Source organism: Uloborus diversus, chromosome 3, assembly GCF_026930045.1.
Source record: "Uloborus diversus isolate 005 chromosome 3, Udiv.v.3.1, whole genome shotgun sequence".
NCBI lineage: Eukaryota > Metazoa > Arthropoda > Arachnida > Araneae > Uloboridae > Uloborus > Uloborus diversus.
In genome coordinates this window covers 92,812,425-92,956,603 of record NC_072733.1, presented here as the reverse complement: position 1 = coordinate 92,956,603, position 144,179 = coordinate 92,812,425, and the positions used below count along the sequence as shown (strand labels likewise).

At 32.5% G+C, this 144,179-nt stretch overlaps 1 protein-coding gene across 1 annotated transcript; it reads left to right on the top strand.

Annotated features, from left to right (window-relative positions):
* The first annotated feature begins 40,853 nt into the window (after positions 1-40,853).
* LOC129218017 (WD repeat-containing protein 20-like) lies at positions 40,854-112,139 on the top strand. Its single transcript, XM_054852195.1, has 4 exons — positions 40,854-41,290; positions 81,336-81,518; positions 101,326-102,573; positions 111,627-112,139. Exons 1-4 carry the CDS (start codon positions 41,042-41,044, stop codon positions 111,687-111,689), a joined length of 1,743 nt encoding a protein of 580 aa, XP_054708170.1. The 5' UTR covers positions 40,854-41,041; the 3' UTR covers positions 111,690-112,139.
* The last annotated feature ends 32,040 nt before the right edge of the window (positions 112,140-144,179 follow it).

Here is a 144,179-nt window from a genome sequence, read left to right as displayed (position 1 = left end):
GTGTTGTCTTGAAATTTTGTAGACATTCTTTATAATTTATATGCTTTATTTTCTTGCATACAACTGACCTAGCAACACCCTTTGCCGTTTTCTTCTCTGTCTCTTCGGTCTTGATTGAATACATTTTTGGACGAAGTCCAACAAATTCAACAATTGGTTTCCCATTCAACTCGTCCTTGAAGCAGCCTATTTTTTTCCTGTTTTCAATAGAGTAGAGTGGATGATTCTTGTCATAATCTGATGTGTCGTAAAGATGTTTATTCATGGACATATGATTGAAAAAATTATTTCCTTCCAATTCATAACAAAGAGAATCCGTGTCTGTAAAAAGTAGGCGGGCCTTTGATCCATAAGTATTCTTGATTACATTGTAATGATATCTGTACATTAAAATCTTGCTTAAATCCAAAATCGTCATGCCCACGTAAAGAGGTTTACACAAAGTGAGCGAGATTTTCTCCCTTTCCACTGCTACAAGATCATTATCAAACATAGAAAATCGTTTAAAGGCCGGAGAAGCAACTAATTTTTTACTCCTCTTCTCATTGTTTACTAATTGGACGTCCACACGATTTCTTATATTTTCCATCGTCTTCCCATAGATGCTATTATTCATGAGCTTAAAAAAATCTTTTTCAAAGCTCGATTTTGAATTTTTTCTTTGCTCGGTGTTAAAATCAATATATTTTTTAAGCCATGGTTTTTGTTTAAATTGGAGGATTTTATGAATTTTTTTAAGTTTTAAGCCTTGTTCTAAATAAAATTGCAAATTTCTGTAATGGAGGATGTAATTATTCTTTGCTTTCAAATTTGGGATTAACTTTTCCAGACCTAAATATTTTTCTTCCGGTAGCAATGATTTAGCAAAGGGAGAAAGATCTGCAAACTCGATCTTCATTTTTTCGACCGCCAGCGGATAGTCAGAATGATTATCATGCAAATGTTCGGGATAGTCCATATCAACTTCCAAAATATATCCTGTGTCAGCATCTTCAGGTATTGACATCAGCCATTCCACTGTTTTTCCTTCTGCAGAAATCCAAGAAAATTCTCCATAGGGAAGACTTTGTGTCATGGCCCAGCCATATAGGTTGTTGGCGTCTAAATACATGATATATTTAGACGGTTGTGTTGCATCATATTCTTTCATGTATTCGTTGTTTGCATGCGAATACCTTTGTCCAATCATGGAAATGCCCCCACGAATGCCGCGTTCGATGAATAGATGCATATCTGGGTCAGTAAATAGTTCTAATGGCTGTTGAACCATTTTTAAACAACTTTGCCAGGAGAGGCCTGCGGCAGTCATCAAGTTCAAGCATTCAAGGGAATAAAAATTAAGACAAAGTTCCCTGAAATTTTGGAATATGTCGGAGAGCTGCAAAATGTCGACCTTCATATACAAATCGTGATATTCCCCCATATCATGTATCTGGAATGTGTCCCAAACATTCTTGGCATGTTGATAATCATCATCACTGATCTCTTCATCTGTCAGACTACTGTAGAAATATTTTTTATGAGGAAGTTGTCTTTCTTCAAATTTTTTGAAGTCATCCATGTATTCATATGGATAGATCCCTTTTCTGAGGAGTAAATTGTAATTTTGTTTAATATTTGCTTTTAATATTTTAAATTTGGATTCATCTAAATTTTTGGCTAATTTTTCTAGGGATGCTGTTAGGAATTGATAACTATCAATGAAATTTAGGGATACATTAATATTATTATGCTTTTTTGTAATACTGAAAGAAATATATTTTTCCATAGTAGTTGGAATTACATGGATGTCATGATCGTGAATTTTTCCCAATTCTTGCATGATGAGATGGGCGTCGTAGTGCTTCAGATTATGAAACACTACGGGAATTTTCTTTTGTAATCTAAATTTTAAATTACAGGAACTGTGCAAGGCGCCTCTATATTCACCACTAATATGGTCGTGGTCTCTCACACGATCCCTATTCAATACTTTTTTGCATATTGAACAGTGAGTAGCTGCCCTAAAATTTGCTTCATCCTGTGACGTCATCTTGATTGGGACTATATTCGTCATAATTTCAGCCAGTTCTTCTTTTTCTTTTAAAATATTTATTAAAAAATGATGTGCTGCCTCCGGTCCTCTGTATATTTGTATCGGCTTGATGCATTTCCCATCAGGTCCCACGATGACATATCCATAGCCGCATGCTGTATGTTCTGCAACATTTTCAGTATATGAATTACTTTCCGGTCTCACATCTCCATCGATCTTCTCGATAATCGATTCGAAATCCGCATAGATGACGTATGGCAAAGGGTGTTGATAATGGACATTTTCAAATTTCAATATATTTTCACCGAGTTTCGGCATCTTAATGTTCTGTGGAGAATGTTCACTGCAATACTTCAAATGATCTTCCAGAAGTTTTTTCTGCGAGAAACGATGCAGACATCTCTCACAGTAGAAACGTTGATGCTCGTGCTTGGTGAGGTCAGCGAGGAGACGAGACATATTTTTGATCAGGCAGTAATGATAGGTGGCATCATTAGATATCAATAGTAGATTGATACATTCTTCATTTTTATGCTTGGATATATGGAGCGGGAAGACTTCCTCTTCTTCATAACCATAAATGTTAATCCTCAGATTATTTAATTTTTCAATTGTTGAAATCTTCGACACAGGTACGGGACATGGAACCTCTCCTAATTTTATTTCCTGCTCATGCTGCGTGTAGTGGGCGACTCTTTCTGGAGATAGTTTCCGATCAATATTCATCTTGGCTGCGAGAAGGCACCAAACCAAACATTTTTGGTCCTCGTTTTGAATATTAAGTATGGCTTTTTTGGCAGCAAGTTTTCCAGGAAGTGGAATGTATGAGCTTGCTGCCAAGGGGTGATATTTTGCCGTTGGGATCTCCACATGTTGTATCTCTTCTAAAATCCATCCAGATCCTAGCTGCTGGAACTCTTCTAAATTTTTTTCAACACATACCATGGCTTCATCTAAATGTTTTTCAATGGTCCCTTCAACCAGTTCCGTCACGAATTTACAGCTAAGATATGTTGAATTCATTTGTTCCTCGCCGTCGGATCCAATTCTTGAAAAAAGGGCCTTGACGATAATTCTCCACTTCATCGATTGTTTTTCCATCATTTCTTCTTTCAAGAATGCAAGTATTTGCGATCTTAGTTCCTTGAAACTCATTTTGAGGTCGGCGGCATTCGTGGGGGAGGGTGTGAAAAACTCCGTAGCGAATGTGTCAAGAGCACTTCTACGTGCGGGCCTTTGGCGTTTCGGTGCAGGTCCTTGCTCTTCAGCCTTGCGTTTCATTGGAGCACTATGAGATACTCTCACATGTTGCATCAAATTAGATTTTCGGCTAAATGCTTGATCACACTGAGAGCATTTGTGAATAGGCTCTCCGTGAGCCGCGCGCTCGTGTCTCCTCAAATAGGGAAGTATTCGATTTTCTAATTTTATTTTTATTTGATAGAGTAACATACATGAACATCATCTGCGAAAAAATTTTTACGATACGACTAATACTTTTTTTTAAAATAATTTTTTAAAGTTCACTCGCGAGTGACGTCATTTTCCTGTAAGTCCTTTGACTGACGTCACTGCCGCGCTGCGAGGCGGCGGGGTTGGCTAGGACAAAGAAGTGCTTGGCGATCTTTGGGGGAAGGCGCGGGAAAACAAGAGCCTTCTAACAGCAGCGCGCATAAAAGGCTAGTGAAAATCCTTTGCGGTCTGTAGGGTTTAATGCATTCTGCGATTGTTTTTAATTTGATTTTCTTTGTCATGGCTAGTAGAATCAATTACAAGTATTGCTTCGTTCCTGGATGCGTATCTACATCTAAAAAAAACTCCTCACAAGCGATTTGTTATTGTTCCGTCCCAGCAAGATCTTCGAAAGAAGTGTTTTCAAGTGTGTTTATTAATTAAAATTTGAAAATGAAAATTTGCACTTCATTTTAATTAAAAACTATGTCAAGTGAGAAATACAGTTTGAAATATATGTTCACAACTGTTCATAAATAAATGTTTAATAAGCATATGAGATATTTTTTAAAAAAATGCAAGTAAACAAAGGAATTTAAACCCTGCACAATAAACTTAAATAGAAAGTAATAGATGCATTACTATTTCCATTTTAATAACAATGCAAAAACTATTAATACTTTCTTTTTAACATTCAAACTATCTTCAAATTTTAACTATTACAAATTGATAATTTAAAAATACATTTTCAGTTTATCACCAGAAGCGTTTCTATATATACAAGACCTTTCTCACCTGCAAAAAGGTACTTATTTTATGAAATGAACACCATTTTCAAATTTATTATTTTTATCAAAAGAGCAAAAAAATATATTTTTCCTTTTTTTGCAAAGTTGCACAAAAACTCAAGGATAATTAACATGTATTAGTGGATTTAAAACAATTTTCCACAAAAAAAAAGCAGATCAACTTTTATTGCCAACAAAGCGAAAAAATTTCATGCAAAAACTGCTCTAAAACTTAGTACTGGAATCACTTGCAGTAGGGTTGTTACAAAATGCGCGCCTCATTAAAAGCCGCCAAGTAATAACTGGAATAGCGCTCTTACATTGTAATTTATATATTCAGATAAAAAAAACATCGACACACAAATGGAAATGATCAATCTTGATAAGGGAAACTAATGCGAATAATATGAACTGCAAACATAGACGGATATGTACGTACAATTTTAAAGAATAACAATGGTGAAACTTTGTTGTCTCACTCCCCGTACTTCTAGGACATTAAATCTCTCGTCCTTTCGAAAAAAGTCAAACACCATGAATGACTTTACTTGAGGAAGGTTATTGGATTGACCTTTCGTGAATCCTAGCCCCATGATGGAAAAAATGCTGGTTAAATGCTTTAAAAAGGCTGAAAAAGACAGTGCTATTCACCTCCTGGTAGGCGCAACACGGCATGGAAATGGAGCTCTGATCGGAACAGGGAAATGACGTCAGCTGCTGACGTTTTAGGCCACACCTCTTTTTTGCGCATCGCTCTTTAAAAAATTCATAAAAAATCAATCGTTGGTTTTAAAAATCCGGCCATGGTGAATTTTTGTGTTTTGTAAGCCTGTCAACATTGTGCAATAGTTAAAATTGGAATATTTGATAGGTTGATACTTCCCTATTGTCCAGTCTCGTGAAGGTCATATCACAATCCTTGCATTTTAGCGCGGCAGGAGCAGGTGCTGAAGCATGAGTCAGCATATGGCGAGTCAAATCAGAGTTTCGAGTGAATCCTTTGCCGCATTCCTCACAAGCGAAGGGCTTCACAGCCATGTGAGTTTTCAAATGCCTAGTCAAATTAGGCTTTGATGCGAAGACTTTATTGCAAGTTGAACAGGCCTATATCAAAGAGACAAAAAATCTCTTTTAGAATCGAGCTTTAAAAAGTTTTCTTCTCAAAAATTCTATTTTCACGTTTATTTCCCACCAAATGTCTAATGAAAACCTATTCGTCGCTCTGAAAATCCTAACAAAATAATCTAACACATTTTTTCTAAAAAACCCTATCACGAATCTGAAAACACATAAATACAATTTCTAATAATTCCCTGCGCGAGTCTGAAAACACATGAAATACAATTTTCCCCGTCCAAAACATGTTATATAATTCTACACTAAGTGCTTTCATTTTATCAGTGAAAAAGACCAGAGGAGAAATTTTACGCTTCATTGATCACCAAAGTAAACATGAGGGGAGTTAGTCACGCTCTATGCGTCAAACGGAGAAACAGTAGGGGGTCCAACTTTCAATGTGTCGAATTTCTTCACCCTCGCCAGCTCATAGCAAAGAAAGGGAAGCTTTTTGAAAAGAAAATCTTTCTAAACAAAAGTGTTTTTCCTTAAGCGAAATCATAAGTTGCAATTTATTATTTTTTCTAAATCTTAATCCATTTTTCTCGCAAATATTTTCTAACTTACAAAAATTTTTTTTTTCTCAAACTAACAAAATAATATTTTCATTAAGCAAAATTTTCTCAAAAACAATTTTCATGAAGCAAAATTTTCTCAAAACAATTTTTTTTTTCTTCTGAACTGTAAATAAATTTTTCTCTCATCAATTTCTCAAACTAGTAAACAAATACATTTTTTTCTCTGACTTTGAAAAACAATCACAATTTTTGGCTAGCGTAAATAGTTGTAAACAATTCAATATTTTTACACAAATCCCAAATCGCGAACCTAAAAACACATAAATACATTTTCCCATCCAAAATGTTTTAAACACATGATACTATTAAAATGTCAGTAATCCAACGTTATTAAGCACAAAACTTGCAAATGATTGCATACACGTGTTTCGGTGTTACAAGGAACACCTTTTTCAATGCAAAGAAGTGTGAGCTTTTGGATGAAAAGTCATCCGAGAAAAGCAACACGGTGGAACAGGAGGTAGTATAAATATACTACCTCCTGTTCCACCGTGTTGCTTTTCTCGGATGACTTTTCATCCAAAAGCTCACACTTCTTTGCATTGAAAAAGGTGTTCCTTGTAACACCGAAACACGTGTATGCAATCATTTGCAAGTTTTGTGCTTAATAACGTTGGATTACTGACATTTTAATTTTTCAGCACAAAGGTATTTATTCTTTATTTACATGATACTATGTTTCAGACATGTTAATACAAGTGTATTCTTTCAGCTTATAAAAAGGTTTTTACTTATAACAATCAAAAAATATTTTTACGTGTAATGAACAATCAAAAACGTTTAATGTCTGAAAATGTAACGTCATTGAAATGTGAAATGGACTTACATGAGCAGTCTTCGACCCGGAGGGGACAGCGGGGGAGGGCACTACAACCGAAACATCCGGGGCCATCAGGGTAGCGGGCTGCGCAACAAGAGGTGTCGCGGTACTAGGGCCGGCCTGTTTTCAAAATAATAAAAATAATAAATATATATTCAACAAAAATATGATAACAACACATATTCACCAAATCAATTACAATAATTAATAAGGAATAATACTTACAATTGGTGCAAATCCAGGAGGAGGCATAACAACTGCAAGTCTTAATTGGTCTTCGGGAATGGCACGCATCAATTGATCCCATTCAGCTACATCCAAACCGAAATCGATGAACTACAAAAAGAATACATTCTCAGTGAACAATAAACTAAATTAAAAAATTAATATATTAAGAATTTCGAACTAAAATTAAGAATTAACTGCAAAGTTAAAAATTAAATTATAAAACCAAATCAAAAAGTTAAATTAAGATTAAAAATTAATAAATTACTTCTAAAGTTAAAACCAATTAATCATAAAGTTTAAAAAATAAATTAATTACAAAGTTAAAATTAATTGCAAAGTTAAATTAAAAAGTTAAAATGACTTAAGAAAGCAGAGTTTTGCTAAGTTAAAGTGAATTAATCGTAAAACTTAATTTCAAAAATAATATATTAAGAATTTCGAACTAAAATTAAGAATTAACTGCAAAGTTAAAAATTAATTACAAAAATAAGAATTAAAAGTAAAAGGAATAACAAGAATAAAACCAAATTAAGAATTAAACTTACGTTGGATCCAGAAGTAGAGGCAGCGTTTTCCATGTTTGAAGACATTTTCTACTACTAAAACTGCTAAAAATATTCAAGTTCAAAAAATAAGCTTAAAAGCAAGAAAGCACGTAGGCAAGAGAGAACGTCTGGTTAGGTCGATGCGAAACTCAGAAGTGAGTAATTTTCGTAATCAAGGCCCTTTTATACTCGCGATGACGTCAATTCGTTAACCAATAAGTTTAAATTCATTAATCAAGGGTATGTGACGTAGAGGAAATCGACCAATACAGGATCTTAAAAGTGACATCACTTCTGACCAATTAAAATTAGTTTAGAAGGTGATGTATACAAAATCAGTCCCCCTCTCTGATCTCGTGATTCTGATTCATCTGATAACACACTCATAGCAAGCAACGATAACACCTTTCGACCCCCGTGTAATCACGCGCACATGAATCATCTCTGATAGTGAGCGTTGTTCAGACACTGACGCTATTGCGATAAGACTATGTCCCTTCCTTGAGAATATGCAAAGAAGTTCAATTTTGCTAGAATAATTTATTTTTTAAAAACCCATAGATGAAAATTAAATACTTCTAACACCCTTCGCGAAAGTACATTTTATTTCCTAATCCAATTTCACACTCCATTGAATTTTGCCCTTCGCTTTGAATAGGTTGGGGGAAGCGTTTAACAAAGCGAGTGACTTTTTCTATGTCCTGCAGAAGAAAATCCTACCCCCTCTGCTATTGTTCAACTCTTTTCTTACTGCGAGAAAAGAAAGGCTTAGTAAACATTGTCTGATGCTATTTTATTGCGTTTGTATATAAAATGATTGATATCGCATAGCTGTGGAAAAGTATGAAGTACAATTTTGTTTTCATTTGCATGCAATAAAAATAATATCGAGACAGAATTAATGAACTAAAATATTTTATTGATACAAAGTATCCCATACAAAATCGGGCTGTCTTTTCGCCCTTTTCTTTCGGGGTGTATCGAGAGACATATTGACAGCTTTAGGTACAAAAGTTGGAGTCACATCTGTTAAATACTTATTTTTCACAAAATGTTTGGGTACATTTATTTCATTCAATATGTGTAAAAATTCATCTTTCCATGGTACATGAATATTTTTTCGATTGCTGAAAATTAAATTCATCAGATCCGCAATATTACTATTCGGAATGTTTTGTTTTTTATAAATAATTTGTCCTTTTTCATTCCATGATAAAAGATCGGAATGTTTCTTCAGGAGATCCAACAGATTTCTTGCTTGATGCAGGTAATTCTTTGCAACGCTTTTCAGTATCGTAGGTTCATAATTTTCAGTTTTTGTTATTTTTCTTTCTTCTTCTTCTTCTTTTTCAATAACTTTATTTTCTTGAGGTTGGGTCCATCTTGGGTTGAATTCTGTCATGTTCAACTTCCTTTGTAGCAGTTCTGTATATTTCGATAACTTTTCATGATCCGCTAACTTGCTCTGTAAAATCTTTAACATTTCACGATCCAATTCACTCAACTGATTGGAAGTGACTATATGTTTCAGAAATATTTCCTCGGGAACCAAGGAATATTTCTTAGCGTGTTCCATTTCCGAGTATAGTTGATAGCACGCTTACAGCTGCAGGAATGAGAAAATTCAAAAATCCACCTTTTTGAACAACCAGCTTTCGCTTTTTCGACAAAGCTAATTTACGATTTGCTAATTTGCGCAAAGTTGTCTTGTGCTTTGACAAGTTCTTCTTTTGATGTTTTGATAGAGGAATATTTCCTTTCAATGTGTTGTGACAGCACTCACAAATTGCCTTGATACATTTCACATCAATCTTTTTTAATAACTCTTTTTGAAGTTTTGCTGGACAAATCTGCAGAAGATGTAGCTCGCTCAGCTGTTGCTTGGTAATTGTCATGATGACAAATGAATGTTATTATTTATATCCTTTCACTTTATACTATTTTTCTCTGATATATGTACTGTGTTTGATTGGGTAAAATATTTGTGCGCAGACGCATTTCCTCGGGTGTTTCATTTTTCAAATCGATTAACAGCTATGAAAATTTCTCCTTCGTCGCATCCTCATACACTTCTTGAAAAAATTTTAAATGTCTGGGAAAAATCTGTTTTCCTAAATGAGTCACTTGACTCAAATCTCTCCTATTTTTGAAAAGAAGAATATAATGTGCGTTTAAAGTAATTTCACGCATTTCTTTTCCTTTGTGGAAAAAGTTTTGTGTGATGAAAATTACAGATATATTCATATGATGACTTCCACGCGTGAACAATTTAGTCATGACTTCATTTTTACCGCAAGAATGCATTAAATCATCAATTATGTAAACCGTATAATTCCCCAAATACTCTCGATAATTTGAAGGAAATCCTTCCACAAACGTCACATCGGGGATCGTATCATATAATTCTTGATAGATCCCGTAGAACCATACAATTTTGTCGGGGACAATTGAAAACATCTCACGTTTATGTTTGATGAGATCGGCAACGAAAAATGACTTTCCCGAAGAAGTTGGTCCGGCTGCGACCCAGGGGCGGCTCGTCATTATGGGCAGGGTGGGCCCGGCCCACCCAAAAAAATTGTAATTAATAAAATACATTATTAACAAAAATATGGTTTTGTGTTCCAGTTTAAAAAAGCAAAAAGTATGGCGAACAAGAGATTTCCAACATCTAGCCCCCCCCCTCCCCGAATATCTATAAACATAACCAGAAAGTTTTTAAATCCCATTAATTTTAGCGCTGTGCACAGCTTTGAGAACTGTGGGCTCGCTCGAAGCTGCCCCCGAAACTAAGAACCACGCCTCTGCCCTTAGCCAATCGCAAGGACTGAATCAGAAAGCGAAAAACGGCGGGTGACAACACCCGAAGGACTTCATTGCAACTCAAGGGTGGGCAAAATTCGCCGAGCCCGAACGAAATCGTAGTTGTCTATAGCGGTTTGGAGGGAAGAGTAGAGGTCAGCGAGGAAGAGTAGCAACTTCGCTCAATAGAATAACATGTAAAAGGGCAGAGAATCAGCTGCCCCCTGCCCATGTTTCAGGGAAAACCTTTTATCATACCGTTCCGCTTCTGTTTTTTTTTTTAGTCTTAATTTTTTTCCTCTTCAACAGCTATTACTACATATAGCATGGAAATTGCCGGTTTCATGAAATTCAGTGCATTTGTGTTACAACGCATACATAACTATTTGTTTCTTTTTGGGGTTGGAGATGCTTATTCTCAATTTCTGTGTAAGGACTTTCGAATAGTAGAGCAGTCCGGTAGTCTGACCGCACCGGCCAAAAAAAAAAAAAAAAAAAAATGACTGGTACTCAGATTTTTTGGTGGTCGCCCACGCAAAAAAAAGAAAAGAAAAAAAATAAAACTTTATAATACCTAATGATAATATTATCGAACACTAAATCTTTTACGTCAGTTTTGAGATTAATTTTCATAATTTTCTATGATTTCTCAGCAACTTTTTTTTTTACTTATGTCCATTTTTTTTACCATAGTTACTTCTTGTCTTAACATTTAAATATTTGTATAACAGTTATTTAATAGAGTTTTATTTCTGTATTTACTTATTCATTTATTATTATTATTACTTTTTAAAAAGGAGGGGGGGGGGGACTTCAGCCGTTCGTAAATTTTTTTACTAGTTTTTAACGGTTCGCAAACATTTTTTTTTTACAAGTTTAAAAAAAAAAAAAAACAGCACAGGTCCGCGTGAATTTTTTTTTTTTTTAAAGCTTTTGCAGGTCCGAATGTCCAAAAAAAAAAAAAAAATCGAGAGACGCTGTAGAAATAATATTGCTGTTTTTCAGCTGATCGCAGTTCTGTTGGTACGTGTACCTTAACTTTTTTTCTATCATATAGGTATAATTTTGCCATTAGTTAAAATATTTAAGATCCTTTCAAGTTATTGTGTCCATAACTAGTCGATTAAATATTTTGTTAAGGGTACATGTGTGACCGTAATTAATTTTTCAGCCACTCTTACTCAAAATTATTTAATGATGATGATAAAACAAAAGTTAAATTTGAAAGTCGATAAGTAAAAAATGCAGCAATAGAAATATTCTGTTCATTTCTTTTATATTATTTTTGTTGCTGTTCAGACAGTTTAGACGCGATTTGTCAGTTATCCATGTTTTAGTTTTAAGGTTGCTTGAATTGTTAAGTCCAGATGCTTATATTGTAATTAAAGTATTTTTGTAAATATTGTTGCATACCTTTTTATGCCTGTCCTGAAAATAATTTAATTCACCTAGCAATTCCGTTTTTTGCGGGGGTGTTTTTAGTGGTAAGGAACGCAAATATTTTTCAATTTCGAAGCCTTTTGTTTTCTTTTTTTTTTTTCATTCTTACATGAAAGTGTTATCTTCTAGAAGTAACCAGAAACAATGGCCCAGCTAAGTTTCAATTATTTTACTCATAAATAAAAAATAAAATAAAAAATGCCTTGTTCAAGGAAATAAAAAAGAAAAAAACTTTTAATATTTAAAAATTGAGGTCAATTTAATATCAAAGTAATAATTTTGTTAGTTGTGCAAATAATCAGCTGTTTTAATGATTAGTGGGAATATAATATTAAGCTCTCTTAATTAAAGTACGGCTTAATTAGTAGTTTCAAATGTATGTTAAAAAACAGTATTTAGTAGATTTGAGGATATACTGGCAGTTTATAATTTTGGTAGAATGCCTATTATTGATGTATTCCCCCCCCCCATCAGTTATTTTCACCTCAGAAATAATGACATTGATATGGTCTGTCACGGAGGTGGGGATCTTTCCATTAATATAAACCTAATTGATACATTTTTCATGGGAAATTATTTTTTCTTCGTTGCTACAATCTGCCCATGTTAAGCATATGAAAACAAGTTCACTTCTTTTTTTACATAAATTTGCATCCCTGAAATTCAAGTTCACGGAGGTGAGAAGTCAGAATAACCATACCAAGTTTTTGAAGCAAAATCTATCTTTTTGTTTTTCGACAAAAATCTCACAACTTCAACTATGGCTGAAAATAAACAAGGGGAATCCCTTGTACCATGGAAAATAAAATTTGATTTCATTACTTCCACGTGTTAATGAGGGATGGCATTTTGTGTTTAAGTAACAGAGGTGAGAATTTACTATGACCCCTTGTCCTACTAAAACGAACTAAAAATCAATGTTAAAAAATTAAATATACTTAAACAATCAGTATTTGAGAAACTTGTGAAAGGAACAATAAATAAATAAGTATATACTTTTAATTAAACACGTTATTAAGCAACAAAAACAGTCACACAAGTTGTGTGACATGCCATGGAGGTGAGAATTCACATGTTGTGAACCAAAAATTTTCTAAAATAAAAAATATTATTAAAAAATTGTTAGCAGATTTAAATAGATATATTTTTGATGAAATTAAAAACCATTGTTAAATGAATTGTTCCCTAAAGTTTTTACTGTAAAAGCCCTGTGGCAGAAAAATTCCTTTTTGAAGAATGACTCATAAACATAACTGCTGGCCCACCCACTAAATTAAGGCACGAGCCGCCACTGCTGCGACCATCGTAAAAGGAACCTCCAACTTTGGAAACTCCATGGCGAATGAGAGACAGACAAAGAAAATATTCGTTTAAATATATTTATTGATTAAAATTTGGAAATACATGAAAACGTTTCGCAATAAAATTGTATACAATCTTATCATTACAAACATGGGAATCTATAAAAGAAGACAATATATTTTTCAATGAATGACCGCGACATTTTGAATACAAATAATAAATACAATATTGACCACATACTGCCGTGACATTACTTTGCAATGTCATGGGATTAAAGTTTACATTTGAAAATCGTGATACAAAATCATCAATGTGTCCTTTGAAAAAAGAAGGCGGATTTCCATAAGAATCAAAAAATTCCAATTGTTTTCCGTCTACATAAAAAGCCACCCAATGGCTTCCGGATTCTTTCGAAGTATCCACGTTTGCAATAAAACAGGTGGGGGTTGTATCGATGACAATGTCCTTCAGATGATCACTTGGGAAAACACCCAGAAAATATTTTTTGGTAATTGAGTCACTTTGAAGAATATTCTGTATTTGATTCGAATCCATTTTTTAATTTGCAAAATCACACAGCACGTGACGAGCTTTTGTAATTTCAATCACGTTTTGAAATTCGGCGTAGATCAATAACGAGAGCGTTTCTTCGATGGCTGTGCTAAATTTAATTTCAACTCTCAAATTTCCTTGATGTTGTAAATTTAAATGAGGACCGTTGCATAAGTCTGCTGAGAGATCAAAATTGTAAAGTGTCGTACCTCGTGCGAATTGTTCACGAGACAAATAGATGCCTTTATCACTATTAAATCCGTCAAACAAACTGTGATAAGCACGAATGTAATTATTATTTTTAAAATCCAATTCCATTGGTTTACTTGGTACGGGTTGACCGTCAACATATATAGAGATGAAATTCACATCATGATGTGAAAATAGAAAGGGATTTTTTGAATAATGTCCATTCATAGCAGCATTTTCGATGCATGCAATCACGACTCTTTTCGGCATCACACCTAAAAATACATTATCTTGCATGAAAGAAAAACTTCCTTTCGAAATGGAATAAGTTTTACATAAAACTCTGTCGATGGGATACTTGGCAGAACTTTTTTCCAAAGCTTTTGCATGACCGAGTGAAACTCCAGGACTCACTTGAACTTTTCGTATAAATAATGACGCATGTTCTAATACCACTTTGTATGCAGCATCCACTTTTGACGATAGAAGACAAAACGCTGCATTGCTTCGAGTCATTTTAATTTTAATATCGACCAAATGTAGTAAAAGACGGTTCTGATTAAACAAGTCGCAATGTAATTGTCCGATCATATCAAATGTTTTACTGTGTTTACTGAGCTCATATCTTGATTTCAATCCGGGTCCAGCGTTCACAGCCTTGGGGTCGATTTCTTCAGGTTGTTCATCTTTGTAAAACAGCTCACAGGTAAGTTGACTTTTCTTAGCATCTTCTCCATAATTTAGCAGAGTTTCAATGTATGTGCGATATGGATAAGTGTTGCTTGCAGATGAAATATTTCGTTCATTCAAACTGATGTCGATTTGTGAGAACAGAGAATGGAGAAATAAGTTGGTTGGCACTACAACTTCTTCAACTTCCGATCCATCGGGCTTGGAGGTTTTCGGTGATATGGGGGATCCATCCGCTTTGACGATTTTCGCTTTCACGTAAATGTAGGATGCGTTGAGATCTGTATATTCCACACCGCTTCCAGATATTGAAAATTCGAGAGGTGATCCGTCTCGAATGCTTGCAATGGGTGATATTCGACAAATTGTCCTTTTTCAATAGCAGCTTGAGTAGGAGGCAGTGTGAATAAGTCCAGTTCTGATTTCACACACACAGGTGAATCACGATGAATGAGAGAAGACATTTTTTTAAGAGAAAATATCGTGATGTGTTTTCACTCTCTTGGTTTTACGAACACTGACTTGTTTCTTGGGAAGTTTGCGCTTTTTATTCCTTCTGCCGGAGCCGATCATGGTCTTTAATTTAACTGCAGCTTTATCCGTCAAGTTTTTGCCGGCTTCCTTCAAACGTCGTTTAGCAGCCACTTTGAGATTTTCACCACGTGAGACTTCGTTGAATACATCAACACCGCTGTTCAAAATTTGTTTACCGACCGCTTTGGCACCCGACTTGAAAAGTGAGACCGCAGCTCTGAAGAAAGATTTAAAGAGTCCTCCGAAACCATAGCCTCTTTGATAGGGTGCACCTTGATAATAATTAAGACCATTTCCAGATTGATGGGTGTAGTAATCCTCAAAGGATTTTTGACAGCATTGATATGGAATATACATCATGAGAGGAATTTCTGACGAAAGTGAAGTTTCACGTACGACCTTCCACGCTCGAATGGCACTAACATTCCTGTGTTGGTTCTTATAACGATTTCGATAGTGTCAATAATTTTTCGACTCACGGGCAAATAGTGAGGTCTTTCATATTCCACGCTGACCATTTCTCCGTCGGAACCGCTGACTTTAATTGTTCGCAGGAGCGGAGCATACACATCGCCTATGATTTGAGGTTCGATAATATCTGTATAAACCATTAGCACTCTGAAATGTGCATTAGGATCTGCAATCTGCGGGCTGAATACGGTCTGTTCAACATTTTTGTCGCTATCGCCCCCTATAACCATTGGGGGAAATCCTAACATCTGTGATAATCCTTCATGAAAGACGACGCGTGCATTGTTTTTCACTTTAACTCGCACACGTTTCGTCACGTGATTGTAATTGAAGGAAATCTTATTATCATGAGCGGGTATGTTGATTGCCTTCAAAATGTCGGATACATTTTCGTAACATCCGGGTGGAATATTTCTTCCTAATTCTTTTCCATCACCTAGATCGAATCCAATTAAATTATTCTCTCGATTCACATTATACCAAGTATGCGGGTAAATGACTTCTACCAGCGCACAATCCCAATGTCCAGTCAGTTCAATTGGGGTCGGTAGACGTGTAATAAAATGGGATATTTTATTATCTGGGAAATAGTTTAATGAGCTGTCGCTGGGCAAAGTCACATAGAACGAGCCCATCTTGCAGAGTGAGCAAATGATATCGTGTCTCAAGTATTTATAGGTTGGATAAATGAGAGGCCGGAATCCATTGGTTAAATTTTTCCGGATAACCACGAAACTTGACAAAATATTCAGTTTTGTTTTCCTTTTTTCTCTTTCGTAATATTTTTTCGACAGTATAATCTTCTTTCAGTTTGACTTTTTGTAATTCTTGAGGATAAAAAGTTCCTTGGATGGGTTCACCCATTAAATCTTTCACACGGTACACGGGAATAGCTCTTTTGACACATTCGGTGATGATGAATAATTCCTCGGTCCAATTCGTCTCATATCCTTTTTCAAAAGTGAGCTTTTGTTTAGAAATACGAACGACATCACCCACGTTGTAAACACACGGTTTCCTTTCCGCATCTTGATTATCTCCGTAGATCGCGAAATACACTTGTCCTTCATTACTCGCATTCACTTCCACAGGTGCCCTCTTGATGGTGGAATGGTAAGTAGTATTATAACTCTTTATCAAATCATCTAACACGTCAATATAGTTGTAAGTGTTTTGACTCGTGAAATATTTCCACATTTTAGTTTTCAAATTACGATTGAATCTTTCCACTACTGAAGCCTTTGTTGCGTTGAACGTTGTGAAGAACTTGACTTGATTGTCTCGTAGAAACTTTTGAAACAGTGCATTTTTAAATTCACCACCTTGATCCGTTTGGAGTAACTTGGGTTTTCTCTCTGTAAAAATAGATTGGAAAGCGTCGACAATCTCTCGGCCCTGCTTCGTTTTTAAAGGCTTCGCCCATGCATATTTTGAAAAAATGTCGATACATGTTAATATATACCGATAACCACGATTATGTTTCTGTAAACTTCCTAAATCGGCGAGGTCTGCTTGCCATTGGAAATCTTTATGATGAACGAATACGCGATTCGTCGGGAATTTCTTTCTCACAGGTTTGTGCAGAGTGTACGCATCGACTCCCGCTAGATAATTCTGAATGTCTTCCTTGCTTTCTTCTCCTTCCAAAGCACGAAATAATGCATTGACACCGCCAAAACTTGCTTCTTGAGCCGGTTCCAGGTAAGCCTTCTTCATTGCAGCAGGAAAAATGATTATTCGACACGTTGAAATGAATCATCCTCGGAACGTAATGAGTGAATTAGAGGTATCATTTGGTTTAAGTAGAAAATCAACAGCAAAATCCGATTTCCCTGTCAGAATATAAATGATTCCCATGACGCAACATAAACTCAGATAAAGGACCGTAATCCATACAACCTCTTCTCTAGGATGCATGTTTAAGAATAAAATAGAAATACATGAGCTATCATCATTTATAATGGCGGGTGCATCTAAAAACGACATAGTCCAATATGTTTGTAAAAACACTGGAAATAGCTCTGTACAACTTCATGAGGATGGCATGACAAAAAGTATCACACATTCTTATGACAACAATTGTGACGTTTTGCCATACCCTAAACAGGTTGCCACTCGAAAACCATTATATAAGGTTACAAAGAAAAAAAATAACGTTAAATTGCAAAAAAATATTCTAAGTCCGAAAACGCGGGAAAATATTCAAAAAAAAAAACGCGGGAAAAACCCCCGTAACCTTCTTCAAGATTCAGGCGCAACCCCAAGGTCAACCCCAAGGTCGGGAGGAAGTGTTAGGAGGAAGATCGTTAGGGGGTGGAGGGGCAGCCCGAGGTCATCCCCAAGGTCAGAGGGGGAGTGGGAGGCGGCTATGAGCCGCAGAGCCGCCTCCTGCGGCAGAACCGGCCTTTTCCCTCTACTGTGGTGGCAGTTGTTGATTAATTTCATTTTGAGCTTCATCATCATCATCACTAGATGACTGTGGCACAGTGTGCATGGCATGTCGCTTTCCTTTCCACGACCTTTTTCAACATCTGAATTAAGGACCGATGTATTTTCCAACTTGTTAATGTATTTTCTTGCTTGCTCAATTGTTGCTAAAAAATATTTAGAACTTTTAATTTAAATGCATAAAATGTTCAATAACTAAATACAGTAAAACCTGTCTACAACGATCCTGTTGGGACCTAAAAAAAATATCGTAACAGACAGGTTACCGTTATAGACAGTTTGATTATTCATGCTAACATTTTGCTGGAGCCAAAAAAAAAATGTTATAGACAGGTTATCGTTATAGACAGTATCGTTATACACAGATTTCACTGTAGTCAGTGTTGTAATTAAGATACAGATAACAGGGTCTCCACTATTTTGAGAAAGAGTTTAGATTATTTAATGTCTTCCAGAAAAATCTAAAAAAATTTAGACCCTTACTTTTACTTGAGATGTAGTGCACACTATTTCAAGTAAAACCATCATTTTGAAATTGATAAGATGTCATTTAAAACCTGTCATATTAGAGATTTTAAAAGTATAAAATGTAGATGCAAATTCAAACAGTTCACTGCCTCAGATTTTTTTTCTTAATTTAATTTATTAACAGTTAAAGTACATAGCAACATATTTTAACTTTTTATATGTGTCATATCTTATATCCCAGTGATCTACAAAACATATACAAGCAAAACCAAAAATAACTTAGCAATAAGCAAGGATCAAAAGGTCTAATCCTCCTAGAGGCATAGCATAACAGACTTTGCTAGCAGTGTCTTGGCTTCGGCTAATCTATTCTACTTAATTAAACAATTCCAAATCATTTTTTGATTTTGAGCTGCAAGACCTCTTGGAAACCCTGTGATATATTAAATGAATCACCATATGCAAAATAAAGTAAATTTAGGTTTACTGAATAACTAGAAAGCCGACCGTCAAGGTATGACGGGTGAAATTTTGCTTCTATGTTCATTTGAACAGATCGATTGCCTGTTTGATGATATTTTGGTAGTTTAAGTTAAATTCGCCTGTTTAACCCTAATTCTAGTGGATTATCCATTAACTCCAGTAGATAGCAGTCACTGTTGACCAATTTTTACGTTTCTTTATTGTCCCAAAACAGGGTTGGCTTTCTGCCGGCAGAAACTAGTTTTTGCCGTGCCAGTGGCAGAAACTGGTTATAACCGGTTAAAACCGGCAGAAACTGGCAAAAACTTAAAATTGTCTTAAAAAACTAAAGAAATTACTAAATGATATTTGTTTAAGTAAACTAAAAATGAAACTTCATTTCATCATTGTAAAAAAATAAAATGTTATGCTAGTGCCCTTGATTTATTTCAGAAAGGGAACTTTTCGATTGCTAATGCTCGTAATATTTGGATTAATCTAACAAAGGACGAAAATCATATGGGTTCTTAGGATGGAAGAATGACATACAGAATTAAACAGGCTGTTCGTAATTTGCTCGCAAATATGCTTCATCTAAATTGCTTGTGTTTGAAATTATCATGTTCTTCAAGAAGAAAGTGTCAAATTTTAGTTGCCAATATTAATCTAGATTTTGTACCTAATATCACAGCTTTGCAAACTTCTTGCAACAAACTGGCCCAACTTCTTGAAACTCATTTTTCCAATCGAATTTTTACCACTACCCTAGTTACTACATGATAGACCAGTTGAATAAAGTATACAATTTGAAAGTTTCATGAATATTGCTTGTTTCTTGATGCATTGCCTGCTAGCTCTTCTGTTGAAAGAATATTCTAAAGTTTCTCATTCGTGCATAATAAATTGAGAAACTATTTAGATTTCTGCAACCAACTTTTCCAAAAAGCAACTGTAGGGTGAAAAAAAAAAAACATTTGATTTTGAACTGGGTTAATATTGTAAATTAAACTGTGCTTTTGTTAGCAATTATTTTTTTCCATGCATTTTCTACTGTCTGTCAATGGTGTTTTTTTTTTTTTTTTTTTTTTTTTTTTTTTTTTTTTTTTTTTTGTCATTTTGAGAGTTTTTGCCAGTTTCTGCCGAAAATGTGGCAGAAAGTGGTTTTTGCCATGCCGGTTTTAACCGGTTTCTACCAGTGGTTTTAACCGCCCCGGCAGAAACTTGCCAACCCTGTCCCAAAATGATAGTCTGACCAGTAAAATAGTTAAGTCTCCGGATCGAGTTCAGCCTTGTCATGATAAAGCATTTCCCTGCATGTTAAATATTACCAAAACATATTATCAAATTATCATACCGTGACGCTAGTTTCAGTGTTGAAACACGCGGGTTACTTCCTCATCGGCTATTTTTTATATGAAGATTACTAATTTGCACATTGCCATTAAATGATAAGCTTTTAATATAATTTAAAAGATTTTTCAACAGAAATTTAATGACTTGTAAAATTTAACAGTAAAAAATATTATTTTAAATTATTAGATCAGGGTTCATTCTAGGCATTTTTCATATGCTGGGCTGGGCCTCCCTTGCTTCCTTTTTATTACATAAAAAAATCAGCGTTTTGAAAATTTTTAATTAAACCCTTTTTTCCTTATGACCGTATAGCAAAAAGTGCCCTTTCTGCCCTTAACTCTAGAATAAACTTTGGTTAGATAATGTCAAAATTAAATTTATATAAATATAACAAATGATACATACCATAACTTTCTAATACCCGTACTTTGTAGACAGTCCAACTGGCATTTGGAAGTTCATGTGTTTGGAGAGCTTTATTTAACTTCGAACTTATATGGTGGCCAGTAACATGTTCCTTTATCTAACCGCGCAGAACTTACAATCTCGACTTCATCAGTGTCAATAAACGTTACAATTGTAAATTCTGGCATATTCATTAAGAAAAGATAAATCCTAAGAGCAAATAAATGTAAAAATTGTGAAATGAAGGTGACAATTTTTCTTATATGGTGATTCCGCAGTATTTGTAAGCAAATGAATGTAAAAGTTGGGAAATGAAGGTGAATTTGCTTATAGGGTGATTCCACAGTATTTGTAGTCTGATATATGTTTAAAAATACTTTTCATGCAAATCAATGGTATTATACATCAACGAAAAAGGTAATTAGCTGTAGTTTAAGAATATGAAACACCAACAAAATTTAACCAATCTCTAAATTTTAAAATATATTGCGAAAATTGTGTTTAAGAGTGGCGGACATGACAAACAGAAGATATGTTTTTTTTTTTTTTTTTTTTTTGTCATAACATTTAATCTAATTAAACATGACATATTCAAGCATTGTATTAGTATAATCGATGACAGAAAAATCTGCATGTTAAGCTTTTATTCTTTAATATATGGGGTGCATTCAAAAGAAAAAATTGTTTCAATACAAAATATTCAAATTTTTAGTACTGTGTTGCAGTTAATTAGTAATTTTGTTTCATAATTGTACTTCTAATGTGTGCTGATTTCACGAAATGAAGCATTAAAATTGTTCAACTTTTTGCTGAGTTATGGTTACTCAAAGTTTGCAAATGTCATGTCCGCAACGCACACTATACAGTGGAACCACTCCATACAAAATTAAAAGACAAAAAGAAAATTGTTAATTAAAAGAATGAATCAAAGGAATTATTACAAAAGTATTTTGAAATGGAAGAACTACTGCTTTACCAACAATCGAATCTAAATTTATTTTTAACAAAATTGAAAATTCATTTAATTGGAAAATTCCCAAAAGCGATGAATTACAAGGATATGAATAAAAGCTATTTAGTTTGAGGAATTTTTTCCCCAGTATAACTATTCTGTCATTATATTTAAAATCTTCAATCAGTATAATACTGCCGTCTTTTAATATACAACAATTATTTGGTGTTTCCTTTGTTAAAGTAAAATTTTGAAACTTTATTTGAATATTTCCTTTACATGATATTTCAACTAAAGGTTTGGTAGAAAACTTCCCATTAATTCCATTTTTTAATGCATCAATTTCTTCTAATCTCCGATGTAACTGTTGCACGGGATTTTCACTTTTCCTTAACATGCGTTTTATTTTTTGCATGAAATTCTCAAAGGGAAAAGCACTAAACTTATCTAAAGCCCCAAATTGTAAGACATCATTTGGCAGATGGATCAAACCATGTACATTGTAGGAAATTCTGTGTGCCCCATAAATAATAGAAAATGTATCAACAAAATAAATTAACAAACGGTTAGCATATGAATTTAATGTTCGACACTTGGTTTCATGTGCTAATATATAAATAGCAACATGTAGTGCCATAAAGTTATCATAAACATTTTTTGGCAAAACATTTTTCAAGATTACTGGCCCAATATACAAAATAATTTGCCTAAATTCCACTGCTTTGAATCGGTCCAGTTCCTTAAGTGATCTTGGTTTTCGCACAAATTCAGATGGAATATAAGGTTTTATGTTTTCTAATAAATGAGACATTCCATTTACTTTATTCGCTGGTAAACGATACTTCAAATCACCCTTCAACCAAAGATTAAACAATTTTCTAACAACACCTAAGCAAACAAGGTGCATATACTCAAATGGAATTTGGGCAACTAAATTAAAATTTGGAATCTCTGTCAAATTTGTTTTTTGTAAATGATACTCTTCAGTTATCATTTTCCTAAACATATCATCAGTGCGTAAACTCGATTTGGTTTCAGGAAAACACATTCGACAATGTAAATAGGAACCTTCTTGAATGCATTTCCCACAGCCATAATAACCTGTATGTCCTTTAGTACAGGTGGGAAAAGAACGAGCTGGTGCATCACAAATAATACCATTAAGTGATAAAGTAAATTTATCACCTTTAATTAAAATGCCTGTATTGATTATTTTAATCAGTTCAGTAACAAACTCTTTAAGAAACTCATTTGCGCTTACTGGTTTTTCATTGCCATGATATGATCCAATTATGAATACGTAATTCTGATTAGAAATCATAACAGATCCTAAAATTGGCCATAACTGGCTACCAGAACGTTTCGCTAGAGGAAGACCATCAATATTCACCGTCAAATTTATATGCTTAGAGTCAAAATCCTTCCTTCCCTCTAATTTCTTAAATATTTTCTTTAGACTTTCTCAAGACCAAAATGACAATACTTATTTTTTGTCAAAAGAGTTAACTTTGTATTCCGCGGAGTCTTTAATAGGGAGCGAGAATCACTCGGTAAAAAATCATGACAAGGATGTTCTTTTAATTCTTTCAGTAATTCATTCAATGCTTTATGGGGTATTAAATAACTCGAAGCCCATTCAGCAATATGATTTTTGAAATCGATATTACTGCGGGCGGTTACATCTCCTGTAGCGATTTTAGAATTTTCTTCCAAAAATTATTTGAAGAAAAATCATCTTCTGATTCTGATGAACTAATTGGGGACGCTGAACTATCATCTAACTCTGATTCATACTGAGGCGAAAAATTAGAAGTAGTGCACTCAGTATTTATAGAAAAATCATCAGAAATAAAATCAAACTCGGCTCCTGAGTTATTGGGTGAACTTTCCTCAGATTCCTGAACCGAGTCGTAACACAAGTTAATTTTGAAATTAACAGATTCATTCAGTTTGCGAATATAATGACGATTAGAAAACTTTCGTTTCACTTTAGGCATTTTAACACTCCCATTTTTACATTCCTAGACGAAATAACAAATTTAATAAGCCATTTTCAAACGTATAAGTATTACTAACAACATTAATTTATTTAAAAAGAAATACACATGAAATGTGCACTTTGCAACAACTAAATTAAAGAATATTACCTTAGTAACAAGACAAAAGGAATAATTAACAGACTACACGCGTCTTCGCACGACTCTCCAAACTCCAATCAATTCTCCCGCCAGTGAACCAGTGTTGCCAGATGGCTAAATCCAGATTTCCCCACTTTCCTTCCAACTTTTCCCCAAAAAGCGATGTTTTCTATCAAAATTCCCCAAATTCAAAAATCATTTTTCCCCTAATATTTTCATAAAGTGAATCGACTTCCTATGATATTTTTTTTTTCTTGAAAATTTTTCCTCCCAAATAAGCAAGTTATTTCTCTAAAATTCCCCCAATATATTATTTTTTTCATTTTCGCTTTTTTTTTTTTTTTTGGTTTTGAATAAAAGCAGGCGTCTGCATCAAGAAAGAACTTTTACTCATACCGGATTTGATTGGATGGCCTTGGCCGATCGAGAGATAAGAAATAGCCGAATTTTTTTTTTTTTTTATCAAACTCGCATTTACTACTTTTTGTAAAAATTTATCAAAGAACATTCTTCATCGCACTCACTTATTTTTTCCCGCTTCAAGTATCAACTAGTTTCTCACGCAGAATATTAATGCGAATTCCGTAACATATAATTTTCCACATAATGCGAAATGTGAATTTCATTAATTTGAGTAAATCTAAACCAATTTTCTGTGATACAAACAATGTAATTTTTACTGATTTAAAAAAAAAATCATATTTGAAAGGTCTTATTAACTTTCAAAATATAAGTTACAGATAATATGTATCACTAGCGCAGCCAGAAATACCTACAAGGGGGGGGGGTGATAAAAAAACTCCTAGTGGAAAGGATTTTTTGATCAAAAATACCTTCTGAAGGGGATTTTTTGATCAAAACCACCTTCTGGAGGAGAGGGGTTGATCAAAATACCTTTTGAAGGGGAACTTTTGATCACAAATACCTTCTAAAGGTGGTTTTTTGATCAAAATAGCTCTCTCATATGCATAAACTAATGTTATAGAATTTGCATTTATGTTAAAACCAATGTCTCTGGGGGGTGTTTTCACCCCCAAAACCCCCCTTCGCTGCGCCACTGATATGTATACATAGTCGAAAAGAAGTCAAAAAAATTAAATTGCAAAACTTTTTGCACATGTTTTAACTTGGTTGAAAATAGTAACATCTAATAGATATTGAAAATAGCTAAATCTAAATTTGATCTAACATTTTACATCTATTAGATATTGAAAAAGTCTATGTCTAACTTTCGTCTAAGTTTAAACATCTAATAGATATCTATAATTAGTACAGGATATCCAGGACTATTATTAGACATTCTTGAGACATTTTTCACCTTTTATAGATCAATTAGATCTAATTTAGATGTCTAATAGATATAAGTGGCTGTATGGGTATTTATATATCGTATCTATCTATCTCTATGTCTATTTACATATTTATCAATGTACTTATCTATTTTTCTATCTATCAGTCTACTTATCTGTATCTAGCTATGTCTATCTATCTGTCTACTTATCTATCTATCTATCTATCTACTTATCTATCTATCTACCTATCTACTTATCTATCTATCTATCTATATATTTATCTATCGATCTATCTCTGTACTTATCTATCTATCTATCTATTTATCTATCTACTTATCTCTATATTTATCTACTTATCTGTCCACTTATCTACTTATCTATCTATGTATCTATATACCTATCAATCTACTTATCTATTTATCTATCTATCTATCTATATGTCTACTTATCTATATACTTATATACTTATCTATCTACTTATCGATCGATTTATCTACTTATCTCTCTGCTTATCTATATACTTATCTATACATCTATATCTACTTATCTATCTGTCTATCTACCTAACTATCTACCTATTTATCGATCTGTACATCTAAATATCTACCAATCTATTACCGTACCTCCTAATCAATCTATTTATCTATTTATCTACCTGCTTTTTTACCTGTCTATCTACCTATTTATATATCTACCTCCTTATCAGTATATCTACCTATCTATATCTATCCACCAATCTATATCTATCGGTCTATCTACCTGTCTATATATCTACCTACTATATATCTCTTAATCAGTCTCTCTACCTAGCTATCTATCTCTATATTAGTCTCTCTATCTACCTATCTATCTGTTAACCACTACCTATCTATTTATCTATCAATAAATCCATCGATCTATCTATCTACCTACTTATTCTATCTCTATATTTATCTACCTATATATCTATTTACCTCTTATTTTTTATATATCTATCTCTATATCTTCCTCTATCTATTTATCTATCTCTATACAAACATACATACATATCTACCTATCTATTCTCTCTCTTTGTATATATATTTCGATTTCTCTATTTCTCTATCTATCTGTCTATCTATCAAGAGAGATAAAGATATAGAAAGATAGATGTAGGTAGGTAGGTTAATATACAGATAGAGATATAGATAGATAAAAGATAAAACTCAGTAAAAAGTGCATTGTTTACAAAGACAAAAATAAAGAAATTATAAAATATATAATGAAATCTTTACTAATAATAAAGCTGAAAGTCTCTCTGTCTGTCAGGATCTCAGTGACGCGCATAGCGCCTAGACCGTTCGGCCGATTTTCATGAAATTTGGCACAAAGTTAGTTTGTAGCATGGGGATGTGCACCTCGAAGCGATTTTTTGAAAATTCGATGCGGTTCTTTTTCTATTCCAATTTTAAGAACAAAACTATCATAAGATGGAAGAGTAAATTACGAAATTATCATAACGTGGAACCATAATATGGGCACAAGCCAATTGGCGCGATACGAAATTATCATAACGTGGAACCGTAACATGAGTACAAACCAATTGGCCATAAAATTTACCATACATTATTTGTAAATATACAGGCGAACCAAAAGACCTTTTAATATTTCTATTACGGGCAAAGCCGTGCGGGTACCACTAGTACATAAATAAATAAGCATATAAAACTATCTGCATTACAAATAAGTAGGAAAATTAAAATATCTCAAAGAAACTTAAAATTTCTTTTTAAATCAAAAGAAATTTTGCCATTGTTCATTCACTGGGTTTTCGCAATTTTTCGTACCCAGTGACTGAACATCCCTCTACCTGAAAATCTACGCATTCTGCATTGACTGAAACAATTTAAATCCATAGCCTAAATATGTATACTTAATTTTTCTTTCGTAAAGTTAAAAAATAAAATTTATCAATAAAAATAATATTTATCAAAATAATTGCTTGCACGAAACCAGCCTTATTATTTTGAAAGAGAAAAAGAACGATTCACGGCAGTAAAACTTTCAAATTTTTTTCAGGAAAAAAATACGTATCCAAAGTAACCAATCAGGTGTCAGATAACTTAGAATATCAATAAAGAACACTTTTGTAGTGAATTTCTTTAGAAAAAAAAATTTTGAAACTTATTTAAAAAAAAAAATGAAGCGCTGTTCATTCACTGGGTGGTGTTCACTCACTGGTCGGTCTACCCTATATGGTAGGACCGCTTCTACAGTTTATAGGTCTGGAGAATAGGTTGGAAATCTCCAGCAACGCTACGCCTGATGACTGTTAGCTAACGACCATGAGACTTTCGGACAAACGGAATCAACAAGCACGTAAGCTATATTTAAATTTTTTTTTTTTTTTTGAATTTCAGCCTTTTAAAATCCTGTACGAAATTGATAATTATTATTGTTATCGTCCCTCGTTATCGAGATAAAAGGTATTTAAGTCTCCCGAAATTTTAAGAAAAGTGGCAAATTTAAACACTTGGCGAGGAATTGAAGGTGCCAATTTCTCACAGACGATTTCCTCGTCTGCATGTGGCAGGACATCCATATCTACAGAGCGTGAAAAATGTCTGTCCCCATCGAAACTCGCTAAATTTGGAACAACGAGACTCGCTTTTCTTAAAATTCCCATAGGCTTTAAAATCTCATATATAGACAGCGGGAAAATATTATTTTGCATCCAAAAACATGTATCACATGTTCTTTTGATCGCTACTTAATTAGATTTTTAAATTGTAACACTGTCATGTTGTTTCCTGATTAAGGGTAGGGAAATTCAGAAGCTGCGCTTCCTTTTAAAAGAACATCTTAAAGCTATCATAAGCAATGTTAGACAAAGGAGAGGGACGAGGAGATTCCCCATTTGTTTTTAGTTTTTAAGGATACATTTCTTTCGCCATTTTACATATGAGATACAAAATAAAAATACATAAATACTTTTTTTTTTTTTTTTTTGACAATGATAACGTCAGATTCAAAAACACTTCTATTTCGATAATTATCGACAACAAAACCGTTTGCTGACAGGTTCTAAAGAACGTTATAAAAATAAGCAAACTAGCAGTTTGACGTTGATAAGTATTACCGAAAATTCAACAAATAATCAAGCCAGCTGTTTGCCAACTGCAATTATTTGCAAATTAGTATGTAGTTATATATGTGATCGGATAAGTGGCCCAATTTTTTTTTTTTTTTTTTACGTAAGGAAAGTCCTTGAAAATTTAAAAAAAAAAAAAAAACATGTCGGAGTCGGTAGGTTTTTCAAGCGACTCCGACTCTTCGACTCAGACTGAGAAGCCCTGATAATTTTAATTAGCTTAAGAATTTAGAAGCAGTTTTATTTTGAAACTAGCGGTACCCGCAGGACTTTGCCTGGAGGAGAAAATTAAAAGGTAATTTGATTAGCTTCTATATTTACAAATAATGTATGATGAATTTCTCGCCAATTGGCTATGTTCATTCGCTCTTCTCATGTTACGGATCCACGTCATGATAATTTCGTAATTAACTCGTCCATCTTATGATAATTTTGCTCCGGAAACTGTTCTTAAAATTGAAATAAAAAAAAGCAAAATCGAATTTTTTAAAAATCGCTTCGAGGTGCACACCCCCATGCTACAAACTAAGTTTATCAAATTTCATGAAAATCGGCCGAACGGTCTACGTGCTGTCCGCGTCACAGAGATCCAGACAGAAATCCGAACAGAAATCCAGACAGAGAGACTTTCAGCTTTATTATTAGTAGAGAAATAAGAGACGCGCAGTTATTGAATACTTTGGGGTCATTCATTAATTACGTAAGGATGATTTTGGCAATTTTTGACCCCCCTCCCCCATGTAAGGGTACGTAAGATATTTCACCCCCCCCCCCCCATTCTTACTTAAGATTCCATTTTGTTTTTCAAAATGATAAAATAGCAAATCTTGGAGTCGTTACATCACTGTAATCGTTATTAAATTCACATTATTAAATAAACCTTTTGCGTAAAGAAATAGTTACTGAAAAGTTAGAATCTAAACTAAATGTTTTTTTCGACATTTTTTTTTTTTTTCTGTTTTGTTTTGATGTAATATTAATTAAAAATAAAACATGCCATACACCATGCGACTCTTTTATAATATTTTACACTTTTCATTCTTTGTAAAACAAATCAAAAAACATCTTATCCTAACACGTTTCTTACTTTCCAGACGCGAATGGAACATAATCTCTGCCAAATCACTTGTTGACCGCGCAATTTCTAATGTGAAATACCGACTTGGAAAATATTACGTAAGAATGAGTTTGACCCCCCCCCCCCCCCCCAAGGTCCGTAGAGGCTTTTCCAACCCCCCTCCTCCTCGGCACCCTTACGTATTTAATGAATGGCCCCTTATATTCTACTGTTTTCATTGAAGATAAATTAGCATAAGGTAATTTTATATTCTTCAAAAAATAAATGAACACCCATGTAACAATTAGCACTTATTACAGAATTTGTCTTTTGCGCAGAAATAAGTTCAATCCGAAAAATGGGGCTTTTAAACTGCGAAATCAGCATGCAATCGCTGATTTAAAACGAGTCTGATTGAGGAGCATAACGTACTCCTCGAGCGCAACGCCATCTGGATTTTCCTCAGATCTGACCTCACTTTTTCCCCGTCGATCGGCACACTACTCTTTCCAGGCACTATACTACTACTGCCGAAAATTGTACCACTGAAGGGGAGGTGAGATCTCACAGACCGCTCCTAAAGAATGCAATGAAATTTAAATGCACGCGCCAAAACATACTGAAGTAATTCGGGTGTTCAAGGTCACAAAACAAAAAAATATTGGGAAAAACCATTCCGATTACGAGTCCGAGTCACAACTGACTACAACTGTATTTATGTCGAGGACTGCATACTAAGTGCCTTGCCTCAATTATTTTTTTATTCCGATAGATGGCAGCACCATCACCGGATCGAACAGTTAATTCGAATCTAGAACTAGTCCAGGAGCTAATAGCTACTTGGTGCTAGCACCCCCGAAGGTGTCGTTTCACTTGGAGGATATTGAGACCACGAGCATATTTAACGTCGCCCAGTCCCCTTTAATGACGACGGTGGATCTTCGACCATCGAGGTTCGAACTCAGGACCCTCCGGCCCCGAGTCCGACACTCTACCGATCGGGCTACCACGGCCCGAAAAACCATTCAATCGGACTAAAAATGAAGTAGGAGTGGTGGGATAAACTTTTGAGCAGTTTGTGAGACCTCACCTCCCTTGTTACGAGTTAAAATTTCAGTTTTGAAAAATTTCCAGGATCAAACCCCGAATCTCCCCTCTCCAAAACATCATCAAAAATGGTTTAAAAAACTGAGTTTTAAGAGTTACAATTTCGAAACATTTATAGGATAGAGCTATCGAATCATCTGCTCCCCAGCATAATTGGGTAATTTAAAAAATTGAATTTTTAATGTTTTACTTTCAAAAAATGGCCGCTGGTGCTCTCTGAACCTCTTTTCCCCCTTACATTGCAAAGATCGACTGAAATGCACTTTTAAGACAAAGATATACGAAAAACTTCGGATGGGCTTCAGAATCTCTCTTTTTCTTAAAAATCATCACCAGAGATCGCTTAAAACTGCGTTCTTTCATCAACAATTTCGAAAAATTCTAGTGAAGAAAAGGAGCCTGTGATCCCTCCTCTCACTAGCATGATCGGAGAAAAACATTGTCTTTAACGTTTTGACTTCAAAAAAAATTATGGACGGGGAATGCCCCGGAAACTATCTTATCCCCCTTACCAAAGATCGTCAAAAATGCTTTTTTAAGACTAAAAATTAAAAAACATTCCAGAGGAGAGCCCCCCTCCGGACCTACTATTTCACAAATCTAATAAAGTAATGATTCCCAATATCCCACTGGAAAACTGAATTCACTCCCTCTTTTAAATATATATCTAAAAGGTTTAAAAGAGTTAAAGGGCCGCTAACTCTCCCTTTCCCTCCCCACCCCAATTTTCGACCTCGCGGCGCACAGTGGAGTATTTGACAGAAAATCCTGGCCAAAACTAGTTTGAAAATTTCACTCTTCTGAAGGCGACACCCTTGTGTGCGTTTGTGCGCTGTACAGTGAAGCTATCCCACTTATAGACACGAAACTTGATATACAAGTTGTCTGAAAGGTCTGATGTCACAATTTGAAACTCGATTTTTTAAATTTGAATTAGAAAATGAAATATTTAATATTGTATCCACGATTAAGACTTTTGCATGTTTACGACCGTAAAAACGATCCTAGTAAACGTAGAAAAAAAAACAATGCATCACTAGATAGGAAAAACTATTTTCTTCAAGAATATTGTTTGTTTGAAGTTCTAACGTAATTGACCGAATTTCTAAAAATTTACAAAGGGAGGTCACTTTTTCGACTTTTTTCAACTATTCAATCAATGTAAACTAAAATTCCTGCATCCAATATCATAATAATGTTACGGCTCTGAAACTTTTTAAGGAAATAATATAAACACCTTACCTTCATTTACAACGAAAGCGGTGAAGTTATGTTGTTTCACTGATTTATAATGATTTTTTTTTTCAATGAGTTGAAATAAAAATTTTCAATGATTTTCACTCGATCCGAAACGGATGCCACGGTTGGCTCCTTGCCAATAATGCTTAGGCAAGTGATAAGTAAACATGTTCGATGCGAATGGCTGTTTTCCTTTGAAGATATGTAATTAAGTGTACTGTTCGAGGGAGAAAAAAGCAAAAAGCGGTTAAAAACTCCTAGTATTCTGTACAAAACACAAATTTGAAACCAAAAAATTAATCAATTTTATTCTTTTCCTTTGGTTTCAATCATTAAAACCCTGAGTTAATCATACACAAAAAGAATTAAAGACAAAGGTTTCGGAGTTACAAAGAACCTTTTTTCTATTGTAAAAAACATAAATAAATGAACTAGGATGTTATAACTGTAAAAACACTCGAAAATGGATATTCAAAATTCTTTGTTTTTGAATTGTATATATTGTACTCGTACCTTGGGTCGATCCTTAGTTTTACATAGCGTGATGTGTCCCGCTAAAAATTGTACGAAGAAAAACTTGGAACTAAAATTTTATTGACTTCAATTTCACAATGAGTAGGTAAAATGTCTTAAATGTGGATAGCTCGCTAGCGTTAGGAGACAATTACAATTGTCTCTTAACGCTAGCAATTGGAGGGGGGGGGGGTATTTTCCCCTTTTGCTACGTATAAGGTGGAAAAGACCCCCCTCCCCCGGCACATTATTTGCAGCAATGATCTGAAATGTATAAATATTTATTTATTTTATCTAAAATCTATCTCAATTTTAAGGAAGCGCAAATTTTCTTAGCGAAATCACAAAATAATTTAATTTATTAACTCATTAACGTACATGAGAAAATTAACATAATTGAACGGAAACACATGTTTTAGGGGTGCAATGAATCTCTTTTGCGATGCATAAAGGAAGCGTTTCGAAATTAAATGGATGATTCTCATTCCATAGCTTACATCTTTATACATTGATGACGCGGTTTCTCGTAACCCTGAAACTCGTGTCTGAAATTTTATTGTTGTTTGTGCGCTCAAATATGTCGATCTTTTCATTCAGTAGTACTTATGATAACTTTTTACCAATTTATTAAATCTTTGTAGGTAAATCCAGTTTAAAATCATGACTTGTCACAAAAAGATCGGATTATGCTCTTTTTTTTAAAAAAATCATTTAAAAAAAGGGCAGTTGTAGGCGTAAGATTTTTTTGCTGAAATTAGCACTAGAGACTTTGCTAAATACGATGCAACTTTCAAAACAGCCCGACCAAGCCCGAACCCATTTAAAAAGCTTTCTCTAGTTATAAATTAAGGCGATAAGCCTTTAAAAATCTCACGTACCAAGTTTTCCTTATTATTTTTTTTTACAAAAAGAAAATAAAAATATTTATTTTGATTTATAATTAGCACTAAGCCCTGGCATTTCTTTATACCGTAAAATTGGTTTGGTTCAATTCCATTCATTTAGAAAGCCACAAAAAAAATCTACATTGAAACGTAATAATTAAGCTGAAACATCACAAAAAAGCGAAAATTCTTATAGAAATCTCATCTTTCACCGAGGCTATGAGCAATTGTACGTGACTCAAGTTTCCAAAACAGGTGCCGATCGATGCACCAGTTAGTCAACTATCATAGAATAAATTTTCATAAAAATCGGGTAAGTTTTTAATTTTGGACTTTTGGCCAGGATTTTCAAATACTCCACTGAGCGGCGGTCGCCTGCATTTAAAGATATCAAACAAAGATGGGTAACTCAGAAACACAAGTATCTGCAATGATTTTGAGTGTTTTTTTCTTTTTAAACGTATTTATTTATTTAAAAACTTATTGACCATTGACACACCTCGTATTGAAGGAATACCAGAATTTTATGTATTAAAATAATTAGGGGCGTAAGATTCACGTAATTCACTCGTAGCCTCAGGTTGATATAGTATAGGACTCATCTTCATTTGACGTCATGTGGGTATATTTGCTGCACGGCAGTAATGCGTGTTTTCTGCAGTTTATACGCTCTTTTTTCTCTCGCTTTTTCTTATAAAAATTCTTTTGAAAAGTTTTCTTTTCTTAAAAAAAATAAATAAATAAATCTTTCATTTGGCACTGGAATTCTTTCCTTTAATCGTGTTTCGCAAATGTAATGTGGGGGTCTCAGTGGCCGAGTGGTCTGAGTGACTGCTTGACATTGGCACACTTGAGGCGGTGGGTTCGACTCCCACCCTCGCTCCGGTTTGTACCTTCCTCTCTTTGTGATGTAAATTCTTTCATGTGTTGTTAATATGTGTAATAAAATATATCATGCGTAAGGGAGGCAAAGCACTCAGATTGTAGTCCTCATCAAAATAAACCTGTGCAATTAAGCACCGAAAAAAAAAATGTAATAAGAGAAGGCTCTTTTGGTTCCTCATCAGAAAATTGACTTTCTTTTCATTAATATTAAAAGATTCCGGGCTGTTGTGCCGTGGTTTGAATGTAGAAACTCCAATTCCTTTTTATTTCTAACTTTTCTCAGCCTTCATTGTCCCACAATCGTTAGTCTGTACTAGAGTCCCTATATGAAAACGTAGTTTTCAGAGTTGCGACAACGCGGCATCATTTTCCTATTGGTCGAAGACCGCCCGAGGCAGTGTTTCTTCTTCTCCCGTAGGATTAACATGGAGCGTATGACAGTGCTGTGGAAAAACCCAGAATCTGAAAAATTAAAGGTGAGTCCAAGATTTTAATGCTCATATTACTGTTCTACAATGTTCAAATTATACGTGTGTAGCTTTACTTGCGTGAGTCCATTCCTATTTCTTTAACTATCGCGTAATTATATCAGGAACGTGTGTTCCAGTGTGCTAAAATTCCATTCAGAGACACTATTTCGGTCTTTTATAGTTATTTTTTCTGTTAAATCGATGATTCCAATCACAACGTTATTGAAAAACAACACTTTAAGATAAGGCAAAAGTTTAAATTGTGTAAATTAAATTTTTTGAACGATAGATCTCTATATTCGGTTTGGCGCGATCAATTTCGTGCTTGGCGACGAGTGGAAGTAAACAAAACACACTTGTGATGTGAGGAGATCTTAACTTCTGATTTCTGTTATAAATGCTGTATGTTGCAGAAATTTTTATTTTAAATTAATGTGACTTGATATTAAAACCTATTTCACTTATGTTTTAATGTTAAGGTTTTTAATTTTTCTGATCATTTCTTAGACAAAAATTGACTTATGTATCGTTTTTAATGTTCCTTCAAGCTATAAAAAAAAAACTCCAAGTTAAATCTTCTCTTTGTGCAACGTAAGTATTTACAGTCAAATTTTTGTTTTTTTAAAGGAGATGCAGAGGAAATAAAATGCTTATAAATTATAGAACTTTCAATACTTGCTGGCAGTATCTTTTAAAAACATTTAGATTTAAGGAAACAGTTATGATTTTCTGGCAAATATTTATTAGTTAAAATTTGTAAAAAAAAAAAATGTCAATTCTATTATGAAATTAATGTGACCACATGAATTTGCCAAAGCGTTTGAGGTGGATATGAAGTACAACACTTGCTTGACACACGGCACAGTTTTTGTCGATTTTTTTGGTTGAGCGAGCCAATTTAAAATGTACTATTTTATTAAAAATTTAATGAATTGTAGGTAGTTTTGGTTATTTTGATAATTTACTCTTTTTTTATTCAACAAGCATGTTAGTCGCTGTGTGTTCCATCATAAACAGAAAACTGAGGTGTTCTAAGTTTGGTTCAAGTATTTTGCTGGTACTGTTTATTATGCTCTAATTAGAATTTACTAATTTTTAGGTTGCCTAGTTATTTTCTTTACATGCTACTCTTTCTTTATCACCTGAAGAATAAAATGCATGCTATCACACCGCACTTCTGGTTAGTAAAAATTTCTATTTTTATTGAAAAAATGCTTTTTAAATAATTATGCCATTATTGATACACAATTAAGTTTTAACAAGTGTTGATTTACCTTTGAGATAAGGACTGTTATCATGGGTTTTTGAGATTGTAAAAGTCTTCGCAGCTACAAAGCTCTTGTTTGTCAGAAATTAGATACATTTAAAGTTTTGCGGGTTGAAATATCAATAACACTTTAATGATAAAATGCTGAATCAAAGATTTTTTAAATGAAGCTTTTTATACGAGGGCTTTGAAGTTATGATCCAACCTTTTTGTGTGACGAAAAGTGTTGGGGATAAGCAATGTCGGTTAGAAGGAAAGCAGTGGCAAGCAATGTCGGTTAGAAGAAAAGCAGTGGCAAGCAATGTCGGTTAGAAGAAAAGCAGTGGCTTGTTTACCTTCAGGTATTGGAGAAAAGTGAAAGATTAGACTCTTCTCACTTCCTTTCTCATTTTGTATGGTTGCATGTACTGCATTCAGGCAGTGCGGAGATCAATATGTACCTTTGTAATTACTTACTTTAGTTATCTTAAACAGATCATTTATCTTCTTAAGAAGGAAGAAGACAATCATTATGAGTGGACACATGTATATAATTTTATGTAAAAAATGAATAAAGAACAATCTATTCAAAAGTGTTTGATGAATAATTAAAATATTTCACATCGTGTGTCATTATGACACAACCCGTTTCTTGGAATCAAACTTTAGAAGAATTCTACTCTTCTAGAACTCTTCCAGAAAAATAAAGTACATGAAGCTCTCACCCCACATCAAGTTCGTAAAAATTTCGATATTTAGTGGGAAAACGATTTTTAAATAACCCTATCTCGATTCATGTAGAGTTAAATTTTAACTAGTGTGGAATTGTATTTTAAAATAAAGGCTGTCATCATGGGTTTTTGAGATTATTTGTAAAGATCAGTGTTCGAAAAGATCCGATATTTTAATTTGTATCCGGGGATGTTTTCAACAAATACAAAATAAAGTCTTTAGTAACTGCTTCCTTAAAGCAGAGTTATTTATTTTCTTATATTATTATTATATTGCATTAACTTGAAAAGTAATGTTTCTTTCATTATTTATATTCATTTATTACATGTTTGTGATCTCGTCTCGCCCACTCAAAAAGTAATTCAATTGCATCTGAGTTCATTTCAACCACTCATAAAAATAGATATATAAATAAATAAATATTCAATTTATCAGAGCTTATCTTAATTTGTTGAAGGCTTTAAAAAATCAATACTTTTGTCAGGAAATAGAACATTGAAATTAAGGGGAATTCAAATGCTCTAAAACAGTGGTGCCCCCACATACGGCTTTCAAAACTGATTCCTGTGGCCAGCTGAAATATCTGGTATAGATAAATGAATTTACTGAATAGTGTGTGTGGTTTTTTTAAAAGAATTTTAATTTAAGCATCAGTATATTGTATTCTCTATATTTTTTATTTCACTTAAATTTATATGTTAAAGACAAATAAGAACAGTTTGTAATTAGTTTCTATAGTACGCACTCACATTTTTTCAATCACAAGCATAAGTAAGCTCTTTGATGAGGTCGTCGCAGTCACATAAAAGTTTAAGAGAGGAGTTCATTTTTTTTCTGCAATCTTGACTAAAACCATTAGAATAATTAATTTATATTTTTCTGAAAATTATTCAGGACTACTGAAATAACACTTTCTGGAGTAAAATTTGTTCAACATAACTGTGCCATGTGATTTCATTATAGGATTTGTAGGACCATAGGAGCTATTTGTTGGTCAGAAAATAAAAAATATTAATATTATTAAAATAATTGGGACCGGTACAACATGTCCCACTGTCCAACGTACCCCACCTCCCCCTACAATTTTGTTGTGGATATTCCTAAGTGAGGTGCAGAAAAAACAAGCAAGTTTTCTCCCGGTTCCTAAAATTTTAGAATCACGAATGTTCATTACTTATTTTAGTCATCATAAAGTGATGATTTTTCTTCTTATGAGCAAAGATGATGCACAGTAACAAATATGTACATAATTTTATGTACATAAATGAATGAAAAACACAATCTATGCTATTCAGAAGAGATTGATGAATTAAAATACAATTAAACTTTACAACACACTTAATGCAAAGTTGTGGAAATACAGCTCTATTTCAATTAAAGTGTTTATTTATTTTCCATTTATAATTTTATGAATTATTTTTAAAACATTTCTGCCAATTGTGTTCAGCCATATTGATGATTTAGCACATTTGAAGAGTTTTACTTCTGCTTTTAAATTTATTTGAACTTAATTTTTTTAAAAGTTTCTTCCAGATATTCTGCAACTTGAAGAAAGCTCAACTACTAGTTGAATCCCCTGATGCAGATGTTCTAGAAAACTCATGATAATATTGTACTGTTCGCTTAAAAAATTGTATAATAGAATGATCTCCAATATTAAGTTTACAAGGATGTCCAGAAATCATTTTCCAAGTTTTCTTAGCTTGACAGCTTTATCAAAACTAATTTTAATGAAGTTGGTTAAAAAAAATAACAAACTTCCATATATAATATGCCATTCATGTTTGTTGTGCTTCCTATTATGCTGACAACTTCGGGAAATTTGTTGTCGAAATGATCTTTGGACTTTCAATAATGACATACAAACCAACGAAAATTTTGTGTTTAAATGCTAAATAGTGTAATTAAATGAAATTTCGATCTTCTTCATACAAATAGTGCTGCATTTCTGATCTGTCACGCTTATTATCAAATTTATCATTCATTTGTATAATAATATTGAAATGTAAAGAGGTTAAACAAACAATAATTTTGCAACAGAAATTGAGAAATAGCTGGAATTCAGTTTTGATTCTCTAAATTTAGAGTTTTGGATTTGTTTTGTAAAACAAATGCTTTCTTAAGGTTTATGCTTGTTTGTCATGTAAAAATATTGTTTTCAATTTAGATTTTTAATAAATTTTTTCGGTATTTAATGCATGGCTAAAAAATTTAGGTGTACATAAAATTATGAAAGGTGTATTTAGGTTTGTTTGTTGTTATACCTTACTTCAGCATTAAATGAACAGTTCATTGATGCTTATTCTCTTCCTGTAGTTATCCAAAAATCCCCCCCCCTCTCAAGAAGAGATTTTTCTCCCCATTTAAACTACAGGACAGGATTTGAATAACTGCAAATAACTCCAATTTTGGAAGGGATAGGTAGCAACTGTTATCTTAGTCCACTTCCGACTGTCAATGCACCTGTTCTGTTTCTGACTGAGTTCTGGAAGCATTTTTCAGGATGTTGGAACATAGGTCGTGTTCATCCATCCATGATATGGGGTAATGAATGGATCTACAATCTATATGAAAAAATATGAACAAAAAATTCAATTTCTTTCAATCAAGGGTTTTTTTTTTCACAATAATTTACTTTACTAATTGTATAAATGAAAATAAATTACAAGCATCAGTATTTTTTTCCTTGTCTAATTGAAACTTCCTGATTGAGTAGATAGGAGTAAAGCCTATAACAAAAATTTTTTTCTTTATGATAAGTGACTGATATTTTTGATTAAACTTATGTTTTGTCCATAGGTATTAGTTTTAGGAAATGATACTTTGGAGTAAGGAATTTTTAAAAATTTGGTAATAATAACCACATTTTGAACATCTAAATATTTTGAAGTTACGTTGCATTTCAGAAAACACAAAGATTAATCTTTGCTTATTTTGTTACTTAAGCAGTTATTGACAATAATAGTTTGCCCCAAAATCTATAAAAACTACAAATCCTGTTTCGGTACCCTGAATTTGGTTTTGATTGCCTCATTGAGAAAAATGTCTTTGTTTCCTTTTTTTTCGTGTAAAAATATTGGAAGTTCTGTGTTTGAAATAAAGTTTACAGATGTAACAACATCAGTAAATAAATTGAACATTAGAGACTTTTGTTGTAATCTTTATGTGGTAATGACATGAAAAATGTTAGTACGGAATGAATGAGTTTTCTACAAGCTAGGTTGTATTTAAAATGTCTGTCAAAATACATGTAAACATTGCTTTTCCACAAACATTGAAAATAACTACAAATCCTCTACTGGTGCTGTGAATGATTTTTTTCTTTGTTTCATTAAAAAAAAGTGTCTACTTTCCTTTCTTTATAATATTGTTTTGATGTGAAAATATTGTTCAAAATTTAATTAATAGATGTATGATTTAGAGAAATAAATAAATAACAATAGATATATTTGTTTCTTATTCATATGACCTGAAAATAAGTATTGTTTAAAATTACACTTCCTCAACTCCTCAGTTTATTTCTGAATATTTCTATCTACATCAAATTAAAATAATAATTTTCAGCATTATTCAAATTAATATTTTAACCAAAAGTGCCTACTGAATCTCTAAAATATTTAGAGGTTCTTGGTATCTTTTCTTTCTTCTTTTTCCATTTAAATCAGAAAATTGTATGTTTTTCCCTTTATAGAAAAAAAAATAAGTAATGCTTTTGATATTAATATAAGAAATATTTCTATGTTTTTCTATGTAGCAAAAACAAGTAATTTTTTATTTTCGTCATTTGTTAATTTAAAATTAATCGTATTAAAGAGAATAAGGTATAAGAAAAAACCTGCTTTTAATTCTACTAACAGAAGGTCATTTTGTCTTTTTTTAATGTTTGAATCAAAATCGAGCGTTTCATTTATTGACAGCATGCATTTTCGAATCCGCGTGCCTACATCCTTCAGAACCCGTTTCAGCCACTCATTCCGCTCCCGCTTGAGACTATTTTTTTAAAGGAAACTCGAAAGCGAACAAGGAGCCAATCTTGCAGCTCGGCGGCAACCCTATCTTCCCCTGCAACCGGTTACGCTTTCCGAGCGTAGCTGTTGTCGCAACTCTGAAAACTACGTTTTCATATAGGGACTCTAGTCTGTACAAACCTACGCAAGAGTTCAGAATGCTTAAGCAAGTTCAGTGATTAAAAGGAAGTGTATTTCTTTAACGCTGCAAAGCAATCAATGTGCGCTTTGAAACAAAACCAGCAGACGAAAAGTGAGCGATAAGAATCGTTGCCACACCGTGGGTGGGGTCCATAACTATTTCTAACTCATTTTTCATTCGAAACTCAAAAGCTCAGCATGCATTTATTTTAGATTATAAGAGCATGCGTTTTCCTGTTGCTTATTTTTATAGAAAAAGAATGCGTTAACATTTTTAGCATCATTGTTCATGGTTAAGCCTTTATTTGTCAGTTATGTATTTATTTCATGCATTATCTCTTTTTGAAGATGGCAATGTTCATCGTTTTTCAGATCGGTCTACTTTCGGGGAATGAAACATTAATTCAATATCAATAAGCTTTTGGCTGTCTATAGGTTGCTTGTTCTCGTTCTGATTTCACCATGTTTATAACATTCATATGGCATGAAGAGCTCATATTTATTTTTCATGTACCACAAGAAAATTAGCAATGTTACTTTGCAATGAACATCCGGGATATCTAATTTCCTCATCAATGTCGAGTCGGTAAAATGGCGGTGCAGTGTGACGGGGGAGGCAAGGATGAACTGAAGACTCAGTTTATGACTCGAGAAGGAGTGTATAAATTAATGACTCTGTCCGAATACTCAAGACCTAATAGAGTTGGCTTCAATGCTCAAGCTAATACACCTGTGAAAGTCTCATTTGTAACTATGCCTGACCCATCCGGCAACGGCGATCGCATTTGCTTTAACGTGGGGCGCGAACTCTATGTTTACATGTATAAAGGAGTTAAAAAGGTGAGTTTTTAAACGCTTTTGTAGCAGCAAATCTTATCTGTGTACTTGGACTTCTAAATAGATTACCGATTCATGGATGTTTGCGTTTTTATTTATTTTTTCTCTGTCCCAAGTTTTATAAAGTGTTCCAAGCTGCGAGTTGGTTTCAACTTTCATGCAAAAAGATATTTGAAAAAACTTAAGGTTTGTTTTTGCTTTAAGCGCAGTTAATGTTTCGAGTAATTATATTTCCCTTAATATGAACAGACATTCCTTTGAATGGTGCTGTGTTGAAGCTTGTTTTGCATGATGTAATAATCACAGTTGTTTCCTAAAAAAATAAAAGAAAGTGCTTGTTACTTTTTAACAATTAATAGTGGATATTTTTTGTTTCGTTTTCCTGTTTCGATCATACAGATAAAATTGTAAAATATTCGTGTGAGATGTTTGTTTACAATTTGACATCACCGGTATTTTTTGCAGAGTAATATTTTCTTGAGTTCTATAAACTATTTCTTTTTAACTAATAAAGGTCTGCCATTTTACACACATATTTCAAATCTTAATTGCTATGAATATTTTTTTGTGCTGAGCAAGTCTCCAGAAGTCAAGACAGAATGACAAGAGAAAGAAAAAAAAAGGAATGTAGTATATCGTGTTTTGCGTAATATATAACTTATTCTCACATTCACTCACCTATAGCAGTCATCAGAAAATAGTGACTAATAAGTTCCTGCTTTATCTTGGACTAGTAATCAGTCATTTAATTTTAAACCATACTTATCTTAGTTGGCCATTTCTGTAAACTGAAAATGGCATGCTTGAATAGTAATAATAAAAAATAATTACCTTTCTGTTATTCATTCTACTAAAAATTTGTGCCTAATTTTTAAAGTAGGCATGCACCAGATATCTGACTAATTTTTAAATGTCCACAGTTTCAACTTATCTTTGGTGATATTACTGGAAGGAATGGGAGATTCAGAGATTGCCCTCCTAAAAAGGCATTTTAAACCAATTTTTCGTAATTTTAAGATGGGAGAAAAGGGAAGGTTCTCTACTGGAACTTAAAAAGCCTAAACATCATTTTCAGCAAAGTTAAAGGAGAATGGTGATGCATTTTCCCTTAGGAAAACAGTGATTAGAAAACTTAAAAAAATAGAGGTGGGATCTAAACCTTATTTTCAAATTTCTTTCTTCTTGTCAAGGGGGTTGGGACTCACTTGGATCCACACTTAAATTTGCCACGAAGGGTAAGGCCCTTTGACTCTTGCTCGAAACATCGATGCATTGTACGGCGCTAGATAATATATATATATATATATATATTTTTACATCATAAAAAAACCCTAGGCAGTTTTGCAAGTTGTCTACCCAGGAGCCGGGCCTGAATTTAGTCCAAAATATGAGGATGAAAGCTGGAGCCTCAACTTATCTTCAGGCCAGAGTTTCCGAAAATTTTCCCCGAACAATTCTTCGGAAAAAACTCGGAACATGTAAGCATTTTCCCGGTTTTAGTCCAGCCCTTTTAAACAAATGCTGAAGAAGTAAATACTCTAGCATTCTGCTATACTTTTACATGGTCTAACTGAAATAAAGAATAAACAATTACGGTAAAGGACAAACTACGGAAAAAGTGCAGGAAAATGCCGCATTTGTGAATTTTCCTCATAATTGGTGAAATGGAAATTAATGCTTATTTTTATATGGCTGCAGTGCAAAACTTTCTTGATCAAAAATCTCTTTCAAAATCACAAAAATCATAACTGCGAAAACAAACTCTTTACAAAAATCACAATCGCTTTGTGCAGGGTTCGAAAATTATACTGCCCGACATGCCCCGGCATGTAAAAATTCCGATAAGGCATGAATCTTTTACCCAACCTTACATGTCCGCTAAGGCATGTAACTATTTTATTTTTTTAATCAAGTATTGTAATTTTAATGACGACTTACTATGTACTTTTTATTTCAACTTTTTTTAATGTTTGAAAATTGAAAAAAATTTTTATTCAGATATAAAGCTGTTAAATTAATTTTTTTGTCTGATTAATGCTATAAGACATTCAAATATTTTTTATCATTATACAATAAAAAAAACTGGGAATGTAATATTTGATTCTGGCATGTATTATTTAGACAAACATTCCAGGCAGGGCATGTAAATTTTTTAAGATTTTTCTAGCCCTGGCTTTTTGTACAGCATTCTAAAAATTTGCACGTTTTTGATCATAAGAAAGTTTGTTACATTTCAATTTCTATCTTTTTCAAACATTTACTTTCAAAAATTGTTCCAGTTTTTTACTGAAAATAAGGGCTCAACTTTTAGGCTGGTTTTAGATTTTTTTATCTGAAAGTAGGGTGAATTGACTTACATGCGAGTATATACAGTGTATAATTTTTATAGTTGATCTAAATTTATGAAAGCAAACTCTTGAATTCATCTCATTTCACCTAATATAGTTGTGAAAACACTATTTCTGTCTTATGTGACCCCGTTAAAGGTTCTGAAGGGTACTGAGTGTTCCTCGGTAGGTGAAAAGCTGAGAACCACAGGGCTGTGAGAAGAACCTCAGTCTTCAAGTTCCCTGTCAGACTGAAATTTTGATTTGAAATGTTAATGAATTAGTGTGGTTTGAACATATTCATTAAATTATCAATAAATCGGGTTTGAAAGCAAGTAATCACTTAAAAAGAGTATAGGGGGAAGTGGGGTACATTGGACCGGTTTCAAGTATTTTAATACTAATGTTTTTCATCAAGATTGCGGGGGGGGGGGGGGATTGAACTCCTTTCTTAAAGTAAGTTCCTTTAATTCGATATGATTGGCATTTTTTTCTCATTTTTTGTCAAAAAGAAAAAAATTATGACATCACTTTTTCGGACCAAGAAAGTGGGGAGATTGATCAGGGGTCTGTCCAGGATTTTTCACAGGGTCCGTTTTTTGTGAAAAATCAAATAATTTTGTGAAAAATGAATGGCTCTCCTCTGATATGCCCCCCTCTTGGCGAGATTTTAATTTTTCGCTCGATACGAAAATCGCCAATAAGGCGATAACTTGGCAACCCTGGTTTTGCAACTTGAACGCTGGAAAGTAGTTTCTCGAAGTCTGTCTTTTTGCATGTGTCTGTGTGGTAGGAGGTAGGTGCTCATATGTTCCGCTCTTAGGGAGATTTTAAGTTGAATACTCTAAAATAAAGTTTCAATTCAAACTTTATTTTAAAGTATTCTTTTTCTTGTTGTTTTTTAATGTTAATTTAGTTGAATTTTCTATTTTAATTATGAGTTCGGTTTGTGATGTTGTCCAAATGTATCAATTGAAATCAGGGGTCTGTCCAGGATTTTTCACAGGGTCCGTTTTTTGTGAAAAATCAAATAATTTTGTGAAAAATGAATTAATTTTGTGAAAAATCAAAAAATTTCGCAAAAAAAAAATTTTTTTTTTTTGTCAAAACAAAATTTTAGAATTTAGAGATGGCACAAACGGCATCAATTAAACTTAAAGTTGAGTGTTTTCCTCTTCTACGTCGAGAAAATCATTCTGGATTTTTTTTTCTGATATTTGACGGGAGGGCATCGCTGTTTTAAGTATCAATATTTATCTACCATTCTACATTATGTTAAATTATACTAGATATATTTTTGTACAGTACTTAAAATAATTGTAACAAAAACATGAATAAATAAAATAAAATTCAGAATAGGGTTCAGCATTCAACTTTTTGACTCAAGACACTCTTAAAAAGCACAGAATTTCGTTTAAAACTTATAAATTCCATGATTTTAACAAAAATAAAACGATATTTCAATTGTTTACCTCTTAACAAAGCGTAATAATCATCAAAATTTCGTAAAATCGGATTCCCATAGCGGATGCAAAGAGATCGCAATTCTCAAAGTGAAGGCATCAAAAGTATAAAAACGGCTTGTAAAAGAAATGTTTTTGATAAAATTATTTTAAAATTGCATTTTAGAGTCCTATGATAAACATATCATTAATATCTGTGGACACAGTTGACCCAAAAAAATAAAATAAACTATCTATTCAGCATTTTAATTTTTGACTCATAACAGAAAATGGAATTTTGCTTTAAAAACTTGAAATGAGAGTTCTAACAGAAATAAAGAGACTTTTCATTTATTTGAATCCTAATGAAGCGAAGATAGCTTGAAAAAAGAACAAAATATGATTCTCATATCGGATGTTAAAATATTGCATTTTTCAAAATGTAGACATCTAAAGAAAAAAAAAACGGTAATTAAAAGAGTTTATTTAAAGTTAATCATCCTTGTTAGCATCGAAAAATCAAAACCCATATAATTTTCTCCCAAAATAACAATTAAACATCGCACAGCACCGTAAAAACGCAAATATTGACAAGCTGACAAAATGATGAGAATATTTTCTAATCAAGTCATTATAAAGGTTCAACGCCAGACGCTAAGTGGTGATAATTTTGAAGTTGGTAACCCTATCTGAAGCGATCATATTTTTTCCTCATCCTTACTATTCCTTTGCAGTTCTAAGTTCATTTCGCAGATATATATTATTATTGTTTATTAAATCATGAGCGGAGAAGAGAAAAGTGCTTACCAATGCCTTTTCAGAAAAGTTTACAACACCGCCGCTAATTAGCTGTGATAAAACAAACAACCATTATATTTATTTGGCAGTAGCAATTACTTATCGCTTGCAGGAGCATCGCAAGAGTGCCGATTTTTTTTTTTTTTTTTTTTCAAAATTAGCCGATTTTGTATAAGCTGATTCCTCTAATTTGACTTAAAAAAAGGTTCCAAAAATTATCGGTTTATACACAGAAATATGCGTTATTTTGCTTTCAGATTTTTTTTTCAATAAACAATTTGTGACAGATCCGATCTTGTTTATCAGAATTTTGTGAAGGGTCCGTTTTGTTTGATCAGGATTTTGTGAAAGGTCCGTTTTGTTTGATCGGGATTTTGTGAAAGGTCCGTTTTGGTTGATCGGATTTTTGTGAAGGGTCCGTTAACGGACCCAAATATCCTCTGGCCAGACCCCTAGAAATTTTTGAATGAATCTTCTTTTTCTTTTTCGTCAGGTCGTCCAACGTTTGGACGTACCGGAGTCCTAAATAGATTTTTTATATTTAAACTAATTGAAAATAAAGAGGTTTTTTTAGAATTTTTAAGGGAAATTGGTTTACTTAAGAATGAAATGTTATGTTCTAGATGTAATTCTGTTATGAAAATTAAAAAAACTAAAAAATGTTCAGATGGGTTAATTTTTTTTTGTAGAAAGGTTATTGGGGGTGTTGTTTGTGGAAAAGAAGCAACGATCAGGAGTGGGTCATGGTTTAGTTCTAGCAAGTTGAAAATAGAGGAGATTTTTTTGATAACATATGAGATTTTAATTGGGACCAAAACTGCTGATATTGAAAGTCAATATTTTTTTTTCATCACAAACTTTAGCCGATTGGCGAAATTATATTAATGAAGAAATATTAAATTACATTGAATTAAAATCCGAACAAATAGGGGGGGTTGTGAAAGTTATTGAAGTGGATGAATCTAAATTTGGGAAAAGAAAATATAATCCGGGACATGCAGTTGAGGGACAATGGGTTTTTGGGGGGGTTGAACGGGGTTCGGGGAAAACTTTTTTGGTTGCTGTTGGGGATAGGGGTAGGGAAACTCTATTTTTGGCAATTAAGCAGTGGATACTACCAGGCACGACGGTGCACTCCGATTGTTGGAGGGCATATGATACATTGGGGGAGGAGGGGTATGAGCATTTAACAGTCAACCATAAACTTAATTTTGTAGATCCAGAAACTAAATGTCACACTAACACAATTGAATCCACATGGAGACACGTTAAAAGTATTCTACCAACATATAATAGATTAGGGGATTTTAAATTTTATTTAGCTTATTATTTATACAAAAAAAATTGTGAATACAAAAATGAGGATATGTTTGTAAAGTTTTTGGAAATAATTCGCGAAATTAATTGGGTGGAGTACAAAATACAAGTAAAATAAGGTTGTTTTTTTTTTGGAATTTTTTTTGTCAAAACAAACATAATTTAAATATTTTTGTAAAGTAATGATAATAAAAAATGGGATAATTTCCCTAAGAGCGGAACATATGTGCACTGCCTCACGTGAGGAAGTAAAAGAAAAGTAAAAAAGGTAAGTGAACATATTTTGAATTATTGTGTTTTTAGTGTGTTTCTGGTAGTTTGTATTTTGGTCTGGTTGGCATTTTTGTAGCACAAAAATGGTGTTAATTTCACATAAAATCTGTGACTTTATTGTATACTGAACGGAGGAGATCTGTGACTTATATCCGACTGTGATGTATATTAAAAGTCGGAGGGATAACGGACCGAGCGGCAGCGAGGTCCTGGCGAGCCCGAGGTCTCATAGTACTTTCGTAATGAGACCGAGGCAGGGCCGGCGAGCCGAGGTCTCATTACGAAAGTACTATGAGACCGAGGGCTCGTATCCCGGAGAAACAACGGAAAAAAATTAATGCATTAATTTCATTAAATAATTAATGACATAATTTGAATTTTTCCTGTTGGCGCTAAAAAAGCATCGCTAAGAACGATGTATGACATATGACGTCATACATAGTTTTCTTGGCGACGCTTTTTTGGCGCCAACAGGAAAAAGTCGCCAAGAGGGGGTATATCAGATTTGTTCCAAATGAATTAATTTTGTGAAAAATAAAAAAATTTCGCAAAAAAAATTTTTTTTTTTTTTTTGTTAAAACGAAATTTTAGAATTTAGAGATGGCACAAACTGCATCAATTAAACTTAAAGTTGAGTGTTTTCCTCTTCTACGTCGAGAAAATCATTCTGTTTTTTTTTTCTGATATTTGGTGGGGGGGGGGCATCGCTCTTTCAAGTATCAATATTTATCTACCATTCTACATTTCAATATTTATCTACCATTCTACATTATGTTAAATTATACTAGATATATTTCTGTACAGTACTTAAAATAATTGTAACAAAAATATAACTAAATAAAATAAAATTCAGAATAGGGTTCAGCCTTCAACTCTTAAAAAGCACAGAATTTCGTTTAAAACTTATAAATTCCGTGATTTTAACAAAAATAAAAAGATATTTCAATTGTTTACCTCTTAACAAAGCGTAATAGTCATTAAAAATTCGAAAAATCGGATTCCCATAGCGGATGCAAAGAGATCGCAATTCTCAAAGTGAAGGCATCAAAAGTATAAAAACGCCTTGTAAAAGAAATATTTTTGATAAAAAATTTTTTAAATTGCATTTTAGAGTCCTATGATAAACATATCATTAATGTCTGTGGACAAAGTTGACCCAAAAAATAAAATAAAATAAACCATCTATTTAGCATTTTAATTTTTGACTCATAACAGAAAATGGAATTTTGCTTTAAAAACTTGAAATGAGAGTTCTAACAGAAATAAAGAGACTTTTCATTTATTTGAATCCTAATAAAGCGAAGTTAGCTTGAAAAAAGAACAAAATATGATTCTCATATCGGATGTTAAAAGATTGCATTTTTCAAAATGTAGACATCTAAAGAAAAAAAACGGTAACTAAAAGAGTTTATTTAAAGTTAATCATCCTTGTTAGCATTGAAAAATCAAAACCCATATAATTTTCTCCCAAAATAACAATTAAACATCGCACCGCACCGTAAAAACGCAAATATTGACAAGCCGACAAAATGATGAGAATATTTTCTAATCAAGTCATTATAAAGGTTCAACGCCAGACGCTAAGTGGTGATAATTTTGAAGTTGGTAACACTATCTGAAGCGATCATATTTTTTCCTTACCCTTACTATCCCTTTGCAGTTCTAAGTTCATTTCGTAGATATTATTATTGTTTATTAAATCATGAGGGGAGAAAAGTGCTTACCAATGACTTTTCAGGAAAGTTTACAAAAACACCGCTGCTAATTAGCTGTGATAAAACAAACAACCATTATATTTATTTGGCAGTAGCAATTATTTATCGCGTGCAGGAGCATTCCAAGAGTGTCTTTTTTTTTTTTTTTCAAAATTAGCCGATTTTGTATAAGCTGATCCCTCTAATTTGACTTAAAAAAAGGTTCCAAAAATTATCGGTTTATACACAGAAATATGCGTTATTTTGCTTTCAGATTTGCTCTTTCAATAAACAATTTGACAGATCCGATCTTGTTTACGGGATTTTGTGAAAGGTCCGTTTTGTTTGACCGGGATTTTGTGAAAGGTCCGTTTTGGTTGATCGGATTTTTGTGAAGGGTCCGTTAACGGACCCAAATATCCTCTGGCCAGACCCCTGGTAGTCCAACTTGTCCCACCAGGCGAACCAACGTACCCCACCCGTGGGGCACTTTGGTCCACTTTACAAGGTTCCGTTAAAAAAGTTTATCAATTCAACACTTCCAAAAAAATCTGTGGTGTTGAGAAGTTACACTGTGGTACCTCACGATTTGAATGTTATTGATTGTTAATTAGATTTATATCAACAAAATTTTCCTTTTGAATTTCTTGTGGCATTATTTCACATGCATTCTTGATTTCCAAGCAATTAACTGTACAAAAAGTTGTTGAATTCAGAATTCAGCGTTTCTCGCATTTTTCAGTCAAACTTCTACTATAATTAAAGTTATTTAATTAACAGGCAGACAATATAAATTTTGCCAGAATTTATCTGTACTTAGTTCTTTGATAAAAGATAGTGCTAAAATCAGATAATTGTACAGATTTTTAAGTGTACTTTTGGAAAAAAAATATCTGAACTTTTGTTTTGTGTATAAGTTTGAACCTCCAGCTTTATACATGTTTTTTTGCAGTGATGAAATTTAAGTGAGTATATATAGTAATTATTTCAATGGAAGTTCATAACTTTTTTTTACATCCATCAAGTGTTAATTCAATGTTTTTGTATCCGCAATGTCAAATTTTTAAGCAGTGATCCAAAATTCAGCAAAGTCTGATAAGCAAATTCAGGGTCCTTAACTATAAGTAGTTATATTAAATTTAAAGAAAAGAAAAAAACTTTTAAAACATCTAATCCAAGTTAATTGCCTTATAGTTTTCTTCAAAAACTAACTAAAAAAAAACAATTTTGATTTTTAATTAGCTGGTAACTATGTGTTGGTTTCGATAAGTGTTTCGCAAAAAATAAAATTTTTTATTTCTTCAATAAATATTATAATGCAGCGCATACTCCCAAAAATATGATGTATAAATGCCAACCGGAGTTCTATATTGATGTGTGAAACTTCACACCATGGTTGCCACACTTCCGTCCAAGGGACAGAATTCCGTCTTTTCAAAAATTTCGGCAATCGAATTTTTTTTTTCCATGTTCAAAATGATTTTTATAGATGAAACAAATCTTTACTTTTGAATCTCTCACTCTCAAAAAAGGTCTTATTCTTCTGAGGACAAAAAACTGGCCCATCTGCTGTTTTTCTTTTAGTTTTTTTCCAAAAAATAATTAAATAAGTCACTGAATCTGTTGATTTCAACCATTCTTATCTTAATCTGGAAAATTTCATTAAGTTTTTATCACAATGCATCTTATAGCCATGAATCTCATACCTGAATTTTTTTTTAATTACTATTTTTTTGTATGAAATATGAACTATTTATGTAACATGAACTATAAAATCTGAAGCTTTTTTTCTGCAGTAGCAAATAGTAAGTTTTTTTTATTGTATTAGTTCTTTTTCTGCTTTTACCTCCTAAAAATCTTGGACAATGATATGTTAGTTTTTTATTTAGGTTTAATTTTTACTTAATCTTACAATTTGTTTTTACTATATAGTTACAGCATCAAAAATTAGCATTATATATGTCTAAAACATCAAACAAACTAAGCACTAACATTTTGGTGTCGCGAAATGGAGCCACGTGCTTTTCAGTCCTGGCCAATTTTTAGAGTGGCACCCATGCTTCACACCAAGGTATTGTTTCAGTTGATTTTTTAATTTTGAAACCAATTACTATTTTCAACCTCCACCCCTCCAAACAATGTTAAGCAAAGCATGGGCGGATCAGTACAGATGTGATATACCCCCCCCCCCCCCCCCATTTGGCAACATCCGATTTTTTGCACAAAATTGAAAAAATTTTCTCGCCAATGAGGCGATAATTTTTTAAGCATGGCATCCCTGGCGAAACTAACCTGTGTTTGCAACCCAAAGGCAATCTTAGATCTGTTCAAACTTGTTTACTTGGGTTGTTTACTCGGTTTCACGCAGGAGAGATACATGTTGTTTCCTGCAATATACCTTACAGGAAAGCTTATTTTGTGTTAGTTTAAATTCAGTAGTTGTGTTTTGAAGTAAAAACATTAGAAAATGCCAGTTTCTTCAAACTTGAATGTTAATTAAAAGTTAACTCCAACGTGGTGTGTATCTGTAACGTGCCATTGTCATATGATGTATTGTTTTAGACTGAGTGTGAGGATTTATACTATAAAAAGGTAAGTTCTTTATTTTAGAATTCAAAAAAAAAAAAAAAAAAACCTCTCACTTCCGAAATTCTTTATTTTTACAAATCCTTGAGGGGGTTCTTGTAGTTTTTAACTTTATTTTTACTGTATGTAAATTAATTTTACAAAAATAGTACGGTTATTTTGTTCGTAAAGCTAATTCTTATCGATGCCACAAATTATTTAGACACTCTATTAACGTGCCTCCTTTAGGTACTGAATTTCTGAAAATAAGTTGACTCCAGCATTTTATAAAAATATAAAGGTGTTATTTTGTGTAAAATATAATAGGTATTTTGAAAGTGTATCTGGATAGCAAATAAATGTATAGTATTTTTGTATTGTTTATGTTTGGGATGTTCTGTTGAGACATTTCTACTTTTCATACATCGAAATTTGAGTAACCAAGCGTTTTTTTGGCTGAAATAGTTATAGATTTTGGGGATGTTTTCCGCTTTAAACATCGCAATTTGAATCGCTTTGCTCTTTTTTAGCAGAGTATGAGAAAAGTTTTTGTTCGATGAAATGCATGTTGGAAAATAGCTTTTATTTCTATTGGTACATATTTCATTGGTGAGCTGTTATAGTAATTTGTCAATTTAAGCATTTTAAATACTTTCTAGTAATTGTTCTTTGTGTACGAAAACTTTCTAGTTTCTGGTATTTTTGAAGTGTATATTCGTGATGTTTTTGTTGTGGTTTTATGTTTTTATATATATTGTGTTCTGAAGTACTTTAATCATGTTTTTTTATATGATTTTTTCCTGTTGGCGCTAAAAAAGCATCGCTAAGAACAATGTATGACATATGTCTTCATGCATCGTTTTCTTGGCGCTAACAAGAAAAAGTCACCAAGGGTGGGGTATATCACATCAGTTCCGGCGGATCTAGGGGGGGGAGGTAGGCATGACCCCGTACAAACCTTATGAATAGTGGACAATTTTCTAAGAAGGAGAAAATAGTATGAGAAAATAACATATAACACATGTGCATACTTGCCAACTCTACTGTTTTTAACGGTAGACTCCCGTTTTTTGCTTCCATCTCCCGGATTTCCCGGTTTTTACGATTTTCTCCCATTTTTGCAGTTTTTTCAATCAATCATGAAAAAGTTGCACTTTCTTCTGAATAGATGGAGCCCTTTTCTAGTCTGCCAATGTCTGGGAATAAGAAATTTTCCAGTTAATAACTCATTTAGTAAAAATTAATTTTTTAGAAGCTTTCCACATTGCATGTTCCACAAAGCACGTATTTTGCCGAAAATTGCAGCAGATTTCAATCCTTTTGCATCTTGAAATTACAGTAAAACCCCTCCTAACGGACACCCCTCAAGTGCGGACACCCCTCAAGTGCGGACACCCCTCTTATACGGAAATTTTTTAATTCCCTGATTCCAATGCGAATAACATAAACCTCTTTCCTTTGTCAGATCCCTCTATTATGGAAAATTGTCCCATTAGTGTTCGCATTAGAGGGGTTTTACTGTATTTCAATTATTTTTAATGTTTGAAGTTATTTTAACATGTGTGCTACCCTATACCTACTTATTTTATATTGTATTTCATTCAAGGGCGCCCATATGCAAAATTGTAGGGAGGCTCAGATATTTTCCCCATGGGTTAGGAGGGTATTTTCTCCATGGAAACTGATATCAGGACAGATTAGAGTCATTAAAATATTTCATTTTTAATAACTTATTCATTAATGGCTGGAGAATAAATATTTTTACATTTTTGCAAAGAACAAAGTACCAAAAGCAAGAAAGTTCTAATTTCAAGGGGGGGGGGGGGCTCGAACCCCCTATGTGAGCGCCCTTGTTTTCATGACATATTGATATCCCCCTTTTTTTTACGGATTTTAGTAATTAAATTTTTGTAGCTACTTTTCTGGTAGAGACTGGAGAATGTTAGAAACTTTAAGCAAACTCACTCTTTATTATTTAGTTTTTCCTTTGCAGTATATTTTTCTTTCTGCCTCCAATTTGCTTAGATCTGCAACAAATCCTCATTTCACTTTAAATTTAGTATTCATGTTATTTAAAAGCATAATTTAATAATTCTGTAGCGAGGATATGTCGATGGTGAATCACCTATATACCTCTAGTAAAATCTCCTGTTTCTTTTTCTCCGAAGGTTGGCAAGTATGCATGTGTTTTACTTTTAAAGAAATTTAGGTTTTAATTAGGAGAGAAATTATATTGCTTTCCTTGAAACAACTATTAATTTCTAAAATTTTGCTCCATCATTCACATCATGTCTGTATATTTGATGAGTAGTTCATATTTTTGAGGTCCTGAATTCATTTTGAAAAGGTCCTTAAAAAGTCCTTATTTTTTGCTTTGCTAAAGGAATAGTAACCCTGGATATGGCACCCAATTATCCCCATGAAAGAGAGATCTTTATCATTATGATATCAAAATTACTTTCTTTGTCAAATTTAATTTCAGTTTCTTATATTTAATCAACATTCTAACCAATTAAAATATTACTTCCAGTATTTTTTTATGCATATCATTATTTTTAGTGAAATCTATTTATCTAAATTACGAAAATGAAGCAAGGCATTTTCGCTTTTTTGCTCAGATAACGGGGAAAAAAACCGATCTGAGAGCAGGGTGATATTCAACTTAATCGTACTATAAATCTTATCTAACGCGTTTAAGCTACTTTTTAGTTCAACAATACTTTGTCTTAATACTAAGTACAATACTGCCATGGGCAAGTGAACAGCAGGATCTACAGAAATAGGGTTTTGAGATATTTGAAGAAATGTGTGTCGGATTTAATACTAACAGTAGGGAAACGTTGCAATTAGATATTTTTTTAGCAGAAACCAAATAAGCAAACTTGTACAATAAAGCCCCAGGCAGGGCCATCATTTGTAGGGGTCTAGATTAGTAACTGCCCCTACCCTGACTTCAAAAAATCTATGAATTTGATTAAAAAAAAAATTTCCAAACAATTTGCATTGGGTCTAATGAGCCTGGCCCAGTGGGGCAGCAAGGGGGGGGGGGGGGTGAAAACACACTTATGAACCATTGGTTTTAACATAAATGCAAATTCTAATACAGTAGTTTATACATATGAAAAGGCTGTTTTGGTTTTAAAAAAAAAACTTCAGAAGGTGTTTTGCACCTAAAGTATATAATTGAAGTATTGAATCTTTTATTAAGTGACTTTGTTGATAAAACTTTTTTTTGAAATTGATACACAAAACTGTCTTCCTTTCTATTAATCCATCTGAAACGTGTGTGACTAATAATTTTCTTTTATACAAATGATTTTTATCATAAAAATAACAGTAGTAAAAGTTAAATTCATAGCAATAAAAAGGAAGGAATCTGAAGGAAACTGAGGCAGCTAGACAAAAGAAAGTAACACGTTATTCAGTAATCAATATGTAATTCAAGTAAAATATATATTTGAAAAGTAACCTAGGCCAAATTGCCTTGATTCAACCATTTGGGGGATAGTATATGAATGTGAAACAAAATGATGCTTTAACAAAAAAGTAAATCATGATACCAAAAATTATATATTACACAACTAAAAACTCAGTGAAAGGCAATTGAATCACAATTATCAATTGGATGGCTGAAACTGATTTTTTTTTTTTTTTTTAATTTACCCCAGCTAGGGTTGATTGTTGAAATCCTCAATATTGATTGCAAATGTTTAATTTTCTGCTTGATTTTTATACGTTAATGGTCACCATGTTAACTGATGTACTTGTGCTGCTAAATATTGTAACATACAAAAAAAAAATGCTTGCACTTTCCTTAATTCTGTCGAACCTCCATATATCGAACTTCCACAAATCGAAACTTTCTATGTATCATAAGTCCCAGCAAAGTTCCATGTCCATTACAAAGAAAAATTGTTTATGTATACCTAAAACATCTCTGTATATCGAAAAAAATTTCGAGACATTGGCAGATTTTTTTTTTCAACTTTAGACTGTTTATCTCATGAAAAGTGAAAGTTAGGGGAGAAAACTTCGTTCACTAAAAGTTGCTACGAAACTCACAAGGAATCTGGGGTTGAGGGGTGTGTAGATAGGTCATTGTTCTGTTCTGGAGTTCTTAAATTTCCTCAAGTTTATTTCAAATCTTAGTTGCAGCCAGTAATACAGTAAAATCAGTTTCCAAGTTTTTTTTTTTCCTGAATGTTGTGGAGCGGATCAAGTTGAATTGCCGAAGAATGAAGACTTATAAAGGCGCAAAAATGTCGTTTCTGATAAATTAAGTATTTCCGCGAGCAGAGTCCCTGCTAATATGAGAAATCGGAAAGCTGTAATAAAAGAACTGAAACTTACAGATAACGCACTCAGAAACATGAAACTGCATTACAGTGGCGAAAATTAGCTTTAATTTAAATGTTTTTGGAGATTTTTATGATAAACTAAGATTGTTTCTATATCAAAATTGCTATATATCGAATTTTTTTCCAGCAATTTGCTACTTCGATGTATGGAGTCTGACTGTATTGGTAAATCTTGGGGGTAAGGATTTGTAGAATTCTTGAAGCTCCATTTCTCGGAAATTTGATATGCATTAAAAAATATGCATATAACAAAAGTCGAATTCAACAAGTTCCTATTGCATGCTTTCTGGAGTTTCATCCAAAGGAGCACCAAATGGCCCTCCTATTAGTTTAGTTTGTTTTTTAAATCAATAAATATCCATTTGCCATGTGGCAAACACAAAAACCAGGTGGAGTAATTGAAAAAAAAATAGTATTGGTTTTGAAAAAAATACATTCCTATTCTTGCTAAATATGATTTGTATTGTGTCCTGTTTGGAAAATATTAAGAAATATTGTAAACCGAAAGCTGATAGTAAGAGATTGCTGAAAAACTAGATAAACTCTAAGATAACGCTTGAACCGTTCCATCAAAGAAACCTAAAAATGTGCTGAAATGACATGGCATTATTTTACATATAAAAGCCCAATAACCTGAATTTTGACATTTAAGTTGGAAACAGTGAAATGTCAAAAAAAATGTAGGTAAGTTGTTTTTCCGTGTAGAAAACTGGGTCAATTATTAAGTTTTCTGAAAAAGTGACCTGTAAGCTATAAGGGTCCCAAGGTGTGGCACCTTGGGACACGTTTTGCATAAAGATTTTTAGAAATTTAATTTTTAAATCAATTTTCAACAAACTTAGCTGAACATGTAATTTAGACATTTTTGCTTCAATTAAATTTTATTTTACTCCATTATTTCATCAAATTAAATTTTTGTTAAAAATTAAAAAGCAATTACAATGTCCCAACCTGCCCCCAGGGCTGTCCAAAGAGGGGGGAGGGTCGAGCAGGGCAATTGCCCCGCTCGACATCCTGTGAATATTTAAATGTATCATGACTGTAGCATTTTTTTTCTGTGAAAAGACATTCAAGTGAAACTTAATGCATGATATTTATGATGACTTTAAATTTTTTTGTAAACAGGATTTTTTTTTTTTTTTTTTTTTTGTCTTGTGACGGGTGTGATACTGTGCAAATCTGCTACTTGGATGAGCAATTTCTAAAAGAATAGTGATCAGTACAGATGACAAACTTGACAATAGTGAATATAAATTACATTTCATAAGAAAATAAGCTAACACTGGGTGTACATTTAGTGTTTAGCATTTCTTCAATGGCCGCTAACAAAATTGGGTCAAGTGTAGCTTTTTTTGGTAATTATAAACAATTTCTTTTTTTAAATATCATCTTTTACGGAGAAAAATCAACAGGGTCATCCATTAGCTTGCATGCCGTTACTTATTTCTTTTTACAGTTAATATGTAAAACAGTAACATAATACAGTAAAACCTCGTTACAACGATATTTTGGGGACCAAAGAAATATATTGTTGTAGATGGATATATTGTTATATCGAGGGCCTGCATATTTTGGAAATACGATAGAGCATTACATTTTAATGTTATAGTATACAATATCTAGGTAGAAATGTATTTGGGGGATAATAAAAATTCTAACGATATCATGTCCCGGGAGCCTATCACAAGGATTGTTTGGCCTGCAATTTTATTTCCTTTTTTTAATAGGTAGAAATAACTTTTCCGATTTTATTGCCTTCCTATTAAAACAAATAACTCTTTTTTTTCCCAACAAAAAGTTTTGAATAACCAGAAAGTCACTCTTTTGTCATACCCCCATTCGTTTCTCAAATTATACTTAAATTATTCAAAAATGTTATATCAACATGTCACAAATTTAATTTGTAGTACTAAATTAAGCATACTTAAAGGTGTAAAATATCATCCTTGAACTAAATTTAATTATTTAAATAATCAAGGAACGTCATTTTAAAGTTTGTCCCCAGGTTTCATGTCATTCTCCTGCCCTCCATAGGAATGAGTTCAATTATTATAGATTTAAAAAAAGAATTTTTAATTTGTTGTAGTACAACCTTGCTTTTTATCACCATTTTGTATGATTTCTTAAGCATTTTGTTAATATGATTTGCCTGCTGTTCTTACTAAAAATTTTGAAGTTTAAAAATGGGTATGTAGTATTTTTAATAATTCTTTCAGTGGTGAAAGGGAATAAGTACACAATAAGCAGTAAGTCTTCTCTTGTCAGAGAAAACGGAAAAAAAATGACAAAAGTTGATAAAATAGGATATTTTTCATTATTTGAAAACCAAATTATCGTTATAAAGGGGTTTGAAAATTTAAAAAAAAAATCGTTTTACAGGGGTTTATTGCTGTAGAGAATATCGCAATATTGAGAGGAGGATAACATTAATTCCTATGCGAGTTCACCGGGATCACGAAATATTATCGTAGTAGAGGGATTATCGTTGTATCAGATATTTCAGTTGTATCAGATTTGTAGCGATATTTCACTGTACTAATAATGTAGTGCTTTGTAGTACAGTTACTCCATTAATGACCACTTTTCTGAGGCACCGATTTTCCCTCGTATATGACTAATGCTAAAATACCCCTGGAAAAGACCATTGAAACCTCTCACAACGACTGGCAAATCGTAAACCTCAGCATTTAAAAATATTGGAATTTTTCTTTGAGAAAACTCAAAAAGAGAGAGACAAAAGAAAAACGGTAGAACATTGAGTTCATACACAGACCAGTTTTCTCATGTTGACGAAGATGGAAAGAAACCAGAATATGGGAAAAGAGATTAAAATCAATTCTCCTATGGGTCCAAACGTGTTCTTTTCTTTCTCTCTCTGCTTTGAACCTCAAAAATGTCAGAAAAAGGAGGGCGTTGTTTGTCGGACCCTTGGGAAGCTAAGGACGTGTAAATCTGCAAATATCTAGCCAAGCGTGCGCCTTTCATTGAGGGAGATTGATAAGAATAGAACTTCATTAAAAGGTTGTCTCTTGGAATTAGGGGGTTAGAATAGAGCATTCCTAGTTCATCAGAGTGGATAAAATCTATTTTTCATGCTTTTGAGTAGCTCAAGAATTGGTTTCAGTGAATACATCACAGTCAAAATTTCGAAAAAGTGGGTTATTTTACACTCGAGAAACATGTAGAAGTCATGAACTTACACGAGAAAGGAAATTAGCGGTAAAAAAATGCTTTTGTCTTTCAGGCACACAGAATCCAATGAGGAAAATGAAAATGCGGAGTTGGGGGATACTGTACGACCAAAGCTGTCATCACAATAAACTCTTAACAGAGATCAGGGGTCTGGCCAGAGGATATTTAGGTCCGTTAACGGACCCTTCACAAAAATCCGATCAACCAAAACGGACCTTTCACAAAATCCCTATCAAACAAAACGGACCTTTCACAAAATCCCGATCAACCAAAACGGACCCTTCACAAAATTCTGATAAACAAGATCGGATCTTTCACAAATTGTTTTTTGAAGGAGCAAATCTGAAAGCAAAGTAAGGCATATTTCTGTGTATAAACCGATAATTTTTGGAACCTTTCTTAAAGTCAAATTAGAGGGATCAGCTTATACAAAATCCGCTAATTTTGCAAAGAAAAAAAAAAAAAAAAAACGGCACTCTTGTGATGCTCCTGCAAGCGATAAATTGCTACTGCCAAATAAATATAATGCTTGTTGTTTGCTTCTTGGAAAGAAATTAACAGTTGGAAATAAGTTTGGTTTCAAATAATTTTGTTTGTTTTATCACAGCTAATTAACAGCGGTGTTGTTGTAAACTTTTCTGAAAAGGTGTTTGGTAAGCACTTTTCTCCCCTCTGATGATTTAATAAACAATAATAATATATATCAGCGAAATGAACTTAGAACTGCAAAGGGATAGTAAGGGTGGGGAAAAAAATGTGATCGCTTCAGATAGGGTTACCAACTTTAAAATTATCGCCATTTAGCGTCTGGCGTTAAACCTTGACTAATGACTTGATTAGAAAATATTCTCATCATTTTACCAGCTTGTCAATATTTGCGTTTCTATGGTGCGGTGCGATGTTCAACTGTTATTTTTGGAGAAAATTATATGGGTTTGATTTTTCGATGCTAACAAGGATGATTAACTTTAAATAAACTGTTTTACTTGCCTTTTTTTTTTCTTGATGTCTACATTTTTAAAAATACAATCTTTTAACATCCGATATAAGAATCATATTTTGTTCATTTTTCAAGCTAACTTCGTTTTATTAGGATGCAAATAAATGAAAAGTCTATTTTTGTTACATGCACTTCAAGTTTTTAAAGCAAAATTCCATTTTCTTTTATGAGTCAAAAATTAAAATGCTGAATCAATGGTTTAATTTTATTTTTGCTTTAGCTGTGTCCACAGATATTAATGATATGTTTATCATAGGACTCTAAAATGCAATTTTAAAATAATTTTATCAAAAATATTTCTTTAACAAGCCGTTTTTATACTTTTGATGCCTTCACTTATGAGAATTGCGATCTCTTTGCATCCGCTATGGGAATCCGATTTTTCGAATTTTTGATGATTATTACGTTTTGTTAAGAGGTAAACAATTGAAATATCTCTTTATTTTTGTTAAAATCACGGAATTTATAAGTTTTAAAACGAAATTCTGTGCTTTTTAGGAGTGTCTTGGGTCAAAAAGTTGAATGCTGAACCCTATTCTGAATTTTATTTTATTTATTTATATTTTTGTTACAATTATTTTAAGTACTGTACAAAAATATGTCTAGTATAATTTAACATAATGTATAATGGTAGATAAATATTGATACTTGAAAGAGAGATGTCCCCCCCCCCCCCCCCGTCAAATATCAGAAAAAAATCCAGAATGATTTTCTTGGCTTAGAAGAGGAAAACACTCAACTTTAAGTTTAATTGATGCAGTTTGTGCCATCTCTAAATTCTAAAATTTCGTTTTAACAAAAAAAATTTTTTTTTTTTTGCAAAATTATTTTATTTTTCACAAAAAAAGGACCCTGAGAAAAATTCTGGACAGACCCCTGGAAATACATAATCTTATCTTGTACTAATAATGACATATTAGTAATTTATTCTTGCAGCTGAAAACTAAACTAGAAACTAAAGTTGTTTCAGGAAAAACGAAGAATCTGAAGCTAACGAGTATCTTCACATATTTTAAAGCTGTTAGTTTTTAAATAGAAAAATCATGTAAAAAGTATATTTTACATTTAAAAAAAAAGGTTTCTTTATTTAAATACATTTTTATCATAATGTTCTTGATTAATATACTACAGGAAGAAGGTAAATAACTGGTGCTATATTTGCATGTTGGAAAAGGACCTCTGTGAGCGACCAACCTCCATTAACTATCACTTTTTTCAGGAACAGAGAATGGTCGCTCCGGAGAAGTTTCACTGTACTACATTGCCTTGGGTTGTTAGTGAAAAGAAAAAGAAAAGCTACTCGGGTGTTAATATAATCTGACTTAGGGAGTAAGATAGAGCATTTGAGGTGCAGTGATAACTATATTTTACACTGTAAACTTTCTATATCTTACACTGTACTTTTGTAACCCTCATGTTATTACATAGCTTTAATTTGATGTATTGTCGCAATAAAACAATTTTTAAATTTCAACCCTCATGTCCACTTTTTTGTGGAATTGCCCTAATCTTAATTAATTAAAACATCTTTATTATTAACTTGCAGATTAACAAATTTCCTTAGGTTCCATATTCATTTTAAATTTACTTATGTATTGCCTTAGGAGTTCTTTTATGCAACCCATGTATGTTTTATCAGCCTCTCTAATTGAAATCTTATGACTGAGAACTTTTTCCACTGCTGTTTCAAGAGCAGAAGCCCTTTTCTCAATTTTAGTTCATTCATCCCTTCATCAAGTTAATTAAGTACAATGAAATAGGCTTTTTTTTTGTACTGTACACTGGTGGGACAGTGTCTCAACCTGCCTCACTACTGTGTGTCCCACCTGCCCCACTTAGGTTGTTATTTTATATCAACTTTTTAAAAGTTGAGCTAAGCAGTGCAATAAATCTTTTAACCTATAAATTATTATGCCAGGAGGTCTAGTATCTGCCCAATACGTGAAAATTTAACGCATGCAACGCCCACCCGTGACGTCACTTTTACGTACGCAACAAAACTTGCTAGTCTCTGCCCTTTCTTACCGGACGCAAAAGGCAGCTGCCGAAAAAGCAAACATACGGTAAATTAACGCCATGATTTTTCTGGCGTAAACCTTTCGTACGTACGTTCAAGATTCAAAACAAAGATGGCTGCTGTATTCGCCGCGCATTGAGTTTTGTGAAACTTGATGAACTATTGGAACTTATCGAAAGAAAAGTATTGAAGGATCATCACACGCGTTGGATATTTTTGATGCAAGGTTTGTCAAACTTTATAAATAGATCAAAAGTTAAGTGATCAACGCCACAGAAGTGAAACATTGCTTTCCCTCCTGTATAGAGGATTACCAGCTAATTTGCGAGTACTACATTCTTCGTCATACTACAAACACAACATCATTTTTAACTCTTAGCGTTCATTTATATTTATTGATAAGAGTGAAGTAAAACATCTTGCACCATGGCCCTACGAAATTTGCTGTTGATTTTGTTCATACAGATTAATTATTTTCCGACAGGTAAGTGGGTCATAACCAAGCAATAAAATAAACAAAATTCTCAAGCTGATCGTTTCAGATTTTCAAGAAACTTTTAGAAATCCTACTACTCTCTGACAGCTCAAATGTATATAAATTTAAAAAAAAAAAAAACTATCTTACACAATTGATCAGTAATTAATGTCTGAGTTTGTTAAACACTATTTTCCCGGCAGTGTTTTGAAATGTTATACCTAACTCAAGTTTTATGGGAGCTTCAGAGTTGCATAATAGCTCATTTTAAAGAAAACTGCATGTGCCTTACTTTGATATGTAACAACATAAATATTTCAGGTAAAAATATTTTTTCACAATTTTGAATTTTCACATTGTGTCTCAAAAATTCAGGTTTTTTTTTTTTTTTTTGTAATGTATTATAATGAATGCATCCCAAATGTTCAGAGTGGGCTCAGAGCAGTTGCAGCAAATATTGTAGGATAATTTTTGCAAAAAATTGACTTTAAAAAATCCTGACTAGTGATATGCCGGATATCCGAGGGAAGATAAAGATTTGTATCCTTATGTTTTTTACGGATCTTAAACAAATCTTTTACATTCTTAAATTTCAACACATATTTGAATTCTAAATATAGATAGGTATGAAACACTCTTAAATTCTATGTAAGTTATGAGTTTTCATTTAGTTAAATAATAAGGTATCATTTCAGAAATTAAAAAAGTTAATTTTTAAACCCCGACTCTATTAGGAAAGAGATAAGTTTGACATGTATATTTGTGTGTGTTTGTGGAATCGTAGCTCCCAAACAGATGAAACAATTTTGTTCATTCTTTTTTACGCTCAAAAGGTGACTTGATCGAAAGTATTCTTAGCTTGGTCTCGTCTTTGTAACACTAATTAGCCAAGGGTGTCCACCTCTTCCCCAAATACAACAGAGAAAAAAACCTCTGAAAACAGCCCTCCTAAAATTTTACTAAAGGTACCTACCCTAAAGGGTACCGTAGACTGACCTTCCCTTGGTGGACACCTATGAATTAATGAAGATATTAATTAAAAACCAACTTAGTGTTTTTCGTAGTTTTAACAGTGAGATCTTATATATGTGCGTTTAAATATTGGCACTAGTTGAAAGAATAAAATTTTCTGCGTTTAATATTTGTTAGGAATTTCCAAGTAGGAGTTATAATCTTGTTTACATAAAAGAAAATTTTGAGTACAATATTACACCTTTATGCTTTCGAGTAATAACAATTTCTTTGCTGCTCCACAATTCAAAGTTTACCTGCTTTCAGTTTCTTGCGTGTACTGACCCACAAGAAGTTCTCACGGATCTAGACACTAGTGATCCCTATCCGCAGATCTGAACTTTTAACGATCCTGCACATCACTAGTTATAACTTAAGTTTTTTTTTTATTTGAGCTACAGAGCTGTACAATAGCGCATTTTAAAGATAATTTCATGATCTTTCATCTCTGATTTGTAAGTTAAACATTTTTTTATTCCAATAATTTTAAAATAGTGTACTTTTTAAAGTCCCACTCTGAAAATTTTTGGCCCTATTCACTAAAATACAGTAAAAAATCATGCTTCTTTTTTTAAAAAATGACACTATTCTCTTTTTTTTTAATTTGAAAATTTTGGGAAAGAGAATTTTTTTCCGAAAAGTATTTAAATTACACATTCAACTGAAGTGTGTGTCTTTCTCTTCAAAGTGAGCTATAATACAGCTCTAGCTCTCATAAAGCTTGAATTATAAAATTTTAAGCACTGCCAGCAAGTTAAAAAGAAGTGCTGTGCTTTATAACAACTTTCAGAAATTAATTACTAATCAAGTATGAAAGTTTTTTAAAAATTATATACAGTAACCCCTCTAATACAGACACTAACGGGACAATTTTTTTGTTGGCAAAAGAGGGGTGTCCGCAGGATAGAGATTTAATAATGTTATTTTCCTTGAAATTGGAGAATAAAATATTGTCCACATCAGAGGGGTGGCCGTTAGGAGGGGTTTTACTGTTACGTTTAAGATGTCAGAGAGTAGGGCTTCTAAAACTTTCATGAAAATCTGAGACGGTCAGGTTGAGAATTTTATTTATTTATTTACTTATTGATTTGATATGATCCATTTGCGTGTCGAATAATATTAATTTGTGCAAATAAAATAAACAACAATGTTTCTAGGGCATCTGCAAGACCTTTTAGTTCACTCCCATGAATAAATATAAATGAATGCTAGGAATTAAAAATGATGTTGTGTTTGCCAAATGATGAGGTAAATTAGTTAGTAATCCCATAAGGAGCAAATGAGCTGGTAATATTGCTGACGGAAAGCAATGTTTCATTGCTGTGAGGTTAATCTGAATATTTTGGTCAGAAAAAAAAGTTTGACAAACTTTGCATCTAAACTATTCAACACATTGTATAAGACTCCTGAAATATTTGTCTTTTGATGCATTCCAATATTTCTGCTTCTTCTTGTTGAACACTCAAAGCAGCAAATTCAGCACTCAGCAGCTATCATAGACTTTGCACATAATAGCTGTAAGCTCAGGTACACATGTATACTTCCGTAGGACTCCCTCAATCTACAGTAGGGTCTCATTTCACAATTTTCCGTTGGGGGGGGGGGGGCTAAAGATTTGTGCTCAATGGATTATATAGGGAGAAAACAATAAAATGCGTACACAATAATGCCAAATTTGATTGTTTCTAAAATCCAGAGGGTCCCCTTACCACCGAATTGATGGATCTGGAATTCATGTTCTTCACTACATATCATCATTCCCATAATACACATCACAAAATTTTACATAGTTGCTGAACCAATAAATGCACATTTACATCAATGTTCATCATTGTTTTCTTCAATATGCACTTTATTTGTATTCCTTCGACTGATTTCAAACAAATTTCTTTACTTAAGCTGTCATTTTATTATAAAAAGGAATATTAAAACATATTCTGTACAAACTGCAGTATAGTTGTAATGGAATTTTAGAGGCCTCTGCCCCCTGCTCGTTTGGCTCGCAAACCCCCGGTTGCCACCTGTGGGGACTCAAAGCCACTTGCAGCAGGTGACTATTAATGATTTTAGGAGTGTCGAGACATCCCTGGATATTCTCTGGAATGGAGGCCCCTAAAGGTTTAGAGGGGTGTTAAAGAGTGGAAATGGCTTCCCAGGACCAGATTTGGAAGTGTGGAGGCTCCGGGCAAGGAAGGGGTGGAGGCCCCTAATCAGGGTTTGAAAAGATCATCATATTTTCGAAAATATCCGATACTTTGATATATATCCGATATTTTGGACTCGTGAAAGTTAGGATATTTCGTAAAAATTTTATTGTGGGGGGCCCCTTTGTTGTGGAGGCTCAGGGGCAGTAGCCCCGCCTGCCCTCCCCTAAATCCGGCCCTGTGACTTTCCCTAGTTGCCCTGTATCCAATGGTACAGGTAGGACACGGCCAATCCGGAGAAGACAAATATAGAAATAGAAATAAATAGTTTAGACTAGGGGGCCCCACCCCCCTGCTCGCTTTGCACGCCAAACCGTTTGCCATCTGCCTCAAAGATTTTATGCTTTTAGGGTAACATGACATACTTGGATATCCTCAAGGCATAATCAGTACTGGATATCCGACTCCTCAAGGTTTAGAGGGTTGAGACAGGGGTGCAATAAAATACGGAGATTAACAACCCGTATCCGACAGCGGGCTGTGTTGGCCGTACTGGTAAGGTATCAGACTCTTAACTCAGGGTGCCCACCTGGAAAGGGTCATGGCATAGACTGCGCCAATAGAATTTCTAAGGGGGGGGGGGAATTGAGAGGTATTTGGGGGGTGCTTTTGCTCTTGGGGGAGGACCCCCTGCTTACCCGAAGGGTCCCAAGTCGGATGCCAGCCGGTCAAAGATCTTCCGCGTTTGTTAATGGTGACTGGGGCAGGTTAAATATGTCGCAGTCAAAGTCCTTCAAAGAATTAGTACCTCTGGGAGTGCTGGACCAGAGATTGCTCGTATTCTGGCCTGGATCAAAAAACAGCTGTCTTCAGGTCTCCATCCAACAGTTTAGAAAAAAATGGTAGGTGCGGGGAATCCTAGAGTGTGATGTATTCAACAGTACCAGTATTGACTTGGCAGACATTTCCAGTCCAGAGGAGATGCGGTTAGTGACAGGCAGTCACAGAAAATAATATTATCGACTATCAGATAATCTGTTATGCAAATTGTTCTGAATGATGTTTTAATTTTCAAACTACTAATAGAAAGAAATTCACGAAAAAAACATTTTAGCAATTATTTTTCTTTTCATAATTGCATATGTAAAGCCTAATAAATACAAATTAAATCTCATTCATTGGATATTTACAGAGAGAAGAGTTTCTAAACTAATTGGGCCTGGGCTCAGTTAGCCCCAGCTCCAGATCTACTTGCCCGCAGCGCGAGGCGGCTCCCCATACTAAAGAAGGCTCCTGGCTTTCAGTGGTGTAGAACTCCAGTAGGCAGTTAGGGGCTCTGCTAATTTTTTGCCAGGGGGGACCCAAAATTATATAGATCAGAGCCTGGCTGGCCCAATCCTTGATCAGGGCCAGACAAGAGTGTCACCATCTCAACATAGAAGGGGAGGGCGAGGCCCAAGAGAGGCCCCAATGCGAAGTCGTTGTGACCCTCCCAAAATTTTCCATATTCGACAAATTTTTCTGCCGATTCAGCAAAATTGGGAGTTCTATTAGGCAAAATTATCCTCATTCAGCGACAATATTTGTAGCATTCCATTTGGCAAATATTTGACTTTTTTCCCTCCCAAAGATTTAAGTTCAGGGTCCTCCTGGGCAGGGCCATAATTTGGACAATTTGGGGACTGGTCTGTTAGCCCTCCCCCCTCCCCCCAAGATTTTAGAAGCAATGTAATTTTAAAATGATAGCAGTAGTCACTCAACACCAATAATTTTTTTTACATCGACTCTGAAGATGTATACCCCTTCAAACTCATTGACAAATGCCCCCTTGCCCCCCCCCCCCCCCCCCCCCCGGTGGATATGTCCATGGGGCCAGAAGTGCCTGTTTTTCATTTGAGATCTGGCACAAAAATATTTTGAGCCAAATTCTTAAAAATATTATAGTGTTAAAGCTATTTTAATAATGTACATAAGTATTCAAAATAATGTTTCAAAGAATATTTCGCTACATTAGGAATATTTTGTAATTTCATTATCATGTTGACAGATCAATGAAGAAATATTAGAAATGAATTTAATTAGAACCTTCCATTGCTTTGTTTTCTTTGCTAGTTCCTATTTTAATTTTTAGGAACTTGTTACTTAATGCTCCAAAAAAGTAGTAAAAACTCCAACAAAAATGCTCTTTTTTATTATCATTATGGTTCTTAGGTCAAAAGGTTCTTCTTTTGTGTCCCCTTTTTTCTGATTTTGGTACCCGAGTGGTGTAAGTAACAATAAGAAACATTTTTTCCATGTTTCTGTGATTGGGAGCAGACGTCCAAAGGAGAATCAAAACAAAACAACTGAGGCTAGCCTCATCTCCTGAGCGTTCTCATGCCAGCGATCCTAATTTTCCATTGGCTTACAGGGACAGGAAAAAAGGCGTGGTTTAATGCTTACCGTACGTTCGTATATCCCAGTGAATATTAACGGACTTCCGGTATTTTTGGGCAGAGACTACGACAATTACCGTACGTACGGTAAGTGAGTAAGTTGCTAGGGTTTGTTACGAAGCATCCGAGCGATGACGTCATGATTAACGTATGCTATTTACGTATGGGCAGAGACTAGACCTCCAGGACATGTTTTAATTCCCACATGCTCTGATTTAAATTATTTCATCTCCTACTTCAAAATTTCAATAGTGAAACCACTAATTAATGTCATTCTGTATCTCTTTAAACAGAGAAAGATTAGTGCTTATCTGTTAATGTGAGAAATTTCAAAGTACATCTGAAGTGTAGATCCTGCTGTCATCTGTGATGTCCTAAGAAAACTAATTTCTGTTTACAAAATTGAAGCTGAAATAATTGGTAGTCCCAAGGTGGGTCGGTGTCCCATGGTGCCCCAAACTCCCCTACTGTTCACTAGCTGGTAACTGAAAATTGAGATTTTCAGATCTACTCTTTTTTCTTTCAAAGTCCTGAAATTTTGGAGCTCATTTATTTGGCCTGTATATAAGATCTTAGGTGGAAGAGCTTCTTTTCTTTTTTCTTTCCTTTAAAAATTTTTTTATCACAAAAAAATCTTTTTTTTTTTTTTTCATTTTTCAAAAGAAAAAAAAAACTGAATGCTCTGTTAAGCAGCAGGTTGTGCATTCCTAGTTAAAAGGGCTTATCACGTTAAAGTGAGAAATGCTGGAAATGTCCAATCTTCTGGTATGGTTCTTTGTGTGCAAGTTAAATGCTCATTTTTTAAAAAAAAGTTATATGGCTCCAAGAAGTTGAAAATAAAATTACTTTATTTTAGTATAACAGCTGCTGCAAATCCTTTTTGCAGAAATGCTCCCCCCCCCCCCCCAAACAATAGGGTCACCGGCCAATCTCCTTTGACTTTTTCTACTGCTGGATATTATCTGCAGTGTCGGATTGGTTGAAAAAATCGGCCCTGGCATTAGGAGATGTAGCGGCCCCATAGCTCCTCTAGATATTAAATTTTACCTAACGATTGGGATAACACTTAAATATGAGGAAATTATTATTAACAACTAAATATGTTTTATTTAAACAAAATTTAACAGATAGGAACACATCTGCACTTTAATGGTGAACAAATTGATACAGCATTAGCTAAACCTTATTTTGGGGGAAAATTGTGATTGTAATTCTCCATTTAAGTATTTTTATAATGCCCGGAACTTGATTAAATATTTCCGTAATGATTACTGCTTGGCTAGTATATCCTTTTCTGCAGTTATAACAAGTAACTTAATTGCCCTGTTATATGAGACTGATCTAGCGGATGTTCATGGATGAAAGACTAGGGCCGTCTTTAGAACATGATGGGTCCCTCGACACAAACATACATTACTGGACTCCCCAAACTCGATTCGAGGTCAAAAACCTGGTGGGTCGGGTCGGATACGAGTTTGGCAGCCACTTAATTTTTTTTTCAAACGCATGTATCAAAACAAAGAGAGAGAGAGTGGACTTAGCTTTCTGGCTTCTGGGAGTCATTAAAGTATTAGCAATATAAACTTAATGGAAAGATTAACATTGAGTCTGAAATAAGGGGGTCCGGGGGGGAGCCTCTCCCATGGAAAATTTTCGAAATTGTAGTCTTAAAAACTCGATTTTAGACAATATTTGGTGATGTTAGGGAAGTGTAGGTTCAGTGTTTCTCCTGATGCAATTTTTCGGAAGTGGAAATCCAAAAACAGTATCTTCGAGTATATGCTATGAAGAGCGGTTCTGGGGACTCTCCTCTGAAATTTTTTTAAAAAATATTAGCACTGAAAACGCATCTTTGGTGATTTTAAGTCGAGATAGATTCCGAGGCCATCCACCAGAAAATGTTCAAATTGAAGTCTTAAAAGTCTTTTTTTTTTGTAAAGACTAGGGCACCGGTAGTTACTCAAAAGTTAAATTCCAAAAGCGAAATTTTTGCTGACCTTCAGTGATGTTAGGAAAAGGAGTTTTCAGGAGGCTCACCCCGGAAAATTTTCCAAATTGAAGCACTAAAAACGAGATTTAAAACTTTCTTTGTTGATGATGCCGAGAGAGAGGAGGGGACGGGGCACTTAACCAGAAATTTTTGATGCTGTTAATTTAAAAACACAGTTTTAGACCATCTGTGGGAATGTTAAAAAAATGGGAGAGGTTCGAGTACTTTCCTCCAGCAAATTTTCGAAACTGGAATTCCATGTTATGGCGGGAGTGGATTCGGCTGTTCTCTTATGAAGTTATTCAAAATTGAAGCCCAGAAATTTAAGTTTTACACAATCTTCGATTATATTAGGAGGAGGGGGGTTCTGGGGACCACCGGAATTCTTTCGACATTGGTTTTTATCAACTTATTTTCTTTTTAAATTGAGGGGCCCGAAACTGAGTTTGTACAGCATACAGAATACTTTTGTTTCGTCAAAAAATGTTTGAAACTCACATTTCGGCGCCCTTTGATTTGATAATCTTTATAATGTAGAGTCTTTCATGCTCCTCAATGATATTGTAAGATTGCATTTTTAAAAATAATTTTACGGAAAAAAATATTTTGTCACTTTTATTCCAATTGTTATAAACAGGATTGCCGAGAGCAAAAGCCGATCCGGGAATAAAATGACATAGGTCAATTTTTCCACAGGCCCCCTTCTACACCTTTCACCATTAGGATATTTTACCCTCTGCACGAGTTCAATTCTGAGCCGGGCCCCTGTTCTCCAACTAAGCTGACATGACCTCACGTCAGCCCTTGTTGTAAGTTGCATTTTATAGCAATTGTGAATTGTCATCTTCTTCACTAATAACAAAGCTGAAAGTCTCTCTGTCTGGATGTCCGGAGGATGTCTGGTTGTCTATGACACGCATAGCGCCTAGACCGTTCGGCCGGTATTCATGAAATTTGGCACAAAGCGATTTTTTGAAAATTCGATGTGGTTCTTTTTCTATTCCGATTTTAAGAACAAAATTATCATAAGATGGACGAGTAAATTACAAAATTATCATAACGTGGAACCGTAACATGGGCACAAGCCAATTGGCGAGATACGAAATTATCATAACGTGGAACTGTAACATGGGTGCAAGCCAATTGGCGAGAAAATTCAACATATATTATTTGTAAATATACATGCGAACCAAAAGACCTTTTAATTTTTCTATTACGGGCAAAGCCGTGCGAGTACCGCTAGTAAGGAATAAAACAGTTCTTGCTTAAGTACATGCAGGGATGCAGCAGCCCCACTCCCCCGGAACTCTCGGAAGTAAACACACTACACATTAATTAATTTTGTGTACGTGACGAAGTTCATATTGGTATAAAACTATAGTAAGTAAAATGCAAATCTTAAGGTTCATTTTTACAGCTGGGATATTACTTCAAATAAAACTTATGCTCAAAAATTTTCACGGCTAAATTTTCTAGTTTAGAAATAAAAGTGTCAAAGAGACCAAAAGTATTTTAAGACTTTTTACGACCACTAAGGTTTCCCTGTATCTTTATTTTTTTAATTTATTCATTTATTTTTTATTACACCACAAAAAATATATTGGCAGCCCCAGGGACCGACTAACTAAAAGTGAGTTCCTAGGCCCACATTAATTTAGAGGCCCCCTGAAGACTATGCAGTTTTTGATTTACATTTTTAAAGCACAAATGCATTTTTGGAGGCCTCTTTGTCTAATAACACTATATATAAATCACTTATGTGCATTTATGAATCCTCTTTGGGCCCCCTCACAATCATGACCATGTAAATTCGTTAATGGCAGAATGATTAAAATTTCTTTTTTAAAGTTTTTTTCCAATTAATAAGTAATAAGTTTTTATTTTTTTAAAAATACATGTATTTTTCATATCGTTGCACTGCTATGCATAATTCCTTAAAAAATGTGGGGCCCAGGCCTAAATCAAGGTTCAGCCTAATTGGTAATCAGGCCCTGGGCAGGCCCGTTTCAGAAATCCTCCCCCCCCCCTCTTAGTGACATCCCTGCCTCCCTCCACCCGCAAGCTTTAGCCCATGGGTGAAGAAGAGTTGAGGCTGTGTTTTGCGAATTTACGTTATTCTAAACACATGCGTGCAAAATTTACATTTTGCTGTTAGTAGACAGGCCCGAAAGACTTTGCTGTTAGTTGAGCGGCCCGAAGCATGACCGGCCCACCGGCAAATGCCCGGTTGCCCGCCGGCTGTATCCGCCACTGATTATCTGGGTAAGTAGCTGGTGCCATGCAAAGTAAGCATCAAAGTTTTTAGCCAAGAGTCTTGTTGACGTGCTAGCACGTAGGAGAAGCATGATGTGTGGGCAGGACCCGATATAAACGTAATGCTTCCTAAAGAACAATCTTATTTTCTCCAAGATATTTTTTTCTTTCCAAGTGCTTGAAAGTTATCCAGAATGGTATGGGAATCATTTTTATCTTAAAAGGATTGCAACCAGAGGTGCTTAAAGTCCATTAGCCTTTTATTTCAAAGAGCTCAATTTTTAATAGTTATTTTAAACTTTCAGGTATTTTTTGCCAACGTCCCTGTGTTGGTTCATAGGAAAGTAAACTCATTTAGTTATAACTGAACTTCTGGTTTTTAAAATTTTCCTTTTATGATTAGGTGCTTTCATCACATTTCTGTAAAAAAAAAAAAAAAAAAAAAACGAGCTGATGTGTAGTAAAACACATGACTTCCTTTTACTCCAATTTAATGTCATTTTCTCATTATTGGCAGTTATAATGTGATTCAATAGTTTACTCTCTAAATATCACCAACAGTGACCAAATTAAAACGAGATTTGAAAAAGAAGAAAAAAAAAGGTCGCCAAGTTGGCGACAAAACTTGCCGACCAAAAGACTGGAAATATCGCCAAGTGTCCGCCAAATTATAATACCACTTGAGTTTACATCGAAATTAATTATGATTTCCCCCAAAATGGGGCAAAAGACTCCTTTAGATACACTCGAATGCAACCAAAAGGGGAGGTGCACAACTAGACCCCACTAGGAGTCTACGTACCAAATTTCAACTTTCTAGGACATTCCGTTTTTGACTTATGCGACATTAGAGATGTAAAATTTCCAAAAATTTTGAAGTGGTGGAAAAAAACGTTTTTTTATCGTTTTTTTTCGGGAAAAATTGATTTTTTTATGAATACAAATAGGATTTCTTAATTGCTCTATGTTTGTGGGAAAATGTAAAGGGTTAAGAATTTAAAAAATATGTACAATCCACACATCTCGCTGCATTCTGCTTGACAGAAGTACACATAAGGTAAGTTTAATTAGAAGAAAAACCTTTTTGTTGTATAACTGAGAGCTTTCTTAGTCAAACAATAGAAATAAGTCAAGTCGTCGTTCAACCAATAATATTGGGTAAGGTGGTTCAATCATAGCATGTACAATTTCTTTTTTAGACTGCCTTTGAAACTTGAAATTATAATTGTAATTTTCGGCTCTCAAACATTATTGATATTGTTTGAAAGAAATATAAGTATGATTTCCCTTTCTTGCTGTCTGAGAATGAAAGCTATTGAGTTTTGATTTTTTCCAATCAAATCAAAACTAAATTGGTTTTTCTTTTTCTTTCCAACAGAAACCCCAAACCAAAACTACGTAATGATTTCTAAAGCTGAATTTAAACTGGAGTTTTTTCAAAAGGCCGTGCTAAGCACAATGGTAAAAGTAGTCATACCTGCACTTTTGAACAAAACTGAGTTATAACAAAGTTGTTTCTCTATTTCTATTTTACTTAATGAATAAAAGGTTTTAGGGTCATTTGATCAGGTACTATTTTGTTAAAAAATTCTGAAAAAAAAAAGACATCTGAATCAAATGTTTGGAAGAACCAAACTTCAAAACAAAATATCTCAGCTTGAGCTCAACAGCAGATTCCACTTTTTCTGCTTAGCACAGCAGTATACAGGGTGTGGAAAAAAAAAAACTCAGACAAAGATTGTATCATCGAATGGAAGTAAAGTAATTTCTTTTTAATGAGTGTCTTAATTATTTTTCTTTCTCACTTTATTAGAAAATAATTTACAATATATCTCCTAGTTTATGTATTGTTTTTCGGTTTTCTTACATTTTAAAGCAAAAGACCTGCTATTTTAAAGTTGTTTAACCAAGTAGAAAGATAGTTCGTTTACTTGTTGTGCCTCATCAAACAGTATTTGATGCAGTATGCTGCTTCAAGTGGCTTGGAAATGATAGTCGATGTCCGGAAAGTGTACAAAAACGAACAGTGAATGTTTCAGTTAATCGTCAGGTCATCCAAAAGCGAGTTCAATGAAATTCTTGGGTTTCCACTAGAGAAGGTGTTCGTAAGATGGGGGGAATTTGTGACCGATAAGGGAAACTAAAGGCAAAACCAGCTCAAACAGAAGTTTTACGAGTTCCAAAAAGCTCAGGGAATTGTGTGACTCCAAGGATGCCAGAAACGTTTGAGACTGGTTGCAAGTCCACGCTGGAAGCTGATTTACCAGTTAACCAGCTCATACTTACAGCTCTTATATACCTCAAAACTCAAATTTTGAATTGGTAGCCAATGGCTACCAGATCCTCACAAAATGGTAGCCAAATCTCAAAAAATGATAGCCAAACTTTATTTTAATTTAAATTATTTAATTTATTTTATTCCATTTATTTATTTAGTGTATGTGTGTATATGTCATTGGCATAGCAAAGAACTTTTCTTATAAAATAATAATTAAAATAAATAAGTAAATAAAAAATATTAAAAAAATAAATAAAATAAGAAGCGAGCTAAAAAATAAAAAAGGAAAAGAGGGTTGAGGAAAATTTTTGGACGGGGGGGGAGGAATTGAACTTGGGTGGAACGGGCACCCCTGCCCAGATATTATTTAACACATCTTTTGCAAACCATAATCTGCATTAATTTATCTCTAAGCAAAACACATCAGGACAAAAAAATAAATAAATAAAGATTATTATTATTATTATTCAGCTTTTAAAACTTCTAGAACATCACAGCTTTCAACCAAAAGACGAGTTAGTTCCTTAAAAAAGAAAACAACAAAATACCAAAAACTTGAACAGAATGTAAAACCTAAACCATTTGCGATTCTACAAAAATATTTTTTTTTTTGCTTTTTCAAAAGCATACAAAATTTTATAAAAATCGAAGCCTGAGTGTCAAAAAATGAATAAATAAAAGAAAGGCAAACAATATAAAACAAAACGAAAAAAAAAAAAAAGAAAGAAAAGATCCAGCAGAAGAAAAAAAGGGGTTTCAGCGGTATTCTTTCCACCTTCTCTAGACGCAAGGGTGCCATTTTTTTTTATAAATATGTGTTTTATAAATACGATTGTACTTCTCTTTATTTATTTTGGAACAGACATTTTCCTCTTCTAACTGGAGAAAATGGAGTCTACAACGTGGCGCCATTTTGAAAACGCGTGACGCCCTTTTGAAAATTTACCGCGAAACTTAAAAATAACATTTTTTTAGGAGAAATAAAGTAAAATAAACGAATATGTCCTCTCCTCCAGTAGGTTTTATATTTTTAAAAGAAAAAAAAAGGAAAAACAAACAATATGATTCAAGCAAAAAATCAAAAATCTTGCAAAAAAAAAATTAGCGATATCGTTTTAACCTTGTCTCGATGCATTTTGACTCAAAGGTGCCATTTTTTTTTTTGTTCATATGTAAACCAAATGTACAAAACATTTATTCTGGAAAGGACATTTTCGTCCTAACTGGTAAAAATGAACACTCTAACAACGCGACGCCATTTTGAAAACGCGTAGTTTAAAAATACCGCAAAACGAAGAAATAGCCATATGTTAAGTAGAAATAAAGTTGAAAAAATGAATTTAAGATCAAAAAAGCATAACTTACTAAATTGGTGTATGAAATTTGTCTATTTTTACGATCGCGTGTAAAAAAGCCGAGTTTTGGAAGTAGCAAGTTTTGTAGCGAATTTGCCGTCGTGATTGCGATTTTTGTTTCTATTCAGAACAAGAACACATAGCACAATTGCATATAAATATAATAATATTTACAATACATTAAATTACTTGCATTTCGTAGTAAAATAATTCTTAATGCTGGACGTAAAGACATCAGAAAGAGGACAATACTCCCCCCCCCCCCCTTCATCCCCAGCGATCCGTTAGCCGAACTTTTAGTGGATAAAAGAATTTAGGGAAAGGTCATATGTCAAGATTATAGGTCAGGGAAGGTTGCATTGGCGAATGATAGCCACATTGGCGACTGAAGTGAAAATAATGGTCGCCAAAATTTGAAAATTGGTCACATTTGGCGACTGGCGACCGCGAGTTTTGAGCTTTAAGCTCTTATTTTGATTCTTTAATAAGATTTAAAATTCAGCTTAATAAGTCTGTTCGACTAATTTAAAGTTTTGTTGTGAGAAATTCTTGAGAAATTTTGCTTGATTAATAGAAATATATGCGACCTACGGCCGCCCTTACCTTTGCCGCCTGTGTGCGGTGCACACCCCAAGTAACATAAGTCACGTTACATCACTTTGCTCTGAAGCGTTGACATCACATTACTGGCATTGTTGATAGAGCAAAAAAATGTCTCGTTGCAAAACACAAAAGCAATGGTTTTAGTAACGTTACATCAACAGTTTCAGTAGCAGTACATCAACGATTTTTGAAACGTTACATCAACCTTTATTTATCACGTTGCTTTTAAACGTTGTATGAAGTTTTTTTTTTCAAAGCTTGAATAAAGTTTTTTTTCTTGGTGAGAAGGGAGGTGGGTTCATTGAACCCTTAATTTTTGATACAGTAAGTATTCTGCTGTTCTGCTTTTTTGTTAATGTAATTACTGTTAATATCTTTTATAAAATCTTTACATATATATTTTTTTTTCAATTTATAAACTATCTCATGGCGTTTAAAGGCGTTCGAGTATTCTCACACTGTTGCTTCATTTATAATATTTTGTAAGAGCATTCCTGATATTTAAAAATAAACAGAGCATAACATAGCAGAGCCGAATTTACATCAAGTGGAGTTCTATTAATAGTGAAAATATTACTACAATATTACTCTATAACGATATTCTTCTTCATCAGCACAACAGCCTGGTGCAGGCCAAGGCTTTCTCCGTCTGCTTCCTCCAGGCGGTACGACACATTGCCAGGTTTCTCCACCTGTTCACTCCCAAAATTTTAAGGTCCTTCTCAACACTATCCAGCCACCTTGTTGCTGGTCTTCCCCTTCTCCTTGTACCCTCAATCTTCAAAAAGTTAGCGATATTATGATAACGATATTACTACAAATTAAATAAAAACTTCTTTCATAAATAAATCCTTGGAAAAATAATTCTTACTATTACTAAAGAACTCCAGAAATATTTTTCCAAAGCCATGAAAGTTTTGAAAAAATCCTCTTACATCAGTGCTTTAACAAAAAATTGCAATATTATTACTAAAGTTGATTTCAGTTACATGACAAAAAATTTTTCAAAAAATTGCTAGAATTATTTTGTCAAAATCGTTCTGCAAAAAGCCGATTAATGAGTAAAAAATGGTATCATTTATCGCTTTTATAGCTTATTAATGGAACATATCCCCCAGCTTCAGTATCTTTTTAAGAAATCAATGAATAAATACTCAAATAAAAACATCTATCATTATTCTTTCAAACAATATAATAAATAAAAGTACAGTGGGAAAAATACTCAAACTCCGACCAATGATGGTTCATTAACTTCGTAAAAATATGTAATAACACTTTTTTTAATTAAATAAGTATATCAACAATAATACACTAACAATAATGCAAAGTACTTACCGCTAAAAGTGATGAGAGATTGCGGTTGCGCAACTGCAGAACAATGACGGCATAGCAAGCCAGAAGTTGTTTACTGAAAATAGCCACAAGGATTCAGAGGTTGCCGAAGATGAGGCAGGGTGCAACGAAAAGTGATGATAGATAACGTTTCTTTTGCAACTGTTTGTCAACGTAACAAACTTAAGAAATTTGCAACGTGATGTAACGTTTCAAAATTACGCTTTTTGTAACGAATCGATAAAGCAACGTGTTATCACGTTTCATGGGAAACGGTAACGACGTTTGAACTAACTGCAACATGATGTAACGGTGACGTAACATTTCAGTGATGCTTGGGACGCTGCACACCTGCTAGGATCGACCCTGCAAATGGCAAAAAATCTTTTTTTTTTTTTTTTTTTTTTTTTTTTTTTTTTTTTTTTTTTTTTGTGTGTGTGGATGTGGGCATAAAATGAATCAAAAAGTGCACCAGAAGGACATTTTAGAAGCTGTTGTACTTCAGTGGACCTAAGAGCACTTCAGTATAGCAATGTAGACTGGACATTTCAATTTGACTCCACACCAGTTCATAAGGTCAAAAGGACAAGAGTGGTGCAAGGCTCTTTTTTTTTTGGACATGATATCATCTTTAGAGTTTACGCTCTACTCGCTAGACCTCGATTCCATTTATTACACTGTATGACCTGTTTTAGAGTCAACGGTCTACCCTAAACTACACAACTACACGTAAATTTGGATTCTCTAAACCAATTGCTTTTATAGGGAATATGATTGATTAAAGGACTTGCGGCCCTTGAATGAAAATTTCAATAAGCCGTTGCACCTCTGTATTACTTCAAAAGACGGCTAGTTTGAAACCAATTAATTTATTGATTGCTAAAAGTGTTCTAATATTATTATTTTTTTTTGTTTGTTTATTTATTTTCCAAATAAGTTACAAATTATTTTACAAATAAGTTTTTTAATTAAGTTACAAGGAAAGCTGCTTGCCGGGTTTTTTTGCCGCATCCTGTACATTTGGTTCGCACAGTCAGCAAAAACATAGTTCTGTGATTAAAGTTATGAAGTTTTATGAAGAAGGAAAATAATAAATTCTTCATTAAGGTTTAACTTTTTTTTTTTGCAAAAAGTATTAAATGTTTTTTGATCTACATGCAAATTATATTGTCATACAACAGCTCGCATTATCAAAGTTAGACAGTATTTTAACATACAAGGAAGGGGGAGGAAATTGCATCAGAATTTAAGTATGAGAAATTTCTAATCACTTTTTCCTGAAATTTAAAACTTCTTGAAAAGTTGAAAAAAAAATTTTGTTCGATTTTTTTCCGGAGCGGAAAAAAACCCCTTCGGGAAAAAATAATTTTTTTTGGAAATTTTCCGTTTTTCCCCCGACCGTTTTCATCTCTTTGTGACGTACGTACATACAGACATCACAAGAAAACTCGTAATTAACTCGGGGAATCGTCAAAATGGTTATTTCCCGTGTCCAAATGTTCTTAGGCACTTATCTACGTGTGGTAAAAAGAGCTTGAATTACGCATTTTGTTGTATTGTTCTTGTTCTATTATGTATAATTGAGCCATGTGAACATAATCATAAAATAGAATTCCTTACAAAAAGCATATGCAACCCTCATGGGCTTCCCAAACTAAGTTTTTTGGAAGGGGGGAAATTCTGAATTTGCCAACTGAAATTCATATTTTACAAAATGAAAAAGAAATATAAGCATACACTCATATCATACAGTACATAACATCTAATTAAAAAAAAAGAACAGTAGGCATCAGTAAAAGAAAAAGTCTGAATGTTGCAATGGTCTTCAAATTTACGGAATCGTCGCAAAATTTACTGGTAAAGGACATTTTTGAATGGTCATGATGACCTCCTGTTATGGCGCCCCTCCCTGCCCAACCTTTGTGTGCATCAGACAAATTTTTACGTTCTCCTGCAAAGTAGTAATAATGTGACTTATGGTAACCTGACTAAGAGGTAATGAACTGACCTTAGTCAAGCTTTTTAATGTAATCAAGTTAATATACAGTCAAACCTTGCTTTAACGAACCCTCAACTGACCGACTTTAGAGATCTCTATAGCAAAAGGTTCACTACATCCGATTTTTCTAAAAAAAATTTAAAAAATGAATTTGTCATTTTTTTTTAAATAAACATCTTAATTACACGATGTACCATTAGTAATTCGTGTAATAAAGTGAAATGTATTTATTATACTATAGTACTCAATAATAAGTTAACTAAAGATTTACTTTTTTTGTTAATTTTTCCATAGCATGGAAGAAGATGCTATTTTCGGGTTGCAAGCTTTTGGGTTTTGCATGTCGCCAATTCTTTAGTCAAGAAAATGCACATAAATCTGCGACACTTTAATCTATAGTTTCAGTTGTAGGGGGGGAAAAATGTTCAAAACATTGACTGCAGCAGAAATTGAAGGTCCAGGACTAATATCTTCTGTTTCTTCATCAATATCAGAAGATCAGTCCACATTCAAGATGTTCTTGTCAAAGGTTTTTGGATTGTTCAAAAAATACCGAAGCTCATAAAACCAATGAAGCTTCCGTGCACATTTTCGAAGTGAAAAAATGTTAAGTAAAATTTGCTTGAAGTAAATCCATTTTTAGATCAGGGGTTTGTTTACAAAAGATATACCTTTCTCACATTTTTTTACCAGATGAAGAAAAATATGAAATTTTAGATATTTTTGGATCGCTATAGCCAGTTCTGTAGCATTTAGGGATCATTACAAGCATTATATAGGGGTTTGACTGTATATATATACACATACATACAGTTAAACCCCACCTAACGGACACCCCTCTTATGCAGACAATTTTTAATTCCCCGATTCTAAGGCAAATAACGTTATTAAACCCCTGTCCTGCGGAAACTCCTCTATTTCAGACAAAAAATTTGTCCCGTTAGTGTCCGCATTAGAGGGATTTTACTGTATATATATATTCAAAAACAAATTCTTCTCATGCTTTTTTGGATTATACTACAACTAAAGCTCCAAGTTCTAGTGGAGGAGGGAAAGCTCTCCTCTGCTTACATAAGTAAATGTTTTTAAAAAAAAGAGCTCTTTCAATATATTTGTGATACAGTATCAATTTGTTTGCTCTCTGTATGGTTTTATTTCTTTGATTGTAATGGATTTTTTCTGTTTTATAGGCAGCCGATTTGACAAAACCTGTTGATAAACGTGTATATAAAGGAACATACCCTACATGCCATGATTTTAATCAATGTACTGTTACAAATGAAGGGGTGTCCCTTCTAGTAGGATTTTCTGCGGGTCAAATTCAGTTAATAGATCCTATTAAGAAGGAACTTAGCAAACTATACAATGAAGAGGTAAACTGTTTTCTTTCATAAATTTCATATTTTATTTTAAATGATGTATGATGTTGAATGTGTAAGCATATTCAACTTTTTATATTATCTTTAACAAAATCTAACCCCACGGGTCCTTGAATATGCTTTATTCAGTGACCTCTTACAAAAGGTCCTTTAAAGTGCTTAATTTTGAACAAAAGTTCTTAATTATTTTGATAAGGTTTTTTTATAAAACTGATCAGAAGTTTTTAATTGCTCTGGAAAACTTCCAATCTTAGTTCATGCTTTTGTTTGATTGAACAGTTATTTCAATAATTCAGGATTGCTATCCTTGTAGAAATAATTTGAGGAGCATCTGTAGCAATTTTGAGGAGCATTTCAAAATTTTGCGGAGCTGCTGGGTATTTTGTGTTAAAATCATTCTACTAACTATCATCACTTATCTAAGTTTTTTTTCCTTTGTATTTTGATAATTATTTAAAACACTAGCATCAAGATAATTATTTATTTAAATAGGTAAAACAGTTATAAAACACCACACTTTGAGTATGAGCGTCTTCAATTTCCCAAATTTATGTGTCTGTCATTGTAAAAATATAATTAAAATAAATTTAATTTCCTTAAAATTTTCTTGAAATATATCTTTGGAACGGGTAAGCTTTAAGACTTAATTTGGTAAATGGTGTTTAGTGGGGCAAGTAGCTTAAATTAACTAGGATGGAACTAAAAGACTGAACATATTGCGATTAAGAAAGAATAAATTCTTCATTAATCGCAATATGTCAAATTTTGATTTTAATAAAAATAAAAAGGAGTGATATTTGTTTCGTTTTTAAGTGTTCACAAAGGTCACAAATGGTAATATATACACACAGTGAAACTGCAGCTGTTTTAAAAATTACTGCCATGTGAATGGAAATGAAAAGTTTTTCCTAAGTGAAAGTTTTTACACAAGGAATTACAAATGATGTCTATGAAAGAGCTATTGAAAGTGAGTTTATGGCAAGGCAGAGGCTGGGGTAACAAGAAGAAATTGCATTTTTTTAATGAAAGTTTATGAAAAATATTGTGACGGGGGGAAGAGTACGGTGTTAGTGTGATGCCAAGTGTAGCATCATGTATGGACTTATGCTTAAATAAATAATAAAAGGATCGTTTTCTTTATAATAGCTGCTTTTAAGTATTCCATTTTCTTACTTCCAATGTTTCGACAGTTTTTCCCACTTAAATTGCTTGTGGTGGGGAAGATTTATTAAATATCTGATATTAACATTATTGAAATTATTTGATTTACCTTTTATAAATACCAATAAATTTATTAGAATAATTTTAAAATATTATAATAATTTAGGTACATTAACCGTAAAAAGTTGGATACAAAGTCAGTATTTTATAAATTTTAACCATAGATTCATTTAATTTGTTATAAAAATGTTAAAAGTGCATAATATATATAGTCTGTTCCAATGTAAATTTGCACTGAAGGGAAAGGTACGAGATGTGCTTTGAGACATATAGTTGAAGTTGTTATGTGTTAAATATATTTAATTTGTAAGAATTTGATTATGGAAGGAAAATCGAAGAGCCGTAACTCAACTTCTGTCTTGGCGAAGACTTGAGTTTTCAAGGTTAACCTTGGTGGGCTTCCTGTGGACTGGCAAACCCCCAGAACTCGTTTCTCCCCACTTTGCATCGCCCAAGGAAAAACATCTGATCATTATGACTCTTAAATGAGTTCTCCGCATTGTGGTCAAAGCATTTCCGTCTGTTCTGTTTTCATTTATGCTTCCGTCGTTATTTCCAAACAATTGAATATATTTTTAAAAACAGTTTTCGTGAGTTAGAAATAAAAAATGAAATGAAAATATTAGTTTTCAATTATTTACTAGCTGCAATTACAAATACACCGGGATTTTTTTTTCTTTGAATTTGAGATTTATTGCTTGTTAGTTTTAAATAGCTTTCGTTTTTTACATAATGAGCCCGAACCTCAAGAAAATTATTGTGAAAAAAATTTAAAAAAACCCGAATTTTGTTTGAATGTAACGAATACTTGTTGTGTGAAAGGGTACATTGCAAATCCTTGCTACGGCAAAAGTCTTTTTTTTTTGGATCGTTTGAAAAGTTTATGGAGGAAAAAAAATAATGCTCTCACGTATGTACAGATACACATATATTACAAATTGACACCGATGAACTGTTGGATGAAGTTTTACTTTTTCATTTTAAATTTGAAACATACACATCTTCCTCGAAATACGGAATTATTTCGCACACTCCTTCCAGGTTTAGAACCCCTGCCTAAAATTAATTTTTTATAGGAAGTAAATTTACTCACTCCCAAAGTATACCTATAAAGTAGGCTACATTAATTATGCTAAGGGTAAGTAAAATAACTTTTAATAAATTGAGTTTCGGGGTTAATTGTACTCTCACAGTCACGCAAAATTGAGAACCATAACTTTTCTATTTGCACAAACCTCGATGCATTTTCGTTTATTATTTTTAACTTTTTTCATAAATAAGTTGAGCTTAAAATCTAATTGTTTTTTGAAAAATTCAAAATTAATATCTTCTTTAAGCTCCGGAATGCAGTAATAGCTAATTGTTTCCATGAAGTTTCTAAGTGTTTTTTATTTGAATGGAATTTTTTAAAAAGGGCAATCTTTTTTTCATCCAAAACTGGAGATTTTGATCTTTACCGTTATTATTAGAGTGTATAAAAGGAAAACGCCTATACAGGGTTGAAGAATATTATTTTAAATAATAAAACAATGTTGAGTTACACAAATTTGCCGAGAATTGCAGAGACGTGTTTCGAGGTTTCAAGGAACACCCAGTTTTAATGCAGAAAAGTGAACACAATCTTTTTTTTTTCGATAAAAAAAAAGGCTCTTTGAACCTCAAAACGGATGTGTGTAGTTCTCTAAATTTGTGTGTGTGTGTGAATGATTTAACGTTGTTACATTTTCTTTTACTTTTCTGCACAAAGACACAATGGCCACTTTTCCAAATTCCGAAGTAGTAGTTGGCATTGACAATTTGGATTTTTAAATCAGCAGGATTATGGAAAATAATCTATAAATATTGAGGGTTCCTTTTTTGTTCCAAAGACTTAAACGAACTTAGGATTAATTTCTCAGCTCCAGAAAGCTAGTCGAGTACACAGGAAAAATTAAAAGAGAAGTTATTCAAAACAGAAATAAAGGATTCGGGGTGGGGGAACAAAGGTTGCAGATTATTTCAAATCTGCAATCAATTTCGTCCCGAAGACTAAGCTTTATTTTTAAATGGCAATTTCAGTTTAATTTAGTCATTTTTTGTGAAAGCATAAGTTGTAAAGAAGCTATAGATTTATATATACATAAGATATGGATAAAAGGAGGCACATATGGAATACCATTTCTATGTCAGAGGCGATGTAAAAGATTCACTTCTTAACAAACTAATAAAATTGCAGGCAAGGATTGAAAATTTACATTTCTTTTTTCGCTAAAGGCTTGTTGATGAACTTTAATCTGCAGTAGAAAAATTAAGATGCGCTTTGGAGAACATGCCTGATAGTTTTTCATTTGTTATACTTCTGAAAGAACGCGATTCTTTTCGATGGCTTTGGTACCCATTATTACTATGGCAAATGTTTACAGCCTATTGTACTATAATGTTCTCCTTACCTATCTCAACTTCGGTCGTCTTATCTTTTCTTTTGAAATAGATGATATATATACTGAATAGTATTTTAACGAGTGGGCACATGCTTTTTATCAGCGAATGAAGAAATCACCAGTGACAGAGTATGCGTCTGTCAGAGCATATTCTCTTCTTTTAATAATTACTTTTTATTTGTTTTCCTGCTAATTTTTTTATCATTCAGAATTATTTGTTAATTTCTTTGGTGACCGGTAGCTCTCCGACGTTGCAAAATGAAATCCCATTCACAGCCTTGCATTTGTGTTTGTGATAAAAATATGATGAAATATATTTGAAATAAATCTAATTTCTTTGAAAAATTCAAGGATAGTTGTTTCGTTTTTAATATTTTAAGTTTTACTTTTTTCCTTCGCCAAATTTGGCAAGTCGTGCCGCTGACTGGCACGCGCCCTACGCAGAGTAACCTCGTTTCCTTGACAACGGCTGCAATTCGGCTCACCTAGCTTTCCCTTCAGTGGCAACTTGGAGTGAAACAAAGTATAGGCATGATCATAATCAGGAACTTTTAAAATTTATATGTTTTTGTAGGATGACTGCCAGAGTAAATGTGTTCAGTTTAAAGAATGATGTGTTGGTGGTATGAAGCACTAATATAATCATAGAATGACGTAACAAAAGTATATAAGAAATTAATTCAAAATAGTATCAAATATATTCACCAACATATAACATTAATGTTAAATACTTAAATAAATTCCTGCTAAGGATGGCAAAATAAATTATGCATGTAACTTCACTTAATAGATGCTGTCAGCTAAATGAAAAAAGTTGAATTGGAAAAATTATTTTTACACAAAAAGTTGAATTAAGTTGTTTTGATTCTCATCATCCATAATGATGTGATGAATGGCAATCATTGTGTTCAAAATATAAACAAACAAAACATTAAATTGAAAATTCACCCAAAAGTAATGCATGATTTATTTTTTATTTATTTTTTTTTTTTTTGCAATTAATAGTGGGAAAATTAATCTTTCCTTTTATACTGACCATTTCGGTAAGTATGCTTTAAATTGTTTATATTTTTGGAAAAAAAAATCACTAAGGAAAACTTCTTTGTGTAGTCTTTGAAGCAATTTCCAATTATGTTAATAACTTTTCAATCCTATCTATACATTTAACTTCCCAAGGGTCTGGCTAGAAGAAATTTGGGTCCGTTTAAAGACCTTTCATAAATTTCTAATTAATTAAGTTTTTACTAACCCATTTAGTCATAAAACTGTAAATTGAAAATCTAATCGGTATTGCTACATTGCTTTTGGTTTGCATTTTGAAATTTCAAAAGATTTGATTTTTCAAACTTTTTTTAAAATTCAGAAAAATAGGACCCTTTGAAAAATTCTGGACAGGCCCCTGCTTTTACCAAGGTCGGTTCATTCTGGTTTGACTTTTCTCTGCTTTCAGTAAGATAAGATAAAGTCACTCAATACAACAGTACCCAATATTAATTCCTAATATTGCACACCTATAATTTTTTTACACATGCATTAGATATACAGTCGAGTCTTGAAAATCCGAGGTAATTGGAGCTCACCTCACTTTGGTTTGTTGAAAACTCAGATTATCCGAAGAATTCTTCCAGATAAAAGTTTACAGATTCAGACGACCTAAGGAGGAGCCTTTTATTGCCTTGTTGAAAGAAAAAGAATAATTGTCTTCACAAAATCTATCACTTAAAATTCAGCATGAGGTGAATTCCGTTGTAACAGACGATGATTATGAGATGCATATAAATGCTTCCAAATAGGAGCAAATTATTTTTTCTTGATAAAACCAAGACTGAAGATTACTTTGACCAGGATTCAAAATTTATTTTTGTATTTAAGCTGCAAAAAATAAATAATATTTAACTGTAACGGACGTTACATAAAGTGGAACATCAATTTGTGCTATGGCATGATAAGATTAAAAAGTCTGTGAATCTATTATGTAAATTTGTTCAATTTTTTTAAATTTAACATCCCAAGACATGCCTTTAATTTATCAGAACCTTCGTATTAAAATTCAGTTATTCTCTTTTCTAATAAAAATTTTAAAATCTCTGTAACGGATGTTACACTGTATGACACGGACATGTGTGTGTGTTCTGAATGATAAATTGGTAGTTGACAGGTAATACTTCAACTTCTTATATACCATATAATGAAATCACAAAGTCTTAGTCAATCATTTCATACAATAATTGTAAAAAGTTAAACCTATTACTTAATTATAATATTAAAATAAATACCTTTGACAAACATTTTTGCGCTTAGTGATATTTTTATGACATTTACTTCACTAAAAAAATTTTTTTGCATTACATGAAATTAAAAACATATTTGCATTTTATTCACATTGAATGAAAATAACCCTTGAGCTGAAACTAGCCTCACTGGAGCGCTGATTTTACTGAAAAAATTATTTACCTTGTACCATTCTGAATCTGTTTTTTCCTGCTCATTTGAAGTTCTTTTCAGACCAGTGCAGAAAAGTTCTCAAACTGTACCCTGAATTATTTCTTCGACTTGACCAGGATATATCTCTCCATTAAAAACAACTGTTATTAATGTAATTCCTAATGTCAATGGTTCTGATGTTTGGCAGACAGTGGCGAATTTAGACTGATCATTTGGGGGAGGGTGGCGGGGCATTCTCAAATTAGCTCAATTCTCACAGGTGTCCATCCTCCCAAGAGAGCCCAAACCAAAACAGATAATTAATACCCTTCTTCAAAAAAAAATCAATGGCACAATCTGCATCATTGATCTACCCCCCCCCCATGCATGGCCCGAATTTCATCTGATCAGAAGGGAATTGTTGATTGAGCCTCTAAATTGATAACATGAAAAAATGTAGGAACATTTTAAAATAAAGATAAATTTTTCTGTTTCAAAGGAAAGGAAATAATTCTGCCCTGACTAGGAACTATATTTATTTAAAGTAAAACACATGTGATAAGATTCGCTATTTGTTTTTTTTTTTTAGTTTTAGTCATTTTTTTAAATATATTTTCTTTGCTCTCTGAAAAAAATTCCAAAGCTCATAACCTTTGGAGAGAGGGGGACGTGGACCCCTTCTAAATCTGTCCCTGTTGGTCGGTAGTTTTGAGCTTCTCCTTCCTTGAAGGGACTGAACAATCTCCTAACCTTCAAATTTGAGTCAATGTCATTAGATTAATGGATAGTACTAAGTTTCATTACTCTTCAAGGCCTGTCACTAGAGTTTTTAAGCATTGACAACCAAAATCACAAAAAAAAAATTGCCTAAAATTGGGTCAAAATTTCAATGTAAAAACATTTCCAGGGAAGGAGAATTTTGAACGTGTCCTTTTCCTACCGCAAAGATTGTCCCTACAACTGCGTTTTTAGAGCTTCAATTCTGAAAATATGATTAGGGAGAGCTCTCACACCTCCCTTTCCATGGCATCATGTTTAAGATTGTCTAAAATCTTGTTTTTGTTGCTTCAATATCAAAAAGTGCTTGAGGAAGAGATCACAAATCTGTCTCCTTGTTACTACCAAAGATGCCCAACAATCATGATTTAAGTCTTCAGGTTAAAAAAAATTCCGGAGAAGAGCCTGCAAAATTCTCTTCCCCCGCCTAATATCATCAAAGATCGCCGCAAGCTGTGTTTTCAGAATTAAAATTAATTTTGCAAAATTTAGCTAAGGCTTAGAGCCCTTTAACACACTATTTATGAAAGAAAATTAAACCGCTTAATCAAATGACGAGTACGTCACTATTTATCTTCAAACTGTATTTATAATTTTAAATTTTGTAATGATCTTTCTCTCTGCTTATTTCATCATGTTTGATACGAACACTGAGAGATGCCATCTTGATATTGCAAATTTTCTTACAAGGAAAAAAAAGTACCATTGAGGATCTAAATGACTGTTAGAAATAGTCCTTGAATCCACAAACGAATCAATCGGTGAACAGTTTGAGTAAAACCAAAATACTAGTAAAAATTCTTTTTTTCCCCAGGGTCATTCCACGTCAAATGAACCACAAAAAAGGGATTTTAACATCCACCGTCTCGGAATTTGATCAAACTTAGTATACTTCATTCCTTTATGTTTACAAGCAACCCCCAAATTTTTTTTTTCTTTCAGTATCAATGCGTTTTGATTTTATAGCCTTTTGAAATTTGGCGATTCTACATTTTTTGTCATTTTCGAGACACTCAAACTGAGATGTTGTTGTTTATGAAAAAGATTATTTCTTGGTAACTAATACTATAATCTTTTTGAAAATTTTTACACAAAATAGAAAGACTTTGAACGTATTGATAAAAAATATTTTAATAATCTTAGTTTGCACAAAATTTTTTTAAAAAATTAGAAAATTGAAAATTTTGAATTTTTTTTTCAAAAAAAGGTGTTGACAAAAATCTGAATTTCAACAAAAGGGTCAGCTTTAAAAATCATGATTTTTTTAAAAAATGATCATGAATATGTGCTCTAACTTATCCAATGAAAAACATTAGGGGACTTTAAGGGATTCTGTCCCCCCCCCCCCCCCCCCACATTCTCGAAAAAAAAAAAGCGTAAAACATCATACAATCTCTTCCATATTCTTAAAAACAGAATTGTGAACAATTATGACAAAAATTCAAATATACAGTGTGTTGAATATGGAACTCAAATATATATAAAAAATAATATTTAAGCTTTTATTTTATTTGAAATAGTTTAAAATTTATCAAATCAACCACAAAAATGGGATTTTAACTCCTACCATCTAAGTTTTGATGAAACTTGGTATACTTTCTTATTTTGTGGTTAAAAGCAACCCCTTAGCCTTAGTTTCTTTTGTTTCTGTTTCAATGTATTTTAATTTTATAAACTTCTGAAATTTTTCGATTTTGAATTTTTTTATCATTTTCAAAGACACAAATTGAGCTGTTGTTAATAGGAAAAAAAAATGGGACTAATAATATTCCCTTTTTGAAAATTTTCATAAAAAATGTTAAGACTTTGAATATTTTTATAAAAAATAGTTTATACAAAGTTCTTAGTTTATACCAAGAATTTCTTAAAAATCAGAAAGTTAAACATTTTGATTTTTTTTTTTTTTTTTTGTCAAAAAACCATTGTTGAAATTCTAAATTTTTAACATCAGGGTCAGTTTTAAAAATCATGATTTAAAGAAGAAATGATCATGAGTATGTGCCCTAACTTTTCCTATGAAAAAAGTTATGGGTCTTTTAGGGATTCTGTCCCCCCCCCCCCCCTAGAAACAACGAAAGCATCATAGAGAAAAGTTCCATGTCATTGAAACAAGAGTTTCCAGCAATTATTTGAAAAATTTAAATATAAAGTGTGTTAAATATTGAACTCAAACATATAAATTGAATATTAAAGCAATTTTTTTTTATTTGAAATAGTTAAAAATTGTTTAAAATATAGACATTCTGAAAATAAGATATCATGAAATTCAAAAGTTGCAGACAACAATATCTGCATACGGATTACTGCATTTTAGTCCAGACAAGTTGAAACAAAAGTAAAATCTTAACACCAATTCATAAACATGCAGTTACAAGTACTTTCAGGATCCGCTCCCCCCTTACGTTTGAGAAAAATTGCTATCATGGAACTATTTTTCCATTATAGTTTTACTGCTATACAACGACAAATTCATCCTTTTAATTTCTTGAAATTACATTTAACACCCCTTAAAAATTAATGGTCTGATTGTTTAGTAATAATATGTTCTAAATAAAGTAAATTACCTTTCCCCTCCCCTCATAGTAAATGAAGAAATAATTTAGTATTTATGCACCTCTCATATTCAATGGATTTTTATATTTTCTAATGACGATTGGAAAACAAATTATTATTTGCATGGAAAAAAAATTTTTGTCCGGATTCCCCTCCCCCGACCCCAGCTTAATGACAGAACTCGCAACTTTTCCTCAACTTACTGGGGTTCCAAAATTTTAATTCCTAAAAATTTTCTATCTGTATCACTTATGAAAATTCACTTCAGGAAAATTAATTCCAGTAAATGAATTTTCTATTCTTTATTTTTTCCTTCTTTGAAAAAACATAATAAAATCAATAATAGAATTGAATATCTTGTGAGGAATAAATACATGATCGTTGAAAAGAGATAAAAGCTGCTTGTTAGTCAGGTCTGCTAAAAAAACAAGTCCTGCTCACACTTGTTTAGAAAACAAGTAATGGTGCCTTCTTTCTCTACAGGCCTCCCATGGGCTACATTTTATCCTACCCTATCAGAATTGCACTAACAGCTCAGAGCTGACTCCCCTGGATAAAAAATAGAATTCTATGAAAGAACTTTTCTAAAATTTCGAGAAAAGGTCAATATGAAAGAATGAATTGAACTAGAATAGCAATTGGATGTTGTTTTATAGGGGTTCTAGCAAAATGTGTGTCAAGTTAGAAAGGTTTTCGGCCATTGAAGTTAGCATTGGGCAGACCCTAAGAAAAATTAATGTTGAGTTACCTGGATTATCAGTGTGTGTCCAGTTACTGAAGTTTCACTGTATTTAAACTGGAATATATATAATGTTTATAAATCATTTGCAGAAAATAAAAAGTGGCTTAAAAGAACATACTACCCTTGATAAAACTAATGCAGCAGTTGAAAGGGGAATCAAGAAAAATAAAGTGTATTTTAAATAAAAAGTAGTTACCAATCTCACAATCATAATACAAACAACTAACTATAAATGTAAACCATACAGCTTGCTGATCAGCTGTCATCTAATACCAGCTGTTCCTTTTTGGGAGCTAGTATAGCAACCATAAAGTTAGGGAGGTGACAGGCAAATATATTGAAAAGAAAACAAAACATCTAAAAAAATTACTAGTGAAGTGTAACATATAAATACCTGTCATTTGTACAAATGCCAGGTTATTAGGATCCGTTTATGATCATAGAAACACTCAAGATAACAAAACACACTTTTAGGATCAAATGAGATTGTTGCCAAGTCTTAATTATAAAAACTTTGGGCAATGGTAACCATTTTAAACTCAAACCCAATAAATTGCTCTGTTAAACCAAATCCAAGTTTTAGTTTGATATTGCATTAGATTAATTAATCAAGTTAAAAGCTCTGAGCTGGTATTTATAGGATTTTTAATACTTTTTATTAATTTTGAATTAGATGAAAAGTTTTAATTTCTATGTTGCCCTAGTTTAACAATAATTTTTAGTATGCATAAATTGTTGCGGGAAAATTTCGAATTTCGCGATATCTTATTTTTATTGTTTATTATTAATTAATTTAATTAATTATTTACAATTAAAAAAACTTGAGTATTTAAATGTACATTTAAGTTCAAACACCAATGTATTTCAATTTTTAAATTTTCTTTAATGCAATTATTAACTTAGTTTGTAATATTGTGATCAACTTTTTTTCATTTATCAAAATAGGGGGCAGGCCAGGGGAGCAGAATCCCTCAAAGTCCCCTAAAGATTTTCATTTTATATGTTAGCACACATGTTAATGATCATTAAAAAATATATATAAATTATTTTAATTTAGACCCTCATGTTAAAATTTTAAAATTTTGACTATCAATTTTTTATTGAAAAATTCTTAAATTTTTCAGTTTGTTAATTTTTTTTTAATTGTTGAATATAAATTTAGATTTTTGACATATTTTTTTCTGAAATACTTGAAATCTTAATATATAATATAAAAATTTTCCAAATTTTTTTACCTTTAGTTATTGAAAAATAATTTTTTTGGCAAACAGCTGCTGTTCATTCTCAGAGAACTGTAAATGACAACTAAAGCAAAATCACAAAACTTTGAAGGGCGAAAAAATAAAAACTATTTTTAATAGAGAAGAAATACTTTAGGAGGTTACTTAGGATTATGAAAAGTAGAAGTAGACAAAGTTTCATTGGAATCTGAGATGGTGGGTGTTGGGGTGTGGTTGAACTGACATGGAATGACCCCCCATTCTTTTTACTTGAAACACTTCTAATTCAAATTCATTTAATCACAATTTAAGAAATTAGGCGTACCTCATTTCTATATATATATATATATATATATATATATATATAATTTTAATTTGTCACTTCTCCATATAATGCCCATTAGCCATTCACTCCCCGAAAATGATCATCTGTTCCCCCCACCCCACCCCAATTGGCATGTGCCTTTTTCAGGACCCAGTCCAACCCTGGCTACATGTTGCAAACCATGGACTTTATAAATTGTTTGATGTGTTGAATACATTTTTATAATTGCATTTTAAAATCTGTAACGGATGTCACATTCAAGTTGTAACGTCTGTTACAAACTTATGTAATGTCCGTTACATGCCTGTTTCTGCATGGTTATTATTATAAACACATACATTTTGGGAATCATAGTTTCTTTACCCTTAAAATAATAAAAATAATTAAGAACAAAACTTTTTCTTAACACTTCACAATGTGAGGAGAATTTATTTACCTTTTTGTAACGGACGTTACATATGATACATGATGTTGTAAATTTGTCTCTAATTGTACTATTTATGTTCGAAACAAGCCCAAACATGGTTTTATTTTACTTTTATAGTTTTTATATCAATATTAAATTTACTCCACTTAAATATAGAAGCATAATTTGCATTAGTAATAAGGTACAAAAATAATCATTTTACTTGCTAAAAAACACAAAAAATAGCCATTTTACCATCTCTTACTCCACTAAATAAACCTGATATGAGAAAAAAGTAACACTAGATTCTTGTTCTAGGGGTTATAAGCTTTTCAATGATATATAACTCTTAGGGATTTGTTTAAATCGATTTTCTGACCTCTTGGTTTCACGTTAGCTGAAATTCACCATGAGTTCATTTTAATTGCGTCTTAAACAAGTTTTTACTTAAGTTTTTCTCAATATCCATACGTGTTATGTATTTATGTGTGCAAGGTAACTAAAACATGCATTTTAACTGTGCCCGAATCCATTTGGATGAGATTTGCAACGAGGTATGTATCAATGTGCTTGCGTGAGTATGCATATGTCTTACCGGTTAGTTATAGGACAGTTTAAATTTCGTCTATACAACTCATGTTGTGCATATCCTTTTTTGATTACAATCAGATATTCCAAAAGGCCGTGGCAGCAATGGGGGGTGGGGGCGTGAGGGGAGCAAGGGGGGAAACCACCCCGCCCTTTTTATACTTTATTTATTTTATTTCCCAATTTAGGAACCAAAACTTAAAATTATTTTTAAAAAAGCAGAAATATCAATTCTCAGAACATAATTATTTGCTTTACTTTGTATATAAGTTTACGAATCTTTATTTAGCACAAGCAGTAACTTTTAGTTTATGTATTCATTGTTTAGATTTGTAAATTGACTGTTTTACTTTAACAAGCCATACTTGTTTAATAAAATTGTTCCCATATGTTTGTGACACCTCAAAATACTTCGGGGTACATAATGTAAGTCGAAGCCATGTCCAAGTGTTTCTTCACGGAAAGTTATTGTGTACAAAATTCATCAATATCTTAAGAAAAACAAGAGTTAAGCTGTTAGACTTACATCAATTTCCACTTATCTGCAACAATATTCTCAAAATCAGCCGCAAAAAAAAGTGTTTATCTTTTCCCTTTTTTGCTGCTGCTATAAGTTTTATGGCTTTTAGTTTTTTTTTTTTTATCTCCCCACCAATTGCCCCGCTGCCAAAAAGCATGTTAACACATTCTTCGTGGCAAATCAAGGTCAATTTTATGTATGGGGTATTATCTTCAAGGCATCTCGTAATCTGTATCTTTTAGTCTATATTTCTTGCCACTTAAGGAGTGTTGTTGAAACCAACCTCTCAATAAATTATTATTTACTGTGGCTAGTTAGTTTTACAGTAGCAAAAGATTTCTATTAAATTATGATGAAAATCAATTTCTTAGCTACTAAAATTTACTCAAAATGTAAATGAAACATCTCAGCTTAAGCAGAGCCTTGAACTTTCGAGACTCTGATTTTCAAAACTATACTGTATATGGAAATGTCAGAATTAGTTGTGAAAGAGTTGATGCTATGGTTTGGGTGGTTTGAGTTGCAGTCATGGAGATAATAGGTGAATAGGTGTTTGCTTGTTTTACAATCCAAAAATCTTTTAGTGTTACAATAATGAGATTACACTGCTCTTCACGTTGAAAATTGAAACATAAGTTATAAATTCTTCTTTGTTAACACTATGTATGTGTTCCCAGTATTTATTCTATTTCGAGCATAATTAATGCGTGTGATTAAAATTCAAAATCATGTTAGAGACTGGGAAATAAGTACAGTAGAACCTCGATTATCCGAAGTAATTGGGACTGAACCTACTTCGGATAATTGAGAATTCATCTATAATCATCTACAGGGGTCTGTCCAGGGTTTTTCACAAGGTCCGTTTTTTGTGAATAATCAATTTTTGTGAAAAATCAATTAATTTTGTAAAAAAATCAAATTTTGCAAAAAAAAAAAAACTTTTTTTTTTTTGTAAAAACGAAATTTTTGAATTTTGAGATGGCACAAACTGCATCATTGACACTTAATGTTCAGTGTTCTCCCTCTTTTCTGTTGAGAATATCATTCTTGAGTGTGTTTCGAGTATTGGAGTACGGGAGGGTAGCATTACACTTTGGGAGATGGGCACCCCTCAAGTATCAATATTTATTTACCATTCTAAATTATGTTAAATTATACTAGAAATGTTATATGTATAGTATTTAATATAATTGTAATAAAGAAATTCAGGCAGGGGTTCAGCATTTAACTTTTTAAACCAAGACATTGTTAAAAAGCATAGAATTTCGTTTAAAACTTATAAACTCCATGATTTTTACAAAAATAAAAATATTTTAATTGTTTACCTCTTAACAAAGTGTACTAAACATCGAAAATTCGAAAAATCAGATTCCCATAGCGGATGCAAAGAGGATGCATAGGGATCGCAATCCCTCAAAAGTAATAAAAATGGCTTGTAAAATAAATATTTCTGATAAAATTATTTTAGAATTGCACTTTAGAGTCCTATGATAAGTATTTCATTAATGTCTGGACACAGTTGAATCAAAATAAGTAAATAAATAAAAAATAAACCATCGATTCAGCAATTAATTTTTTGACTCATAATAGAAAATGGAATTCCTCTTTAAAAACTTAAAATAAGCGTTGCTACAAAAATAAAAAGACTTTTCATTTATTTGCATCCTAATAAAGCGAAGTTAGCTTGAAAAAAGAATAAAGTATGATTCTCATATCGAATGTAAAAAGATTGCGCTTTTCAAAATGTTGGCATCTAAAGAAAAAAAAATCAATAAAAGAGTTTATTTAAAATTAATTATCGTTTTTAGCATCGAAAAATCAAACCCATATAACTTTCTCCCAAAATAACAGTTAAACATCGCACCCGCCAGATGCTAAGTGGCGATAAGTATAAAGTTGGTAACCCTATCTAAAGCGATCACATTCATCCCCCCCCCCCCATCCCTACTATCCTTTGCAGTCCTAAGTTCATTTCGCTGTATGTTATTGTTTATTAAATTATGAGCCGGGAGAAAAGTGCTTACGACAAACTTTTTCATAGAAGTTTGCAACAACACCACTGCATAAAACAAACAAGCAAAATTATAAACCAAACTGACTTTCAGCTGTTAATTCCCCCCCCCCCCTTTTATAGAAATCAACAACAAGCATTTATTAGGCCTTAGTAGTTATTTATCGCTTGCAGGAGCATCACAAGAGCGCCTTTTTTTTTTCTTTTGCAAAATTAGCAGATTTTGTATAAGTTGATACCTCTAATATAATTTTAAAAAAGGTTCCAAACATGCTGCATTATTTTGATTTGAGATTTGCTCTTCCAATAAACAATTTGTGAAAGATCCGTTTTTGTTTATCAGAATTTTGTGAAGGGTCCGTTTTGGTTGGTCGGGATTTTGTGAAAGGTCCGTTTTGGTTGATCAGATTTTTGTGAAGAGTCCGTTAACGGACCCAAGTTTCCTCTGGCCAGACCCCTGATCTAGTTTAATATGTAGAATCGCCATTCAACTGTTATGGCTATTTTAACTGCTAAATAAATTTAAATTATAAATGAAAACTAATTTATTTCTGAAACAAAATTTACAATGGTTTAAATAGAAGCTTCATATGGTACAAATTGGTCGTCTTTTGCCGTGCAGCTCTATCCCGAAGTTTTCTTAAGATCATGAGTTCAGAAGAATCACACTGTTCCTGTTGTTCCAACCAAGCAAGACCTTTTGAGAAACTCTCAAATGCATCATTGTTACTTATTTTATTTATTCCAGAATCATTCTCATCTTCATCATCTTCTTTTGGAGAATTCCGGACTTCTGCTATTAATTCCTCATCATTGAGCAACTGGAAGCCTGCATCTTCCATGTCACAATTCAACCAATCTGTGTTTTCTCTATCACCGGAATTTTCAAAGCCTTTCATTGTGCTAAAAACACTTGAAAACTCAGTAACAATATCTTTCGCAATATTCGTAGCATTTTCATCTGTGCCACTTGAAAAAATCTGCAAAAGTTTTCTCCAACTTCGTCTTAGTGTCGATTGCGCCAAAGATTCCCACTCATCACTGATCATATAAATGCAGTCTTTGATGTTGATAGTTTTCCAAAACTCGACTATTGAAACTGCACCAGATTCAGAATCTCCTTCAAAAAGTAATTTTCTGATCAACTGCTTTCGGTAACGTTGTTTGAAAGATTCTAAGACTCCCTGATCCATAGGCTGCAGCAGAGATGTTGTATTCGGGGACAAAAATAAACACCCGATGTTACCAGATTTTAAAGAGTTATGTTCCGGATGAGCTGGATAGTTGTCGAATAACAGAAGTGCTCCATTCAAACGTTTTTTTCTTGCCAAGATTTTACTAGCAGTCACGAAAATATCAAAATAACAACTTGAAAAAGTGTACAGGAAGAGCAGATTTGTTTACATTCTTAAGACATCTCGTATTCTTAATTTTCCCAACAACAGCTAGTTCAAGCTTGTTGGAACCCGATGCGTTGGAGCAGGCTAATACATTGACCCTATCTTTCATTTGTTTCCTTCCGGGAGCAGAAGTTTCATTTACCGCAGCTGAGGGTTTCCAGGAAGAACCTTCCAATATAGTCCAGTTTCATCACAGTTGTAAATTTGATCTGGGGATAAATTCTCATCTCTCATCAATTCTTTAATTTTTGAGACAAATGAATTGACTGCTGCGACACATTTCCAGACAATTTTTCCCCCTCGATATTGAGTTGCTGTATACCGTGGCAAATTTTGAATTTCTCTAGCCAGCCACTACTGGCTTTGAAGTCATCAGAACCACCAAGCTTCGAGTTGATAATCAAAGCTTTTTCTTGAATCATTGGTCCAGATAGGGGTATTCCTTCACATCTGTTCTGCACAAACCATTTGTACAAAGTCTCCAAATCTGTATGATGGGCTAATTTCATTGTTTTTCGGAATTTGGCACCTTTCATGATATCAAACTCAGCAAAACACTTTTTAATTTTTTTCGAGTTTCTTTTCATTTCGCTCACGGTTGACACGCCAACGTGAAACTCTTTCGCAAGTTTTATAACAGCTTCACCAGGTTCTAGTCTCATTACAATATCATATTTTTCCTGTATGGTTAATACGATTCTTTTTCTCTTAATGGAAGCCATCATAAAGAAGAAAACGAGTTTCAAAAATAAGAAAGATAATGCGTTAGTTCTATCAAATCCCCCAGCAGGTCAAAACTACCAACTTCACTGATAGCACTCAAGAAAATTCTGGAAAATGTAGAGGCAGAAAAAGAAAACCAACAGACTAGCACAAAATTTCTAGGAAATTTCGAATTCTGACCAGCTGCGTAACGTGACAAAGAACAGCAAAGTGGCTTTCCTTCCTTTCCCTTTTCTGGAATAGAATTGTTCACAAAGGATAAGTGACACAGAGTGACCTCTCCCTTTTCAAATTCTGCTGCGAAGAAAACTTCTCTGTTCTTGAGATGACAAAAGAGGTGATTCTTTGCACTTGCTTACAATCAGACAGTGCAATAACATTTGATTGTTCTGGGCCTCGGCAGTATGAGCTTCCAAATTTCGAAATGGCATGTGTTTTTGTGTAGAACAGGAACGCTTGAAAGTGGGGAAGAGTACACCCATACTAAGAATTGAGCTTGTGAGAAGGGATTCCAAACTATTTATCTTGCACTCGTAGTTTGCAAAGGACGGCTGGCGTACAAGAGAAATGTGGGGAGAAAAAAATTAAAAAATGGATGTTTGTTAAGAGAAAATTTTAGATTATAATAGAAAATGAAGAAAAAAAAGTGAATTAAAACCGACTTTGGTTAAGAGTTTCGGTTAAAAGAGGTTCGGATAAAAGAGGTTTTACTGTATTTAATTTTAAGGAGCAGTACTGCTTCTCAAATTCTGACATGAAATTTGCCAAATTATACTTTCAACAAGAAAACACAAGTTTTTTAAGAAATGTAATATTTAATGTGCATTTAAAAAATTTTGAACAATGACTTCAGTTACGAACTTTTGTCACTTATCTTTTACAAAATAGAAGAACTAGTGCAAATAGGTGGTTCTGCGAATACAAGAATATTTAGGGTATGAAAATTTCAAAAAATTAAATTGATACCATTAACACAATTTCAACCATTAGCACCCTATTTATCAATAAAACTAAAATTTAAAAAAATAAAATGTACTTAGTATTTGCATCGCAAAACTTTCGACGCAGTTTATGACACTGTATCATGTTTCATACAAAAATACAAATACAAAAGTGACAACCAGCAACAGGCTCTGGGCCCAGCTAGACTGGTCCTAGTCAATTTACAATCCAAAGTGAAGATCAATGGCCCTCTTAAAACTGTCGACTCCTTTGCTCATTACCACCTGTTCCAGTAAGCTGTTCCAAGGTTCCACTACCCTGCTAAAATAATAATTTTTCCTAATATCCATGTTAGCCTGAGATTTAAATAGCTTAAAACAATGACCCCTTGTCCTGTTATCAGTGCTAAACTTTAGCCCCGTAACAAATAATACGTTTTGAATTGCTAACTGCAATGCAATACCACTTACTTCCTACCCTGGTAGAAGATGCACCTAATACCAGGCCGGGCACAATACCGAGAAAAATGCAATATGGGGCAAAGCCTGTTTCTTTTCATTCAAAGAAAGAGGATTGGAGATGTGAAGTTGAAAATAGTGCTGTTTGTATTCATTGTGCAAGGTCATACTCAAATGATCAGGGGGTTAACAGTAGATTTGGTGTTTAAAATGTTTCTAACATTCTCATATAGACTGGCTGATAATCGAAAAAATACATATTTATTTGAAGTGCATGTATTTCATTTATGAAATACAAAGACTTGTTTTACAATGTTATTTTGTGGTAAGTAACTTGAATAAACAAACCTTTTTCAGATTTTTTTCAAAATTAAAGCTAAAATTTAGCTTTTTGACTTACACAATCCTAATCTCAGAATCTTGAATTTTATTTTCCCCCCTTTATCATGTCAGTTGCAGGCTACGTAAGCAAATGTTATCCCATATTTGGTGCTCTTAGCCTATAATAGAATAAAGTTACAATCAACAAATAACTTTTAAAAATGTAACTTTTATTTCTCTTCTATGGTCCTAAAAGTGCACAGGAAGAAAAACACACGCTTCTATAAGTCTGGTAGAACAACAAAGCAAGCACTTTTTCATGTCTTGTGGATTTACCACTCATTTTTTGGTCCATCTATCATTGACCGTTTACAATTTTTTGATCATTGTTACTTCTTCAATGAGCATTAAAACTAAACAAGCGGGATTATTTTTAAAAATTTATTGTTTGGAGTAATCAAGTTTATCCAATTCTGTATGAAATAATTGTAGGTATGTCATGAGACATTCGAAAGCATGTTTACTTAAACATATTATTTTACTTCATTAGCAGAATTTCCTACACATCTGTAAAAGAATTTTAAAGTATGCTAAAAGGAATTTTGTATCAATATAAAAACCATCAGAGTTATGAATGTTATTTTTGTTTTAAGTTTTTCTGTTAGAATAACTTTGAATGTTTTGAAATTCCCTTCTAAGTTTTTTTTATTATTAAAATATACTTTATTGATTTTTATTTTTATTTTTCAGAGGCTTATAGATAAAACAAAAGTGACCTGTCTGAAATGGGTTCCAGGTTCTCAAAACCTTTTTCTAGTATCCCATAGTAGTGGACAAATGTATGTGTATAAAGAAGATTTACCCTGTGGCAATACTCCTCCACATTATCAACTTTTTAAACAAGGGGAAGGATTTGCAGTGTATACTTGTAAGACTAAAAGTACAAGAAACCCACTGTATAGGTGGGTTATAGGCTTTGGTGCTTTAAATGAATTCTCATTCTCTCCATGTTCAAAATACCTAGCTACTGTGAGTCAAGACGGCTTCTTAAGAATTTTCAATTATGATACAATGGATCTTGTTGGAATTGTAAGAAGCTTTTTTGGTGGGCTTCTGTGTGTATGTTGGAGTCCAGATGGTAAATATGTTGTGACTGGAGGAGAAGATGACCTCGTAACTGTCTGGTCATTTCAAGAAAAAAGAGTTGTTGCACGTGGCCATGGCCATAAATCATGGGTCAGTGTTGTTGCATTTGATGCATTTACATACACAGACTCTGATGGACTTGATTTAAGTGGTAGTGAAGAAGAATTAAATCAGCCTTTATCTTCTGACAATGTAAGTGAATCTTCAAAAGGCTTAGCTTCTGGGAGCAAAACTAGCTCTGGTAGCTTGCTTAATCCTGTATGTGCGAGAAATTCATTATCCGGTAGTAGGTCTTTAAATATTACTTCTTATAGGTTTGGTTCTGTAGGACAAGACACTCAGTTATGCTTATGGGACTTAACTGAAGATGTTTTAAAGCAGCCTATAGGCAGGACTAGAACTAGTATGTTGCTCAATAGTCCAAGTATGCATCTTCCCACGCTTAGTAAATGCAATAGTGTTGGAAATGCACAAGCAAACTGCTGTCCAAAAGAAGCTTTATTAATGGATGGAAATCTTGTGTTGCCAAGTTTAAGTATAGGTAGCAAAAGTGCAACATTAGAAAAAGAAAAAAAAACTGAAAAAGAACATAAAAGAAACTTTAGCCTTGCTTCAAGAAATGCTGATAAAAATAGCCTTAATAAATCCAACCAAAATAAAGTGTTGGATGATCCTGTGAAATTAATTGGAACTTCAATTTGTCCTCGAAGAGATGAAGTCTCTATGCTTGAACCTCTTATATGCAAGAAAATAGCACATGAAAGGTTAACTGCATTGGTTTTCAGGGAGGACTGTTTTGTTATTGCCTGCCAAGAAGGTTTTGTCTGTACTTGGGCAAGACCTGGCAAAGGTGTAAGTGTAAGATTTTGACTCCTCTTTTTGTAAGCTGTATTTATATGAAAAACTTAAATTTAAAAATATGTCAAACTGTTAGCTTTTTTTTATAATTTTCTTCTTTTTTTAACACATTTTATTTAATTCTGCACCACACTTTCTTGTCAAGAAGCACATGCTGATTTTTTTTCAATAATTTTATTAATTAATTGTGTGCATGTGACATGAACATGAACTTCAAGTTTTATTTTTAGACATTCACCTTGCATTGAGTAGATAAATTGATAAATGTATTACCTTTCAAAATTTTAAAGCTGATAAGTTAAATTTTATGATTGTTTCACCACACAATTATTTGCTATCCTGCTTATACAGTAAAATATTCATTATAAAAAGTCCAATCCATGCAGTCATTGCATAAAATTTTGTGACTCAAAGTTAATGTCTTCCACTCTAGCAAGAGACTTGAATTTTTGATATTTTTAGAAAAAAAATCAAATAAAGAAAATATCAATAAGTTATCCTTACTGCGGGAATTCCGTAACCTCCAAACGCTAGCTACTGCTTAAATTTTCAAGCTTGTAGGTAATTTTTTTCAGCTCTGGCAAGAGGCTTGAACTTTGAGAATTTTATTAAAAATTCTTGAAATGTTAGTGACACAAAACAAAATAGTTACATACCTAATACAATGTATTTACAGATAAGTGGATGTGGTTTTGTGACTTTCATATAAAATGTCATTGAGTTCACTCCCCCCCCCCCCTGGGAAATTGGAAATAACAAGCCTGTCTTGAACTTCTATTTTGCTGTTTATACAGGGAAAATTATGGAGTCTCGTTACTTAAATATTTGTTCAAAGAAGTCTGTTGTTCCTTAGGCATATTTTAAAATATTTTCAATTCACTGGAGTAAAGGCTATATTCCCTGATAGAGCAAAAACTTTGCAAATCCCTCCAGTGAAATATTTGCTTTTTATTTATTAATCAACTCCCATTATGGTATCTCTTCCAGTTCATTGAAGGTACAACATCAAGCTCTAAATATTACCCCAGAAAAATGTGAAAATGCCTGTGTGACTGGGAAAAGCCAATCTCCACTCTTGACAACAGCCACAGGATTAAAAAAAAAAAAAAAACTCTTTTGGTTTGTTTCCATTCAAATTTATGCCCTTGCCAAAAGAAAGGGAATCAACCAAGATGCAAGAGACTTTGCATTATGATTTGTGTAATGAAGTTATAAAATTCCGGCACTAAGACGTTCTGCAGAATTTAGAATGTTTTGTTAATATTTTTTTTATTTTTTTCTAAAATTCTCTAAAACTTAAGTATTTTTCCAATGCAGAAGACATCAACTCAGAGTCACAAAATTTTGCATTGTAATTAGTGTTCGGGAGGCACAAATTTTCCACACTAAGACTAACTTCTCTGCAAAATTTCGGTAGTCTTCACTTTTTAACTTGATTCTGATGTTAACCGAATCTCAAGAATATACATATATATTATGAAAAAAAAGATGAGCAGTAGAAGAGAAAAGGCAATAAAAACAGAGTGCTGTGTCAGACTGTAGCTCAATGCAGTATTTTTCTAGTTAAAAAATGAAACTATTAAGCTGAATAATGCCTGATGGGTTAGTTGAAAGATTGCAGTGGCTAATCCGTACTCCAGGACCGATCCGTCGTTGAGGTAACACTCTCATCCGTTGCCATTTACCTCTGGATACAAGAAGATCTCTTAGATTTCTTCAGTCATTTGCAGCAAACTGCATTTTATTTCACTTATCAGTATTTTTGTTATTAACATTTAGAATGGTCAAGATCTTGCTTAGACTTGCTGTATTTATCAGGGTTGGCCTGATTGAACCCAGTTGGGTTGGACCCAATAGGCTTTTTTGAAAAAAACTCATTTTAAAAAAAGAAAAACATAATTTAGTCCACTTTTAGGTTTTTTTTTTTTTTTTAATTTCTGAGACACTTTTAATAAAATTAATTAATTTAAATATTTTTCCAGTTTAAACTTATTTTTATTTGTTTTACACTACACACAATGAATATAAAAGAAACGAATTTTGAACTTTAATAGTCTTTCTTAAATCTGAACAGGATTGAAAAAAATATCTAACATATTTTGCTTTTAACTTGAACTGATCAAGAAATAATTCAAAATTTCTTGATTGGAATATCTATCAGGTCTGATTTTCTTAAGATTTGTAGTTCGTTCAGAGAAAACTAGCTAGAAAGCTTTCATGTGAATTATTTTCTACAAACCAACACATGTCACAAATCTGGAATAAGCAAGATATTTTTTTTTAAAATTAATAGGATTTACGTGCAGTTGGACAGATAACAGAATAGGATAAAGAGTATTTTTATTATCTTACAAAAACGTTTGATATTTCTTAATCTGTACAAAGAAATAGAAAAACAGGCAACATAAAATTCAAAAAAATGTCTTGATTGAGCTGAAATTCAGTAAAAGGGGATTTAGACAATTTAAGGTTCTACTGTAGTTTTGCATAACAGAATGAAATACAATAAAGTAAAATGGGAGGAAAAAATATAGTGTAATTAAAAGAGATTAATAGATTTTATCACTTGAGAAGTAACTTGGCCTAAACTGTTGGTAATCATAAAAAGTACAAAATCTGAAGCTTCACCATTCTTGGAGTTTTCTTCAGAAAACGCTGATTTTAGCTAGTTTTCCAGCTTTTTCCACCCCAAGACAATTTCTATGCTTTGTTCATATGCTTATGCCATCACGTTGGTTTGTTTTGGGTTTTATTTAAAAAAGCCTGGGGTCCATGGACTTTAAAAGAAAAAAAAAAAGGTTTTTGCCAACTCTGGTGTTTATGACCTTTTTATTAAAAAAAATGAATTGATTGTTGATTTTATGTATTTTTTTGGTTTTTAAAACCAATGTTATAGCTTAGATAATGTCACACAGGAAAATTCTTAATAAGTAAAGGAAAAATACATTTACATTCAGAAAAATCTCTATATCTATACATTTTTAAAATCTTAATATTATTTAGAACTATTGATATAAAATGTCTTTATTCTAATAATGTATGGATTTCACTTTCTTTATAAAAAAGAAAATTGTCCCAGAAATTCAATATGTTTCTTGAACTATTCTTGCATGATATTTTTAAGATAATCTTCAGTTTCTCTAGGGCTAAAGCTTTACTATGAGTTTATTATGGAAGTTTTCTATCATATTTATACAAGAGTTTTCTTCCTGATAAGGGACTGACTACAAAAGTACAATATGCAGGAATTTATATTTGTTTTTCATAGGAAATTAGCATGTTTATATTATATTTGGGGGAATTAGCTCTTTGTTCCATATTTGGTAAAATATTTTTGTTTCTATTATTGTTTCAATAATATTTCAATCAATCTGGTTTAACATGAATTTTGGTTTCATGTGTTTGTATCTTTTATCAATGACAGTTGTTTTAGCATAACTTACGCTAACTTAACTGCCTGATGTTTTATAATAGCAAACAAAATTACCCTTTAAAATTATTGTAAGAAATGTTTACAAAATTCTGATCAACTCTATTATTTTTGGAGAACACTTGCAAAATTAAATTAATGCTACCTTTTCTGCACAGTTATCCATGATTGTATAAGAGCTTAAATGTTTTATTCGGCAGTTTTTAATCAAAAAATATTTATGAATTTGATAGAAAATGAAATATTTATTGTTAATGAAATAAAAAACCACCATTTGCCAAGCATATTTTATTAAATAATTACAGAAAAATTCATTTAATGTTTTGATTTGTACTAAAATTCATATTTATCCTCTCTATTATCTATCTTCAGGAACTTCCCTAATGCCAATAAAAAAGGAAAGGCTTTTTTTGTAGGAAATATTAAATCATTATACACCAATTCATATGAACTTCCCACAAGATCCTGTTAGAGACAATTTAGTATTGAATATTGCTCCCAATTCCTACATACGGGGCAGTAAATGGAATGCCAACCTTAGAGTTATTGTGAATATCTAAGTGCTGAACGTGCTAAAGATTGGGCTTGAAGATTTTTTTTATTAAAGAAGGTAATAAGATTTCTATTTTGGTTGTAAGAAAAATACTTATGTACGTCAATACTTAAATAAACGAACAGGCTTATATGCATGATGTAAACTTGTGAAGTGAATTTTAAAATTCTCTTTTTTCATCATTTGAGTGAAAATTAAGTGTGACAGTTTAAAAAAAAATGCAGAAAAACAAATTACCTTTAAATAATCTAGACAATATGTTTAATTACTCCTTTCAATAACTGCAGTTAAGTGTTCACTTCAGTGTATATTTGTTCTTAATTTTATACATTAAAGTTTAAAATAATCATGATCTGCCAGATTTATAAAAATTTGTTTGATGTTTGAATGACTTTTTTGATAAAGTTTTTAAGATTATTGTTAGATTAAAGAAAAGACATAGTTAAAACATAGTGTAAGTGTCAATAAAAACTTTTATGATACTGAAATGTATCTTTCAAGATGTTAGCTGAACTCTTTGCATAAAGCAAGTCTTTCCCTAAAAGAGGATAAAATTTCTTGTTATTTATTCTCCAAGTCAGTGCAAATATATTCTTATTTATAATCAGTTTTCTGAAAACATTTTTTCTTGGATGTTTCTAGTTGGGGACGTGTACTTGGGGGAAGGTAATTTTCAGTTGAAATATACATTCAAAAACTTAAGAATATTTTTCATAAAATTGAATGCTAAATAAATGTAGTATATTTTAAAGATTAATTATAATGTTAGTGTGAATCTGCGTGAAGCATTTATCTTGTCTAAATTGCAATTAAGTCTTCAAAGTAGACCAAATGCTCTTATTTCCACTACATTTTCCTGGAAGGTAGTTCCAGCATCTGTATAAAAATTCTTCTTTTCTGTTCTAAAGTTTCTGCTTGAACAAATTTGATATTGAGCCTCCTAATAGCTGCAAATTTGACTATATTGTTTAAAATTGTCAAACATAAATTTAATGCAACCCACTGATATGTTCCTTTTTTTTCATGTTAATTACACTTATAAACAAGAAATTTTTGCTTGGGAATTTATAACAAATTTAAGGAGCCCTTTCTATAGGAGTTATGGGGGAAACCAGTTTAGACAGGTCAAAAAATCCTCTTTATTTTTATGTCGTTTAATGTTAGTATAACCATTCAGGAATGTGTTGCCAAGATTTCAAGCAACAATGCCTGATTGTGACCACCCATGGACAGCAGCTTCTAACTGCACTATTTCTGATGGAAATGACTTGAAAAAATTACAAGTTGTCCTTCAAAAAATGAATAAAATATCCTCCAAGTTAAAAAAAATTCTGATTTTTATTGTTATTTATTTTTTTTTAGTTAAAAAATTCACAAAAGCACTAAAATTTCAGTTTCCTAAACTGGTTTTCCCCCTTAAGAAAATATTCATAAAAATGGTGAAGTTGGTTCTCATATAAGTTTCCTTGATGAAATATATTGCACAGTACTTTTTTTTTCTTCTTCTGTAAAATGCTTGGCATTAGCAGACAAATGATCTCATCTGATGGTGAGTGATAAAATGTTCTTTATTGCTAATTAGATGGTTTTCGTATGGCGCAATGCCCCAAGTAGTATTGTTCAGTTGAAATCAGTTTGATTTGTATAGCATTAAATAAACTGAAAAACTGAAGAAGTTTTGTTTGGTTTGCTGGCAGGCTTAAGAATTCCCAATTCCATTCCAGAGAACAAAAAGGAGAGTGACAAAAACAACATAGAATCAAACTTAGCTATCTGTCTAGAATTTCAAAGACAGAAGAAAAAAAATGAGCTCAATACAAATAGCTCATGTAGATTGTAGGCCATTGTGAAATATGGAAAGTGAGATGGACATGGATTATATTTAATCAAAGAAACATTTAAGAACCTGATATAAGGATACAGAGTTGAATAATCTTGGGCATGATTTGAGGTTAAATAAGTAAAGCCACATTGCTAAGATCAATGCTTCAAGAGTACAATGTGTTGCCTAATGATAGAAGTTTTTATATATTGTGACAGACATATGAAAAGTATCGTTAGGTATGCTTTTGCAATGTCATTTCAAGCCTCATAGAATCTTTAGATATTTGTCACAAAACAGATGAATGACAACTTTTCATTGGTGCTTCCAAGGCAGCTTAAAAGTAGCACTCCTTCATATTCAAAATAAATCTAGCTCTATTCAGGTTGGGTTATAAAGTTCCTAGTGTCTTAATATTCTTTTTAAAAAAATAAATAAAAAAAAACAATAATACACTGCAGGGTCAATTAAAGGTTTTACTGTACAATCTCTAGAATTGATATTTTAACAATTCTTAAATACATATTTTCTGTTTGAAAAAAAAAATAAAAACCATGTAAAAACTTTCAATATTTTTATGTACCCGTGAGTGTATTTAATCAAAATATAAGCTTTATATTTAAGACAAATAAATAAAAACCACTTTTTGTTCAAAAAAGTGTTATTAAACCATCTGACATTTTATCCTATAAATAAGAGTTTTATTATGTGAATGTTTGTGTGTATTATACTTATTTTTTAAACATATTTATGAATATGTGATGAGTATTTTGCATTTCTAGATATGGTGCTTAATATTTTAAAAGTATGCTCAAAAATTGTTAAACTTTTTCTTTGAAAATTATGAAACTTGCAAGTTAGTGAAGAATTGTACTCTGAGTCAGTTCTAGTCATTTCAAAATTTCAAGTTCTCTGTCAGCTGTAGTTCTTAAAAAATTTCAAAGCAGTTTTCTGTACAGCTTATTTATTTTCTTGATTTATTCATTCAAGGAATGTCAAACAAAAATGGTAGCAAGGTTTTTTTTTTTTTAACACAAGTACTTGTTCTTCATAGTTAAAAGTTAAGTAGGTGCATTCATTTTTGTTATTGAGTTGCATGATTCAAAAGACTCAAGTTAACAAAGAAAAAATAAAGTAGATAAATATAGAGATAGACATAGGAAATTATTGTAGGCATGTTTTGCTTACTGCCGCCTAATTTATTTGTACAGCCACCAAATTATGCATTCTCAGCTAAACTATGAATTGCATAAAAACAAAGTTGTCCAAAAAGACAATTTGTTTGTTTCATTCAGAAACTTCAACATGATTTTTTTTTTTTTTTTTTTGTCATTTTCTTAAAATTATTTTTGCACTCCTTGAAATTTTTATTCTGCCGGGGGCACTGGCCAACAGTGTTTATCCCACTCTGCAACTACATTGTTTTTTTTTTAAACATGTTGTTGTTCAACAACATTGTTGTTTGTTAAACTAACCTGCTTAGACCGACTGGTTTGGAGTGTAAGATGTCTTTCAATTCATACAAAAATGCCCCTGTTAGATGGAGAAGTTCTTGGCCCTTGTGGATGGAGGAAGTCATGGGAAAGTCTGAAAAAAGGATATCATGTCCAGCAGATGACGAGCAGGCAGTAGGCAATGCTATAGTTTTTTGCTGAATAGGGGTAGAACTCATTGAAATGCTAACAACCAAATCAATAGCTGCTCTTGCAGAAAGCAAAAAACCTGTAAATATGGGTATATAAGGGTTGAGAATAGTTGGATGACTTATGGGAGGTATCATATGTCTTGAAAATTGATTGATCAACTTAATTGGAGTTGGAGCATAGTGAGGCCAAACATTTACGATCATGATATTAGCCTTCCTAGCGGCAGGACCACACCCACTCAATGTTCAACTCCATACTCATAGGGTTGCCTGAGTATAATCGGGTCTGCGGCCAGGAGGGTTAATGATGGTCATGACAATCCTTGCATGCATATGAAATTAGCATGCTAAGATTGGTAATAAAGTTAAGAGTCTAGGGGGTGACCTCAACCTCTCTCTGTACCATGGGTGATGGTATTCATCTGGCTCACTCTTCCCTCACTTAATTACTCAGCCCCCCCCCCCCATCTAATACAGAAGTTGCCTAATGTTCTCTGAAACTTTTTGCCAAGCTGTGTTAAAGTTTCAGATTACCATTGACAAGATTATGATATCAACTTCCCTCCCCCAATGCAAAAACACCATCCCTTAACATCAAGTTGAATTGCTTGCCTTCTACTAAATTCGCCACAATTTTTATGTTGAATGACCCATAAAATTATCATTTAAAATTCTGGCCCATTCGTTCGAGTTGTTGTAACTGATTCTTCATGCTCTCATTATAAATTACTTACAGGTTTATTAGATAAGATATAATATAAGAATGCTTGGGAGGGGGGGGGTGAATTCTACAGCATCTAATTAACTTAGTACTGAGGCTTTCAAAGAGCCTACACCTATGCACAGCCATTGTTGAGTCGGATGATGCAGCAGGGACAAGATAACTTCCATGAGAAATGGCGATGGCTAGTGATTGAACCACGATTTCATAATGTCATGCAGTGCTTGATTGCTGATGCACCAATGAGCATTCAGCGTATTCTTTATTAAACTAAACCCAATTTCTTATTTTTGTAGATTTTTTTTTAATGCCAATGTGCTTTCATTATTGTAAAATTTGGTCAGTTATTTACAATAAAGGTAATTTACTAGTTACCATAACATTCAATAGTATTGCAAAATTTTGGTGTTAAAATTTATCCGGTGAAGATCATGTTGTATTTTAAAACTTCATATCATGAGAATATATGAATGAATCTGTTTTGAAAGTCATAATTCTCTGTCTTCCCAAAACAAATATCTCCCATTCCTGTGTCACTGGAACAATTCAAATAACTTTCTGCTGTTTCTCCTGATAATATATTGAGCAAAGGATTTAATATATATATATATATATATATATACAATGTGAACTAATTTGTGAATGTAATGTTTGCTTTTGATTGTGTGTATTCAGTTTAGAGTTTGTTTACAGGGATATCTGCATTGTTTTAAGTGTTAATTTGAGAAATAACCAACTGTTGACCTGTTCTGTGAAGTCAGTTTGTGAAAACTTCTTAATCTTCAGTATGCGTTAAAAGAGATTATTTGTGTACAGTGTATTTACTGTAATATTTTTCTTTCTCTGAATTTATTGCTGTTTTTCTTTCTTTTTTAGATTCTTGCTCAACATGTGTCTAGCCCAAATTCTAGTAATCCAAGTGGTGGAACTGTTGTTTAACATCAGAAAATGTATAAATTGCCAATCATTAGGTGAACTTTTACAGATCACACTGAATGTTTCCTATGCAGCAGCTGGATTTTTTGCTTTACTGCTGCTCCTATTACTAGTCCCAGTGAAATAAAAAATAAAATCAAAACAGCTAATTTATGAAACTTGCTTCTTTTGAGGCATAAATTGCTAAAAATGTTTTCAACTTCACAATTTCAGCTCTAATTAAAGCAGTTATAAAAATAACATTAGTTCCTGTGATTATGTGTGTGGGAATATTATTCACACTATAACTATTCCCATAATTTAAATTTCAACTAAAATTACAAATGTGCAATTAAATTTTTATTTTTGTTACCTAAATATCAGATATGTTCTAATTTTCTAGAAAAAGATTTTATAAATTCAATGCATAATTGAAGCATTATTAAGATGCAGTAAATTTATTGTTTCTGTTTTTTCCTCACTTTTATATTGAAAGATGTTAGAGAAATGCAATAAGAAATCCTCAATTTTTTTTATTTTATTTATTTATTTATTTATTTTTGTGGTAAAATTATTCTATTTTTTAGGAAAACATTTGACTAAATTTGTTTTCTAAAATTGTTAGCATGTAAGCATTAGCACCCCCCCCCCCCCCCCAGGCAGTGATGGTATTGACAGTCAAGTCATACAAATTTTTTGATCAGGATGCTTTTAGTTTACTGCTAATAAAGATATTGGAAAAGGCGAATCCGTAAGGATTAAAAATAGTTCTATTCAGACATGCATTTATTAATGCTTCAGTTGTGTTAGTGAAATATTTTGCGGATTAAGATTGCCATTTATGGAATTGTTTACATTTTTACATGATCCATTGTTTTGGTCCATGAAGTATTTTAAGTCAAAACAGCGTACATAGTACTGCCATAAAACTGAAAACTTCTTTCACAATAATGAATTAAAAAATATTTTGTTTAATTTTTAAAAACAATAAACTGTTTAAAATTTCCTCTGTCATAGAGTGTTTTTGTTTTTCTGTATTGAATATGAAAAGTTACATTGGTTACTTAGAAATAAATCATTCAGGGAAAGTATCTTGTTTTGTAAGACATTAAATATTGACTTACTTAGTTTTTTCCTTTTCATCTTTTGAAATTTCAAACATTTTCTTAAAAGCCTTCTACTGTAAATGATTTTCTGTTATATAATTTTAGATCCTAACTCTTTTTTCTTTTTAAACTGCCTTATATTTTGTTAAATACTACAAGCAGAACTGTAAGGAGGTTGATTTTTGCTATTAGCTTTATTTGAATTATGATTGTTGCAAGTTTCTGAATCAATGCTGGTGATTCTAGTCAAAAGGCAGATTTGTGCTTGTAAAATTAAGGCACAGTTAGGCTCTGTTTGCTATTTTATGCAGTCATTTTAATTATACACACTTTTTTCATCTTTGTCCTTAGTAAATAATGTATCTAAAAAAAGTTATATTTCAGAATAATGAATTATTTGTCATCTATTGTTCTGAATTTTACTGTAATGAACTTTAAAAGTCATTTCTTCTTTTTAATTTAAGTGCAAATTTTACAGCAAGTTTTTTTTTTTTTTTTTTTTTTTTTTTTTTTTCATTTTTTAAATTTTCATTTTGTTGAAATCATTCATATTTTCATGTCTTTTTCTTGATATTCATTGTTATTGCATATTAAAAAGTTTAGTTGAAATAATTAATATAACTTCTAGCAAAAAAAATTTAATAAGAATCTACTTGATTCTCTTTTAAATAAGAGATAAATTTAGGATATGTTTACAATGAGTTCCCAATTTTTGAAATTGCTTATAATTTTGCTGTGATATTAAAAAATAAGATCTTTATGAAAGTGTAATTAGTGTTAGTAAAAATTTATTTTTCCAGTGAAATGCTTGTTAATTGCATAACTTTTGCGCCTCAAATATTCATATTACTGCTCCTATTGAAGAATTGCAATAACTACTTTTTTTCCAACTGAAAGTCTTTCAATTGATTTAAATCCTGTCGTTTGTGTGTAAATTAAGTTTTCAAATAATATATGTGTAAATATGCTTATTGAGCAAAATGTTTTTTGATTCAATATGTTATTTAGTAACCTTTCTAATTTTATCAGAACTGTTTTGTTTGTTTTGTTTTTTGTAATTTATATCATTGTATTGGAGTTAAGATTCAACATAAACTAATTTACCTTTTCTCCCCCCCCCCTAAGTTGTGCATTTTATATGTTTACTTTTAAAAAAAAAACTTAAACTTTGCATCATTTCTATCCATTATATGTACATATCTGTAACTTTCAGATAGAAGATTTTTATTAGTTTAAAATATAAGCTTTATTTTGACTCTTTTTAAGAGTTGTATTTTCTGCAATGTGGTTTAAATATTCCAGTAATTCAAAGCAAAATGGTGTGCTAAAGGGAAAAATCATGGATAATATTTCATTCTTGAATGCATATATATTTTTTAATAGCATATTCCTTTCAAAAGCTCTGATTTGGATTGACTTTTACCTTCTAATGTATTGCAGTTAGCACCTCCCCCTCCTTTTTTTAATTTTCATCAAAAAAAAAAATCAAACTTTATTTTATCTATTTACTTTTATTGAGAATAATAGAATTTTGACATTAATTTTTCATGGATGTGCTCCTTTTCAGAATTTAGAGCCTTAAGTGATCCCTTGTTTCAGAAAGGGCGTAAGCCCATTGAATTTCCATAGGACTTATGCCCTTTCTGAAATAATAGATTCAAGTATTTAGTAAACTTGTAAATAAGTTTATTTTATTGCCAAGTCTTACTTTAATCGTTGTTCAAATTGTGCTAAACATCAGTGATAGACTTGTGTGCAGGGTTCGTACGCCCTTGAAAAACCTTGAAAAGTGCTTGAAAAAAAAAAGTTCATTTTCAAGTGCTTGAAAACCTTGAAAAAGTTTTAAAACCTTGAAAAAGTTTCTTAGTGCTTATATTCTCTCAAAAATCAACGAATTGTGCTTAGAAGTTTTAAAAAAGTATTTCACCACTGCAATTTTCTGAACATGTGCTCAGTATGCAACATCGCGAAAAATTGCTTCCGTGTTTGGGATTTCGATCCTTTTGCATCTTGTAAATATTTTGATGTTTTTTACAACCGAAATATATTTTGACATATGGTACCTTAGATTAGTTTATTTTTTGTTTAATTTCATTAATTAACAAAGAAATTAATTTGGAAACCAAGACAACATTGAACTTACTCGGGTTTCGCGGAAAATTGCTCTTGTGTTTGAAATTTCAATCTTTTTGCATCCTGCAAATATTTAAATATTTTGGCTAATCAAATGTTAGTTTCGCATATGCTACCTTAGATTAGTATATTTTTTGTTTAATTTTAATAAAAAACAAATAAATTTATTTAATGGGAAACATGCCACGTCGAACAAACTCAGACTTTGCGAAAAATTGCTTCTCGTGTTTGAAATTTCAATCTTTTTGCATCTTGCAAATATTTAAATATATTCACTAATCGGATGTTATTTTCATATTTGCTACCGTAGATTAGCATATTTTATGTTTAATTTCAGTAAAATATAAGTTTATTTTATGGGAAACATGACAACATTAAACTTAATTCGCGAAAATTTGCTTCCCTTGTTTGAGATTTCAATCCTTTTGCATTTTGTAAATATTTTATATTTTTGGCAATTAGTAGTTATTTTGACACTGCTACATCAGATTAGCTTATTTTATTTTAATAACTAAAGAGTTAAAGAATTTATTACCTTGGTCTTGTTTAATTATTTGCTTATTTATTTTTGCAATTTCGAATGATTATCTTTACCTAATTTTTGGTCATAACAGATTTTTAAAAAAAAAAAATTTAAATTTCAGCAGTTGAGCACCTAACAAAATTAAAGTTTGTATTTTAAATATAAAGTTGATTTATACAATTTTATTTATAAGTACATCATTTTTTATGTCTGCTAAAATAAATAAGGTGTATAACAGGGGTGGTTGTGTTATGATTATTCACTTGAAATTCAGTAGTGTTCGTTTTTATGCTTTTACCTCCCTATATCTCCAATTTTCCCCTTTTCCTCAAATGTTCAAAATTACTACTTTATTAAGGTTGTGGGTACTTGGAGCTTACTGAAAGAGGCTTTAATCAGGAAAGGGGTAGATAGCTTAAGGAGGGTCATTGATCTTCATTTGGATCTAATAAATTGACCAGGACCAGCCTAGATAGGCCCAGTGCCTGTTGCTGGTTATTAACAGGCACTGGGCATTGTATTTCTATGCAGAATATTTTGACTTAATAAACTATTTTATGAATTGTATGCATAGCAAAAGTTATTGTTGTACATATGTATATTCAAGTAATAGGGGTCTTAGTTTTAAAAATTATTCCCCCCCCCCTCACCCCATTTTGCTCTTTGAAACTTTCAGGTAATTTTTTATGAACTCACAAATCACAATTACACCTGAATATTATTGCCTTTCTAAATTTAAATTCTAATTTCAACAATAACCCATTTTTTCCCAAAATAAAACTTGTCATAATATATGTCAACTTATTGTGAACCTTTTCAATTTCGAAATATGGCTCTATAAATCTGAACTTGCACATTTATTGTCTATTGCAAGTTAATCAATGAAAGTTGAATAAGCTCAAGTTTGCATTCAGGGTATTTATCACTGCTTAAGCTGCTTTTGTATATTTTGAGGTGTAGAGACTGGACTGTGGACTTTCATAAACTTTTCTTACTTCCTAATTTTTAAATTTACTCGAGGACAGTTGAAATGCCTTATTGGCTGAACAGCTAATAAATACATACGAAGGGGAGGAGTGACTTCAAAAACTCCTCTCTGGCAATGCCATTGAACATGGGTATTTTAGTTTCTTCCCATAAAAGTTAAAAGCACTTATGAAAGGGTTTTTTTAAGTATTAATTTGCTGATTCTAGAAAATATACAAACCTCTGACTGCTGCAAGCTTTGAAAAACCTCAAAATCAAACCTTTTGGTATCTGCTTCTCTTTATGACCAAACTTTTCAAACATTTTCAGAAAAACTTTCAACGCAGTAGATCTTTCATCAAAGTGTCTCTCGTTGTAGAAAAAGCAATTTTGTTTTCCTATATTTTTGTATTATTGCCTTATTTCTATGTGTTTGTAGTAAATGAAATCTGCATACAATATTTTTAGTACAAATTTATGATATTGCCTTGAAAACAAAATTTTTTACCTTGAAAAGTACTTGAAAAGTGCTTGAATTTTTTTCTGCCTAAAGGGTATGAACCCTGGTGTGGGTTTTGGTTGTGAATGATCTTATGTGTGGTGGGGTTGAAACGAGTTCATATCATTTTCTTTAGATGGATCAAGTATTGCTCTTTAATTAATTTCTGAGATAATTTGTTTATGATTAAAAATAGAAATTGGCTTTTCTTTAAATGTCATTTAAATAAATTTGTTAAGGAATAGAAGACTTTTGTAATAGCTATATATAGGGTTCGATAATGCCAAGCCAGGTCAAGTCGCCTGGGTGACTAAAAAAGTACCTTATCGTCTAATTCTTTCAGAATAAGAATCTTTCAGGAGCTTGATTACATTGAATTTTCCTATAAACTCGGGGAAGTGATTTATCTAGCACCTAAAATTTCTTCCTTGCAATTTTTAGCAATATATATATATATATATTCCTTATTGACACTATTCACTGAAGCCTACACCCTATTATGTTAGAAAGGTTTCCTGCATAATTTCAATTTCTTCACAAAACCCTAAAATATAATTTATTTCCTTTCTTTTTTTACTACAATTAGTGTCTATCACATGCAATTTCACTTTAAAACCATCTTCAAAGCTAAAAGATGGTAATGTGCAGTCTCCTTTTCTTACTCTGATAATCTAAAATATTTTTCCACACATTGTGATAAGCTAGGGACGCTTAGTTGATCCCATTTCTGACATTTCTTGTTCTCCTGACAGAAATAGTTTTTACTTTTGCCCCCAGTTTATGATAAATTTAAAAAGTTAAGTAAATTATTGATGTTTTACAATTTATTGTCAGTGGAAAGGGATAGGGGATTAATCTGACATTATAATTAATTATTGGCTTGTATTTAAGTTTAGTATGGAATTATTTTTTAAGTGATTCCAATGTAGAACCAAAGTAGCTAAAAGCTAAAAAGAAAACTCTCTCAGAGAAGAAAGGAATCTGACTTAAAGTTGAAACAGTAAGTTGATTTAGTTTTTATACAGAAATAAACAAACTAAAAAATTGCTATTTATTAAGGCTATCAGTGCTTACTAAATATTGTTTTCATGCTTTAATAAAATGTTTTTCTGCATCTGAAGCATTGATTGTAGCCCAAAAGTAATTTTTTATCAAAATTGGCTAGTAATTAAAAGCATACTTTTGTTTAGAATTTTTAATTACATCTTTCTTTTGGCAGACATCTTTTTGGTGAGACTTTTTATCCATGTTTTAAGATATTAGCTAATTCTTGTTTTTGATTTTTGTTTTAAATTAAGTTTTATACATTAGTAGTTCAGTTGACAGTGTTTAACTCATTCAGTTGGAAAAATCTGTTTTGTTTCAAAAAATGCATTATAAAAATTGAAATATGATATTTGTGCTTACAGAAATATGTATAGTAAAAATTTGACAAAGCTTTGCTAGAGGTTATATATTGAATTTCTAATTTAAGTCTTTTCATTATAACTACCTTTTGAAAGTTTAATTTTTGTGTATGATACAATGTTGGAACAGAAGTTTGGAAGTCTTTATTTCATTGCCAGAAAATAATTAATAGAAAGGCATATTTTCTTGACCTGAGTCGTGTGGGACTTGTGGACGTAACTTGTGGTAAAGAAAATTAACTTTACAAGATAATGTCATTCATTACCATGTACAGCTCAAACATTTCAAACTAAATAAAAGTTATATTTTTAGTCTAATTTTCTTTTCTTTAAAGTTGTCAATAAACATCTTATAACAACATGCATATATTTCACATTATACGGATCAAGTTTTATATTTTATTTGTGGGAAAATTTGCATCAAGTTATGCAAGACTTGATACAAAACTTGCTGGAGTTCACTAAATTGCTTGAATTTCACTAGATAGTGCTACTTAGAAGTAGCATCATTTGAATTAATGTTTTTTTTTTAAATTAATTTAGTTACTGTTACTGGACCAGTTTCTGAGCCTCAGATCTTTCATAAGAATCTTTCATTTTTTTAAGACATTAATTAAAACTAGTTTCTTTGTTACAATAATAATATTTATGTGTGGAGCGTCTTTACTGAATCTACTTCCGAGTTGTGAAGTTTGATCGTGCCAGTTGTCTCATTTTTAAAATGCTTTTAAAACTAGCAAGACTTGAAAGACTAATGTTGCACACTTTATTAAACCCTTGTATGGCAGCAACAGCTGATTTTGCTTTGAATGCTTGCTGAAGATGAATAAATTCGATGATACAATACCTAAGTAAATGAGGAGGGCCAGTAGCTAGAATTCAGTAAACAAAGGGTTATTGCACAAATTGGATTTTTTAAAGTTCATGGTGGGTTATTCTTATTTTCAAGTAAGTTTATCTGACAACAGATTAAAACTAGTATGGAGATTAAAAATGAAATTTCTATTTGCAATTGTAATAAAATAACCTTTAATGTGAAATGTCTATTTTGAATTGTATGATTACTCAGAAATTAATTACAGTAGACAACTGCATTTTTTTTAATTAATCTGTTTGTAATGATTTTTGTAGAGATAGATATTATAACTTCTATCTATTTCTGTAGGCTATATGGGTTGAATATGCCTGGATTACTCATTTCTTTTTTTATCAGAAAATAAATTAAGGGTATGTGCCATGATAAGAAGTTTATATTTACACATTTTAATAATTGTTTGAAGCATGCAAGTAAATTTGCTGTTTCATATTTTAGTTGTGATCTTGAAAAATAAAATGAACTTTAATATGGAATGCTGAAATTTTAAGATTTTATTTTATTTTTTTTTTTTTTTTTGCATTTTCTAGAGAATTAATTCAAAATATGTTTCCTATGTTAAAAAACCAAGCCAAACCCAGTGGCACAATAGCCCATGGGGACCAAGGCCTATTGTGCCCATCTCGGTTTTTCTGACCTAGGGCTCGGGGGTGCAAGGCAGATGTTCCAGTTAGGTTGCCAGTCGAATGCGGAACCCCCAGGATTTAGTTCCCAAGCATGTTTGGTACTCATTTTTCCAACCCACTAAATGGATGAATGGCAGAGTTGACCATGCCCAATGACTCATCTGCAGTATGAAAACATGAAGCGCTAACACTGAACCACTGGGCTTTTGTCTCCTACATTAATAACAACAAATACAATGATCGTCAATTTTGCCTGAATATTTTAATGGTTCAAATTTCCATTTCAGTTCGTCAAATATAACTTTTTATTATGTAGCTGCATCCTGACAATGCTACGCTAGCTTTATTGTGTAAGACTTTGTTAAGCAATTGGTTATACACTGCTCAAAACAATTAAAGGTTATTGTAAGTCTTGTACAAAAAAAAGGTATTAGGGTCATTTCACGTCAAATCGCCTAATGCCATGTGCCATCATGTCTCAGATTTTGTCCATTATTTTTTTACAAATAGATATCTATGAGAAAAGACCAAATTAATTTTTTCAGATTTTTGAATGAAAATTACGCTTTGGAGAATTTTTTCAAAAATTCGATTTTTGATCATTTTTTTGTCCCCGCTTTGGCATAAATTCAGAAAATCTCTCTAATTTCTTTATTTTTTAACCAATTAAGCTGAATTTGGTATCAATTTCAAGGTAATATTTTTCTCTTTTAGTGTGAACGACAGAAAGTATTCTATGAGCAGTTGGGTGTCGAGACTCTTTATCTAAAGTCATATGTTTTTTCAATTGGGAGAATAAATAAGTTATATCTCCGGAGTATCTACTACGATCTGCATCAATTTTTTTTTGTAGCATATTTAAATCATTCTCTTGCTGTGTAGAAAAAACTAGAAGGGTGTTATTTTGAAATAAAAAAATAAAGTTTGTTTTGCAGAAAATACAAGTTTTCTATTACTTTAAATCCCTTTTAAGCTTAAAAAAGGCCAAAAGCTTTTCAGTACAATTAATACTGGACTCTCAAAGAATTTATCAATAGTTAATGGCTAAAAAGTTGTTTACTTTGGAAAAGAATTGTGCAAAAACCTTCGTTTCAGACTTCGCCAAAATAAATGAATGAATAAATAAATAAAAAACACTTTTGATTGAAAGTGTACTAAATATTAAGAATAATAATTGGAAGAATAGTATAAAAAATATTTCTAATGGCATTATTTAGTTTTTTTTTTTTTTTTTTTTTGACAATAAAAGATAGGAAAAAAAAAAAGAATTACTATCGAAAAGTTTTCATAGCCTAAACTTGTTTGGATTATGCAATACCAGACAATGATCTTCCGCTCTTACAATACTCATGCAATATGCATCATTCTTCTTCGCTTCGAAAGTTAATCGACACACAACTTTCGTCGATTATAAAATGTGAAATAAAAGGCATACTTGTGCAGACGGCATTTATTTTTTGAATTTACTATTTCCTTTGTATCAGAAGATGAAAAAGTGAGAATTTCTATCAATAAGTTTCAAAGAGGTTTTAAAAGGTACTTCAATCAGCAAAAATAATCTTCTTCAGAGAAATCTAGAGTTGCGAAGTACTTACTGTAAGTGTGGAAGTTTATTGTTAGGTGTAACGTAATCCAAACAAGTTATGCTAAGAAAAGTTTTCAACAGTAACTTTTTTTTTCCATCCTTTAATGTCAAAAAAAAGAAGGCTAAATAATGCCATTAGAAATATTTTTATACTATTCTTCAAATTATTGTTCTTAAAATTTAGTACACTTTCAATCAAAAGTTTTTTTATTTACTTATTCATTTATTTTTGCGAAATCTGAAACAGAGGTTTTTGCACAATTCTTTTCCAAAGTAAACAACTCTTTAGCAATTAACTATTGATACAAATTCTTTGAGATTCCAGTATTAATTGTTCTGAAAAGTTTTTGGCCTTTTTTAAGCTTAAAAGGGATTTAAAGTAATAGAAAACTTGTATTTTCTGCAAAACAAACTTTATTTTTTTATTTCAAAACAACAAAAAACACCCTTCTACCTATTTTCTACATAGCAAGAGAATGATTTAAATATGCTACAAAAAATTTTGATGCAGATCGTAGTAGGTACTCCGGAGATATAACTTATTTAATCTCCTAATTGAAAAAACATAAAAACTGACTTTAGAACAGAGTGGCAACACCCAACTGTTCATAGAATACTTTCTGTCGTTCACACTGAAAGAGAAAAATATTTGCTTGAAATTGATACCAAATTCAGCTTAATTGGTTAAAAAGTAAAGAAATTAGAGAGATTTTCTGAATTCATGCCAAAACGGTAACTCCGAAAAATGATCAAAAATCGAGTTTTGAAAAAATACTCCAAAGAGCAATTTTCATTCAAAAAATCTGAAAAAATTAATTTTGGCTTTTCTCGTAGATATGTATTTGTAAAAAAATAATGGAAAAAATTGGAGACATGATGGCACAGCCGACTATTTAATTTAGACGATTTGACGTACAATGATCCATTAGCAAACTTTTTTTTTTTTTGCATAGAATCGAAGGAGGAAGTCACAAATACAATTTTTTCTCAATGTCAAACATCGCAGTATGCACATTTTGAGTTTGACGTTGATGACGACGTTTTAGTGGCAACGAATGAGATTTCGCCCTAAACTTATTGTAAGACAAAGCAGAAAAGAATAATCGACATTCAGTAAGCGTGTTGTTTCGATGAGTGCAATGTCTCAATGAAGTCATTTAACGGAATCAAACTTCTAGAGTCATTGGCTGGCTAGAGGGGAGCCAAACACAATCCAATGCAGCAGAAACCATTGGAGTTTTGCAAAGTGTGATTTGTAGGATATGGAAATGCTTTTTAGAGACTGAATATGTTGTCTGAAGATCAGGACAAGGTCGCAGATGGGCAACAATGCTCGATGAAGACAGTTATTTAGCTTTAATGGCTCAGAAACACCGAAGTATGAATGCTACTCTACTACAACGACACCTTCGGTAGCATACTGAAACCAGTTCCGATATAAACTGTCCTAAATCGCCTTCACGCTGTAGGTCTGTATGCTTGCCGACCAATAGTATGTGTCACATTAGCTGCTGGGCACCGTCGCGCCTCAGGGAGTGGGTAACAAAGCATGTGAATTGGAGAAGAAATGAATGGAGCAATATTATTTTCTCCGAGTCCCATTCTTCGCTTCATCCTGATAATGGCGGATTTTCATCAGGAGGGAACTTGGCACAAGAAACATCTTTTGTGCACAAAAGTGTCAGATTTGTTGGTAGTAATACGGTGGTATATGCTGACATCTCCATTGATGCTCACACCGATCTGCATGTCATTCCGAATGGAACTATGACTGGCTGTAGAAGTAAAGATGAGATCCTCAGACCTATTGTAGTCCCTTACGCTGCAGCAATTGGAGATGACTTCATGACAATTGCAGACCACATCGTTCTAACTTGATGAATGATTTCCTTTTGGAGGAAGGAATCATACGAATGAAATGTCCAGCTTGTTCTCTAATTATGAACCCAATAGAGCATGTTTGGGACATTCTAGGCAACAAGTTTCTGGACGCCTAGCACTTCCACAAACTCTCCAAGAACTAGAAAGAGCTCTTCAGGAGGAGTAGGGCGGAATACCCCAGCCCCTCATTAATAGTCTCGTTGATTCCATGCATCAGAGGTGTTTTACTTTGCTGGCCGTCCGGGGTTACCATACCCCTTACTAAAAGTCATTTTCTTTTAAGGAACCCCCCTTTTTTATGTTTTTCTCATACACACAAAGTGCATGTTTTTCCTTTTGTACCCAAAAGTTAAATGAAAAGTATTTTTTTCTGCCAAACAAATGTAATTATTACATAAAAAGTAGTCGAAAACTTTGTACTGCATAGTGAATAAAATATGACAACGTATATAAAGTACAAATTGAGAATGGAAAAAGGTTAAAAAACCAGCAAACAGCTGTTTCGGCACTCTAAAATAAAAGTGCCATCATCAGTGCATTAAAAACGAAGACAGGTTCACCCGAGTGAAATCACTCTTCGCTAACGTGCCTGTTGAAGGTGCGTTAGACTGCCTTAAAATGAGATTAACTGAACATCACTTTTCCTACTTTGAGATCAATGAATTGTACAATTTAACACGTTCTTGCTTAAAACTAAACACGTTTGTTTTCAACGGTAATTTTTTCCGGATGACTGAAGGTCTTGCTATGGGCAACCCTTTGAGTCCAATTCTAAGTGATTTGTACATGCACTATTTTGAACTTAAATTATTTAAAATTATACAATTTGATTTTTACGTCAGGTACGTTGACGACATTTTTGTGCTTTTGGACTCGTCTGTCAGTGACCTTGATAACCTTTTATCCATCCTAAATACTATTGACCCACATATTCAATTTACGGTTGAATTGGAATCTGGTAATCATCTTTCTTTTCTTGATGTGTCCATCACTCGTCATGACAATACGTTTACAACTACTGTTTTCCGTAAACTCTTTGCTGTTTCTCTTCCCCCCCACAAGTTATCCGTTTATCCTCCTAAACAAAAATTGACTGCTTTTAGATCTTTTATTTACCGTGCTTTAGCCATTTGTTCTAATTCCAATTTACTTTCATCAGAACTGAATTACCTACGAAGTATTGCGGTGGATCGGGGATTCACATGAGATATTATTGATACCATTTATAAGAAGCTATGTAGCTCAACTAACAAAAATCAAACACTTGCTCCTGTGAACTATTCGAGTTCCGTTGTCTTACCCTTTTTTCCTAAAATCAGTCTACAAATTGCCAAAATCTTAAAGTTTCATTTTTCCATCACTTTTTCTCCTGTTAATAAATTAAAATTTTCACAGCTTAAACACCCTGTTCACAACCTTGACAAATGGGGCATGTATAGTGTTTCCTGCCAGTGCAAATTGGCCTACATTGGGCAGAATCGACGATCCCTCAAATTCCGGGTAAAAGAACACGAAAATTACGTCAAAAAACAGGATCTCAAACGCTCCTCTATTGCTCAACATTGTTGGTCCTGCGGTCATAATTTTATTTTTTCTTCCGCCAAAGTTATTCACGAGTGTTCGTCCATTCATGATTTAGGTTTTTGGGAGTCATATTATATATGGAAAAATGTTAATTTAATTGTCAATGATTTGTCTAGCACTCCCCCTTTTCCTAATGTTTAGAAGTCTGTTATTTGATTTATTTTTTGTCCGTGACGTTTTTCTCCTGAGTGCAACTGTCCTCTGGAGTTCTGATGTAACCTTGACGTCATCGTTTCCGGTACTGCTCTCATATCTTTTACAACTCGTCTCTCATTCCATTGTTCGCCTCGACTGTGTTTTAGTCGGGTGAACCTGTCTTCGTTTTTAATGCACTGATGATGGCACTTGTATTTTAGAGTGCCGAAACAGCTGTTTGCTGGTTTTTTAACCTTTTTCCATTCTCAATTTGTACTTTATATATGTTGTCATATTTTATTCACAAATGTAATTATTGTCTCACGTAGTTTACTATGCCTGTTGATAATGTATCAAACATCCAAAACGTTATCCAGGTGCAAGATCAACCCAAAATCGCAATATCCTTTGTTTTGAGCAGTGTTTTTATTTTATTTATTTATTTATTTATTTTTAATTCACAGATTTCTCTTAGAACAACTCTTTACTTTCAAAACAAGGTTTAAGGTGCATGTTTTTCTAATTGAATATTTATTGAAAGATTTTTAATCACATTTCATGATATGATTAGATGTTTTGTTTTATGATGTAGTGTTCCAAAAGAAGTGGCAATTATTTTTAATGTTGATGAAATTACATATAGCTTGACTTTAACTTTAGGTACTTTTTTTTTTTTTTTTTTTTAACCAGCATAGATAAGTACTTTTGCTCATGATAAGTATTTCATCCACCTTCCCAGAAGGACATATATGTTTCAAAAACAAATTGTTATAAAGCTGAGGGTTGGGATCTGTGGGGTCCAAAGAATTTTTTTTTTTTTTTTTTTTTTTTTTTTTTTTTTTTTTTTTGAGGTTGGAGCAATTTTAAAATTCATTAACAACTTAAAAGTTTTGCCTGAACACCTTACAGGCAAGGCTGCCAGTGGGATTTTTTGCAAAACTCAAGATTAGACATTAAATTCTCAAAATCAAGGCAAGAAAACCCAAGCGCATGTAACGAACAATTCTTAAAATTCATTCACTGTTTTGTAATTCCTATTGTAGTTAATGAATAATTAGTGTTAAAATTACTACACAAAAAATATGGTTATTTCTTTGGAGCAATTTCTTAAAAGATAGTGTAAAAATTGTCTACTACAAAGAAAAGGCCTTTTGACTATCTTGATATGCTTATGCAGATAGTACAAGACAGATAGATAGGAAACGTGAGACATAATGAGAAATATCCATGGATATTGCAGGTCATTTTTTAGTTCTCATTGTAATTCTTTTTGTATGGTCACAAAAATGTATAAAAGAAACCTACAGTCTAGATTGCTTAGCAAAAAAATTATATACAAATAGCGTTGCTAACTGCTCCGCATTTTGTGGAGTTGCTCCACAAAAATAGTGAGGTAATATACAAAGAAGTTCTGCTCTGCATTTCCTGTTTGGTCTTTATCCTGACCAGGCTTACCAAAACTTTTAATAAAATTAAATTGATTTTTATTATATTTTTCTAGTTAATTAGGCATGTAAATATGAAAATTAAACCCTTGTATTCAAAGCATGACATAGTGTAAAGTTATAGGATTAAAGTGTATCTAATTTAAAAATAATTATTCTTATGCTGGTGCTTAAAATGATTATCAAAGCTCAAAAACAATTTTTTTATTGATTTTTATTCAAAATACCGTGCTGTTCCAAAAAATTTCAAAATGCTCCTCAAAATTACCACAGATGCTCCTTAAATTATTTCTCCCAGATTGGCAGCCCTGTATAGATAAAAATGATTTTTATTCGTGGTATTTTTAATAAATTATTTTTATTAGTAGAGCAAAAAACCCAAGAGTTTCTTTCAAAATTCCAAGAACCCAAGATTTGCGAAACCCAAGCTTTGAAAAAAAAATTTTTGTTCTGGTTGTGTTGTAGGACTCAGCTGGTCCCATGTTTTAAATTTACCTAAGCTGGGTTTTAAGTATGCAATTGAAATGTAAGTTTTAAAAAATTACATGTTTGCCAGTCGTCCATTCCTGTAAAGTAGCCTTTCTTAACCATTAAGTTGTTTAAAACAGCCTAACTTATTAAACTGCTGTGATTAAATACAGTAGAGAGCCAATTATCTAAGATAATCGGGACCATCACTATTACGGGTATCTGAATTACCTGGTTTTATGGATCGCTATAAAATGCTAATTGTTGATTGTTTATAAAATCCAAATTGCTACAAAAAATAGTATAACTCATGCAGAAAACTGCAGAATTGCTAATAAATTTCAAAATATTGAAACATTAAATGAAAGAACAATTTAGATGCATAAAATCTTAAAACATTCACCAGACCCCTCATTTTAAAAAAAAGCACATTATTCAATAATAAAAGTTTTAAAATGGAAGAAAACAAAATGCTAGAAATGTGTTTGAGTATGCATGGGCGATTGTTTATTAGTATATGAGCGAGTTCAATACGCTGGATTTACACAGAAAATAAGTGAAAATATTTTAAATCAAACCCCTGGAAAAAAGATTTTTGATTATTTTAAAAAATATTTTAGGGGGAGGAATACTCTCATTATTCTCTCAACTAGCTCTAAATGTTCATGCTTTTAAGCTTTGCACCTCCCTAGCCCCTCAGAAGAATGCTAATGGTTAATATATTGCTCTCTTCCCTTTCATATAAAATAATGACTATGAAACTAAACTGACTGATGAAATAATTTTCAGAATATATCAATAAATTAAGCATTATATAATTTCAATATGCAATTTAATTATCACGCATAAATAAATGGGACCATATCCTGCACTTAATGGTTAGCCTAGCCAGGAATGGATGCAGACTATGATTCTAGGAGGAGGGAAAATTTTGATGAATTAAAAAGATTACTGCATTTGTTTACATTTTATTCCAATTGTTAGAACACAATGCAGATGTATAATAGTGTCGACAGTTTAGGGGGGGGTCATGATCCACCCCTGAGCTAAGCAGCAGCATTTTCGAGGACAAATTGGTACTATTTATTTCTGTGAAAATTCTTTGGCTCTTAAATGCTTTGAATTAAGGTGGAAAGATGATAAATAGTTTACAATTTTCCAAAGAACGCTGCTTTATTTCCAATGGAAAATAGGTTTTTTTTAACAAGACAACTTATTGTTTACTTCTGGAAACTTGTGCGGTTTATAGAGAATTATGTTAGCTATGAACAGTTTAAAAGTATTCTACTTTATTTGAATCTCGTAAATAGATGTAACCAATTAATTTTTAAAGGCTATTATACTATGCTTTGGATCTTAAAACATCACCATATTAATTTTAAAAAACTCGTATCTACAATTGTGTGTGCTGTTGTGAAATAGCACTTTATTTACAATCTGTTGGAATTCAAATTTAAATGGAGCAATGAATAAAACTGAGTGAATTTGAGTGAAAATGCACTCAATTAAGAGTAATACTCACTTTAAATATTGTCTGAATGTATATGCAATTCATCTATACATCATGTCAAATGCCTGAACTATGTTTTGGGTTAGTTTTTGAGTTTTGAGTAATCAGCAGAAATAGTTCTGAATCATATCGTTATCAATCTTTTTTCTAATATCTTTTTAGTGTATAACTTCATTTTTTATATTTACTTGTAACTATCATTCATTTCAGAGAATTTATTAGTATTCTTTAACCCATCATTTCTCAAACTCCTTTAATTTGCGGACCAGTAAATATTAAAAAAAAAAAAAAAATGTGGACTGGTGAAGCCTTTTTATTTATTTATTATTATTATTTTTTTGTTATGTATGTGTGTGTGTTGCGCAGAAGAAACATTACCAGGTACAGTAGCGCCATTGAACAATGGGTAGTCGGGAAAGTTTCATCATAGTAGTTGACTTGAACAGGGCTTTCAACTAGTCCCTAGAAGTCTTATTTTTCCAAAATCTGGTCCCTTTTTCTTTTGAAATTTTAGTTTCACTTTAATTTTCTTTGTAATCTCTTTTATCGATCTTGTCTTTTTTTTTTCTGAAAAAAATAGGAATGTTTTTTACACCCCTACCATGATAATTGGTAAATTATGAGTAAGATGGGGGCAAACAGCAAAAGTTCAGAACTACTAGGTTGGGTGTAATCAATTTATTCAGGATAGTTTCTTGTTATAGACGAAAGTAATTAAAATTTTAGTTTTCAGTCAATTAATTGTTTAGAATAGGAAGATTTTAAATCTGCAAAGCCACAGGTCACCAATTACTGCTGATTGCTCAGTGCATCCCTAACTTTCTTCTGTAAAAGTTAAGACAGAAGTCCCTTTTCTCCCTAGGGACAAACTAAAAATCTATTTGGAGCCCGACTGGAAGTTTAGTTTGTTATTGGTAAGTGTTCAATGTTAGGGGTAAGTGTTAATGTACTTCTTAAGGATTTTTCTTCAACTTATAGTGAAGTATTGGGAAAATGTCAGCAGGAAGAAGATTGCTTGGGAGATAGGGGAAAATTGTAATATTAAAAATGTACTATTAGTGTCATGCGCTAAGAGAAATAACACCATTACACATTATTTACCATCTTTTGATAGATATTTAACTCATCCTTTTATCTTATTGTATATGATAACTTATAATGTAAGAAATTAATTAAAATGACCTAAATGTTTTTTCATGTACCCCTAAAATGTGATTTTCAATGCAATTTGTGAAATTGTTTACTGTTGCATCTCCCTTGTTAGTCTTCTTTTCACTGATCCCCCCCCTCCCCCCGTCTTAATCAGTGTATTACAAGAGTCACTTAGTTTTCCCGACAGCATTTCTATTAACTAGTTCTCCATATTTGAAAGATCAAACTGTTTGTGTGTGCCTCAAGGAGTGAAATTTGAACAATTCAAATTCATCCCACATTTTTTTACTTTCACCTTAGTCTTTTAAAAGTTCTAAAAATTTTAAAATTTTAAGCAGACAATGTGCATTAAGCTTTCCTTTTCATTGTTTCCCAGAACACCAGTACTACGTCCTTTAAAAGTGGATTATCTTCTTTTGGCACCATTTTAACTCATGCTGTCACATTACCCTGAATCAACACATTTCTTTATGGTTACACATGCTTATATTTACACTTTCCACTCCAGGGTTCCCCCATACCTACCACTATTTGTGGTTTTACCAGTTGGATGGGACCCTGAAGATAGCTCTGATTTTTTTATTCAGACCAGAAACCGAACAATCCCTGGTCCAGTACCCCCAGAGGCAGGGACGTAACTAGAGGGGGGCAGACGGGGTTCATGCCCCGGGCGCCAGATTTTGGGGGCGCTAAACTGACTAAATGAATGCTTAAATTTAATTTTTGGAAAAAGGACAAGTTATTGGAAGCCGCCCTCTCCCAAAAAAAAAAAAAAAACAAGCTGTGCCGGCGCTGGCAGAAAGTTTGCATGGTTTAATGTGGATAAAGAGTGGGAAGGATAAACAGAGAGAGAGGGAGAGTAGGGGGGCGCAGTAAATAGCATGAATGTGTTTTCTCAGAGTGACCAATACTTGTTATATCTTATCTAAGAATTTTCCTCTCGGAGGAGGAATATGGGAGCTAAGATGAAGGAAGTACATACCAATACAAAACAGCGGAAATGCTCAAATGTCCTTTTTTTTACAATTAAACGTCATAAAGCTGTCAACATGATGTCTTCCTCTCAGGTTTTACAATGAAGAGAACTTGTCTACCCCACCCCAAGGGCCTAAGGGAAAATCGTTACACTGTTCCCTTAGCCGTAGCCTATGGCTTAGGAATTGGAGCCACTATCTTTATCCAACAGAACATTTCTCTAAATACATGAAATACACCGCCAGCTCAGTCAATTCCAGCCGAGGACTGCAGTTTCGTGCTTATTATCACTCATCAGCACGGCATAGGACTAACTGAGCTGGCAGTGTATTTCATGTATTTCTGCCTTAGCCCTGGCTATAGGGCGGTAACTTACTGAACATTTCTCTAAAGTCTAAAGAGTATTTTCTCTAGCTCGTACCACGAACTTTTTTTCTGCTTTTTACTCCGTTCTCAAGATATTTTTTGTTCATCTTATATAGTTTTAAGTCAATTTTAAGATATGTCGAAAAAACTATTTGGAGCTAAATTCAGAAAACGAGCGAAAGACCACGAAAAAGAGACCCCCAACAATCTTCATTTTATTTATCATCGTGGTTAAATGCTAAAGACGTTAGGAGAGCAGATAAGGCATTGTTTATATAATTTGAATGATGAAATACAAATTTGTTGAATTTTATAATTTTTCTCATTCTTGGAAAAAAATTCTCGCATTATAATAATGGAGATTCAATTTAAAGTTCGGGAGGCTGCCAATTTTTCTTTGTAAAATACTAGGGTTATTTTGAGGATAAATTGGACTAAAACGATAAATTTTCGACTTAGTTTCAATATATTTTTTCCACCCACACAATATTTTAAATATGCTTAAATCATCAACGTCAATCAATGTGTCAGAAATCAGCTATTTTTTACGGCTCTAAACTTGAATTTTTCTTTGGTGGATGCATATTTATAATTACAGTAGAACCTCGTTTATCTTGCTCCCGTTTATCTAGATCTCCGGCTTATCCAGATCAAATTTTTAAAGTTAAAAAATATATTCACCGAAATGATATAATTCTAAATTATGATAGATGGAACGAAACTGTCAATGTACCAAATATTTGCTCTTTATTTTGATTAAATATACAACTACTGCATTGCAGGTGCAATAAATTATGCTGCCGTGTGGAGGTAAAGGGCAGCAACTGCACATTTTTCTTTTTTTTTTTTTTTCATTTTTGTCATCTATTGTACATTATCTTTATTGTAGAAGCTCGCTTATTTGGTTTCCACTGAAAAAAAGGCATGACGAAAACGTCTAATTCGAACATTTTCCTATTGTTAGTATTGAATCCACCACATATTTCTTCAAATATCTCGAAAACTTATTTCTGCACATACTGTCGTTTACCTGCACACGGCAGTATAGTCATCTAATAAACAACATGGCATATTTGGAGTGTCATTCCTACACCACAGCAGCTGAACTGCAAATGATTAAGTGTTTGCGAGTAACAATCCTATGCAATTTTGTTATAGCGTTTTTTGCTGTTATAAAAGATAAGTCTGCTTATTTACGAATGTGTTTTACAAATTACCCGGATTGCCTTTGGTCCCCGCTAGTTTGGAAAAATGAAGTTGTACTGTAAATGAAAATAACCTGAACGGAAGAGCACTGAAAACATGTAATATTTAACATTTTTAAGATATGTGCTTTTTTAAAAAAAAACAAAAAGGTTAACAGAAAAAGTTTTGATTTCAAGCACATTAGGTTTCTGTTTTTCTACTGATTGTTTCTCAGACGTATACTATATACCAGAGTTAGGGGACTTGCGTCCTTTATAAAAATTAGCTCTTGTAATAATTAATATTTAACTGTACAGATTGCGAACATTTAAAATGTGTTGCACATAAAAGTATTAAGATAGAGTTAAAATAAGATAATCTGTCCTTTTGAACTACAGTAAGATGTCAGTTTAAAGTCAAGATAAGCCAAGTATAGTAATATTCAATTAATTTCAAGTAAGAAACAAAAACAAACAACCTATAAAATTTTTTATCGGATTTAAAATTATTTCACGCATTATTGCGTTATGTTGCTCTTTTGTAGTTGAATATTGTTATTTTTCTAATTTTTCTTGCGAATTTCTTCATAGTAGTATATTAAATTGCTGAAAAATAAATAATTAAAAATCTTTGTTTTATTGAAGTTATAATTTTTAATTTATTTTTTTAAAGCAATATTGCAACAAGTTGTGAATTACTCTCTTGTGGAAATACAAAAATATTTTTCCTTGAATAACTTCACATGTAAAGTAATAAAAAATAAAATACTTAATTATTTTTACTTTCTATCGCTATTTTTTAAAAAGCAATACAGTGATAAAGCTGTACAAAAACTTATAACTACGTAAAAGTCGCATTTATAAGGCCTATGGCATTATAGGCAGCGGACTCCTTTATCACTGCCTAATTCAAATAATGGCTTCCAGTGGTGCAACGGTTCAAAAATGACACCAAATGGAGTGTTATTTATCTAATTGTTCTACTGGTTAAAGAGTACTCCATCACGGAATAACGAAAAGTTTCATTACAAGACATGCATAAATTGCAAATGCATTTTGTGTAAAATTCGTCCTTGGCTCATATGAGGCAGTGAGAAGCAAAAGATATGTAAGCGGACATTTTCAAGTTTTGAGTAAAACGTGTATAGCCTAGGTAGGCTTTCATTGATTTTTTTTTCTAAATCATGCTATACAGCAGCACCTACCAGGACTACTTGTACTATCTCTTGCCCCAAGACAGAGGAGGGGTTCACCTACAATGTGTACTGGTTATCTCCAAATTTTTAATTTTGCCCCTTGCATTGCATCCCTTTGCTCCTCACTGCCTCAAATGTAACCGTCTCCTCCGTGATTCTGCTCAAGTTGCGTTGAAATTTGATAGAATTAAATTAAAGATTTATTTAAGATCTTAATTTTAGGTTTAAGTTCTTGTTCATTGTATATAGTTTACCATGTGGTGCGTTTAGCCCAATATGGTATTCTGTCGTGCATATACTGGAGCTTAAACACCCTCTTTTTAGTTTGTAGTTTAATTTTTTGGTCTTTTGACCATACGTATTGAATCCTCCATGGCTGATGAGCTCTTGATTCAATCTTGAAACTTTTTCTATTAATTGCTGCTTGTATTTTTCTTTTTCTCATCATTATTATTCTTAAAAATTGTTTAAAACTTGTTATTTGACTTGTATATTTTATACATTTACTTGGCTTTTTAGTTTTGCTGCGTTGAGCATCTATGGACTTTTGGGGGGTTTGGTCTTGTCAATATTCTTCACTTGTATTATAATTATATATATATATATATATATAGGGAGCGTGTATTTTCTCTGTAATGTATGTGAGGGGCCCTGGTGTTGACGTTAAGAAGTTTCTTGGGGATTTTTTTTTTTTTTGCTTTGTTTTGTATGGGGGGGGGGGCGCCAAAACGAGGTCTTGCCCCCATTCGAAAATGACCTAGTTACGTCCCTGCCCAGAGGTATTGTTTCTCTTGGAGAACTTTGTAGAGTAACTGAAGTGGAAGAAGCATCTCTTAACAGAGATTCATGCTGGAAAATTGGACAAGGGAGATTTGAACATCCGAATATGGAGAATGAAAAGTTTTGAGAGATCAATGCTGAGATAAAAAGAGGGGCAGATGCGAAATTCTCTGTAAATGCAGCATTTTATATATCAAGCTTATAGACATTTTTTCTAAGGCAGTTGAAAAATTTACTTTTCTGTTGGAATGACTCATTTATCTGAAGCGTCTGTTGTTCTGAAATTCAGGCAGCCCATATTAAGAGATTGGGACTCACAAAATGTCCGCTATTGAGTGTTTAAGTGGTTTCACTGTGTTAAAGAAGTATTATGCAAGTTGATCATGAAATTGTTATTTACTTGCAATAATATTTGACTGTAAAGATAAGTAATTAATATAATTACGATATTTTCTAGAAAAAATTGCACCAAGGCATAGGGTAACAGCACCAGTAACAGACAAGGGTCTAGTAACAGACAGTCATAAGTTTGGATTTTAATAATGAGAATTTTAGGTTGGCAAAACTGATGTTGCTGTGGGCCATTAATGCGGTGCAAACATCTTTCGTTCGAAAAATAAAGAACTTTTGCACATTTTGAAGAGAAAAGGGGAATTTTGTTCATTATTCCACCTTTCCTTATCCTATCTGTTACTGGATATCATCAGATTTTCCGATGTTTGTTACTGGGTGTTGAACCTTTTTTTTCTTTCGAAATTGAGCAAATAAAAGTAGAATCAACTAGTTCAGAGATTTCAGAAGCAGCTAAACGTTAGATGAGATGTAGTTGCATGAGAAAAAAATAGTTTAAAAAGTCTAAATACATTAAAAGGCTCAGAAAATTTAGTTTACCTGAGAGGGATGTCTTAAGCATGTTTGTTACTGGTGCCCTTACCCTATGCTTCACTAGCCGAAATTAAGATTTTTTTCTCTTGGATAAACCATATTTGAGTAAAAGCAACAGTTTGAATTAAAAAATCAGTGTGTGTGCATTTATTCATATTAATATAGAAAAAGTAACTTACACATTTGAAATATTGGCATCATTCTAAATGATGTAATTTAAAACATTATTATTGGACCCACTAATTTATAGAAACCAAAAAAAGTATTCTAAAAATATGTATGCCCTTTTTTTCTTCTGGCAAACTTCTGATGATGTGTTAAATACAGTTAAACACATCATTAGGCTTAATTATTGCACACTAAACAATTACTAACATGCATCTGAATAATTTTCAGTGTGCATGTTAAAGATGAATTAAAAATTGTACATATCAGATCCTTGTCTTTCCACTTCAATAAAATTCAAAAGTAAACTGAAACTAAATTGTTTGGAACAATACTTTTTAACACTTATTGACTGCAACTTATCTCCTAGAAAATATATTACTATACAAAAGGAGACACTCCTCTGAGGAAAACCGTAGAAAATAATACAAATAATCACAAAATTAAATGAAAAATCATTTGGTTTCTTCTTTAGAATACAGAAGCGATTTTTTCAAGGAGTATCTAAATTTCCCTACGAATTGGTGCCAGTCCGTCAAACTAGTAGTGTTGAGATTCTGTTTCAATCCCTTCATTATTATTATTATTATTTTGTTTGTTTGACTTTAAATTAAAATTTGATATCCAGTCACGTTATCTTTTTGTTACACTTAAATCTACTTGTTTTCAGTACTATGTTGATATTAATTTGTATAATGACACAAAATTTTGTGTGATCAACTAGTCTTCCACTAAATTTCAAACAATCAAGAGTGTAAAACTTTCTTTTTGCATCAAATCAAGATTTTCTCATTTACACTTTATTTTTAATTATGAAACATTCTTACATACAGGTAAAGAAACTGAGGAAAATGAAAAAAAAAAAAAAAATCTTGTATTTTTGATCCCTAGCTCACGTAGACACAAAAAATGTTGTAAAATAAATAACTTAAGACTTGTGAAATTGCACCTGTTGTAACTATCATGCACCATGCAATTTGTATTATATGCAGCAACAAATTTCAGAATCAAAAAAATTAAATACAAAATGAAAAATAATTAAGTTAAATTTCACTCGTACATTGCACTCTCTGCACAAAACTGTGCTTTGCAAATTTGATTATAAATTGATTGATTTAGTCCCCCCCCCCCCCCGCCACCACCACAAAATTGTAAACTCCAATGCTACTTGTATAACAGGCTTCCCTTCACATGAGTCTTATAGTTCTGTGGCTATTAGTGTATTTAAAAAAATCTAGTTTTTGCTTTTAGGCTATATAATAATATTTTATAGCTTTATTTCATAATCTTTATCAACAACTAAAAAATCAATTGTGCTATTGTTTAATTATCTTTACTAGGCTTTGATTTCAGAAAGTGAGGATGAGGTGTAAATGAGAAAAGAGGAAAAATTAAGATATTAATAAAAAGCATGCAATATTTTCGTCCAAAACAATAATCACTCAATATTGAGTCATTAATGTTTCGGATTAATGACTTTTAACAAAATTTAGCATGTAACTAACATTGTTTTGAAAAACTTCTACTATCTTCACTATTTTAAAATGTTTTTTCTCTTGCCGATGAAAAAATTCATGACAAATTTGTTTTTTTAACTAGAAAGCAGGTTAATTATTGTTCATTAAAATGATAAAATGTGTGGCTTTGTACTCTTATCACAGAATAAATTATTTCGATTTATTTCTTTACAAGACAACTAAGAAAAGAAAGTTAAATCAAAAAAATTAAAAAATTAAAAAAATTTTTATTTTCCAAATGATTTATTTTTTGGTTATAAACATTCCTTTGAATATTATAAATTACATTTGTTTTTAATTAAAGATATTCTTAAAAAAAATAATTTATTTTTCCTAGTTTTGGAATAGTGACTTTTCAGAACTAATGATCGCAGGAAGTATCCGTGCTGTGGCGATTTATTTCAATTTTTTTTATATGTTTATACATTTTGTTTTGACGAAAATGGCCGATAAATTTATTCAATGGTAAATATTGCAACAATAAAATATAGATAAAAATGAGGCATATAATCTAATTTTCATTGTTCTTTTGATATTCATTGATACCATTTGTCTTCCACTGCATGTAATCATGTGTCTAAAAGTTATAAATGGATGGTCAGTGTGATGTATGCATTTGCTCAAAAAAGCAATATTTTTTTGTCCAGTACATAGTGTTTTTTTTTTTTTTTTTCAATTATTATTTTAACTGTGCGGCATTGCATTAAGTAAAACATAATGGGCTGTATGAGGGTTATTTTGTGTTACTATGCAAATATGTGTGAACTCTATTGATACACATTTTAATTTTATTTTATTTTCTAGTGCAATACTTACCACTTAAAGTTGTCACTTGCGTTTGTGACTTATGTTCCCTTTATGTATGTGGATTTTTTAGTGCTACTGTCAAATGTTATTATTTCAGTAAATGATTTACATGAGTTTTGAAAATAGGTATTTGTAAATAAATACAGTCCATATATTCAGAAGTCATTTGCAATATACACACCAAATATCATTGTTCTTGTGCTATGCACAACATATGGAACCATTACAGATCTTGCTTTATTTCCTTGTTAAAAAATATACAGATTCATGGTTGAATTTATTGGGATGTAGTACCTGAGGTGCCTCGAGTTTCTTAGAGCATCAACTGTTGAACATGTATATTTGTAAAGAAGGATATTGCAAAAATTCATTATGCAAGCTGTTATAATGGTTATATGAACTGATGTAAATTTTTCATCTAAACGAATATTAAATTTTTTTATAAAACATTATGCTGTTTGCTTGTACTAGAGTTTTAAATTATTGTTCATTTATTGTGTTAATGTGCACATTCAGTTCACAATGTAAAGAAATTGATCTTAAAAACGTGTTATGGTGTGGAATAATTTTATGAGAATTCTACTCTCAAGTGTAGGGTGGGGGAATTGGGGATATTATCAATTGCCTTCATGTGTGGTGCCCCCTGTTTAAACTGCCTTTAAGTAGCCCTCATCGATGGAGTAGTAAGGAGGGTTTTTTTTTTTTTTTCTGGATCATGAGTGCATAGTTTTAAAGGTTTAAAAAATAATAAGAGACATAAAACAAAAAAGCTTTTTCAAGACTAGGACTAAACCAGGTTTAAATTTTCTTTCTGGGGTGCTGTTGGATTCACTTATGACTGTTCACTGAATTGTAGACTTATTATTTTAAATCATGATTTTGATGCAATTGGCATCGTTGAGAATGGTGCTGCCGCAGGCACTAAAGAATATGTTAACACACTGGTCTCAATAATTTTAATACTATTAATATTTTTCATTTTAATTTCTGATCAACAAATAGCCCCTATGATCCTACAAATGGTAAAAGAAAATCACATGGTACAGGTATATTGAAGAAATTTTATATCAGAAGCAAAATTTATTGCTATTTTTTCAGTTGTTTTCATAAGTTTGCAACTTTATTTTTTTTTTGTTGTTATCGTGTTGTTGTTGTCTTCATTCAGCTAAGTTGGCAATTTAGGGTGCACTGCTTTACTTAACTCTCTTAGCAGCAGGACACGCCCACCCAACGTTAAACTTCATAGATAAACCTGAGTGTACTCGGGCTTGCCGTCATGAGGGTTAACTGTATCGAATTTAGTGTGAAGTCAAGCTTTCACAGTATACACATTAGGGTGGGTCGAAAAAACTTTTTTTGGAAATCTGGTTTTGGATAGTGCGGAAAAGTTGTTATATGGGCCCGTTATTACCCATAAAAAATTTCGCTAAATTTGTTTAATATTTAGCCGGCGCTATTTGACCTTGAAAAACTGAAAAAAGGGCAAAGATGCACTTTTTTCAAAAAAAAAAAAGAACATGGGGGGAGGGGGGTTAAAAATAAAAACTTGAAGCTAGTTTCAGCAAACATTAGAAGTATCTGTCAGTGAATTAGTTGAAATCCTCAAAGACTTTTATACATTTCGTAGAATATTTAGCTACGCTCCTTTAAGACTGACACATGGGGAAAAATGAAAAAAAAAAAAAAAAAATTAAAGTAGTTTCAAAATAAGTAAATACTGAAATGTTACGCAATACGTCACTTAGAAAAAAACAGTGAAAATTCAATCAATTTTATGCGACATTTGTTCGCCAATTTTAAAAAATGCATACACTCAAATAAAAAATAGTTACATAAGATGCTAATTTTTTAATCTTCGGTTCCAATTGTTTCTCCTGGATAATAAACGGCGCTCAACTGCTTCTATTATTGCTAAGATTATGTTATAACTATTTTATATATGTTTGACAAATACACTGTATTTTAAAATTCCCTCAAAAAACGGAAAATGTACTGGCAGCAGAGTTGCCGACAATTTTCCGTTTTTTTTACAGAAGTGGTGTTTTCCGTTTTTATCACGGATGGTTTCCGTTTTTTCATACTGACACTTTCAGTTTTTATCACGGACACTTTCCGTTTTAAAACTGCTATTTTCCGTTCTCAATCGGAATATTTTCCGTTTTATGAACTGATGTTTTCAGTTTTTAACGTAGATATTTTCCGTTTCATGAACTGATGTTTTCAGTTTATAATATAAATATTTTCCGTTTTATGCACGTATATTTTCAGTTTAAAAAACTATTATTTTGAAAATATAGCTGGGCAATTAAAGCATAATGAATTAACATTTGGAGATTTTAAAAGCCCATATATTTTTTTTTCTTTCTTTTTTTTTTTTTTTTTTTTTTTTGAAAAACAGCAAAAAAAAAAAAAAGAAGAAGAAGAAAGAAAGCAGTTTTATTAGAGCATTTGCACAAATTTCTTCCTTAACTTTCAAAAATTTGTGAAACTTCCTAAAAGTGAAGAAACACATTTTTACTATGCAGAAACTATGCATCTTTCTCTTTTGAAAGTACAGAGGGAAGATATAACAGCCATCTGGGAATGTATTTGCTTTGCATTTTATTGTATTAAAATCTTTTATCAACAAACAATTGCAAAACATATGAAATAAACGCAAATCATATCAACTGTTTTTTTCTTTTTTAAATCAGTCTTCACAAAAATACCCTCCTCTCCCCCTCCCCCCGACAAAAAAAAGTTCCTGTAATTAACTGTGCGATGTTTTATTTAACAATAACTGCCACAAAATTTAAATTTATCAAAATTATTGAAACTTATCAATTGTGCATAGTTAACATTGTTTTCAATAAAACAAAACATTTATTACAAGTACAAAATCATTTATTGCAGATCTTGTGCTACACAATTTTTAAAGTTTTTTGCTTGTGCCAATGTCGAATTAATAGTTTGCTTTGCTGTCATCATCAGTACCATTTTTATTTCTGCACTCATATATAGAGATTAAATAAGATTGATAGGTACAACTGGGCTATCTTTGGACAATTCCAATGTTTCACAATTAATGTCACAAACCTAAATTACAAGAATAAAAGTATTAATGCATGATATCAAAAATTTTTAACACATGAACATTTTATTGAATAAATTACCAAGTGTCATGTCATAAACATGCAGATGAAAACATCAATTACCTACGGTAAGATATTTGACATTATTTTTCTTGACAATGAGGTAATACGCTGACAGCAAGCAAAAAAAGTAGTCAACAGCACTGTGGAAATTTGGAGTGAAATTAGGCATCTTACTTCAGAAACAGTTAATTTGTAAACATCCATGCATTTTTTTTTTATTTATTTTTTTTTTTTGCAACAATTTTTAAATTAATACTTTCAATTTTAAAAGTGGCAGTGTGGAGTAGTTTATATGTTAGAATTGAACGTGCCAGCCAATAGCTCAAAAACAATTCTCGATCTCTTCTAATTCTCGCCTAGCTATAGTTGGGGCGAACCTAACCCTGCAGCCAAGTAATACTGAGCTTCGGATATGCTTAGCTTTCACAATGCTTCCAGGTTAGGTCTGCCCTAACTATAGTAAGTGTAACATTTTATTTGCTAACTCAATTTTTGTTCCGAACATCATTACTTGACTCTCAAGAAACAAAACAAAACTTATCCATGAAAAAATAATATTTTAGCAGGTTATAAGAATTGTTTCGAGAATATTATTCAAAAACTTCAAAAGAACTGTTAGGAAAGGAATCATGAATTTGTGAATCACAATAAATATCACGGAGTTATACCTGGATGTTTTTCTACTATATTCTCTCCCCCCCCCCCACACAAAAAAAAATCATTATTTTTTTATGTTTATGATTTGTCCTTGTACTGTGCTTTCAATCTCCTTTTGCATTTATTTGGAAGGATGCAATAATGCACAATTCCACAAAATCGTATAAAATTACAGCTGGTGCAGAATTGATTTTTTCAGTGTATGTGTTATAGTTCAACTCAGGTCAACGAGAGCCAAGGTTACGCCTTCTTAGTTTGCTCTCCTTAACCCCTCCCCACATAAAACTGTAAAAATTATATTAATCCGATTCTGACTGATTATTATACACCTGAAAAACTTTTCATGGAAACTTTTTTTTTCATAAAAAAATTATTTTTAAAACAGTAAAATATTGTTAGGCTTTATTTCTCAGGGCCAATCGGGTTTTTAAACTTAAAAGTATATCCTTCCGCAAGCGGAAAGACTTCTGTTTAACATCAGTTACTCTTTAAATTATCATTGAATTCGGTTTACAGACATTCTGCATTTTAGAACAAATTGTGAAGTGTGTTGGGTTAGGATAGGCTGTCTGCTTTATTAGTTTTATTTGCTAAAGCAGCTATGTCGTTAAAACTAGATTACACTGCAATAATTAAAAATTACTTTTGTTAGACTTGAAGCAGAAAATTTTCATGTGTGTAAATTTTGTCGTCATAATTCATAGTAATCTAGTAACTGATAAACAGCCAACCATTTGTGCTGAGTAGGGCAATGTGGGGCAAATTGAAATAGTTAAGATGACTGAGCTTTTTCAAAATGAAAAAATTAGAAATTTATTTTGAAAATTATAGTACGTAAAGAAAGAACATTCTATTTAAAATAAAACTACCATTGAAACTGTATTTTTTAATTTTGGCAGTAAATTTGCAGTTTCAAAAAAAAAAAAAAAAGTGGAAATTTTCAACTTTTTTTATGGAGCAAAGTGGAAAATGAAATATTTTATTCAATTAATAGTGGTATTCGCACGGCTTTCCCCATTATAAAAAAATTAAAAAGGTCTTTTGGTTCGCCTGTTATATTTACAAATAATGTATAACGAATTTTCAACAACAACAGTCAACATGCAAGTCTAAGTTCCCTTCAAGCACTTTTAATAAATCAATGAATAAAAACACTGAAATATGATGTCGAAGAATATGATTGGCTTTGTATTGATATCCCGAGCCGGTAAATGTGATATTTGGTTTTATTTGCTTCAAATGTAATTTTTAGTTACAATCAGAGGCCTCGCAAAATTCAGTTACCCACACCACTTGATGTAGCTATGCCACTGCTCCTCAGTATTGAAAATCTCAAAGTAACAGGTCAGGCACCAGATCTACAAATATACTGGATCCAACAGGTCACCGAGGTGACTAAAAAAAAGAAAAAAAATGTCGACAAGTTGTTTTAGAGCAAGACTCTTTCAGAAGCTAAGATTTTCCTAATTAACTCGGATATGTAATATGTCGGTAACCTACAATTTCTTTTTACCTCTCAAGAGTTCACATTTTTTGTCGAACTCCTGCATATGCATACTATATTCATTATACTTGCATATTTATGTTTCCAAATAGGGCTGGGCATTGTAGGGATTTCTACATTGTGATGCATCGCCAACCTTACATCACGATGTTATGATGCATCAAAAATTACATTTTTTTTTCTTTCTTCATTTCACTTATTATTGCTTGTTTAAATTTTAAAAAATACATATATTCTAAATGAAAAAATATAAATGCTACAAACACTTTCTAGCACCAGCAAAAAATTGTCAAAAATAAAAAAACTGTGTACAAGGTAGCAATAAATATTAGTCTTCTGTTTTGAAACTACAATGAACTAATTTTTTCAATACAAACAGATGCAAGCTTGTGGAAGCAATATCATCTTGCATTTGGAAAGAGGTAACTCAAAGCAATAAAATTCGTGCATACAACCTTTGCTCCTATTTTGAGATTTCATTTTGCTTTGTTTTGTAGAGTTATTATCTGATCAACTTTGTTCATCAATATATTTTTTGCAACAAGGTTTTTAAAAGCAATTGCATTTACTGCAAGTTTTGGGAAAAGTGAAAGTTGTTCGTTCACTTATGATACTTCTTTACAGACAACCCCGCTTTTAAATGTTCGGGAAGGGATGATTTTTTAATTTGCCGAGCGATACTCTGAATTTTACCGAATGATAAAATACGAGCATGAACACAAACGTGCATCTAATGAGAAGAGACATTAAACATCACTATTTAAAAATTTCAAACAGTTTTGCAGTGAAGTGTCCAAATTTACAGAATCATCAGAAAAAATTGTCGACGTAGAACACTTTTGGTAGTTCACAGTGACCTCCTATCAGGGTGCCGCTTCCAGTGGCGTTTTGAAACAATAAAGATATTACAACGGCAATAATAGTAAACCGGTGTCCGTACATTGGCGCTTCGATTCGTAGTCAGTGTGGAACCAATGCATTGGTTAAGAGAAAAATTAGAAACCGATTTAACAATGCAGGGTTTACACTGGTTTTTGGCGATGTATCAATCCAACGCCCAGCCCTAATGCATATGTAAAACAACATGTTTTATACTTACAATTTGCATATTCGCGGCAAACTTCCCTTTTCTGTTCAAGGAGTTCTGTTCACTCAGTTGCACAGTTGAATCCGCATTCCATCAATAAATTCTCCGGCTCACTTTGGAAGGTTCCAGTGCTGAGAGGGTTCAAAGTGGACAGCATCTGGAATGTTAAAGTGCTTAGAATAATATGATTCAAAGTTCTCAAAATAATGCTTTTTTTAATGATTGATACATTTTTTTTTATATTCATTTCCTTAAAAAATTATGTATTATATTCATTAATGTAGATAACAAGCATTTAAAAGTTTGAAAGAGAGGGGGGGGGAGAGAATTGAAAACCCAAGTAGTTAACTAAAACTAGATGCTT

What these genes read in the sequence shown, in the direction of transcription:
- LOC129218017 (XM_054852195.1), top strand. Translation starts at nt 41,042, where the DNA reads ATGGCGGTGCAGTGTGACGGGGGAGGCAAGGATGAACTGAAGACTCAG. An exon ending in TGTATAAAGGAGTTAAAAAG is followed by an intron (nt 41,291 to 81,335) that starts GTGAGTTTTTAA and finishes TCTGTTTTATAG; the next exon opens with GCAGCCGATTTGACAAAACC. An exon ending in GGGCAAGACCTGGCAAAGGT is followed by an intron (nt 102,574 to 111,626) that starts GTAAGTGTAAGA and finishes TTTCTTTTTTAG; the next exon opens with ATTCTTGCTCAACATGTGTC.